At 35.8% G+C, this 144,179-nt stretch overlaps 5 protein-coding genes and 1 pseudogene across 6 annotated transcripts; 4 read left to right on the top strand and 2 right to left on the bottom strand.

Moving 5' to 3' along the window:
* The first annotated feature begins 3,140 nt into the window (after positions 1-3,140).
* LOC132620239 (probable inactive leucine-rich repeat receptor kinase XIAO) lies at positions 3,141-12,230 on the top strand. Its single transcript, XM_060334920.1, has 4 exons — positions 3,141-3,852; positions 3,930-4,027; positions 11,981-12,096; positions 12,179-12,230. Exons 1-4 carry the CDS (start codon positions 3,141-3,143, stop codon positions 12,228-12,230), a joined length of 978 nt encoding a protein of 325 aa, XP_060190903.1.
* LOC132620326 (probable LRR receptor-like serine/threonine-protein kinase At3g47570) lies at positions 8,698-20,234 on the top strand. 2 transcript variants are annotated; one of them, XM_060334991.1, is made up of 3 exons: positions 8,698-8,822; positions 17,150-19,131; positions 19,227-20,234. In XM_060334991.1, exons 2-3 carry the CDS (start codon positions 18,468-18,470, stop codon positions 19,562-19,564), a joined length of 1,002 nt encoding a protein of 333 aa, XP_060190974.1. In that variant the 5' UTR covers positions 8,698-8,822; positions 17,150-18,467; the 3' UTR covers positions 19,565-20,234. Both variants share the same exon structure in this region; 1 of them encodes a protein (XP_060190974.1).
* A 52,579-nt stretch (positions 20,235-72,813) lies between these two features.
* LOC132620238 (receptor-like protein 43) lies at positions 72,814-74,196 on the top strand. Its single transcript, XM_060334919.1, has 2 exons — positions 72,814-73,765; positions 74,156-74,196. The coding sequence occupies exons 1-2, from the start codon at positions 72,814-72,816 to the stop codon at positions 74,194-74,196; spliced, it is 993 nt and encodes a 330-aa protein (XP_060190902.1).
* Positions 74,197-93,132: 18,936 nt separating this feature from the next.
* LOC132618199 (serine/threonine-protein phosphatase 7 long form homolog) lies at positions 93,133-95,061 on the bottom strand. Its single transcript, XM_060333264.1, has 3 exons — positions 94,209-95,061; positions 93,747-93,929; positions 93,133-93,664 (listed from the first exon to the last, which is right to left on the bottom strand). Exons 1-3 carry the CDS (start codon positions 94,479-94,481, stop codon positions 93,143-93,145), a joined length of 978 nt encoding a protein of 325 aa, XP_060189247.1. The 5' UTR covers positions 94,482-95,061; the 3' UTR covers positions 93,133-93,142.
* Positions 95,062-96,325: 1,264 nt separating this feature from the next.
* Positions 96,326-97,712, top strand: LOC132620237 (LRR receptor-like serine/threonine-protein kinase RGI5). The gene has a single exon (XM_060334918.1). The coding sequence runs from the start codon at positions 96,326-96,328 to the stop codon at positions 97,688-97,690; it is 1,365 nt and encodes a 454-aa protein (XP_060190901.1). The 3' UTR covers positions 97,691-97,712.
* A 3,131-nt stretch (positions 97,713-100,843) lies between these two features.
* On the bottom strand, positions 100,844-120,711 carry LOC132618200 (uncharacterized; annotated as a pseudogene).
* Positions 120,712-144,179: the final 23,468 nt, after the last annotated feature.

Here is a 144,179-nt window from a genome sequence, read left to right as displayed (position 1 = left end):
TCTGAGCAAATCTTATTTTGGGTTTCCTGCTAATAATGAGCTTATATAGGCATATATTGGTAATACAAAAGGATATCATAATATCACAACTTAAATAATTTGGGAGTTATAGACATAACTGATAGAGGATTTATAAGCACATAAATAGAATGTTAATGTGGGAGAAAGGGGACTTATAGACAGAGTTAATGGAGTATTTTTAAGCACATAAATAGAATGTTAATGTGGGATAAAGAAGCGGACGAGACGTTTTTTTTTTTCCAAACAAAAATAAATACATGAAGACGTGCCTGTTTGGATTTTTTCTTTTAGCAGAAAAGCACTTTAGTTCGTCCTCTTTTATTTTGATTCGAAAACTTTATTGGTGCAATTAAGAGAATGTAATTAAAAAGGTGGCTTTTAGGATTTTTAAATTTGAAAAAAATATCAAAGTTTAGATGAAAATGAGCAGACTGCAATAATTGCTTTGGCAGATACATGGAACTTACCAGCTAATTTATTTATTCATTATTTAATTGATTCATTTATCATTTATTGGTATGTATGAATTTACTATTTGCTGTAAAAATAGTATAGAAATAGTGTTTAGATAAGGGGTAAAAATGTCGTTTAACTTTTAATGGATATTTTGATAATTCAACCTTTTAGGTCTTCTCACTTTTAGAATAGTATGATGATATGATATCTATATTAATCAATCTCATCTAAATATTTAAATTATAATATAGTACTCCCTCAGATAAAAAAAAAAAGAAGTGTCCACTTAACTTCTTTTTTTTTTATCAAAAAAAGTGTTCACTTATTACATAAAGAAACAATTAACCTTATCTTTTCAGATTTGCTCCTATTATGTGTTATGTGATCAAATCTTAATCCTATTTAATTTGGGGTAGTCTAGTCAATTTACATAATTGTTTTTCTTGGAGTGAGTAGTTTCTTAAGGGGTGTGCAAATGACTAAGTGAACTTTTTTTTTTTTTATCCGGAGAGAGTAATAAAATAAGTAGCTAACTCCTTTAAAATCTCTTAGATGGGGAAAAAATTCGCCCTTCTTGATAATGTAAATGTTTTTACTACATCATCAAGTTACCTGTAAGGTAACCAAAATGTAATAGCTAGTGTATATAATTTTTTAGTAGATATATCACTACTTTCATCACACAATTGTTAAGAAAATGAAAGCAAGACTTGTTGATCACTTGCAGTCTGGCACAAGTCTTAGGATTGGTTAGCGGAATAATTTTGTACTAATTACAGGTTGCAAGTTGGTCAAGTCCTCGGGACCCACATAAGTTAAGAGTCAAATGATAACAACCAAAACAAATAAATGTTTGTTCTTTCTAGGAATAAATACTTAGAAAAACAAGCTGTAAAAGTTAGTGTCAAATATTTTGGTGAGATGAATATGATTCCTCTTTATTTAATTAGAGATTTTGATTATACTCTGGCTATGAAAAAATTCCTCATAGAAAGTGCTTCCCCTTTAAATGGGTCTTACGCGGCACAAAAACTAAATCACTATTCATTATGATATACTCCCTCTGTCTCATGTTGTATGAGGGTGTTTGACCGGGCACAGAGTTTAACAAATAAAAGAAAACTTTTGGAACTTGTGGTCTAAAATAAGACATTGAGAAATGTGTGACTACAAATCATTTCATTGAGGGTAAAATTGAAAATTTATAGTTCAATTGTTACAACTATGTAAAGGTGTCATTCTTCTTTTGACTGACTAAAAAGGAAAGAGTGTGTATAAATTTTTTTGGGAGGGGGGGGGGGGAGCGCGTGCCCCCTCAAACCAAAATAATTACCCGCCCATACCCCCAGAAAAAATTAAAACTATTTATCCGAGATGCCCCAAATTATGATACCAACATGGTATATAAATATACTGAGATTGTATCATCGAAGACTACTTCGGTCCTTCTCTTAGTCCTCTATGATACCATTATAGTATATAAATATATTGAGATGGTATTATGGATGATCAAGTTCATCTATTTAAAAGACACACTTTTCACGAAAAAAATCTCTATGATACCATCATGATATATAAATATACTGCGATGATATCATGGAGGAAGGGGTTTGGGCGAGGGGCACGTTGACTAATTAGTTTGGGTTGGGTTGGGCAGAAGCGAAAATAGTTTGGGAGGGGCATGGGCGGGTAATTAGTTTGAGCTGGGTGGGCAATTAGGGATGTTTTCCCTACAAGGGAGGGAGTAATAGTCAGTGTCTTAACGTTAATTTAAATTATGAATTTCACCTGTGTCCACTGGAGTTTAAAAAAAAAATAAAGAAGATCCTCTCAAATTATGAATTTCATGTGTCCCTTAAATTTGTTTGTTGTGACTTATTTTTTGGAGCGCACAGCTTTATTTTCTGTCACCTGTGAGGAAAATGAAAGTCGTTCTTATAAATTCATTGTGATATTGAAATTATGGGTTCATCTTACAACATAATATATACCTATGACATAATTCAATTCAGTGTTGCTGTGTTATTGAGCATCTTATATTTGGTTGCTAAAGTTAGTGGACGACTCCTTTTCGAGTCAAAAACTAGTTATATTTCTTTCTTGGTCTGCCATTTGAACAAATTAAAGTCACTTTTTGGTTTCTTTGAGCTCCAATTTAGTTGTATTATTAGTCTTGAGATGACATAATCAATTAGGAAATCTTTTACTGTTTTCTTAAAAGATATGTGAATGAAAAAATCAAGAGGATAAAAAGGGAGTTCTCATTGCTATTTAAAGTCTTAAACCCACATCATTACTAACCATATCCATATTCCTACCACTTTATGCAATTATGGAGAATGCATTCACCTCTTTTCTCTCAACACTCTTTTTGGTTCACTATGTTATGGCTAGTTCAGCCATGACTCATACCAACATTACCACTGATCAATTAGTTGTTCTTTCCCTGAAATCCGAAATCAGTTCAGACCCCTTTCACTACTTAGATGAAAGCTGGTCTTCCGCTACTTCTGTTTGCCATTGGGTTGGAGTCACTTGTGGCTCTCGCCACCAGAGAGTGAAGTCCTTGAATCTTTCCAACATGGCTCTTACAGGAACAATTCCCCATAATTTTGGTAACCTCTCATTTCTTGTTTCTCTTGACTTGGGAAGCAACAATTTCTATGGCAATTTGCCTCAAGAAATGGCACGCTTACGTCAGTTTAAGTTTCAACAGCTTCAGCGGGGAGGTTCCTTCCTTGTTTGGGTTTTTACACCAACTTCAAGTTCTAAATCTTGGAAATAATAGTTTCACTGGTACCATCCCTTCTTCATTTTCTAATATTTCCACACTTGAGACTTTAAATCTGAAATTCAATTCCATAGATGGTCAAATCCCAAAAGTGATTGGAAGTCTTATAAACCTTAGAGAATTAAACTTGGGGGGTAACAAGCTCATAGGCTCTATTCCTTTGTCACTCTCGAATGCCTCAAGGTTGGAGACTTTAGAAATATCTTACAATTTACTTCAAGGAAACATTCCAGAAGGAATTGGCAATCTGCACAACTTGAACTTGTTATCCATGCAATGTAATCAACTTACGGGTTCTATACCATTCACAAATTTCAATATTTCTAGAATCGAATCCATTGGATTTACAAACAACAGCTTATCAGGAAATCTTCCCAGTGGTTTATGCAATGGTCTCCCAAAACTCAAAGGGCTTTATGTGTCACTTAACAAGCTTCATGGTCATATGCCTACAAGCTTGTCAAATTGTTCAGAACTTCAAATACTATCTTTATCAGATAATGAGTTTGATGGACCAATACATGGTGAAATTGGAAGATTACCTAATCTACAGCGCTTGGATCTCGGAGATAACCATTTCACTGGTATGTTTTATCTTATAAATTCTAGTAGTATTGCATCTAATTAATTCCACAAAAAATTTATTACACATGAATTGCAGGGATAATTCCACAAGAAATCGGAAATCTTGTTAATTTGGTGAAGTTAGGCATGGAGAGAAACCAAATTACCGGCTCAGTCCCGATCTCCATACACAATGTTGACACCCAATTTTGTCCCTCTTTTATTTAATTTACTCGGGTTTCTAAATTTACTGACGAGCTAAATACTTTATTTTTTTTTTCACAATATTTTATTGCTACTACTATTAATATCACTACTTTTATTTTCAACATTATGAGCATTACTTTATCACAAACTTTAACGGTTCGTCATCGTTTCATTTTTTGGGTTCGGATTCGTTAAATTTAATTACAAAAACAACACTTCGTAAAATCTTAACTTTTCTACATGTTAATTACTATGTGTCTTCACCTAATATATTTTTGTATTAGTTATTAAATTAGAAGCCCAATAATAATTAAATAAAGGAAGAATGGTCAACAATTTTTAGCCAATTAATGGCTTAAAATACAAATATAATATTATTTCCCTACCCGAATAAGCAACCCATATTTTTAATATCCAATCCACATTTATATCAGCCCATATTTAAATTAATAGGCCAGCCCAAAACGGACCAGCCCAATTAACCCCTACCCAACAGACCAACCCATATCCTAAACTACCGGGTCCAGCCCAACTATCAACCCGACCCGACCCACTTCAACTCCTAGACCTAACCCCTCACTTCTTCTTCATTTCCCCCATTCTTTCCCCTTCCTCTTCACCCGCCGCTCACCCATCTCCCTGTCTCCCTCACGTTCTCCCTCTGCACTTCCACTTCCCCTTGTCCCCCCACGCATCACGTTCACCTCCTTCCTGACACTTCCACCACGCCTCTGCCACCTCCACACTCCCCTGCTCCCCACGTTGTCTGCCGCCGCTTCGTCTCTCTCATACGCTCCTATCTTTTCTTCAATACCAATGAAACCCTATAAATATAATCCTAGTTACTCAGTTGAAGGGGCGGGGGGGATTTCTTGAGTATTTTTAGAGGATCTGATTGGAGTGTTTTAAGGGAAGAGGATTCAGTGTTTTGAGGGGATTTTGGGAGCAAAAACCTAACAAAAACAAGCAAGAACAGACCGGATAATCACAAACACAAGTTTCGGTCTTTTCAAATTTCCCATAAATCCTTAGATTTTACTTGATTATCATTCCAACTTTAAGACTATCAAATATTCATTTCTGTCTTGGTGGACTTCGGGCACGACACAAATATTCGAATATATTCGAGTGAGGTTCGGTTCGTTCGTGTTCGAGCGTAGATTCGCGACTTCGACATCCCAGTTCATTGCGCGCAAAACAGGTAAATTTCGATACATTTATCACTCGTAATCTTTAATTTCTGTTTGTTTAAGATTTTAGCTTATTCTGCTATATGCTTAGTGGTTATGAAGTTCTTTGTCGTCGCGTTATTTGTTTGATGTTTGGATGCTGTTAGGATAGAATAACAATCGCTAAAAATGAATTTAAAAGATGTACACTGTGGTTTGGATGCTCAGACCGAATTCACAGGACTTAGAACTTACTTAAAAGTCGAATATATATAGGATATACCGGGGATACCAAAGCAAGCAGAAGGTATACATTCAACATACACCTGATAGACAAACCCTAATGTGTATATTTTGGGTATATTGTGTATACGATTGAAGCAGGTCGGCACTGTCTCCCTTTTACTCTATTTGTTCAAGTAATATACACCGATATGTATGTATCTGCTTGGGTTAGATACGATGAAATGGTCATATGTACTGAATTACTGGTATTCATATTTATGTTAACTCCTCTTCCTATTTCAGTCAGATTATCTGTTTTAGTTGCTAGTTTAGGCGTATTCATGCACGTTTTAATTCCTGTTTTACTATATCGACATGCTGGTTGTTGGTTTAGTTCATGTTTGGTGTAAGTTCAGTATGCCTCTGCCGTTTAGTGGAATATTGGTCCTCATTATGTTTTTTTTGAATAATATCAGTATAAACATGAGTTTCAGGCATAAATTATTGTCCTAGTGTGTACTCCAAGTAGTTGGGATCAAAGGGATCTATTATGAATAATTAGTTAAGTTTCAGCTCTTTTCTTAGCAATTTAGAGGAAACACAATGACACATGATTATTTAAGCTCAATCTAGGTTAATAAGAATGCTACAGACTGAAATTTCCCCTTTAAATGATCCTTAGTTACTGCCTCGACATTTCAGTCAATTACATTTTGATTGCTGGTAGTGTTTGGTGTTTGGCGTTTGTGGTTATTTGCGATGTTCTTAGTTTCATAAGGCTGGTTTTGTTTAACTTCATCACATTGTAGTTGTTTAGCCTTATATGTACTGGAAGATTAGCATTGTAGATTCTAATAGGTCATTTCCATATCTTTGATTAAGTTACGAATTAGCTTAGATAAACAATCCGCTGGTTATGGAATCTGTGTTTCGGGTCCTAATTAACATCTTGAGTCATCTTGTTAAGTTTGTGATCTTCTTTGGTTTGAAATATGATTTATATGATTAACTAATTAACCATGAGTCTGTTCAGTCCAAAGTTTAATCCAATTGTGTCTGTTAAAATTATGTTCAGTCATATGTGATAAAATGCAGGGGCTAAATATATATAGTTGCACTGTATGCCCAGTTCTGGTCGTAACCATATGCGCTTAAATGTTATTGTCTTGTGTTTAGGAATCATCAAATTGTTTGGTGAACCAACATACATCCCTCTCTAAGTTCTGAATGTTGAAATTGTTCAAAAAAAAGGGAAAGTGCATGAATCCTGAATTGGTTTAAACAGTCTATAGCGATTTTAAAGGAGTCTGCTGATCTGGTCTATTTGCTTGCCTAGATGACTTCTGTCGAAATATTGGACAGGACCCTCGCGAGAGGAATTTTGCTTTGTGAACCTTTACTTGCATTCATGCCTCATCTTAGTTTATAATAGTTGAACCATGCCTCCAAACTTTGAGTATTGTGATGAGCAGATCCTCCTCATCTCTATGTTTTTTATTTTAAAGAACTTTTGAGTGCTAACTCTTTCGAGTCCTTCCTGTTTATTCAGTATTTTTTTATTTTCCCATGAATGAGTTTGGTCCTTGTTGCGTGAACTGTCTACTCTTGGTTGGGCGAAGCTCTACGAAGAATCCAGTTTCTTTTATTATGGATGGATTAGTTTTAGTTGTTGGTATTTCTATTCGTCCTGACCTGACAGATCTAATTTGTTCATGACTACTTAAGATGGAGTTGCCTTTGTTCACAGAAAAGTTTATCTGAGATTAAGTGACAAGATATATATATATATATATTTTTCTTTCTTGCTCATGAATCGTAGTGTATGCTCCCTTAATCCTTTTCTGTCGAAAATGCCGATTGAAATAGTTAAGTTTAATCACTAAACTTTGAGACTAATGATTGATATACACTCTTATTTTGGGAATCTGGCTTGGTGAGAAATATATGTTTCAGCTGCTGTTTAACGGCAGCAGCCCTTTTGTTTGGTATGAATCGGCTTTAAGTTGGAGCTTTAGCCTATTTATAAGCTGTTGTTTCATAGTATCGTCAAGATTAATTTCTTTCGTACGCGTTCTAGTCAAATCTGTTGAGTTTATCATATGATAATTTTATGCTAATCTTTATCTTTTCTTTTTACATGTACACCTCGGAGCGCAATGGAGTCTTCATAAAGACTTATTATCCGAACAGTCTCATTTTGAGACTATACGGCATTTGAACTTTGCATGCGTCTTGCTATTCGGCTCTCATTCCCTCGACCTTCATCCGAACAAAACAACAAAGAGAGTGGTTAGCCAAACGGCAAACCATTGAAAACTTTACTCTTCTATGGGAGCCAAATGTGGTTTTAGTCATCTTATTTTCATTCTCTAACGCTTGTTTGTGTTCGGTGTGACTAACATTTTATCTAGCTGTGTGATTGTGATAAATACTTAATTGCTCATTTCTGACCGAGCCTATTTATATTAGGGTGTCTCAATAGCAAATTTAGGTCTTAAATTAAACGAAGTTTAACTGTTCCTCGTAGCCTATTTGGCATTTTTTTAGTTAGAAAGAAAGATATGCTTCCGAAGCATCATATAACTTTACACATTGACGTCAGCTTGTTTTGAGAAATAAGAAAAATGAACTAGTTTTCGTGGATAACCATTTTACTTTAGCTCCTTTCCAATATTTGAAACACGTATTTGTTAAAACAACCTTTGCACAGTTTATATTGAACTAATTGTCTTTCTATAAAACCTTTTAAACGTTTACTAAAATTAATCTTACAAACAATTGTTTTAATTTGTTAGTCAGCGTAATTTGTTTTCTCCAAATATTTATGAAACATTGCACCATCTTGCGTTTTCTTCAGTTTATTTACAACTAAGCTCTTTTATACAAATTATTATTTTGCTACAAGTCTTATTTTAAATAACCTACTTATATGTCTATCTATAACTTTAGCAATACTTATAAAACTATTTTTTTTTTCTATAATATTTACACTTAGCCTAACTATTCGCAAGTCCGGTCGGTTAACCATTGTTAATGGGTCTTAAAGGATGCCTAATACCTTCCCTTTAGACTAATTGAACCCTTACCTAGAATCCTAAGTTTCGCAGACTTTTAAAATAGAATTAACTTTAAAATAACTTTGATAAACTTTAGGTGTCCTAATTCACCATAAATAATTAGGTGGCGACTCCTTAAAATAAACATAAACAGGAATCACCAATATGTTGTACTCTACTTTAATCTTCGGTTAAAATGGGGTATGACACACAATATCTCCTCGCTACAATTTCTTAATCTATGGGGGAACAATCTCAAGGGACCCTTACCACGGGAGATTGGCAACTTAACCAAGATGCAGGAACTCGATCTTGGTGAAAATACGTTTACCGGTACGTATTCAGAGTGATAGCAAATAATACAACTTATACTAAATTGATAAGGTAAGGCCTAGTCCCCCTTGTTTATATTTTACTAGTTTCGACAAACGTGTGTTGCACACTAATACCATATTAAAATATTTGCATTGAAGAATACATTTCAGCAACTTAAAGTGACTATTGACAAATGATTACATTTCAACAACTAAAAGTGACTATTGACAAATGATTTTATCAAGTAGCAATAAATGTTTTCTCTGGAATATTTCACGTCCATACCCAACACACAAGCATCTAAAAGGGAAAAAATTCCTGAGAAGAAACATATGCGGATTTTAATTTTTTCTTACTGCTTTGAGAGTGATAGCTAAGCAAAAGACCAACTTCTATAGTAATTCAAAGTTCCTTTAAGAGTTGGGTCTTCTAGCTAGAGAGACATGAGCGTGCATAGATCAATAGAGGCTACTTATTCTCGTTAATAGTCCTTCCGTTTCCGTTTCATAATAAGTGGTGTTTTTGGCTTATGCACACCCTTAAGAAATTGCTCATTTCTAGAAAAGTAGGAGTGTTTTTACCAACTTATCCCTAATGCAATTTTACCTCTTTCCTAAAAAAGCTACTTAATGATTCTCAATTATGTAAATAAGGATAACAGTTCTTGAATTTACAGTTCATGACTGCTAGTATACTACTTTGCTTGTTCCTTTGTGCGACGATCATATAAATAAAATTCCAACATAGAGTTTGAGCAAGTAAATGCAATGGAAACTGGAAAAATATGTCATTTTGAATATTACTAAGCGTACTTCAGAATAGCTATAGTAGCATGTAAATGCTGCAAAGACGAATTGCAAATGCTATTCCTGTTTTCTTTTCACACTTTCTTTCTAAGCATCAATTCTATTCTCAAGAAACAATGTGAAAGTAAAATGGGAAGGGAGAAAAAGGAGAAGAGGAAAAAGTTTCACCAAAATCTCTGTGACCTGGTAGATTGTTGCTCCGGCTTCGATGAATGACGCTTAAAAATCGGGTAACCAAATATAAGGGCTGCTATGGAAAAAGTGGAACAAAAAGGAATTTAATACCAATACATGAAGTCAAGAATCAACAAAACATGAAAATTTGTACCTTCAATCTTTCTCACACATGATAAAGCACTCTCGCTTGCTGACTTCTGCCCGCCCTTAGATGCAATAGATTTATCTATTTTCTCAAATTTTGGAGTTTCCCTTCTATTTTCTTAAAACAAAAAACCAACACCCCTATAAAAAATGACTTCTTTAATGGCTTTTTGCAGTTGCATATTCTTTCTTATACTTTTCCTTATTGTGGCATTGCTATTGATTTTTTGGATAGTTATGACTCCAAATTGAAGGTTGACACAAAATAACTTCAGTCTTCAATGAATATGTCACTTGTTCACCATTTTTCCATAGAAACAGTATGTCCCTGTTTTGTATGAGTTTCTATGAAATTGAAGAGAAAAAATGGAACAAACAAAATAAGAAATAAAAGCTCTGGATAATGTACAGGCTGAAGGAGATCAAATGTATTTCAAGACTCAAGAGTAATCACTTCGGCACTTCTGATGAACATGTTAAAAACTCCCTTTTTTTTTTTTTTTTTTTTTTTTTTGAGAGAGGATGTTAAAAACTTTTATTGAAGTTACTTATCTAGATAAGAACTATTCTCATACTTAAATGAAAAGGTATTCAATATATAAACTTACAGGAACATTACAGATTTACACTAATCCATGTATCCCAAAGCTATTTCAGTCGTTGTACATCAACATTGTAGTCCAACAGAATTTTAGCCTAAATATTCACATTAGAAAAGTTGTACAAATATGGGAAACTAAGAACTGACAGACTATCTTCCTTCTTGTTGTCGGAATGGCCAAGAGCCTAACAAACCAATAAGAGTAAATGTAGGAAGAATGGAAAAGTCAATCTAAGGGAGGGAGGAAGAATAACAAAGTAAAAAAGAATAGGAGGAAATTTGAAAAAAAAAAAATGAGGAAACATATAAATAAGACTCCTAAACCCCATCTCTCCTCCCTCCCCACTTCATCTCTTTCTTCTTTTTATCTTTCTTCACCAAACTTTTCTACAATTGGTTACTATTTGATTTTTTACCGTGAAAGAGGACAGGGAAAGAGAAAAATAGGTCTTAACTGGCGTTATTTCTTCTTTTCAATGATCGCACAGAGTAAATAAACCAAAGTATACGCGGACAACAATATATCAAAGTTTCATTTTTGCGTTTTGTTTCACAGGTCAGAGGAAATCTAAATAAAAAACAACTGCTTCCAAGAAAATAATAGTGCACTATTTCAGCCAACCATTAAGGCGCAACACCCAAAGAACTAAAACTTTTGAAATTGCTAATGATGGACTCTTGATAAACTATAAAAAAAAAATATAATGACAGAAATCAAGCAACATCAAAATATGTTGAGCACATGAGCAGTTAATTACCATTTTGATCTTTCTGTACTCAAATTACTCTGCCTAAGCCTACTTTCACTCTTAAGGCAAATATTGTGAAAGCCAGATGAAAAGTGTTTTTTTTTTTTAAAAAAAAAAAAAAAGAGAAAGACAGAGGAAAAAGTTTCACCAGAGTTCTCATGATTGGACTCATACTCAATCAAAACCCGATGTGAAAAAAGGGAAAAAGAAAGATTAAATACAAAAATACATGAAATAAAACACCGCGAAAATAAGAAGAATTTGTACCTGCGGATATTTCTCAACCATGATAAATTTCTTCTCTGTTATTGTTGAAGAAGTCAGCTAATAGAAGTTCGAATGTTCAACTTTCCCCTACAGACGCTATTAACGGAACCTGAATAATACTTTGAAGTTACGACGCTAAATTATCGGGCAAACACATACAAAAATGGCAAAACAAAAAAAAAAGTTTGTGTCACTATCTACGCATAAAACATTAGATGAAAAAGTCCTTAAGTGAACACATTCAAGATTAATCAAGGCGCACAAAATTGATGACAACATAACCAAAAGTTCCAAACATTATTCCTACTAACCGACCTAAATCAAGGAAAACCAATAATATAAGATATGGAGATACATTTGCTAAGTTCAAATTGTAGAGACAATCTTTTTTCGTTATTTCTTCTGAATATAAGTCATAAATTCCACTATTAGGAAAAACAATGTGAAAGCCAAGTAGAAAGAAAGAAGAATGAACAGGAGGATAAAGTCACAGTGGAATCCCATGGTCGGAAAAATTGTTTCTTCTCTGCCTTGAATGAACTGGAATTGTAGTTTATGTTTCATACGGGTGTTGTGTTGAATGTGTTTCCTTTGTTGATTGCTGGTTGTTGGTTTATTCTCTGATTTCAGGGATACTGAATCGGTGATAATTTTGATGGAAACGGGTTGTGGGGAATTTTAGAAAACGCTGCGATTCAATATTAAGATGGAGTTGTAACTGAACATTAACTCTCTTTTTTTATTAGATATAATAATTGAGTTTATCGTGTTAAAAATACAGGGTAAAGCCCAAAAAACTGACAAAATTGATAAATAGGTTTACTGATAATTGAGGCATGCTACGTCAGCGGGCCTTTGTCACAAATCACACTAGAGAGATAACCCGCACTAAGCAACCCCCGTGCGACGAGCTCGACCCAGAAAGCAAATCCTCTGCTGTCGTAGGCAGGAGGTTTCCCTCAATTATGAAACCTCCATGCTCAACCAACTGAGCCACCCGCCAGTCATCACAACTTCATTTTCCCAATTCTCTTTCTATATGCATACTAGTGTCATTTGGCCCGGGCTTACTAGCATTAAGATGTTAATTTGTAGATATCTTTTAATTTTTTTCTACTTTTGCTTCTTTATTTTTGTAACATCAATCTGATACTTCGAAAGACTTTTAAAATATTAAAGTACAAAAATATACCTGAAAATAAAATCAAAGTATTTTTCTTAATTTATATATTAGATTTAAAAAAAATCAAACATTTGAAAGTTCTCATCATTTCCATTCTACTTAAATTTCAAAACAAATTAAAAAGCCTAAAACACCATTTATTTTTAAATAGAGGGAGTATCTATTTGGTTTCATTGCCAACTGCGGTATCGGCAATTTTTTGAAGGCAATTAATACTATGAGAACAATAGCAGTTACTAACATTCAAGACTTACCAATTGTCTTTTAGTCTTCAAGATATGATAAGAAGATGGCTGATGAAATTAAAGCTCTACAACTAAATATATAATATAATTAAAATTTTGTGAATATTAGTTAGGAGAAGAGGAAGAGACACTGCAAAAATACTACTAGTCTCTATTAACCCCGACGGTGAAAGAAAAGATAACTAAGTTATTAAATGAGGGATAAATCAAACGTGTTGAATATTAACTTCTAATTCCCATTTTACGTTTTTTCTTATTTGTATCAAACTTTTTCTTTTTGTTATAATTGTAAAATGTGCATTTACATCTTTTTACAAATAATTTTTTGAAATAATGTTGGCTCGAAAGGTAAAAAAGTCGTTCAACATTTGATGGACATTTTGGTAAATTAACTTTAAATTTTTTTGGTTCCCACTTTTAGAATAACTACTATCTGGACAACACTTTATTGTATTTTTATAGTTCTAAATTCATGCATATATTTGATCAGTCGTGAAATTACGCGATATTCGACGCTAATTCCTTAAGCTTTTGTGACTCCTTAAGCACTTTTGTTGTTACTTTTTGTGTTTTTATGTTGTTTTGTAGGAAAAGATGCCCGGAGAGCATAAAAGAGCAAAATGGATCAAAATGGACCAAAATGGAACAAAATAGAGCAAAACAAGCCAAGTAGCTGAAATGAGTGATCGGAAGAAACCAAGTGAAAAGAAAGTCAAAAAGAGGTCAAACTGGACTTTTTTGCAAAACTGTCAAAAGTGGACAGTTTTGCAAAAACGGGACAGATTTGCAAAACTGTCAAAAGTGGACAGTTTTGCAAAAACGGGCAGAATTGCAAAAACAGAAATATGGGGGCAGATTTTGACATTTTTTGAACTTGGAAAAATTGGGGGGAGCTACAAAAGAGAGGCTAGGGCAAAACATTTTCTATCTTTGGTCATTTTGCAAGTTTTGGAGGCTAGGGTTTTCACCTACACCATTGGAGGAGAAGATTGGAGCACTTTAATGAGATAATTCTTAAACCTTTCTTCAATTCCTTGTTTTGTATTGAATATTTTAGTGTGTAGTATTTCATTTCTAGACTTGAATCTTGTTTATGAAAATATTCTTGATTAAAGTTTGGATTGAAACTCTTGTTTTGCTTATGTATTGAATGATTCTTATTGCTATTGAAGTGGGTCTTTGTTGATTTAATTAATCTCGTTCTTGAATGTTTCCAAAGGGATTAGCTAACCCTAGGACTCACCCATTTACTTAGATTGAGCTTGGGAAAGGAAATCTAGGTTGGGAAAGATTAATTAACAAGAATTTGGGTCATTAAACTCATCTAATAACTTGAGCTCGGAAGAGGATAGTTACTTGAGGTTAAATTGATTGTGCCTAATATCACACTCTAAGGCTTGGAAAAGCTTAGAGTGAAATTCATTGATTTGGTTGGAAGACTTTCAATGAGATTTTAGAAATCATTATCTATTGACATAAACCCGTTCTTAGTTGTAAAATCGTGAAATACATTGGATCGTTACTTGAGTGTAATCTCCTATTATCCATGCTTGTGGCCATTGATCATTTTACTCGCTTTCTAGGTAATTTTACATTTCCGCATTAGTCATAATTTTCTCAAAAACCCAAAATATTATCCATCGTTTGGCTTTAGCTTAGTTGGTGAAAGTTCCTTACTTTCTTAATCGCCTAGCATATTGTTCCCTGTGGGATCGACCCCGACTCATAGTTGGGTAAATATATTGCATACGACCGTGTACACTTTCTCTTTGAGGAGTGTATTTGGACGTTATCAAAAATGACGCCGTTGTCGGGGAACAATTTGGCGTATTTAGGTTAGTTTGAGATTTCAGCTTGCTTGCTTTGGTCAAAATTCGTAAATATTAGTGTAGTTGTTTTCTTTGCTTGATTGCAAAACTGTCCAGTTCTGAAAAACTGACCAATTTTGCAGAATTGCAAAACTGTCCAGTTCTGAAAAACTGTCCAGTTTTTTATTTTTGCAGAAACTGTCTAGTTCTAAAAAAAAAAAAAAAAAAAAAATTGTCCAGTTTTTGCTTCTGCAAAACTGTTCAGTTTAAAAAAAAAAAATGGCATCATATAATGATAATTGGTCGGATGGTAGTTATGCATACTTTGATGACCCTTGTCTTTATTGCGGAGGACCACACTCATGGCAAAATTGTTTGAATTCTTCCGGGGGCGGGTTGTGCGCACAATCCCAAACCTATGAGTGGAGTATATGTGATAGATGTGGTGGTCAAAATGGTCATTGGGATAATTGTGATTATTTGTCCTTCCCTTCCCCGAACCCCCACTATGACTATTCTAGTTTTGATTTTGATGATAGTAGGGATATGGAAATGGAAGAAGCTTCAAATGCTCAAAATGAGAGGATAATGCTCATGTTAGAGACCATTCTTGAAAAAGTTGAAAAACAGGACTTAGCGGTTAAAGACTTGAGGCAACCACTTGATGACTTGAGGCAAGCAATTAATTGCAATGACAAAGCTATTCACATCTTGGAGGATCAAATGAAATCATTGGTTCATACTTATAATTCTCAACAACTTGAGGGTGTTGAAAGTAGGCAAGAAAGTGACCAAAACATGAATGTCTCCAAGAGTGAATTTCTACAAGCTTTGAATGACTCTCAACTTGAAGAAAGCCTTGACAAAGTGGAAATAGTGAGCCAAGATTGGCTTATGTCTCAAGCTCAACAACTTAGAGTCTATGGGGATCATCGAGAAGACATTTCGAGGATGGTGGAAGAATTTGTAAAAATCCATGTTGAGCAAAGGCAAGAGTTGAAGGAACTTGAAATTGCTATCCGTGACTTGAAAGCCGAATTGAATGCAAAAGTTGAGGTATGCAATACTCAACATCAAATAGTCATGGATAGTAGTTTTAAGTTAGTTTCCAATGAAAAAGTGGTCAACATTGATTTTCAAGAGCTAATGATGAATTGCCAGCCGACCAATCCAAATATAATGCAAGATGCCGAGATTGAAGAAATGATACTAGAGTTGCATAAAAAAGTTCATGCAATGGTTTTTGAAGACTCTAGTTCATTTTTGGGTGAGGATGTCAAAAATGAAGTGAATTTGAAAATGGAGCGCCTTAGACTACATTCCAACCATTTTTCAACATTGTGCTTGGTTGATGATATGGAAGTTGAACTAACCGAGCGTATGGAGAATTGTGGAAATGAAGAAGAAAGCGTTTTCATTTTGAAGTTTGCTATGCCAAGAAGACAAAATGGCATGCCTCACTTAAGGGCCAAGAAGTGCAAAATGCGACACCCGAGAGTTGGCCTCCTTGTTTTTCTACCACCGCCCCATGAGCGTCATCATGACCTTGATTCAAAGTTGGGGCGCAAATTCATATCTTCCAAATGGAAGGAAAAGTGGTAAAGGTAACCGTCGTGCCGCGACGTTAAATCAAGCGCTTGGTGGGAGGTAACCCATCGTTTTAAAAGTTTTTAATCGTTTTGGAAATTTTATTTTTTAGAATAGTTTTAGTTTATGGTTTTTGACTAATCCGCAAAGTTTCAGAATTTTTGGAGTTGTTTTGAGCATATCGAATTTCCGGACAGCCTCCAAACCAGTAAAAGCTGCTAAATTTTTTTTTCAGCTGTCACAACCTGCTAAAATTTTTTTTCAGCTGTCACAACCAGAACAAATCATATTATATATTTCAATCAAATTATGTGGAATAGTAACTTTTCCTGCCAACAATCTAACCTTAGGTAGAGATGGAAAAATGAAAACGAGATGAACTGAAGTGGGTTTGCCTAATTCTCAAGTTGAGAACAATTTTTTGTCAAATTGAAATTGTAGAGAAGAAATATTGAAATTGTAGAGAAGAAATTGGGGAATTTTGTGGGAAGACAAAAGGACTTTATATTTAATGTGCTGGCAATAAATAGTAGAGTATTTTGGAGAATTAAAAAATGGATACATTGCTAACATACTACATTCATGTAATAGGTTAGCAAGACTCTATGTAGTAGGTTAGCAAAACCTGACATATATATATATATATATATATATATATATATATATATATATATATATATATATAATAAAAGACCGCTAGACACATTGTCTAGTAGTATAAATTTGTCTAAAAAAGAACTAACTAGTATTCATTCATTCATTCATCATGTGTTCCCAGGTGAAATACCCAAAGAGATAAGCAATCTCGTGGAGTTGGACATCCTTGATCTGCGTTGAATAGCTTTAGTGGTTCACTTGCAATGGAGATCTTCAACATGGAGTTAAGGATCCTTGATCTTGGGTTTAATAGCTTTAGTGGTTCACTTGCAATGGAAATCTTCAACATATCAAGGCTGAGAAAAGTTTATCTTGGAGACAACAATCTAGTTGGGTCTATACCTCATTCAATCTCCAATTGTTCAAAACTTACCTCATTAGATCTCTCATACAACAAACTCACTGGTTTAATTCCTAACTCCCTTGGATATCTTACTCATCTACAGTTCTTAAACTTGGGGGAAAATAATTTAACCAGTGACTCATCATTTAGTTTCTTGACCTCCTTAACCAATTGCAGAAAAATAACAACTCTTTCTCTAGAGTTCAACCCTCTAGATGGTGTGCTTCCAGTCTCTATAGGAAAATTCTCCACATCTCTTCTAAAATTTTATGCCGGAAGTTGCAAAATCAATGGCCAAATTCCAAATGAAGTTGGGAACTTAAGTAGCTTATTATCCCTTGATATTTTTGAAAACAACTTGGTTGGATCGATTCCCACATCAATTAGCAACTTGACAAACCTTCAGGTCTTGGACTTGAGTGAAAACGCTCTAACAGGATTTATTGGAGATAGTGTATGTAAATTGCAGAGATTGGGTAACATTTACTTTGGTCAAAATCAACTTTCAGGATCTCTTCCAAATTGTTTAGGGAACGTTACTTCGCTTAGAGAGATACATCTGCGTTCCAATAAATTGAATTCCAATATACCAACAAGCATAGGGAATCTTAAAGATCTTGTGGTTCTTGACTTATCGTCAAACAACATGGGTGGCTCTTTACCTGCAGAAATTGGAAATCTAAAGGTTGCGATACAAATGGATCTGTCAATGAATCAATTCTCAAATGGAATTCCTAGAGAAATTGGAGGATTACAAAATTTGCAGAAACTTTCTTTGAGACACAACAAGTTGCAAGGATCCATACCTGACTCAATGAGCAACATGATAGGTTTGGAATTTTTAGACGTTTCTCATAACAATATAACGGGAATCATTCCCAAATCCCTGGAGAAACTTCAAAATCTCAAGTATTTCAATGTTTCTATCAACAAATTGTATGGTGAAATACCCTCGGGAGGTCCTTTCAAGAACCTTTCAAGTCAGTTTTTCATCTACAATGAAGCATTGTGTGGTTCTTCGAGATTTAATGTCCCACCATGACCCACTTCATCAAAGCATAGATCAAATGGGAAAAAATTGCTAGTTCTATTTCTTATGATGGGAATTGCACTTGTATTTGTTCCTACTTCCCTTGTGCTCGTGTGGATAAGGTATAGAGGAAGTAAAAGAGCACCTCAGCAAGTTGATTCATTGTCTACCGCAACAAGAGGAAGAATTTCATACTATGAATTGCTCGAAGCAACTGATGCGTTTAGCGAGAGTAATCTGATTGGTTTCGGGAGTTTTGGCTCTGTCTACAAAGGAATTCTCAGAAGTGGGACTACTATTGCAGTTAAAGTGTTCAATCTGCAATTGGAAGTGTCATTCAAGCATTTTGATACAGAATGTGAAATTTTGCGTAGCATTCGCCATAGGAATCTAGTAAAAGTCATCACTAGTTGTTCCAACCTTGATTTTAAGGCTTTGGTGCTCGAGCATATGCCTAATGGGAGTCTTGAGACGTGTTTGTATACACACAACTATTTCTTAGACATCTTGCAGAGACTAAGCATAATGATAGATGTGGCATGTGCGTTGGAATATCTCCACCATGGGTGCTCACTGCCCGTGATTCACTGTGATCTGAAGCCTAGTAATGTCTTGCTCGATGAGGATATGGTTGCCCACCTAAGCGACTTTAGTATTTCAAAAGTGCTTGGTGAAGATGTGAGTAATTTATACACTAAAACCTTAGCAACATTTGGTTATATTGCACCGGGTACGTCTCTTAGTTTTTCTTTGAACACCGTTTTTTCAGTTATCTTTTCCTCCAAGAAATTATGTTATATCTTTGAAGTAATTGTTTGGCTATAGAATATGGACTAGATGGATTGGTGTCAGCAAAATGTGATGTCTATAGTTACGGGACCATGTTGATGGAGACGTTTACAAGGAGGAAGCCTAATGATGAAATGTTCGAGGGAGATCTTAGCTTGAAGCAATGGGTGAGTAATTCACTTCCAGAGGCAGTAATGGATGTTGTAGATGCTAACTTGGTAACACCAAATGATAGTTACTTGAAGTTAGATTGTGTGGCATCGATCATGAAAGTGGCATTAGATTGTTGTGTTGAATCTCCGGCAAGAAGGACAAACATGAAAGATGTCATAGGGATGCTACAAAAGACCAGGATTCAACTTCTCGCATGTTGAACATGTTCTTCAAAACTCTTGTTCCCAAGTACTTGTTTTGTTGCAAATGCTTGCTAAAATATTGTATCGATGTGAAGAATGTATTTTTATTTTAGCACTTTTGAAATCCTAATTACAATAAATCTTATTAATTCCTCTTAAAATCAATGTTCTAAATTGGTAGATCACAATCAATAGAGGAAAAATAATTCTTTCTATTTCCTGCTTTTTGGATGTGTTCAGTGTTGTGCAACTTCTTCCATTATGTTTTAGCACCTCTAAACATTTTTGTGAGGATATGAACAGTTAATAAGAGATGGGGCATCTGATATTTATCGATTTCACTGGAAATTTAGTAGGCAATTTGGAGTAACATTTTTGTTTGTTTGTTTTATACTTAGCGAGTTCCATCAGCAAATAAATCTAATACCAAACGTCGAGCGCTTTGTGGGAACTAATTCACAATGAGTTCAAATGGGTTCTAGGCAAATTCATTATCAGTGGCAAAAATTTAACATTAACTAATTGGTTTATCCAATACACTTAAAAAAAAAAAAAAAAAAAAAGAACTTCTCTAGAAAACACAACATTTAGGAGTAGTTCATAATTGAATCGTTGAAAGACATATAGTGTGTATATAATAAGTTGGGCTCTACCCTTCCCGCCCACCTCATTAATATTTGAAAGGAAGAATCCGAGGGTAGCCTGACGATCAACAAATAAATCTCAGATTTGAGTGTTTTTTTTTTAATGTTGTCTCAAAGTAGACTAAGCACCTATTTAATCGAGAAAGGCAAATAACAACCTTTTCTTTATAAACCTCTACATTAACTTAAATCGACTACACATGGTGTCACACTTTTATGCCATTTGAAAACCCGCAGAGAAAAATGTAATTGCGATAGAACAAAAGAACTCTCTATTCTAACCAACAATCAGAATCATGCACACACTTTAGAGTTTAATAGACATTGCACACTTGAGACTTAGTAGAAAACACAAGCAATTTGTAGAAATTCATTGAGGCAAAACGTCGAACACATGGAAATCAAAAACGTTAAATAGATTTCATACTTGAATGAGTGCTTGCAACCGACTAGAAACAACAAGGGAAAATATAAGCATCATTTACAGAATTTAGTATGGGTTAAAGAGTGTAATGAATGGCTAGACAACCAATACAATAGACTCAGCACACACTCCACTCTTCAGCACACATCTATTCTAAAAGTCCTCCATTATTAAACACAATAATTAAAGTACAATTATAATTTTTCATTTTATAACTAGACAAAAGGCTAAAAAAAAAGAGAAAAACAAAAAAGGAATGGAGGCCATAGAGAGGTACCATATCACCTTGTCTATGCCTAGCTTTATATTATACATAGATTTACTTTATATATTTCTAAAAATCAAGTGTGGTGAAAACAATAGGAAACATATGTCACACTTTAGTGCTAGCAATTCAACTATTAGGAACAATCTTTTATGCAAGAAAAACTTTCAGAATAATCTGACGGCTATATTTTTATGGTATTATAGAATAAACAAGATACATTAATAATATCGGTAAGATAATTAATCAAGAAGATTTAGTAGATTTCTATTATAGCCACAAATCTATTCCGTAATTGCCTAGATTAAATAACCGGCCACATTCAATCCTATTGCAACCAAAAATTCTTTTTTCACAAATTCAATTCAAGATCATACTTAATATTTAATTGCTGATCAGGCAGTTTCTACCTAGTAAACAAATCGACTCAAGCTATATACTTTTCCTTACTCGGATTTTTGTCTCCAACATGGCTTTTGCGAAGCGAGGAGTATTTTCCTCACCTAGACCATGCTCGCGATGAAGCACACTACCTTGACTGTTTTTCACTTTGGACGTTTTCCTTTCCAACTGCATCGTTTTGTTCCTAAAGCATCAAATTAATATCCCAACAACAATAACAGCATATCCAATGTAATTCTACAAAGTGAGATTTTGGGAGGGTAGAGTGTACACAGACCTTACCCTATCTTGGGAGGTAAAGAGACTGTTCCCAGAAGACCCCGACTCAAGAGAAAGCATGACGGAAAAAAAATCCCATTAGCAAAAAATTACGTTTTAGCACATTGGACAAATTTAGCTAGTGTATGTACTCTTTTTAGCAGATACTTTCACCGTCTCATTTTAACAGTCATTGTAGTTCTTTTTACACCAATTAAGAAAATAAGAAATACAAGATTTAATTTACTAAATTACGCTTATTTAATAAATGTAGACTAATTTTTTTCTCTTAATATTATGTATACTTCTTTAATGTTAAGGGTGTAGATCAAATAATTATCAACTTTAGCCATCAATTCTTAAAGTGAAAATTATTTTAAACTAAAACGATAATTTCTACTATTAAGAAGAGGGAGTTTAGGGCACTTTCGTCGTCCGTTGTGGACCCTCCTCATAAAAATAAATAAAAATTTGGCCCCAAATTAAACCGGCCCATAAAAAAAAATTGTGGGCCCCATATATATTAAACAACAATTAATATTAAAAAAAATTGTGGGCCCCATATTAAACACCATGCGAATTCGTAGCAAACACTAATATAATAAAATTTTAAATACGGAGCACAAACTACAATGTTATATTAATCGTGTTTTGAACATAGTATCCTATATTGACAAAATCAAGCAATATATATAAAAAAAAAAGTGCAGACTTTGTATTCTTAGGAAACACTAATATAATAAAATTTTAGATACGGAGCACAAATTACAATGTTATATCAATCGTGTTTTGAACATAGTATATATATATATATATATATATATATATATATATATATATATATATATATATATATATATATATAAAAAAAAAAAAATTGGGCCCCATATTAAATAGGCCCATAAAAAAAACAAAATTGTAAAAAAAAATTGTGGGCCCCATATATATTAAACAACAACTGATATTAAAAAAAAATATGGGCCCCATATTAAACATCATCCAGTATTTTAAAAATAAAAGTGTAACCCACCACATCCAAACTCAAGGGAAAAAAAAAGTGAACCCCATATTAACAAAATCAAGTAATATTAAAAAAAAAAAGTGAATCCCATATTAAAAAACAAACAATGTTAAAAAAACAAATTGTGAGCCCCATATATATTAAACAACAACAAATGTAAAAAAAAAAGTATGGGCCCCATATATATTAAACAACAACTAATATTAAAAAATAGTGCAAATTAATAATGTCAAAAAAAAAAGTGCACCCCATATTAAAAAATCAAACAATATTCATGTAACTTTCAAAGTATCTAATTAAGTCAATAATGATGGATTCATTGCCACGTGCGTTTGCTACGTGAATCCCATATTAAAAAAAGTGAATCTCATATTAAAAAAATAAACAATGTCAAAAAAAAAAGTGCAGACTTTATATTCATAACAAACGCTAATATAATAAAGTTATAGATACGGAGCATAAATTACAATGTTATATCAATCGTGTTTTGAACATAGTACACACACACACACACACATATATATATATATATATATATATATGCATAAAAATAGTGCAAACTAATAATGTCCAAAAGGGTGGACTCGATACTAAAAAACACCAAACAATATAAAAAAATAAAAAAAATTAAAAAAGAAACTATATAAAGCATGGGTTTAGACCCATGCTTCGTTGTCTGTTGTCCCTTAAAAAAAAAGAGTAGGCCCCATACTAAATAACACCGAGCAATAGAAAAAAAGGAAGAAAAAAAAGTGGAACTCACCATCTCCGAACTCATGGGAAAAAAAAAGTGCACCCTATATTATCAAAATCAAGCAATATCCAAAAAAAAAAAAAAAAGTGAACCCCATATTAAAAAAAATATAATGTTAAAAAAAAAAAGTGCTGGCTTTGTATTCGTAGGAAATACTAATATAATAAAGTTTTAGATACGGAGCACAAACTACAATGTTATATTAATCATATTTTGAACATAATATATGTACATATATTATATGCATAAAAATAGTACAAACTAATAATCTCCAACAAAAAAAAGGGTGCACCCCATAAAGGGTAGACCACATACTAAACAATATCAAGCAATATAATTAAAAAAAAAAAAACTGGAACCCACTATCTCCAAACTCACTGTAAAAAAAGGTGGATCCCATATTAACAAAATCAAGCAATATAAAAAAAATAGTATTTCTTCGTTTAAATAGAAAATCAATTTCTACTTTGTTTCGTTTTAAATATGTAAAATTAATTTAATAATTTGAATTAGAATTATCCAAATCAAACTTTGGTAAAAAGGAAAATAGTTTCCTTTTAAACAAGTCTTCTCTTTTAAAAAATATTAATAAATTTGCTGATTTTATATTCGTAGCAAACATTAATATAATAAAATTTTAAATACAGAGCACAAACTACAATGTTATATTAATCGTGTTTTGAACATAATATATATATATATATATATATAATCACTATTCAAAGACAACTACATATATATAGATGCACTATAATCCGAAATGTTGAGCCCATGCGCACGGGCATAGACCGTCTAGTTAAAATGAGATAAGGGAGTATATCGTTACTTTCCACCACACACTTACGGAGATAATGAAAGCAACACTTGAATGAGAGTGACTTTGCCATCTTGCAAAAGTCTTTGGAGTTTGGACAGATTAGAAGAATAAATTTGTTACTACAATTACGGCTTGCAAGTTGGATAAGTCTTCGGGGCCCACATAAGTTAGGCTACCAAGTAAGTCATTGAACTATTAGAAATGACTTATTTATGTTGCCCGTCAATAGTTTGACTCATTTATGCCATCATCAGTACTAAAATGGCTCATTCATGCCATTTTTTTATTAATATCGATTTTATAATACCAAATATAACACGTGGCTTCCAATTAGGGATCCACGCTGCTTAATTAAACCAGCCCAATTTTAAATCCTAAATTAATAAAATAATCTGACCCAAATTATTGAAAAATGGCATGAATGAACCAATTTGGTAACAATGATGGTATAAATGAGCAAAACTATTGACGAGTGGCATAAATTAACTATTTCCGATAGTTCGATGTAATATTTGAGCCTTTTCCGTTTATTTAAACATCTGAAAAACAAGTAAAAGTTACAGTTAAGGATTGTGGTGTGAAGGATATTATTCCTTCCCATTAATCAGAGATTTTGGGTTCGCACCGTAAATTTTTAAAAAATAAATCCTGATTAGGAGCGCTTTGACTTTACACGGTACAATTTCAAATTAGTCTAGACTCCAATGTGAATACTCGACACCGAGTGGAATATTTTTTTTAAAGTAAAAAGTTAAAAAAAACATGTGTAAACAATTGTGGAAATCTTAAATAAAACTTTAAATGTTGCGTGAAATCTCATAGTATTGACCACCCTGCCTGTCAATGACTGACCTGCCCTTTCCCGCCTGATACAAAGGGTGGATCTAGAAGAGAACTTACGGGTTCACGGGAACGCAATAGATTTTACTTATGCTCTATATATATATATATATATATATATATATATATATATATATATATATATATATATATATATATATATATATATTTTAAGAAATTCACTAAATATCTATAAATATTTGTTTGTAAAATCAATTTCTTATCGTATATTAACATAGCCATCCGTCTTTGCATATAAAGTCTCATTTAATATTAATATATAATCTAATAAGTGGCTAACTTCTTTAAAATATCTTAGCAAGAATTCACCCGTTTTGATGATGTAAGTATTTTTTTTCCACGACATTATTAGTACTGTAGTAAAGTTACCCATCTATAACAGCTATATTTTTTTGTTTTGGTAATATAATGATTACTCATCTTTATATAAATAGAATCTCTAAAATTACCAATAATAGGTCCAGAGATTCTGACCAAATATTTTGATTTTTTAATACATCATTTATGACAAAGAATATTATATAAATATATATTTTCATCATTAAACGATTTTTCTTCATTATACAAAGTGTGATTAAGCTTAAAATTGACATTAAAAATGAAAAAATAGATTTTTTTTGCATCTCTTTTGCCTATTGTAGCGAAATATTATTTAAATGTCAATGCTGTTATAGGTGTATATATAACAACTTTTCGTTATAGTAGCCAAAAAATTTCGAACTCAGCGATGCTGTTATAGAGAGGGTTGGCTGTACTTCCAGCGTCTCCTCATAGCTGTTGTTTTAGTTCTTTTCACGGCCATTAAAAAAAATACAAAGTGTAGTTTACTAACTTATCCTTATCTAATAAATATAGACTGATTTTTTCTTTTAAATATTGTGCATGCTTTTTTAGTATTAAGGGTGCAGTAGGAAATAATTATCAACTTTAGTTTTGAATTTATAAAGTGATAATTATTTTACGATAAATTTTTTGAATTGAAACTCCAGTTAAAATGAGAGGGGGTGGGTTGGGTTTTTTTTTTTTTTGGGGGGGGGGGGGGCAGGGGGCATATAATTGCTTTTCACCACATTAGGTTGAAGAGAAAATGAAAGCAAGACTTATGAGAATGACTTGCCGTCTGGCAGAAGTCTTTGGAGTTTGGACCGATAAGATGACAAAATGATCAATGAAGAAATAGAAAATATTCTAAAAATCGCGATGGCCAAAAAGGTGATTTCATGGCTATTTAAAGAGCCCGTTTGGATTGGCTTACAGCTTAAAGCTGTTTGCAGCTTATAAGCTGAAAAAAATAAGTTGGGGTAGTCCAACTTATTTTTTTTGGCTTATAAGTTGTTTTCAGCTTATAAGCTGCTTTAGATAAACTAAGTCAAATGGGTCCAATTATTTTTTTGAGCTTATTTTAAGCATAAAATGATTTTAAGCTGGCCAGCCAAACACTCAAAAAAGCTGAAAACAGCTTATAAGCCAACTTATAAGCCAATCCAAACGGGCTCAAAGTCTTAAACCCCCGTTGTTACTAGCCATGTTCTTAATAATTTCTGCACTTTTGAGGAAAACTTTCACCTCATTTCTCTTTGTAATCTTGTTGGTTCAATATGTAATGCCACTTGTAAAACTAAACTAAATTAACTTTTACTATTTTTTCTGTTATTACCTAACTCGGCCCATCCCGTGCCACATAGTTTTGAAAATCTCATAGCTTGTACCGCCCCGCCCGTTAGCCCTAAAGACTAAACTTCACCTCCCGCTTCGCATCCACATCGTCGCATTGCCATCCCTGCATATATAGTTTTGTCCACATATTAAACTACAATAGAATAATTGCTAAGTGCATTATCTTGATCAAGAGTGTAAATATTTTTCACTTTGTTATATATATTACTTAAAAAGTAGCTAGAATCAATTATAAACTATGCTAGCTAGTGTACATACCTTTAGTAAAAGAAAACTTGGAAAGTCTTTGGAATAACAACCTTACAAATTAATGTTGTGTATTCTTTTATATAAAAAATTCATAAAAACATACTCCCTCCGAATAAAAAAAATTCACTTAGCCATTTGCACACCCTTTTTCCTTAAAAGAGATTAGAATGAAAAATCTCCTAAAAAGATATTTTAAAAATCTTGAAGACCAAAAGGGAGATCTCATTTCTATTTATAGTCTCAAAACCACAGGTTACTAGCCATACCATCTTCCTACTAATTTTTGCACTAATGGAGAAAACCTTCACATTTTTTCTCTTAACACTCTTGTTGCTTCACTATGTTATGGCTAGTTCAGCCATGACCCATTACCACTAATAAATTAACTCTTCTTTCCCTAAAATCCCAAATCATTTCGTACCCCTTTCACTTCTTGGATGAAAGCTGGTCTCCAGCTATTTCTTTTGCCATTGGGTGGGAGTCACTTGTGGCTCTCGTCACCAAAGAGTGAAATCCTTGAATCTTTCTAACAAGGCTCTTAAGGGCAGTATTCCCCGTGATTTTGGAAACCTCACATTTATTGCTACTCTTGACTTGAGTGGAAACAACTTGCATGACAACTTGTCTCATGAAATGGCACACTTCCATTGACTAAAGTGGCTTGATTTAAGTTTCAACGACTTCAGCGGGGAAGTTCCTTCCTGATTTGGGTTTTTACACCAACTTCAACTTCTAAATCATAGAAATAATAGTTTCACTGGTTCCATCCATTCTTCATTTTCTAATATTTCCACACTTAAAACTTTGAATCTGAGATTCAATTCCATAGAGGTCAAATCCCAAAAGTGATTGGAAGTCTTATAAACCTTAGAGAATTAAACCTGAGAGGTAAAAGCTCATAGGCTTTATTCCTCCATCGCTGTTGAATGCCTCAAGGTTGGAGACTTTAAAGTTAGATTTAAATTCACTTCAAGGAAACATTCCAAAAGAGATCGGTAATCTTCACAACATGACCAAGTTCTCCATACAATATAATCAACTTACCGGTTCTATACTCTACACAATTTTCCATATCTCTAGAATCGAAGCCATTTCATTTACAAGCAATAGCTTATCAAGAAATCTTCCAAATGGTTTATGCAATGATCTCGCAATACTCAAAGGGCTTTTTCTATCCACAAACAAGCTTCATGGTCATATGCCTGCAAGCTTGTCAAATTGTTCACTTCAACTACTGGATTTATCACAAAATGAGTTTGATGGGCCAATGCATAGTGAAATTGGAAGATTAACTAATCTGCAGGTCATGGTTCTCCGATCTAACCATTTCACTGGTATGTTTTGTTTTATGAATGCTAGTAGTATTGTATCTAATTACTTTGTAATTTTTTTCATTACACATGAATTGCAGGGATAATTCCACAAGAAATTGGAAATCTTGTTAACTTGATGGCGCTAAGCATGAAGAGAAACCAAATTACTGGCTCAGTCCCGATCTCCATCTACAATATCTCCTCGTTGCAACATTTTTCACTATTGGAGAACAATCTTGTAACACCCCGTACCTTTAACGAAATTTTTGACCACGATCCTAGACTTAGAAAATCAGATAAAGAATGTGGGAATTGAAAATTTTCCGTTCAGTTGTGATATGGTGGTTTACGCCCATGAACAGTGGTCGTATTTCAGTTTACGGGCCGTAAACCAAGTCGTGAACTGAAACCAAGAATTTTTGAACATTCTAGAATTTGACATTTTGAGGTCATAGGGTTAAATACGGACCGTATTTCACTTTACGACCCGTATTTCAAACCGTATTTGGCATTTCGGAAAACTTCCTTGATGAAAGTTGTAGAGCATTGAAATACCTTTCCAACGGTATCTTACGGGGGTCAAACGGACATCTGTGCCAAGAGTTATGACCATTTTACTGAAGAGATGCAATGCAGTCCATAGGGCAGAATACGGACCGTAAAGTCAGTTTACGACCCGTAAACTGAAATACGGCCAGTATTTTGCTGGACGTAAAGTGCAATGTTCCAGAACACTATATATCCGTCCATATCAGTTCAACTCATTATTTTTCACTCCCTCAAACCCTAGAACGACTTCCTACTCTCCTCCAACATCAAGAACACCAAGGTAAGTCCATTCTAATTATTCCAACTCAATTCTAACATATATCCTTGTAATCTAAACAAGAAATCATCATTCCTAATCTAGGGTTTTCAAGAAAACCCATCTCAAGATTCAAGAATCAAGATTTAGGAAATCTTCTCCAAAAATCCAAGTCTTTAATTCAAGTTTTGGAGCAATTAAGGTATGTAGAACTTCCATCCACATGAGGGAATCTCTATGTTCTTCCCCATGCTTCGTTTCCTTGATATCCATGAAGTTCAAATCTTAGGGCATTAAACCCAACATATTGGTAGCCCGTATTTAAGTATTTATGTACATGAATTTTGTATCTATATTCGTTGTTGTATTCCTAATCTTCCATTACGGTTATTAGGAACCCTAGCTTAATCCATGAATCATGAATTCTTCCTCATGTGTTCTCATCATGTTCATATGAAACTTTATGATTTTATTTTGCAAGTTACAAGCATGTTTTCAAGTCAATTACAAATATATGATTATGAACTATTGTATTACTCATAAATCAAGAACATGTTTACAAGCTATTTCATGAAACCATGTTTACAAGTTATTTCGTGAAATCATGATTACAAGACAAGTACAAGTTAATTCACGAAAGTCATGGGCTTCTTAGCCAACTATATTATGTTCATGTTTTTGGGAGTTGCACGAATTATCGAGAAGGCTCAGATAGCCTGAAACTATGTAGCCACCATAGGACAAGGATCGCTCCGCCCAGTTAGGACGATACCTTAATTTTTCACTGAATGGATCCATCAGGTACGTTACCACCTTATACCCTGGCAAGGTATAGGGGCCCTGCTGGTCCGGCGAGGTACCAGACTCCACGTATCCACGTGTTGATATTATGTGTCGGTTTATGAAATGCTCTCCCTACTTATCATGTTTTACTCATGTTATATATATATATATATATATATATATATATATATATATGTACTCATGCTCATGCTCATGTTCATGTCCAAGTTTTCAGTTTCAGTTCTTATCATGTTATTCCATGTCCCATGTTGTTTCTTTCGGTTGCTTTACATACCAGTACATTCAATGTGCTGAAGTCCCCTTTTATTGCCCGGGGGCCTGCATTTCACGATGCAGGTACGAATTTACAGGACGACTCTTCTGCTCATTAGGATTTGTACGTACCAGCTTATTGCTGAGCCCCATCTCATTCGGGGTTTATACATTGTATTTATTTATTTAGTTTTGCATCTAAAGGTATGCTGGGGGCCTTGTCCCAGTAAGTATGTTTTCCAGTCAGACTCATGATAGAGGTTTCATAGACTAGACAAGTCAGTTATGTCATGTCAGATATTTGGAGTCGTATAGCCATTTTGGCTTACTCATGTTTAAACAAGTACTTTATTAAGTATTATGACTTACTATGACTTACTACGTTTTATAAAGGCTCATCATGCATTCACGTTATATTCCGCTTATGTTATGTATCATGATGATTTAGCAAGCCATGTGGTTCGCTCGGTCACATGCAGTCAGGCACCGAGTGCTGTGTTACGTCCAGGCCATGGTTCGGAGCGTGACAAAGCTTGGTATCAGAGCCTAGGTTCAAGGATCTTTAGGGAGTCTATGAAACCGTGTCCAGTGGGGTCTCTTTTATATGTGTGAGGGCCCCATACATATAAACAGTTGACTACCAAGACATTCAGGATTGTCTCATTTCTTTCATATTCTAGATCGTGCAGTTAGAGCAGTATTTTTAGGATGACTTCCTAATTAGTGCGTGTACGTGTTTTCAGAAAATGCCTTACAAAAGAACTTACAAGAAGAAAAACACAGCCACCAGCCAAAGGGCTGCCGCTGAAGTAGCTCACAAAGATACTGTCCCGACTCAGGCAACAGCTCCAACCGCCCCTACCGTTACACCTCCTAGTGCTTCAGATAGGGATGTTAGGAGTGCTATCAACATGCTCACCCAGCTGGTAGTAGCTCAGGCCAGACGTCAGGAATCTGGGTCAAGTTCGGGAGGTAATGGAAAGTCTTCTAAGACGAAGGATTTTCTCAGAATGAATCCCCAGTATTCACGGGGACGAAGAAAGATGAAGACCCTCAGGACTACATTGATGCTCTCCAAAAGTTCTTCAGGATTATGATAATTACCGAAACCGAAGCAGCTACTTTTGGAGCTCATCAGCTACAGAGTATTGCTAACACGTGGTATGAATCTTGGGAATTGTCCCGAGGTGAGAATGCGCCTGATGCTACATGGGATGAATTTGCTAGTGCATTCCTAGACCACTTTGTGCCAGTAGAGCTCAGAGAGGCTAAGGCTGAACAATTCCTGAAGCTCAAACAAAATGGCAGACCAGTTCAAGAATACTATTTGGATTTTGTTAGCCTGGCTAAGCATGCCCCACACATGTTACCCGATATGAGGGCAAGAGTGAGAAGATTCGTTGGAGGTCTTGATTCCCATTTGTATGATGGAGCCAATATTGTTGCACAGAATGGGGCAATGACTATTTCCAAGATGGTTGCTTTTGTACAAGGCAATGAGACAAGACTAAAGGAGGAAGAAACCTTACAAAAAGAGAAAGACAAGGAGTTCAACAAGAGGGTCAAGTCTACCGGACAGTTCAGCGGGAACCGAAACAGGAAATTCTTTAAGAACATGTCAGCAGTACCTGTTCCGTCCACAGCAAGTGCCCCACTTCCTAAGTTCCGCAATGACAAGAAGCAGAATTTCAGGCCATCAGGTTCGTACTCTCAGGCTAGTGGGGGTCAGTCGACTTATACTTATCCGATGTACGGCAAGTGTAATAAGAGACACTTAGGTGATTGTCGTGTGGGTACTGATGCCTGTTTTAGATGTGGTCAGAAGGGCCATTTTCAGAAAGACTGTCCATCAGCCAGACAGGGTACTGGAGGTAATGTGACGCAATCCATAAATTCAGCAGTCCCTCGTAATAATCAGGCCCAGCAGGGGAACAATGCATCTAGGTCTGGAAGCACAAGCGAGGGGCGAAACCGTTTGTATGCATTGACAGGCCGTCAGGATACAGAAGCTCGAGCAGATGTTGTTACAGGTACTCTAACAGTTTTCACTTTCGATGTATATGCCCTTATTGACCCAGGATCCACTCTATCTTTTGTAACCCCTTTTGTTGCTAAGAAATTTGGTATTGAACCTGAAAAATTGTATGAACCCTTTGAGGTGTCCACCCCCGTTAGGGAATCACTCACAGTTAGACAGATGTATAGGGGTTGCCCAGTTTTAGTCTATCACCGCAGAACCATAGCTAATTTAGCGGAATTAGATATGGTTGACTTCGATGTGATCATGGGTATGGATTGGTTAGCTTCATGTTATGCCACAGTATGTTGTAGAACTAAGGTGGTAAGATTCGAGTTTCCTAATGAGCCAGTCATAGAATGGAAGGGTAATTCAGTAGTACCCAGGGGTAGATTCATTTCTTACCTAAAAGCCAGAAAAATGATTTCCAAAGGCTATATCTACCACCTAGTTCGAGTCAAGGATTCAGATGCTCAGACTCCAACTCTTCAATCTGTTCCAGTTGTAAATGAATTTCCGGAAGTCTTCCCAGAAGATCTTCCAAGAGTCCCTCCTGACAGGGAGATTGAGTTTGGAATTGATTTACTTCCCGATACTCAGCCGATATCTATTCCGCCATACAGAATGGCTCCAGTAGAGTTAAAAGAGTTAAAAGCCCAGTTGAAAGATCTACTTGATAAGGGGTTTATTAGGCCTAGTGTTTCGCCTTGGGGTGCACCAGTCTTATTTGTCCGAAAGAAGGATGGTTCCTTACGTATGTGTATAGATTATCGTTAGCTGAACAAGGTCACCATTAAGAACATGTACCCTCTTCCTAGAATAAATGACTTATTTGACCAGCTGCAAGACGCCCAATGTTATTCCAAGATTGACCTCAGAACAGGCTATCATCAGTTGAAGGTTAAAGAAGTTGATATTCTGAAGACAGCTTTTAGGACCCGTTATGGCCATTTCAAATTTCTTGTTATGTCATTTGGGTTGACAAATGCACCAGCTGCTTTCATGGATCTTATGAATAGGGTCTTCAAGCCTTATCTCGATTTATTCGTCATTGTTTTCATTGACGATATTTTGGTGTATTCCCGTAATGAGGCTGATCATGCAGAACATCTCAGAATAGTGTTGCAGACTCTTAAAGATCGCGAACTTTTTGCAAAATTCTCAAAGTGTGAGTTTTGGCTTAAATCAGTGGCATTCTTAGGACATGTGATCTTGGGTGAAGGTGTTAAAGTTGATTCTCAAAAGATTGACGCCGTAAAGAGTTGGCCCAGACCCACCTCAGTTTTTGATATAAGAAGTTTCTTGGGACTGGCAGGCTATTATCGACGCTTCGTAGAAGGATTTTCTTCTATCTCTGTTCCGTTGACTAAGTTGACACGGAAGAAAGTTAAGTTCTAATGGTCAGATGCTTGTGAGCGAAGCTTTGAGGAGTTGAAGAAGAGATTGACTTCTGCTCCAGTTTTGACTTTGCCAGAGGGAACTGAAGGGTTCGTGGTTTATTGTGATGCTTCGGGAGTTGGTCTCGGATGTGTCTTAATGCAGCATGGCAAGGTTGTAGCTTATGCATCTCGTCAGCTCAAGGTTCACGAAAAGAATTATCTGACTCATGACTTAGAGTTGGCAGCTGTAGTTTTTGCACTTAAGATATGGCATCATTATTTGTATGGAGTGCACGTTGATATTTTCACAGATCATAAAAGCCTGCATTATATCTTCAAGCAAAGAGAGCTAAATCTTAGACAGAGGAGATGGCTCGAATTGCTTAAGGATTATGATGTGGATATTCTCTATCATCCGGGGAAAGCGAATGTTGTAGCTGATGCTCTTAGTCGGCATTCCATGGGAAGTTTAGCCCACGTGGACGTGGATAAGAGAGTTTTGACAAAGGAAGTTCACCGTTTGGCCAATCTTGGATTTCGACTTTTGGACTCCGAGGATGGTGGTGTGGTTGTTCAGAACAGTGCTCTTTCCTCTTTAGTCGTTGAAGTCAAGGAGAAATAATTTAGTGATCCCTATTTATTGCATCTGAAGGAGGGGATTCACAAGCATAAGACAACGACTTTTGAACAAGGGGGAGATGATGGTACCTTGAGGTACCAAGGCAGATTATGTGTCCCAGATGTAGATGGACTCAGAGAGCGAATCATGTCAGAAGCTCACAATTCCAGGTATTCCATTCACCCAGGTTCCACTAAGATGTATCATGATCTCAAGGAGATTTACTGGTGGAACGATATGAAGAAGAATGTGGCAGATTTTGTAGCTAAGTGCCTGAACTGTCAGCAGGTGAAAGCCGAACACCAGAGGCCTGGTGGCTTGGCTCAGAATATTGATATTCCTGTCTGGAAATGGGAAATGATCAATATGGATTTTGTATCAGGTTTACCTCGTTCAGCTAGGAGACATGACTCTATTTGGGTGATCGTTGACCGACTTACTAAGTCAGCACACTTTTTGCCAGTCAAGACCATATATTCAGCAGAAGATTATGCCAAGCTGTATGTTAATGAGATTGTCAGATTGCATGGGACACCAGTGTCCATTATTTTAGATCGTGGTGCTCAGTTTACAGCGAACTTCTGGAAATCCTTTCAGAAAGGATTGGGTACCAAGGTGAACCTCAACACAACTTTTCATCCACAAACAGATGGCCAGGCAGAGCGTACTATTCAGACTCTGGAGGATATGTTGAGAGCATGTGTCTTAGATTTCAAAGGTAATTGGGATGATCACTTACCACTCATTGAGTTTTCTTATAATAGCAGTTATCATGCTAGTGTTGGGATGGCACCATTTGAAGCTTTGTATGGACGAAGGTGCAGATCACCTATTGGTTGGTTCGAAGTAGGTGAAGCAGAATTGTTAGGACCAGATTTGGTTTATCAGGATATGGAGAAAGTCAAGTTAATACATAAGCGTTTGAAAACAGCTCAGAGTCGCCAGAAGTCTTATACAGATGTGAGACGAAGGGATTTAGAATTTTTAGTTGATGATTGGGTGTTCCTTAAAGTCTCACCCATGAAAGGTGTTATGAGATTTGACAAGAAAGGGAAGCTAAGTCCCAGATATATTGGACCTTACAGAATTCTACGAAAGGTCGGTCTAGTGGCTTATGAACTTGAGTTGCCACAAGACTTAGCTGCTGTACATCCCGTATTTCATGTGTCCATGATGAGGAAGTATGTAGGAGACCCATCGTTAGTTGTTTCTACTGATACTATAACAGTTAAGGATGGGTTAACTTATGAGGAGATCCCCGTAGCCATTCTTGATTGTCAAGTTCGCAAGTTGAGAACTAAGGAAGTAGCCTCAGTAAAAGTCCTGTGGAGGAGTCAGAAAGTTGAGGAAGCTACATGGGAAGCCGAGGAGGATATGAAATCCAAGTACCCGCACTTGTTTCAGCCCGCAGAAGAGATTTATGATGAAGCACCAAGATTTTGAGGTATGTAAGCTTTCTTTTAATGTTTTTGGTCGTGTGTGGCCAATTTATAGTGTTATTGTGATGTAGCCCTGTGAGGCAATGATATTATGGGCTGTTGTGACAGGTTGGTAGTGCCATATTACAGGGGGAACTCTGGCAAAATTTTTGTACAATCCCGAATGTTTAACATTCGAGGACGAATGCTCAAAAAAAATAAAAAAATAAAGGAAGAATGTTACACCGTGGAAATTTCCCCGTTAGCGTACCGCGAATAGACCCACGAAGGGTATGACGTATACGACATGTTGACGAGTAAGAAGTAATGACTCTAAATGAGATTTCAAAGACATTTGAGGTAGGAGACGAAAGTTGTTAAGGAAAGCAAGGTATATGATGTGTGTCGGGCAAGAATTACGAGTATCGAATTAATGATGGCTTAATGACATTTTGGAGAAGAGTTATAATGTCCCTTATGTATTCATGCCTCACGTTTCACGTTCAAGTTCATGTATTCTCTATTCATGTCTCAAGTTTTAGCACTCATGTTTTCATGAAACTATGTCATGTCAGCTTTCCATGTTCCATGTCATGTTTCTTCACGTTCATGTATTCAAGCCATGTCCAGCCATATCCTTAACCATGACCCATCATTCGAGGACGAATGATCCCAAGGGGGAGATATTGTAACACCCCGTACCTTTAACGAAAGTTTTGACCACGATCCTAGACTTAGAAAATCAGATAAAGAATGTGGGAATTGAAAATTTTCCGTTCAGTTGTGATATGGTGGTTTACGCCCATGAACAATGGTCGTATTTCAGTTTACGGGCCGTAAACCAAGTCGTGAACTGAAACCAAGAATTTCTGAACATTCTGGAATTTGACATTTTGAGGTCATAGGGTTAAATACGGACCGTATTTCACTTTACGGCCCGTATTTCAAACCGTATTTGGAATTTGGGAAAACCTCCTTGATGAAAGTTGTAGAGCATTGAAATACCTTTCCAACGGTATCTTACGGGGGTCAAACGGACATCTGTGCAAAGAGTTATGACCATTTTACTGAAGAGATGCAGTGCAGTCCATAGGGCAGAATACGGACCGTAAAGTCAGTTTACGACCCGTAAACTGAAATACGGCCAGTATTTTGCTGGACGTAAAGTGCAATGTTCCAGAACACTATATATCCGTCCATATCAGTTCAACTCATTATTTTTCACTCCCTCAAACCCTAGAATGACTTCCTACTCTCCTCCAACATCAAGAACACCAAGGTAAGTCCATTCTAATTATTCCAACTCAATTCTAACATATATCCTTGTAATCTAAACAAGAAATCATCATTCCTAATCTAGGGTTTTCAAGAAAACCCATCTCAAGATTCAAGAATCAAGATTTAGGAAATCTTCTCCAAAAATCCAAGTCTTTAATTCAAGTTTTAAAGCAATTAAGGTATGTAGAACTTCCATCCACATGAGGGTAAGGCCTTGCCCCCTGCCTGTATTTATCCTTGTTGAGGAATTTCGTTAAAATATATGCATCGGAGAACACATTTCAACAACTTAAAATGACTATTGACAAATGATTTTATCAAGTAGCAGTAAATATTTTCTCGGGAATAATTCACGTCCATACCCAACATACAAGCATCTGAAAGGGAAAAAATTCATGAGAAGAAAGATATGCAGATTTTAATTTTTTTTCTTACTACTTTGGGAGTTATAACAAAGCAACTGACCAACTTCTATAGTAATACAAAAGTTCTTTTAAGACTGTTAGTATGAAAATCGACAATCCTTATATAATGCATCAAAATGCTTCAAATTAAATAAACATCAACGTAATAGAATAAATGAAAAAACACGAAGACTTACAAATTCTCAGCAAACAGAGTTGAGCCTTCTGGCTAGACAGACATGAGCATGCATCGATCAATAGAGGCTGTTTATTCTTGTTAATACTCCCTCCGTTACATAATAAGTGGTGTTTTTCCAACTGCGGCAATTTTTCAAAGGCAATTAATACTATTCAAGAATACCAATTGTGTTTTAGTATTCAAGATCTGTAAACGCAGAAGATAAGAAGATGGCTGATGAAAGTACAACTTTACAACTAAATACAAAATATAATTAAAATTTTATGAATATTAATTAGGAGAGGAAGAGACCGTGCAAATACTACTAGTCTCTATTAATCTCGACGATGAAAGAAACAAACATATCTATGGGTAAGTAAGTTATTAAATGAGGGACAAGTCAAACGTGTTGAATATTAACTTGTAATTCCCATTATATGTTTTTTTTTAATTATTTGTATCAAACTTTTTCTTTTTGTTATATTTGTAAAATGTGTATTTACATCTTTTTACAAATAATTTTTTTCAAATAATGCTGGCTCGAAAGGTAAAAAAGTTATTCAATATTTGATGGACATTTTGGTAATTCAATTTTAAAATTCTTTGGTTCTCACTTTTAGAGTAACTAGTATTTAGACACGTGTGTTGCATGTGTACCCCATATTATATTTTCATACTGTATATTTATAGTTCTAAATTCATGCATATATTCTAAAATCATCTGATTGAGATATAAATTAGAGATTAATTATACAAAAACTTAACATTATTTTTGAGATTTAATGAAGATGAACAATAGTGCAACACCTGATAATGAATATAGATTTATCTTTGCGAACAAGTCACGATTGCTTGGAAATGTGTCTTGATTTCTAGAGATTTATATACATAAAGGATATTTCTTTGTAAACAAATCATATTATATATTTCAATCAAATTCTGTGGAATTGTAACTTTTCCCGCCAACAATCTAACCTCAAGTAGGGATGGAAAACTGAAAACAAGATGAACTGAAGTGGGTTTGCCTAATTCTCAGGCTCAGAATAACTTTTTATCAAATTGAAATTGTACAGAAGAAATTGGAGAATTTTGTGTGAAGACAAATAGGCCCTTATATTTAATGTGCTAGTAATAAATAGTAAGATTGTTTTGGAGAATTAAAAAATGGGTACATTACTAACCTGCTACATTCATGTAGTAGGTTAGCAAGACTGTATGTAGTGTATGTGTATATATATATATATATATATATATATATATATATATATATATATTATTAATAAAGGCCGCTAGACACACTGTCTAGTGGTATAAATTTGTCAAAAAAAGAAATAACTAGTATTCATTCATTTGCCATGTGTTTACAGGTGAAATAACCAAAGAGATAAGCAATCTTGTGGAGTTGGAGTTCCTTGATGTTGAGTCTAATAGCTTTAGTGGTTCACTTGCAATGGAAATCTTCAACATATCAAGGATGATATAGGTTGGTCTTGGAGGCAACAATCTTGTGGGGTCTATACCTCATTCAATCTCCAATTGTTCAAAACATACTCATTTAGATCTTTCAAACAACAAACTCACTGGTTTGATTCCCAACTCCCTTCGATATCTTACTCATCTACAGTTCTTCAACTTGGGGGCAAATAATTTAACCAGTGACTCATCATTTAGTTTCTTGACCTCCTTAACCAATTGCAGAAATATAACAACTCTTTCTCTATATTCGAACCCTCTAGATGGTATGCCTCCAGTCTCTATAGGAAACTTCTCCACATCTCTTCTAAGATTTTATGCCCAAAGTTGCAAAATCAACGGACGAATTCCAAATGAAGTTGGGAACTTAAACAACTTATTGGACTTTTATCTTTATGGAAACAACTTAGTTGGATCGATCCCCACATCAATTGGCAACATGAGAAAACTTCAGCATCTTGACTGGACTAATAACAAACTTACAGGATTCATTGCAGATAACATATATAAATTGCAGCATTTGGGTTCTATTTACTTGGGTCAAAATCAACGTTCAGGGCCCTTCCTAATTGTGTAGGGAACGTTACATCCCTTAGAGAGATACATCTGGGTAGGGGGTTCCAATAAATTGAGTTCCAATATATCAACAAGCTTATCTAATCTTAAAGATCTAGTGGTTCTTGACTTATCGTCAAACAACATGATTGGTTCTTTACCACCCGAAATTGGAAATTTGAAGGCTATGACACAGATGAATCTGTCAATGAATCAATTTTCAAATGGAATTCCCAGAGAAATTGGAGGATTACAAAATTTGGAGAAACTTTCTTTGAGACACAACAAGTTACAAGTATCTATACCTGACTCAATGAGCAACATAATAGGTCTAGAATTCCTAGACCTTTCTCATAATAATATATCGGGAATCATTTCCAAATCTTTGGAGAAACTTAAAACCCTCAAGTATTTCAATGTTTTTGTCAGCAAATTGTATAGTGAATACCCTCGGGGGGTCCTTTCAAGAACCATTCGAGTCAGTTTTTCATCTATAATGAAGCATCATGTGGTCATTCAAGATTTAGTGTCCCGCCATACCCCACTTCATCAAAGCACAAATCAAATAGGAAAAAATTGCTACTTCGATTTCTTTTACTAATAATTGCACTTGTATTTGTTCCTATCACCTTTGTGTCTGTATGGATTGTTGGGATAAAACGGCCCAAAGATACTCTCAACATGATGTGATATTGTCCACTTTGGGCCAAGCCCGCACGGTTTTCTCCAAAAGGTATCACATCATTAAGAGTATCCAACTACTTATAAGTAGCTCCTTTTTCTTTTCAGCTATCAATGTGGTACCTTTTTCGCATACCCAACAATCTCCCCCTCGAACTAAGTTCCACGTGGCTCATTATGGGTTAGAGATTCAACATGTCAATGTGCCACCCACATCGTCAGAGTATTTATGGTCACCGAATCCCAAAGGCTGTGTATGCGTCTTCAAAGCTATGGATAAAGGTTGTAAACCGACCTATAAACAGGCAAAGGCACTAAGTCGGGCCCCACGCCGCACTCCGCCATCTATATACTCGTCCCGCCAAACCATTGGCTCTGATACCAGTTGTTGGGATAAAACGACCCAAAGATACTCTCAACATGATGTGATATTGTCCGCTTTGGGCCAAGCCCGCACAGGTTTCTCCAATAGGCTTCACATCATTAAGAGTACACAACTCCTTATAAGTAGCTCCTTTTTCTTTTCAGCTATCAATGTGGTACTTTGTTCGCACACCCAACATGGATAAGGTATAGAAGAGGTAAAAGAGCTCCTCAAAAAGTTGATTGATTGTCTATCGCAACAAGAGGAAGAATTTTATGAAATGATTTACAGCCACAAAAATATTCAAGACTTATTTTGAACCAAAAGTTTCAAAAGTCTTCACTCTTTCTTAAATATCGTGCCCAGTCAAATGGGTTCACATAAATTGAAACGAAGGGACTACTACTTAGTTTTGTGGTCTAGCAACTTTCAACTTTCCATAATGTATTCAAATACCTTGTAAAATCTTTGGATAAAAATTAGATTTTTTTTTTTGGTTAATTCAAATGTTGAACTGGTAGTGAGATACTTAGTTAATTTAAGTTTATTTGTTTGCTAAAAACCATGTGGGTTTAGTGCGAGAAGGAAATGTGTATATACTTGGGAGTTTGGTGTTGAATGTCGCTCAACCTTGTGGGGTCATTAGGCTCGTTTATAACATTAGGAAACTATGAAGATCTGTTTATCTTAAGTCAAAACATAGACGTGTTTAAAAGATTAACAATGTGTTCATATACGTTCCATAGTTTAAAAAAAAAAAAGTCATGTGAGTCATCCCGCTTCCTGACCCTTTAATAATAATTGTATTGACCATGTAAACAGACTCGTTCCCTGATTAAACGCATATAATTAAAGAAAAGTCACGTGGGTCATCCCGCTCCTTGACCATCTAATAATAATTGTGTTGACCATGTGGACAAATCTGTTCTTTGGTTAAATGCATATAATTAAAGAAAAGTCATCCCATCCTGCTCCTTGACCCTCTAATAATAATTTTGTTGACCATGTGGACAAACTCGTTCCTTAGTTAAATGCATATAATTAAAGAAAAGTCATGTGCGTCATCCCGCTCCCGGACCCTCTAATAATAATTGTGTTGACCATGTGGACAGACTCGTTCCTTGGTTAAACGCATATAATTAAAGAAAAGTCATGTGGGTCATCCCGCTCCTTGAGCCTGTTTGGATGGGCTTAAAAAAAGCAACTTATAAGCTGGAAATAGCTTATAAGCCAAAAAAGATAAGTTAGGGTAGTCAACCTTATTATTTTTGGCTTATAAGCTGTTTTCAGCTTATAAGCTGCTTTAGATAAGCTAAGTCAAATGGGCCAATTATTTTTTTGGACTTATTTTAACTACAAAATGGCTTTAAGCTGGCCAGCCAAACACTCAAAAAAGCTGAAAACAGCTTATAAGCAACTTATAAGCCAATTCGTATAAGCAACTTATAAGCCAATCCAAATGGGCTCCTTGACACTCTAATAATATATAATTAATGAAAGACATTGTGTGTATACACGCTCCTAAGTTTAAATAATTAAAACACTTTTTATCCAAAATTTAATTATAACCAAGTATAAGTCGATAAAAGCGACCGTACTAGAACTACGTGACTCTGGGAATGCCTAATACATTCTCTCTGGTCAACAGCTTACCCGGTCTTTTATTTTCGCAGACCAATAATAAAAGAGTCATTTCCTTTTGAGTAGGGATTCAATAAGGCAATTCCAAGTGACGAATCTGTAAATAAATAATTCTTTTTTAAAATCGTCACTTTAAATAGAAAAACCCTTTAATTAATAAAACCCCGTGTGCGTTCAACTAACTGCACATAAGAATATAATCTTCATAAGTAATACTTTACGGTTATTGCATATCAAGTCAAAAAAAAAAAAAAAAGTAAAAGACTTGTTGAAATAATGTGCCAGCTCAAAACCCCCAAAGTACAATGAATCCATCTGATTTAATTATATCATGAGCAATAAACAAGAAATAAAAATTGAAAATTTATTTTTTAGTCAATTATATATAAACAAACAACAAACGAAATTTTTAAAAATTATATGTAAGATCAAAGAGACATTTTAAAGCAATTTACACGGGATAAAAAATGTTATCTTGGTAGCCATAAGAATTCTGATATTAGAAATCCTAAATATTCGATAATTCTGTGGTCAAAAAATATATATTCGGTGCATTCTTTGATAATAATTGTATAATTGTATCCACTAAGACACACTGCCTAGTGATATAATTAGCTAAAAAGAATCGTAGTAAAAGATATTTTCAACTCCCTTTATTTACAAATGAATAATTAGAATTTATACTATTTACACGACCATTTAACGTAATAGCTTTAGTTTGGTCAAAATAAATCTTTCAAACTTTTGAACATGTTCATTAAAGGGTATGGTTTGATCTTTCTCTATATGTTAATTTATCCATATTTTGGTGTTAATAAAATATGACAAATGGTAAGAAATACGATACAAAGAAGAGAACATTATCTCTTGGTCAACAAATGTCAAATATGTCGGCCCAAACGCTCACCTTTTAAAAAAAAAAAAACAAATTGTTATTCATCCTCTTCCAGTGATTGTACGTGTTCTTTCGTCAAATCCGGTTCCATTCCCATCTCAAAATGCCTGTAATTGTTAAGAAAATTCTACAAAACAATATCTAATTTAAATGTAACATAAGCTTTTATTATTTTATCATAAGTGAGCAATTTGTGTTTACAATAGCTATTAATAAATTGTAAAAGGTGCAGTTAGAAAGTTTAGTCAATTAGAATAAAGTCTGACCAACTACGTAATATAACATGGAGCTGTTAAAATAACCTGTTGCAAATAGAGTAATTCAAAGAAAAATTTAGATACAACTTCTCGCTTTATAATGTGTATGTATATTATCAGCAAACATGAATAAATAGTCAAATAGTTTGCATGCAGACAAAGGAACTTCAACAAATATTGATTACTGTAATTGAACATATATGAATTAATTGAGTTATGTTTAAATAACACGGGTACCAGTACACTATTTCTACATGTTAATGATCTTGCTGTAAAAAAAAAGTATGAAAAAGTTCTAAAAGACAAGAACGAATAGTGACAAAATCAAACCGAAAACAATCCTCAATTTTAAATAAGGGGAAAAATAGAGAACTAATAACTGCTATCAAGAAGTTTATCATTTTTTGTTACCTCCTTTCTGCAGGTGGATCAAAGCTTAAAACTAATACTCCTAAAAATTTTATGATACAAAATACAGAGAGTGACTCTTTTTATAGGAATATTTGGCTCCTTTTTCGGAATGGATTGTTGATTTTTCGTCCAAATAGAAAAAGAAAAGAAAATCAAGTTATCCAAAGAGATAAACAATATGATAAAAGCTTATTTGAGATTAGTTTGGTTATACTTACTCGTTGTTGTCCATTTGAATTATTATATGTGCGCTATGAGTTCCTTGCTTTTCATAGAATTTGCTCTTGATTAGTCTTTGTTATATTTGCTGCTTCCCGTCCAAAAACAATTAGAACAATCCTAGAAGGACAAACAATTAAATATTTATTTTTAATAAATACTATAAAAATAGTAAATAACAGTTTTGTTTATTGTACAGTCTTTTAATAAAGGACAAAAAAATTAATTTACATTTTTAAGGCCCTTCGTGCATATAGGCTACAGCATTAGAGAAGTGCGTCCAAGCTAATGAAAACTTAAAATAGTTATGAGTTATGACTACTAACAAAAAAGTCTACAACTGACAATTTATAATATCGCGGAAGACGAAAGAAACAAATTTGAAATATGAATTACAACTTAAAGTAGATTTTTTCTTCACGAACAAAATAGTTTCTCCCTCCCCCTGCCCATTACTTCATAATATCAGAAGCTTCTACCCCTTTTTAATATTTAATTCAATTCTTCTCCTTCCTCCTCCTTTTTTCTTTTACAAAAATTCCATAAAATGAGGGGAAAAGAAAAAAGAAAAAAAAGAGTATGTAGAGAATAACTATAATTGATACCGGTTATGTAGAGAATAACTATAATTGATACCGGTTTGCTGGCTATTTCAAAATTAGACTTTCTGGTAGATACTCTTTTTGGTGGTGTCAGTGATTTTTTTAATTGTTTTTTATTATATAGAGGAAGGGGAAGGGGAAGGAGAAATAGGGGAGGGGATTACAACATGGGGATTCAAACTTTCACTAATAAGGTGAAAGTTCAGGTAGCTAACCAACTGAGCTATTAGATCGCTACGTGGTGTCAGTGATTGATATGCCTAAATTACACCTTTAATATCAGGAGTAAACAGTCGTTGTCAAATTTAGAACCCAACGAGGCTGGGGTCGAATCCCACAGAGAATACAATGAAGAAATATACTTAATAAGTGTAACATCTGACTATTAGTCTATATTTCAAGGGAAAGGGGAATATAATAGTGGTTTGATTGTTGTTTGTTCATTAAAGACTAAGAATGGTTATAAGATGTAAACTATTGGTGAATGGGACTAAGGTTGTGGTTCCAATGGAAAGTAATGCGATTGGGTATCAATTCAACTTATTTATATGCCTAAGTGCATTAAACCAAGGGTCACGCGAATCTTGCCAAAGGTTTTCCAACCAAATTAGCAAATTTCATCATAGGCTTTTCCAAGCCCTAGAATGTTTTATAAGAGAACACCCATGTAGCCTCAACTAGCTTTCCTATTCCTAGCTCAAGCTATTAGATGGATTTAATGACCCAAATTGTTGCTATTAACTCTTTTCCTAACCTCTACTTTCTTTTCCAAGCAAAGTAATGGTATTAAGGCACAAGTAATGTTGTACACCATCACAAGACATTAATGCTTGAAGAGTTAATAGAAAACACTATTAGCATATAAATGTAGTATGAATATGAAACCCAATCACATAACTAATACATTTGGTCCCACAACCTTAGCTAAAAGATTAGCTACTAATATTCATTAAAGATAAAGCAATAAAGTAAAGTGTATTCATAAAGCTTACAAAAGTATTGGATGGAGAAGATGAAAAGGCCAAAAGGAATCTCTTAAAGGCTTCACCAACCAATAATAAATGAGCTCCACAAAAATCTAGGCTAAAAAACTGTAGAATAATGAGTCCGAAACCCTAGAAAATCTATTTATAGAATGTCCAAAACGGGAACAATTTCCAGACAAAAATGCCCCTGCGCATCTGGTGCAAATCGCACTTGGTGTCGCATGTGCAACCTGCGAGTCGCAGGTCGCACCAAATCATCGCAGGTGTCGCATCTTCAATCATCTGTGGAGCAGCATCTGCGACATAGGATGCGATTCGCATGTACCACCTGCGACTCGCATGTGGTGTCGCATGTGGTGCACCAAAGTCCTGTCTTCTTTTGCCATCTCTGTCAACAGATGCTGCACCACCTGCGACTCGCATGCAGTACCTGCAATTCGCAGGTGATGCCCTGGTTCAGTTCAGCTGGATTTTGCTTCATTTTGCCTCAAGTTGCTTCCGGCACATGTTATTCTATAAATTGACACAAAAACACGAGAAACGACATCAAAAGTACGTGGGGATTTACAAAAGACAAAGTAGTTGGCGTCGAATGTGTCATAATTTCACGACACATCAACACCCCAAACTTATACTTTTGCTTGTCCTCAAGCATTTAAAACAGAACTACAATATATGCCAATTGCTAGGTACTACAATGATGATCGTGATCAGTCAAAACATAATTATTTAAAATATGAGTTCGCCTCCCTCTTGTTGTGAGACATGGTGCCTTTCCTCAAAGGGCGAGCATTAACCAACCGCTGCACTTGTGACACAATGTTACTCTATCTTTTAAGGAAACGACTTCAAATGAAGCGTCAAGAAGTAATTCTTTCGTTGAGCTTAGTAATCCACATGCCCTCATAAAAGACCAAAAAAGTCCCACACACACATATTCACAAATAGCAACTAGGACAAAAGACAAATAAGGAGAGAACAACTCACACTCAGAAAAGATAATGTACAAGTACAAAAATGTGGTGCCATAAGCTTGCCCTTTAAGTATTTCTCCACTAATGTAAACACACTTTGTTCAAAATCAATTAGGACTTGCAGGTCATAGCTAAGGTTCGGGGTTAAGGTGGGATGAAATTTGGGTAAGAGTGACTTGACGTCTCCCTAAGTATTTTCGAACACGCTTCCTTCACCTAATCCGTCCCTTCTTCAGCATTTAAGCATTATCCGCCCATTCGTGCCTCCTTTTGCCAGTATCGTTATTGCTTCTCTAGTTTCCCCATTTATTTCTTACGTCACAACCATTATTCACACTCTTGCGTTCACTGCTAAACATACAATTTATATGTACATATACACACCTTTCTTTACACATATATCTACATATACACACTTTTTTTTTCTTTTTTTTGCCAGCTACCACCCCCAAACTTAAGCGCTTTAGCCTATTGTAGTGTATTCAATTTGCTTAGGGAGATAGTGTGCCAAAAGGTGGGTAAACAAGGGCAAAAGGGACGGGGCCTGTCACAAGGTTGTAATGAAAGAAAAGAAAACAAAGTTACGACTCAAAAATGGGTTAACTAGGATATCAATGCAATAGGTAGGAATTTTTAGGTTTAGTGGCGGTCCAAAGAGAGCCTAATATCATTTTTCAAACAAGTGTAGTTTAGTATTTCGCCTTGAGATACTTTCCGGGCAAGTTCTAGATCATAATTATGCACAAGACTAAAATAATAACCTCTCACACACATGGCACATGGATTACTTTGCTATGTTCTAACTACTTCTCAACCCATCATTCTAGGCTTTGCAAAACATTTGTGTCACTAAATGAGTCATGTTAGTGTTGCTCCTCCCCACTGAATACATATGCAAGAATTTTGGGAGGGGTGTTATCAAAATACGATGGAAAAACGAAACAAGCCAAAACATTTATGCTATAAACCGATCAACCATCACTATTATACTTGGCAATGACAAACTACAAGTGCACAAACTTAAACATGAGCTATCCTAAAACAATAAAAACAAACATATGACCTATCCTACAACAATAAAAATAAACATATGCAGCGTGAACTGTCCCACCCCCAACAAAAGGAATATACAGTGTCCCCAATGTATCAAATGTAGTACAAGGGATGAGTAACTCACGATGGACGCATCAGGCATCCGATGGTGTCTGATCAGCAGGGAGGACCTCCAACGAAGGTATTATCAATGGAGGCGGTGCAGTATCACCCTCCAGCCTGGGTGTCAATATCACAAGCCCCACAGACGGGGGCAATCGTGTGTCAGCTGGAGGGGCGGTAGATGAACTAGCCTCACCCGCCCTCGGGGGTCGGGAGGCCCCCCTGGATTTTCTGCTCGCCTCAAGAGACTGCTGCATGGCCACATATGTGTCAATCGCATCCTCAGTGATACCAGTAGCCGGGCGGAAGTACGTGCCTCCTCAATAGCTGGGTCACCCTCCAGCTCCTCGTCAAACTCTTCCTCACTTTCTTCCTCCTCTTCTTCCTCAGTTTCTTCTTCCTCCCCAACGGACTCTTCAACCCCTTTACCCGAAGGCATGGCAGGTGCTATGGGCCCAATGGAGAATAAGGAGGCACCGGATGGTAGAATGGGTGCACTGAGCTCAATGTCGGGGACTTTTAATACTCGAATGTCCTCCTTGACCTTAGCTAGGTTCGCCCGAATGGCAGGAAGGCCGCCTTCACTGCCCCCCTCAATACGCTCCAACCGACGATCGATTTGGCGAACATGCTCCTTAATTTTGTCCTGATCTTTCCTAATATCTGCGACCTCCTGAGTGTAGGGTGCCATTGCTTCCTCAATAGCCTCTTTCACAAAATTGGGAAGCTTCTCAACCAACTAATTAACTTTAGCATCCGCTGCCCGAAGCACTCGCACACCCTCGGTAGACACTCCACGAGCTGCTGTGGTGGATGGTGGAACGGGGGCAGCTGGAACTGTAGTGGAAGAACTCGGAGGGTCAGCCCCCTGAGCTCGAGGGGCAGTGCTAGGAGCTGTCTCCTCATCATCAGTGGCCAAGTCTTCGGGCTCAAGAATATTAGCATCAAGTGTTGTCCCCGGAGCTCTTGGCTCTGAGCTCACCCGCTTTCGCTTTCTAGTCCCCGGTTCTAACTTGGTGTAATCGTTCGTTTGGTCAGCCTTTAACATCCTGTCCACCCGAGGAATATCACGAACCTTTTTCCGGCGGCATAATTCAGTGATCAAACAAGGAAAAGGGAGGGATGTGCCCTTTTTAATGGACTTATTATTGATCTTGTCTCGGATAATCACCCCCACACGGACGAGGTACCCGGATATGAGTGAAGCAATGAGAATACACTTTGTAATGGGTATATCAGTGTTATTCTTGGAAGGAATCACCGGCGATGATACTAGGGATAGCCAAAACTTGGCTTCGCGATTGAAAGTGTTCTTCTCAATCGAGACAGATGGATCTAGCCATGGCGGAGTCCCTGAGGCAATCACTGAAGCAACCCACTCTCGCTACTCCTCCGGGTTCTCCATCTTTAAATCATATTCAGAACTCACCGGAGGCCAACTTCAACAGGGTCTGTTTCGCTGCGTTGCTCATATAGGATAGATGTTATGGTATAGGCAGCACAATCAATCTCCTTCCCCCGAACCGGAACCCAATAGAAGTGCTTCATGTTTTTCTTTGGTTGGCGGCGCGACCTCTTCGCATTCAATTTGGCCGCATAAGCTGCATAGAATTCTATTACCAGGGTCGGGCAGTATTCAGCGGGCTGCATGAAATAGGTCCATCTCAAGGCCTCAAGCTTGCGAATGATACCCGGACATTGGTCGTGCAGACCATGTAGAGTGACCCTCTTTTCTACAATGAGGCCCCAGACTGGATTCCCATTGGGCTTAATGACATTCCAAGCCTTATATAGTTACCTGGATCCAGGCACGGTGAACCGTTGCTCCATTGCTTCCCTTCGTTCACCTCTAGTGACGGCATCCTCGGGCTCAGGGGAGGAAGCCTCATGTGTTCCCTCTTCAAACTGGGGGACGGGATCAGCAGGTGCCTTTTCTTTTCTTTTAGAGGTGGAGGTTTGTCGTGTTACTCGTTTTCCTCCACCTTGAGCTTGATTTGATCGAACCATCCTGCACAACATACAAAAATATACCCATTATTTATGGTGTTCCTTTAGCAACAATAAAGAGGTATATAAAAAAACAAAGCATTGAAGGGTGGCACCACCTGCGAAACACCACATGCGAGTCGCATGTCTGACCTGCGACTCGCAGGTAGTGTCGCAGGTGATACTTGCTTATGAGTTCCTTACTGTCAACACCTACTGCAGCAGGTGCGATTCGCATGTCAAATATGCGAATTGCAGATGCTGCTCGCAGGTGAGTCACTGAAGGATTTTTTTTTTGTGTACACACAACACTGATGCACACACATAAGAACATGCTTATGTAACTTTTTCCCTTAAGAGGGCTGTCACCCCGTCTATCATTGGGAAAAGCTATTCAATTACTCACGCCTATGTTCGATGGTTGTCCCTCGCAAAAGACAATGACACTTTGCAACTCAGAAGGCATCATGAGTCCTATTTTATAGGTAATGTGCCATGGGTACTCAAGAATTACCCAATTTTGGCGAATGATCATATTTCCACAACATCCAAATACTCACAGGGTCGTTTAGGCATTTCATCAAACAAGTTGTGAGCGCGTGCATCAACTATCAGTTCTTACAACAAATGGGTACTCAAGAATTCCCAGTCGCTATCTAATTCAGCATCAACAACCACTTCTTAGAAGGACTACATAAGCATAGGTACTCAAGAATTCCCCATTGTTCATCAATTTCCAACAACCCACATAACACATAAGATAAATCTACCCAACTAACTAAATACAACAAGTGGTATGGCATGATAATAACATGGAATTGAGCAATTAGTAGATACCACCTAATGTAAAGAAGAGAAAAGTTGACATACCTTGACAGTTGATGAAAGTAGGAAACCTTGAAATCTTTTTTGTTTTTAGGGGAAAAGGAAGTAAACACTAGTTAGGGTTTGGAGATCTGATTAAGGGTGATTGGAGTGAAATGGGATTATGGGATGATATAGGAGGAAAGAAGGAGAAGGGGAAGAGGGAGAGTGAAGATCGTAACTGATGAAAACATCAGTTATGATTCTTTTATTTAAAAAAAAAAACTGATTCGCGTCGGGTCGAGTCGACCCGCGATTCTCACTTACCTGCACAACATGTGACTCGCAGATGCTGTCACATGTGTAACATGTGAGTCGCATATTGTGCCATTCCATCGCAGATGCTGAAAGAGAGTTTGGCTTTCATGGACTGAATTGTGGCATCACCTGCAAGACGCAGGTGCTGCAGCAGGCACGACATGCGAGTGGCATGTAGTGCAACATGTCATGCCAGTTGGCATTTTCCCAACTCGTCTTCTTTGTGCACACACTTTATTCCTACACACTTGGACACACATCAAAAACATCACAAAAGTAAAACCAACAACACATGAAAATAAAACTTGGGTTGCCTCCCAAGAAACACTTGATTTTACGTCGCAGCACGACGTTGGTACCTGTTCAGCCCATTCATGGCTCATTGAGGAGGAAGACCTCGATAATCTTTGCTTCATTCTGATATCCCAAGTAATGTTTCACCCTTTGCCCATTCACTTTGATTTTATTTCCACTTGGGAAAACAAGTTCAATTGCTTCATATGGGAACACTTGTGTGATTTCAAACGGGCCGGACCATTTGGATTTCAACTTTCCAGGAAACAACCGAAGCCTTGAGTTGAACAACAATACACGATCCCCGATGCTGAATTCTCTTTGCAAGATCTTCTTGTCATGGAAGTGTTTCATGCGGGCCTTGTAGAGTGAAGAACTCGTATATGCTCTAAGTTGAAATTCATCGAGCTCGTTAAGCTGCTCCAACCTCAAGTTTGAGGCATCACCCCATTCTAGATTCAACTTTTTCAAGGCCCACAATGCCTTATGTTCGATTTCCACCGGAAGATGAAAAGCTTTTCCAAACACCAATTGATATGGAGACATGCCAACTGGGGTCTTGTAGGCTATTCGGTATGCCCATAGAGCATCATCCAATTTCTTTGACCAATCAGTCCGGTTATTATTCACTGTTTTGGAAAGTATGCTCTTGATCTCTCTATTTGAAACCTCAACTTGGCCACTTGTTTGGGTATGATACGGGGTGGCAACTTTATGCTTGACTCCATACTTCTCAAGAAGAGTCTTGAATAATTGATTGCAGAAATGAGAGCCCCCATCACTAATGATTGCCTTTGGAGTTCCGAACCTTGAGAAAATATACCTTTTCAAAAATGCAGTGACACTTCTTCCTTCATTATTGGGGAGCGCGACGGCTTCCACCCATTTGGACACGTAGTCTACTGCCATAAGAATGTACTTGTTACTATAGGAGCTTACAAATAGACCCATAAAATCAATGCCCCATACATCGAACAATTCAACTTCGAGAATCGGTGTCATTGGTAGCTCATGCCTTCTTGACATGCCCCCATGCCTTTGACATTGATCACAAGCTTTTACAAAGTCATGAGCATCTTGATAGATTGTCGGCCAATAAAAACCACTTTGAAAAACCTTGGCTGCCGTTCTTGAGCTACTATGATGCCCCCTACCCCCCACGGATGATGAATGACAAGCCTCAATAATTGGAATCATCTCCACTTCGGTAATGCACCGCCTTATGATGTTGTCGGCGCAAATCCGAAACAGATATGGCTTATCCCAATAATATTTCCAGACATCACTCAAAAATTTCTTCTTTTGATGGAAGTTCAAATCATTCGGCATAATGTCACTTGCGTGGAAGTTAGCAAAATCGGCATACCAAGGGATCATATCATGCGACCCCGCCATTACTTGCTCATCCAGAAATGACTCATTGATTTCTAGGCCATCCAATGGACGCCCACCCTCTTCAAGATGAGACAAGTGGTCCGCCACTTGATTTTCACACCCCTTTCTATCTTTGACTTCAAAGTCAAACTCTTGCAAGAGAAGGACCCAACGTATCAACCTCGATTTTGCATCTTTCTTTGTCATGAGGTAATGTAGGGCTGTATGATCAGTGTGAACAATCACATGGGTGCCCAACAATTAAGCCCAGAACTTCTCGAAAGCAAACATAATAGCAAGAAACTCTTGTTCTGTGACAGTGTAATTCATTTGGGCACCGTTTAGAGTCTTGCTTGCGTAGTAAATTAGGTGGTAGATCTTATCACGCTTTTGGCCAAGAACATCCCCCATGGAAAATCCACTTGCATCACATATCAACTCAAAGGTTTGATACCAATCCGGGGCAATGATGATAGGAGCCGATGTGAGTCTCTCTTTCAAAATCTCAAATGCCTTCAATCAAGCATCATCAAATACAAACTTCGACTCCTTCTCCAAAAATTTGCATAGAGGGTTGGCTATTTTTAAGAAATCCTTGTCATACCCCTTTTTAACCGGGATTAAAGTAGAAGTATGACGTATTGGAGATTCCTGTTTTTTGTTTATTTGTTTTAAGGAGTCGCCACCTAATTATTTATGGTGAATTAGGACACCTAAAATTTATTAAAGTTAAGTTTAAGGTCTACGAAACTTAAGATTCTAGGTAAGGGTTCAATTAGTCTAAAGGGAAGGTATTAGGCACCCTTTAAGACCCATTAACAATGGTTAACCGACCGGACTTAAAATTAATTAGGCTAAATGTAAATATAGTATTATAGAAAAAAAGAAAATAATTTTTGTAAGTATGGCTAAAGTTATAGATAAATATGTAAGAATATTGTTTAAAATAGAACTTGTAAAAAATAATAATAATTTGTATAAAAGAGTACTTTTAATGCTATTTTTTGAAATACGACTTATAAACGTTGTTAAGATTTTAAACGAGTATAAATGTATTGTTTAAAATAATGCCTGTAGAAAATGTAGTGATTTAATAAGAGTTTAATTGTAAATAAACCAAAAGAAATGGGATGAGTGATGTTTCATATGTATTCCGAATATGAATTACGCTAACTAGTAAATTAAAATGCATTTGTAGAGTTATTGCAAGATTTATATTGATGTTTTAACAAATGTGTATTTCAAGTGTTTGAAATGAACTAAAGTGAAAGAGTTATCCGTTAAATTAGTTTGCCTTTTTATTTAGAATGAGCTAATGTTATGTGAAATTCGTGACGTTTTAAACTTCTAAGATAGTAAGAGTAAATCTTGATCCTCAAAATATGTGGTCATAATATTTTAAAATCAACTATTCTAATAAAAATAAATAGTATAGATACTATAAATAATTTAACATAAAAAAAAAGAGAAATGAAGCCTATGAATTAATTGTTAGCTCTCTTTTAAATTAACTACCCATCGTATCAACCCACTAATTTCACTAAGGTTTATTCTAGCTAAGAAGACAAACCAAGTAAAATACTAGTTGTACAATATGACTTGAATGTACGAAATAAAGAGCAAATAGAATCAAATGGGTTCAGCCCATTTTATAGAGCTGCTGCGACTGTTTGCTGTTGGGTTTTGGCCCAGCGAATTTAGCATATGGCTGCGGATTAGTTTTGAGAAAGCAGGAGGTGTGAATGATGGAATAGATGCGCATTCCCAGCCTTTGCGGGGTGACATCGAGTCTTAAAGTAAGACTCTGTTTTGTGTACAGTGAAATGGGGTCGTCGAGGCCTCGAATCTACTCTCGTATTGACGGATTCGAAACTTGAGTCAAAAAATTAAAGTATCTCTGTCGTAGTTAAAATTCTTGTCGAGCAACGACGAAAGTTAATCGAATCGTCAAGAATTTAACCTTTCGTCACAAATCTCATAATTCAACAAAGTGTTTTTGCTTTTTTTGATTTAAATGTTCAAGACCGGATTTCTAACAAAAGAAAAAAAAACTCAAAACCTTTGTGAGAAAATATTCGTGCATCACCAATCCTTTCGATCAGTGTCGAATCCCCGAATTTTCATGTACCCGTCTTCGAAAAAATAAAAGAACCCCCCTAACTGATTCAACTCAGGACCCATTTATAGAAAATAGAGGAGTGTGGGAGAGAGACGAAGCGGACAGGCGTGAGGAAGTGTCAGGGAAGATGGCAGAGGCGTGGGGAACAGGGATGGAGGATACAGAGACGAGGGGGACAGCGGGGAGTGGGAGAGAACGTGAGGGTGAAGTGGCAGGTGGCGGAGAAGGTGGGGAACAGGGGAGTATGGAGGTGGTGTGAGGGAGAGAGAGAAGAGCCGTTGAAGAGAGAAGGGCATGGGAGAGAAAGAGAAGCGGCTGAAGGGTTTTTAGGTTTAGGAAATTTGGGTCGGGTCAGGTAATTTTGGGCTGGACCGGGTAGGAATAGGTATTGGGCTGGTCTGTTGAGTATTTTAGTTGGGTTGAAGATATGGGTTGGGTATTAAAATGTGGGTTGTTTAATTGGGTAGGGAAATAATATTGCATTGGTATTTTGGGCCATTAATTTGGCTGAAAATTGTTGATCATTCCTCCGCTATTTAATTATTTTCGTGCTTCTAATTTAATGATTGGTACAATATATATTATGTAAAGACAATAAATAATTAGTATGTAGAAAAAATAAATATTTTACAAAGTGTTGTCTTGTAATTAATTTCACGAATCCGAACCCGAAAACGAAACGATGACTAACCGTTTAAAATCTGTGATAAAGTAATACTTATAATGTTGAAAATAAAAGTAATGATACTAATAGTAGTAGCAATAAAATATTGTGAAAAATAAAGTATTTAGCTCGTCAGTAAATTTAGAAACCCGAGTAAATTAAATAAAAGAGGGACAAAATTGGGTGTCAACAGATGCCCCTCTTCGACCGGAGATGATGTAAGAATCTTCGGGCGAAGAAGTTGACGTAGTAGCCAATTTTGTTTGGGCCAACGAATATGAATTTGTAAGAAAGTATGGTTTAGGAAAATTGATGGAAAATATTGTGAGGACCGAAGGAATTATGGAAAATTATGGCCGAATCTCAGTTTTGAGTTGCCTACATATCTCGGGCTGCACGAGAATCAGGCCATGTGTAGTTCGAAAGTTTTTGTGGATTCACAATCTAGCGGGGGGTTGTAGACAGGTGACGAGAACGTTCAAGGATAGAACATATGCTTATAGCCTCCTAATTATAAATGTGGTGCACAACACACCCATAAGTAGGACTCTACTAGACACGATGTAAATTTCTCGAAACATGCCCCAGTGTTGAGTTATGGAGACGCTAGGGATGTAGAAAGGAATATGAGATTGTGAAAAGAGTTGATTGAAATAGAGTTTTAGTGGGAAATATGGAAGAAAATTTGACCTACGTGTCACGTGTTTGTGGACGTAAGCGGAGTCGAGTTCGAGAGTAGATCCGTGACCTTTGCTTGTGAGTTTGGTATTCCTCTTTAGCAAATTTGCCCCAGTTCACTGCGTAAGATAAAGTTCCACGTTGCGTTTCGTCTCTGCAGGTTGTACTTTCTGCCAAAACTGAAATTCATGTCAAAATTAGTAATAAAGTTGAAATTGTAAAATTATAAAGGATAGTAAATATGAGTGCGGGAATGAAGATGAAGCCGTGTGGCCAATGCTGTCTCTGGTTGTCAGCAGGGACTTGAATGAATGTGTGATGTGTATGCCGAGGATGTGATAATATTTCTAGTTGCATTTGCAGATGATAGTGATAAGGTCTCCGGCTGTCTTCCGGGACTCGATGATAAATGATATCTGCGAATTTTAAGGTAAATTCATTAAAGTGGTAAGGTAGATGATGAAATAAAGGAACGAAGTAAGGAGTAAAATAGGTGTATAACCGTTTGGCTTATGCGCGTGAGGCCGTGCAGCCGGGTGATGTCTCCGATGGTTGTCGGGACTCAATGATATGCTGATGAGGCTGTATAGCCAAACGATGTCTCCGGTTGTCTTCGGAGGCTCAATGATAATTCCTGTAAAGTTCAGGGTAAAGTTGTTAAAGTTGGTAAAGTAAATGATAAAGTAGAGAGTAAAGTCAAAGTGTAGCCGTCTGGCTTATGCGTATGAGGCCGTGTGGCCATGCGATGTCTCCGGTTGTCTTCGAAGACTTGATGATATCTCTCCGGTTGTCTTCGGAGATTTGATGCTGATTCCCGTAAAGTCCAGGATAAAGTTGTAACGTGGATGATGTCTCCGGTTGTCTTCGGAGGCTCAATGATAATTCCTGTAAAGTTCAGGGTAAAGTTGTTAAAGTTGGTAAAGTAAATGATAAAGTAGAGAGTAAAGTCAAAATGTAGCCGTATGGCTTATGCATGTGAGGCCGTATAGCCGAATGATGCTCCCGGTTGTCTTCGGGGACTTGATGCTATGTCTCCGGTTGTCTTCGGGGACTTGATGTTGTTCCCTCCGGTTGTCTTCAGAGACTTAATGTTGATTCATGTAAAGTTCAGGCGAAATGGTTAAAACAGATAAAGAAGGTAATAAAGTATGTAGTAAAGCGATAGCACAGCCGTTTGGCTGATGAAGTCGACGCTATCGCAACAGGCTGAATTAATGACGCGTAATCCTGATTTGATTCGTCTTTAACCTATAAAACAGGTATATTCGTTAATGAAGTCATAAAGTTGTTTTGATAAAATAAAATTAAAGATAGAGTTTAGAAATAAAGCCGTTTGGCTTTTGAGGCGAGGCCATATTGAGCCAGATGATGCTTTTCGGTCGTGATAGACTTGACTGTTGATCTCGCGGTCTTTTAATTCCTGCACTCAAAGAAAAATTCTTAGTTTGGGAGGGGGAAGTTGATTCGTGTTGACTCCAAGCTTGGCTTTGTTGGCGCTCCATTCATCCTGTTTGTTTGGATCTTGTGGCCTCTGTTTAAGCCTCGGTAGATGAACAGTAGTGAAATAATTGAAAGAAAGTATTTCATTTGAAAGGTGGGTATGTAAGTATATGTATAAGGAAATGTAATTATACGTATATAAGTTGTGAAATATGTATATGTAAATGTATGTATGTATGGAAAGATATATATGTAAATGTATATATATGTAAGTTGTAAAATATTCTGCCAGCTTCGGATTGTGATACTTCTAAAGTAATTGGTCTATAATACTTCCTGTCTGATAGCCTTAATCTTGTCGATGCACAATTGTTCTTTTGTCTATATCTTTTCAAAACATGCCCCAGTTTTGGGTTCAGAAGGGTATACTAAACCTATGCTATGTCGTGACCGAACCTTGTATAGGTTGCCTACGTATCCGCCAAGGAATCAGGTCAGAACGTAGTTCGTAGAATACATAAAGTGGTCTGAGTTTTCTAATAAAGGGACCGAACCCGATCTGGATTGCCTACGTATCCCACCAAGGGAATCAGGTCAGCGTAGTTCTGTTATATAAATGGTAAAAGATTTGTTGGATTTTATCTAGGTGTGACGGATCTATATGTTAATAGTCTACGAATCCTGCCGAGGGAAATCAAGCTCTGTGTGGTTTTCTTTGTGTAAGGACTTTGGATTTTCTGTTATAGCGCAACCGAACCCTATGTGGGCTGCCTACGTATCCCCCAAGGGAATCAGGTCAGCGTAGTTCGTACGCAAATGGGAAAAATTCTAACCTAGTATGACCGAGTCCCTATGTGGGCTGCCTACGTATCCACCGAGGAATCAGGTTAAGCGTAGTTCGCAACTAAAGGAAAGGTTGCAAACTAGGTTGTCTAACCTAATGTCGTACTTTGATTTCTTCTTGAATTGCTAGCTTTTAGGCTTATGTTATCACCTATCGGCTATTTTAATTTCTCGAGTGGAATCTTGTCTTGTCCCCTAGTTTCTTTGTTACTCTCTCGGAATGTGTGTTGTCTATTCGTACATTTCATGTCACAATCGTAGAGTTGACAGTTTTGATAAATAAAGTAGAAAATAGATGATTAAGAAAAATCAGAAATTCATTCATAGTTTTGCAATTCAAGCTTCCACAAGGTGAAGCAAAACAAACTAAATTTTGAGTACGGTTCAAGCATCAATAAAAGAAAACAAGTTCACTACATGTTCATGCTACCAAGGCTCCCGACGGATCGAGGACGGAGTACAAGTCCAATTCTTCAGAGTCTTTCCTGGTTCGGCGCCCCATATTGTCAGTGCCTTGGTGTTGCGAGTAGTTGTATTGGATTGTTCCCACGAGAGCGACAAAGTTGTTGATCTGACTCTTTCCGCACTAGACTCCTCTAAATCTTGGCATTTCCGTGAGTAGGCAAAGGATTGTTGACCACATTGGGCTTAGCTTCAGCGAGCTGAATTACTCCTTCCTTAATCAGGGCTTCGATTTTGTTTTTAAGCCCATAGCAATCTTCAGTGGCGTGCCCAACAACTCCAGAGTGGTATGCGCAGCTTTTGGAACCATCAAACCATTTTGGGATAGGCTCGGGAATTTTTCCTTCAATCGGTTGTATTATGCCTGCTGCTTTCATTCTTTCGAACAATTGAGCCAAGGGTTCAGCGATCTGAGTGTAATTACGGGTGTTTTTGGTGTCAGGGTTTGGACGGGCTCTAGGTATAGTATGTGGTCGATTTTGGTAAGTTGGAGCTTGGTTGGGTTGATACGGGCGTGGGTTTTGATGCGGAGGCGCTCGGGGTTGGTAGTAGTTTGCTTGGGTGTTTTAAACGGGGTAAGGAGGTAGTGGAGCTTGGTAGGGTTCAGGGTAGTGGTAAGGGTGGAAAGTTTGTTGTGGGTGGTTAAAATATGGAATGGCTTGGCTCGGCTCATGTCCTTGAGCGTTCATGACTGCAGCGACATCTTCCTTCTTCTTTTTAATCCCGTCGATAGAACCAGATTGTATAGCTTTGTTCATTGCTTGTAAAGCAATAAGATCCTGAATTTTCCCCGATTTGATTCCTTCTTCCAGTGCTTCTCCCATTCGAACAACTTCTGTGAATTTTTGTCCCATCATACCTATCATTTTCTCGTAAAATATGCCAGCCTGGCATTCAATGAAGGTAGCAGTCATTTCCCTATCATTCATCGGAGGTTGAACCCTGGCTGCTTCTGACCTCCAACGTAACGCATATTCGCGGAACGTCTCAGTTGACTTCCTGGTTAACTTAGTCATGTAAACTCTATCTGGTGTGATATCGGTGTTAAAACTGAACCTGTCCATAAAGTCTTGCGCCATGTCACTCCAACCACGCCATTTACGGACATCCTGTTGTGTATACCAAGTAAGTGCTTCGCCAGATAAGCTTCTTATGAAGAGCTTCATCCTTATGCTCTGGTCTCTGCCCACTCCAACCAGTTTGTCACAATAAGCCCTTAAGTGTGTATGAGGGTCGCCTGTTCCATTGAATGTATCAAATTTTGGCGGTTTGTAGCCTACGGGTAAATCGACGTCAGGTTGGACACAGAGATCTTCATATTCTACACTCTTAGTTCCTCTAGCAACTTGAAGGTTCCTCATTGCTTCTTTGAGACTGTGGATTTCTTTTAGCAACATGTTATCTGCCCCTGCCTTTGCATCCTTTTCCATTTCTTCGCACTGATCTACTTCGGGTTGGAACCTGACCGTTACTGGGTTGGTAAAGGTTTGTGTTTCTGTGGCATATACCGGAGGAACATATTGTGCATTTGGGGTGACAAAGTGTGCCCCGTGCATATGCTGGGTTGGATAAGTTTGGACGATGGGGGTGTTTTGGACAAGAGGTGGTGTGTTATAATTGGTGTTTATAGGTGGTTGATTTGGTGGGTTTAGAGGAGTGGTCGTGGGTAGTGGATTAGTGTTGGTGGGTAAAGGAACATAGGGAGTATGAACTAGCGATTGACTTGGTGGGTTGACGGGTGGTGGATTATGAGTAGCATAGGTAGTGTAGGTGGGTGGTTGATTTTGTGGGGGAGTATAGCTAGTGTAAGTGGTTGGTTGACTTTGTGGGGGAGTATAGACGGATGTTGGATTTTGTGGATTTGCGGGGGTGATCGGAGGTAAGTTGTTGTTGGTAGGTGCATTGTTTTGGGGAGGAAAATGCTCAGGAACTGGGGATTCGAGTGATGGGAAACGAGGTGGTTCTGGTGCAGTATTGCTAGGTTCAGAAGGTGAATTTTGGAGTGTGATGGATAAATTGGTCAAGTCCCTAACCCGATTTAGTTCTCCACGTAGATTCTCAATTTCTTGAGTCAGGCGGGCGATATGTTCATCCCGTTGAATAGCAGTTCCATGTTCAGAAGTTTCAGGCGGATCGCTAGCGATCACGAGGTTTTCTACACCAGTTGGAACAGGTGCGGCCGGATCAGACATAGTAATTTCATTTCCTTGGACAGCCCAACTACGTTCAGGTAACGATGACGTCTTTGACCTCGTGATGTAAGGATGGTCGGCCATCGAGCGTCAACACGAATCAACTCTCTGTTCGGGAATAAGATAAAATAGACATACAGTATAAACGATGTTAATCTCATGAACATATCTAGGTAAAGTCATTATCACGTAAAGTCAAGTAAGTCATGTAGCAAATAATTCATCAAATAGAGTCAAACAAGTTGTCAAACAAGCATATCAAGCAACAACGTGTCCTAACATGCATGTGACCTCTTTGTGCCAGAGGTAGGCCTAACGTTTGTTTGAAGGGTAAAGTGTGCCATAATACGTCATCCCGTTGCTTTGATTAAACGAATTCTATTTCCCAAAATAAAGTACAAGATAATGTAATATTTATTACATGTCAAATGAATACAACATAAAGTGTTTCCTAATCTAAATAAAGTAAATAAAATTTCTATTTCTAACTTCTAGGTCCATTTGTGATACCCTTGATCTTCGTCATTTGTTATATTCCGATGCATACCTGTCATAGAAATGTTAGTCACCCCCTCCTTTCTAAAGTTTAATTAATTAGAGCAAATAGTCAATATTTAGGCACAGTTATCCTTCAAACATGCATATAAAGTATGATTGGTGTCACTTGGGGTCGTGAACCCGCTTGGACGTTTGGACAAAGTCATCTAATGGGCTTAATACACCAAGGATATTAAACCTCCTAGGATATGAAATGTATGCTCTTAATAAAAGGTGTTGGTTTAGCCCTATCCTAGGTTGACTAGGAGTGGGTTTACTAGACGCAAGGTTCTCGAGTGGACTACTCGAGTGAGAAGGCTACGCGGTCACCGTTATTCGGACACCCCCGCGCACGCGCCAACTCTCCTAAGATTTGGATTCTACGAAGAAATTTGCGGGTGCGCTAAGCACACCTCGCGTGTACGTGTGATAGTGTGAGATTTCCAAAAGTGGAGGAAATATGAACGGAATGACAATTTATCGAAGCAGTAACACATAAACAGTTTATATCAAAACAAACAGTTTATATCAAACAAACAATTAATAGCATGTAAAAATAGTTAACAAATAAATAAAGTGATTCCAAATAAACACACAAAGCCTATTTAAACTAAGTCCGTTATGGTTTGACCCGAATCCCCAGCAGAGTCGCCAAGCTGTCATATCCCTTTTTAACCGGGATTAAAGTAGAAGTATGACGTATTGGAGATTCCTGTTTTTTGTTTATTTGTTTTAAGGAGTCGCCACCTAATTATTTATGGTGAATTAGGACACCTAAAATTTATTAAAGTTAAGTTTAAGGTCTACGAAACTTAAGATTCTAGGTAAGGGTTCAATTAGTCTAAAGGGAAGGTATTAGGCACCCTTTAAGACCCATTAACAATGGTTAACCGACCGGACTTAAAATTAATTAGGCTAAATGTAAATATAGTATTATAGAAAAAAAGAAAATAATTTTTGTAAGTATGGCTAAAGTTATAGATAAATATGTAAGAATATTGTTTAAAATAGAACTTGTAAAAAATAATAATAATTTGTATAAAAGAGTACTTTTAATGCTATTTTTTGAAATACGACTTATAAACGTTGTTAAGATTTTAAACGAGTATAAATGTATTGTTTAAAATAATGCCTGTAGAAAATGTAGTGATTTAATAAGAGTTTAATTGTAAATAAACCAAAAGAAATGGGATGAGTGATGTTTCATATGTATTCCGAATATGAATTACGCTAACTAGCAAATTAAAATGCATTTGTAGAGTTATTGCAAGATTTATATTGATGTTTTAACAAATGTGTATTTCAAGTGTTTGAAATGAACTAAAGTGAAAGAGTTATCCGTTAAATTAGTTTGCCTTTTTATTTAGAATGAGCTAATGTTATGTGAAATTCGTGACGTTTTAAACTTCTAAGATAGTAAGAGTAAATCTTGATCCTCAAAATATGTGGTCATAATATTTTAAAATCAACTATTCTAATAAAAATAAATAGTATAGATACTATAAATAATTTAACATAAAAAAAAAAAGAGAAATGAAGCCTATGAATTAATTGTTAGCTCTCTTTTAAATTAACTACCCATCGTATCAACCCACTAATTTCACTAAGGTTTATTCTAGCTAAGAAGACAAACCAAGTAAAATACTAGTTGTACAATATGACTTGAATGTACGAAATAAAGAGCAAATAGAATCAAATGGGTTCAGCCCATTTTATAGAGATGCTGCGACTGTTTGCTGTTGGGTTTTGGCCCAGCGAATTTAGCATATGGCTGCGGATTAGTTTTGAGAAAGCAGGAGGTGTGAATGATGGAATAGATGCGCATTCCCAGCCTTTGCGGGGTGACATCGAGTCTTAAAGTAAGACTCTGTTTTGTGTACAGTGAAATGGGGTCGTCGAGGCCTCGAATCTACTCTCGTATTGACGGATTCGAAACTTGAGTCAAAAAATTAAAGTATCTCTGTCGTAGTTAAAATTCTTGTCGAGCAACGACGAAAGTTAATCGAATCGTCAAGAATTTAACCTTTCGTCACAAATCTCATAATTCAACAAAGTGTTTTTGCTTTTTTTGATTTAAATGTTCAAGACCGGATTTCTAACAAAAGAAAAAAAAACTCAAAACCTTTGTGAGAAAATATTCGTGCATCACCAATCCTTTCGATCAGTGTCGAATCCCCGAATTTTCATGTACCCGTCTTCGAAAAAATAAAAGAACCCCCCTAACTGATTCAACTCAGGACCCATTTATAGAAAATAGAGGAGTGTGGGAGAGAGACGAAGCGGACAGGCGTGAGGAAGTGTCAGGGAAGATGGCAGAGGCGTGGGGAACAGGGATGGAGGATACAGAGACGAGGGGGACAGCGGGGAGTGGGAGAGAACGTGAGGGTGAAGTGGCAGGTGGCGGAGAAGGTGGGGAACAGGGGAGTATGGAGGTGGTGTGAGGGAGAGAGAGAAGAGCCGTTGAAGAGAGAAGGGCATGGGAGAGAAAGAGAAGCGGCTGAAGGGTTTTTAGGTTTAGCAAATTTGGGCCGGGTCAGGTAATTTTGGGCTGGACCGGGTAGGAATAGGTATTGGGTTGGTCTGTTGAGTATTTTAGTTGGGTTGAAGATATGGGTTGGGTATTAAAATGTGGGTTGTTTAATTGGGTAGGGAAATAATATTGCATTGGTATTTTGGGCCATTAATTTGGCTGAAAATTGTTGATCATTCCTCCGCTATTTAATTATTTTCGTGCTTCTAATTTAATGATTGGTACAATATATATTATGTAAAGACAATAAATAATTAGTATGTAGAAAAAATAAATATTTTACAAAGTGTTGTCTTGTAATTAATTTCACGAATCCGAACCCGAAAACGAAACGATGACTAACCGTTTAAAATCTGTGATAAAGTAATACTTATAATGTTGAAAATAAAAGTAGTGATACTAATAGTAGTAGCAATAAAATATTGTGAAAAATAAAGTATTTAGCTCGTCAGTAAATTTAGAAACCCGAGTAAATTAAATAAAAGAGGGACAAAATTGGGTGTCAACAATCCTTAACGAATCTTTTATAAAACCCGGCATGCCCGAGGAAGCTACGAACACCTTTAACGAAAATTGGAGGGGGAAGCTTAATAATAACCTCAATTTTAGCTTGATCGACCTCAAGACCCTTTTCCGAAATCTTGTGTCCTAAGACAATGCCTTCTCTAACCATGAAGATACACTTCTCCCAGTTTAGAACCAAAGTTATCTCTTCACATCGTTTCAATACTTGGGCAAGATTCTCCAAGCATTCATCAAAGGAATCCCCAAACACGAAAAAGTCATCCATGAAGATTTCAATGGACTCCTCAACCATATTGGAGAAAATAGACATCATGCAACGTTGAAATGTTGCGGGTGCATTACATAACCCAAAAGGCATTCTCTTGAAAGCAAAGGTCTCATAAGGACAAGTGGAGGTGGTTTTCTCTTGATCCTCGGGGGCAATGGTGATTTGGTTGTACCCGGAATACCCATCAAGGAAACAATAATAATCCCTTCCCGCAAGCTTATCAAGCATTTGATCCATAAATGGCATTGGGAAGTGGTCCTTTTTGGTCCACTTATTCAACTTCCGATAATCCATGCAGACTTTCCATCCGGTGACCTTGCGGGTGGGGATCAACTCATTTTTAGCATTTGTGACAACGGTGATTCCTCCCTTTTTTGGCACACATTGAACCGGACTCACCCAAGAGCTATCCGATATCGGGTACACTACACCGGCGTCTAACCACTTGATGATCTCATTCTTCACAACCTCTTGCATAGGAGGATTCAACCTCCTTTGATGTTCAACGCTTGGCTCGCATTCTTCATCAAGTTGGATTTTATGAGTGCAAATACCGAGCGAAATCCCTTGGATATCCGCAATACTCCACCCAATAGCTTTTTTGTATCTTCTCAAGATCACCGTCAACCTCTCTCTTTGCTCATCCGTCAACCGGGCAGATATAATCACGGGAAATGTGTTGTTGGGTCCAAGAAACTCATACCTCAAATGTGAAGGAAGAGGTTTGAGTTCCAAAGTAGGAGGCTTAATAATTGAAGGTTTTGCAGGAGGAGTTGCTCGGTTTTCCAAGTCAAGATCAAGTCTCTTTGGATTGAGGTGGTAAGACCCCATTCCAATCAATGCATTGACCGTCTCCTCAAATTCTTTTTCATTGTCCCCTTCATAGTTCATTATCACCGCAGCCAACATATCACCTATATGCACATGTTCTATGGTTGTCTCCATTGCTTCATCAATTGTGTCAATAACCGACACAACACTCATATCCGCCGGTTGTTTCATTGACTTGCAAATATGGAAAGTGATCTATTCATCATTCATTCTAAATTTTAGATCACCTCTTTCCACATCCACGAGGGCACGCCTCGTAGCTAAGAGTGGTCTTCCCAAGATTATGGGAACTTCAAAGTCAACTTCACAATCCAAGATCACAAAAAGGCCGAAAAAATAAATTGATCCACTCTCACAAGCACATCATAAAGAATACCAATAGGCCTCTTTACAGTTCTATCCGCCATAAGTAATCTCATCGTGGTGGGACGGGGGGTGCCCAATCTCAATTTGTTGAATATAGAAAGCGGCATCAAATTGATGCTTGCTCCAAGATCACATAAAGCTTTTGCAAACTTGTATTTACTGATGGTGCATGAAATTGTGAACGCTCCAGGGTCTTCTTTTTTATGCACCAAAGCTTTGGTGACGATTGCACTACAATGATGAGTGCCCCCCAATGTTTCAATGCCAGGACTCCTTCTTTTGGTCACGAGATCTTTCATGAACTTCGCATAACCGGACATTTTCTCAAGTGCCTCAACCAATGGAATATTTATTGAGAGCTCATTTAATCGTTCGATGAACTTGAGGAATTTTCCATCTTCCGCTTTATTTGCCAATCGTTTGGGGAAAAGGAGGGGGAGGTCTCATAACGAGCGGTGAATCCCTTGGTACCTCCTCCGCCGCTTCCTTGCTTTTTGAAGCATCATTGATTTCCGGAAGGTCCTCGTTAACAATGGGATTTTCAATACTAACCCGCATATTCTTTGGGTTCACTTCTTCTTCAATAACCATGGGTTCTTCAACCATTTTCTCTTCATCACCCAACATATTCTCTTTCACCAACGCCTTTTCCCCAATTATTTTGCCACTCCTAGTAGTAATTGCATTGCATTTATGATCACCATCATTCCTTGGATTTGCAACTGTGTCACTAGGGAGTGAGCCTTTCTGCCTTTGGTTTAGGATTGCCGAGATTTGGCCAAGTTGAGACTCCAATTGTTTAATGGAGGTGGAGTGTGAACTCACAACTTGACCCATGGATTTGACCTCATCTCTAGTCGTCTTGCAAAAGGTTTCGGTGGATTCCACTTTCCTCAACACCCTTGACAACATATCTTCAATTATATGAACTAGCGGGATCGCTACTGGGCGGTTGACTAGAGCTTGGTTGATTTCCCTTTGGAGCGACATACGTATTTGTGCTCCGATGATTGTTGTAATTACTATTGTAACCCCCTTGATTGTTGTCACGATTATCTCTCCAATTAGAGTGACTTTGTTATTTGTTCCAACATTGATTCCCTTGACCTTGCCGCCAAGATCCTTGACTTGGACCTTGGTAGTTCGGACGAGAACCCTCCCTTAGATTGTTGACATAACTCGCCTCCTCATCATACATTTGGAAACATTGATTATCCGGAGGACCCCCTTCACAGGATTCTACCGCGTTCACCTTTTTGCTTCCGCCACCCATGACATGTTTTGTCAGAAGGTCCATTTGGGTGACAAGTTTGGCCATGGACTCATCTCTCTCTTCCTTCTTCTTAATCATCTCACGAGTGAGCACATGTTTGGAGGAACTTCCGAATCCCTAGTGTTCCATGCTTCATTAGTCTCGGTCAATTTATCCAACAATTCACAAATGGTGGCATAAGAATTATCCATAATAGACCCCTCTGCAATGTTGTTCGCCACTGATTTGTTGACTGAATCTAGAGACCTATAAAATGTTTGTAGAAGCACACCATCGGGCAACCCATGCTTGGGACAGCTTTTGACTTTCTTTTTAAAACGAATCCAAGTTTCATGGAGAGCCTCATCAGGAAGTTGACGAAAGTTGTTGATTTCGTCACGGAGTTGTAACATCCGCGATGGAGGGAAAAACTTCTTGAGGAATGCTTCGTTCAATTCCTCCCAAGTAGTGATGGATCCGGATGGAAGATCATCTAACCAAGCCGTGGCTTCCCCCGTTAGGGAGTACGGGAAGAGTCGTAGCTTGACTGCTTCAATTGAGACGCTCAGTTACACATTGGTGGAATAGACCCCAAGAAAGTTCCTAAAGTGCCTATTCGGGTCATCTTTGGGTAGACCATCGAACAGGCCCTTAGTGTTGAGCAGGTGCAGCATTGTGTTGGTTACATGGAAACTCGAGTTTCCAATTAGAGGCGGGGGCTGATATGCGGCTGCATAGCTTGCCCCCGCACCTTCTTCACCAACCGCTACTGGTGGGTTTTGGACAGGGATACCATCCTCATCCATATTGCCTCCACAATACACAACAACAAAAAGGAAATAAGAAAAGAAATAAAGACTAAAAGTAGAGTTTTACACTAGTTAGTAAATTTTAGACCGTATTCCCCGGCAACGGCGCCAAAATTTGATACGCCCAAATTACACCTTTAATATCAGGAGTAAGCGGTCGTTGTCAAATATAGAACCCAACGAGGTTGGGGTCGAATCCCATAGAGAATACAATGAAGAAATATACTTAATAAGTGTAAAACCCGACTATTAGTCTATATTTCAAGGGAAAGGGGAATATAATAGTGGTTTGATTGTTGTTTTTTCATTAAAGACTAGGAATGGTTATAAGATGTAAACTATTGGTGAATGGGACTAAGGTTGTGGTTCCAATGGAAAGTAATGCGATTGGGTATCAATTCAACTTATTTATATGCCTAAGTGCATTAAACCAAGGGTCACGCGAATTTTGCCAAAAGTTTTCCAACCAAATTAGCAAATTTCATCCTAGGCTTTTTCAAGCCTTAGAATGTTTTATAAGAGAACACCCATGTAGCCTCAACTAGCTTTCCTATTCCTAGCTCAAGCTATTAGATGGATTTAATGACCCAAATTGTTGCTATTAACTCTTTTCCTAACCTCTACTTTCTTTTCCAAGCAAAGTAATAGTATTAAGGCACAAGTAATGTTGTACACCATCACAAGACATTAATGCTTGAAGAGTTAATAGAAAACACCATTAGCATGTAAATGTAGTATGAATATGAAACTCAATCACATAACTAACACATTTAGTCCCACAACCTTAGCTAAAAGATTAGCTACTAATATTCATTAAAGGTAAAGCAATAAAGTAAAGTGTATTCATAAAGCTTACAAAAGTATTGGATGGAGAAGATGACAAAAGCCAAAAGGAATCTCTTAAAGGCTTCACCAACCAATAATAAATGAGCTCCACAAAAATCTAGGCTAAAAAACTGTAGAATATTGAGTCCAAAACCCTAGAAAATCTATTTATAGAATGTCCAAAACGGGAACAATTTCCAGACAAAAATGCCCCTGCGCATCTGGTGCGAATCGCACTTGGTGTCGCATGTGCAACCTGCGAGTCGCAGGTAGCACCAAATCATCGCAGGTGTCGCATCTTCAATCATCTGTGGAGTAGCATCTGCGATATAAGATGCGATTCGCATGTACCACTTGCGACTCGCATGTGGTGTCGCATGTGGTGCACCAATGTCCTGTATTTTTTGGCCATCTCTGTCAACAGATGCTGCACCACCTGCGACTCGCATGTAGTACCTACGATTCTCAGGTGATGCCCTGGTTCAGTTCAGCTGGATTTTGCTTCATTTTGCCTCAAGTTGCTTCCGACACATGTTATTCTACAAATTGACACAAAAACACGAGAAACGACATCAAAAGTACGTGGGGATTTACAAAAGACTAAGTAGTTGGCGTCGAATGTGCCGTAATTTCACGACACATCAGTGATCACATTGCTACATACGGTTTATATAAACTGAGAATTTTAAACGTACTAATGCATTAACAAAGATATTCTCTATCGTTTAAATCATCCTTGGCCAAAGCATCAAACCAATAAATTAATTTCCACACTGAAATGCAAACCTGATGTGTAGGCCAATTCTTTTGAGTTTATAAAATCATATTATGAGTGTATGTATGACAGTCGTAGCATGCTATCCTCTAATCTAAAAGATTGTTAATTCTTGACAGACTGTAATTTTCTGAGCAAATCTTATTTTGGGTTTCCTGCAAATAATGAGCTTATATAGGCATATATTGGTAATACAAAAGGGTATCATAATATCACAACTTAAATAATTTGGGAGTTATAGACGTAACTGATGGAGGATTTATAAGCACATAAATAGAATGTTAATGTGGGAGAAAGGGGACTTATAGACATAGTTAATGGAGTATTTTTAAGCACATAAATAGAATGTTAATGTGGGATAAAGAAGTGGAAGAGAAGGTTTTTTTTTTTAAAACAAAAATAAATACATGAAGACGTGCCTGTTTGGACTTTTTCTTTTAGCTGAAAAGCACTTCAGTTCGTCCTCTTTTATTTTGATTTGAAGACTTTATTGGTGTAGTTAAGAGAATGTAATTAAAAAGGTGGCTTTTAGGATTTTTAAATTTGAAAAAAATATCAAAGTTTAGATGAAAATGAGCAGACTACAATAATTGCTTTGACAGATACATGGAACTTACCAGTTAATTTATTTATTCATTATTTAATTGATTCATTTATCATTTATTGGTAGGTATAAATTTACTATTTGCTATAAAAATAGTATAGAAATAGTGTTTAGATAAGGGGTAAAAATGTCGTTTAACTTTCAATGGATATTTTGATAATTCAACTTTTTAGGTCTTCTCACTTTTAGAATAGTATGATGATATGATATCTATATTAATTGATCTCATCTAAATATTTAAATTATAATATAGTACTCCCTCAGGATTAAAAAAAAAGTGTCAATTTAACTTCTTCTTTTTTTTTGTCAAAAAAAGTATTCACTTATTACATAAAGAAACAATTAACCTTGTCTTTTCATATTTGCTCCTATTATGTGTTATGTGATCAAATCTCAATCCTATTTAATTAGGGGTAGTCTAGTCAATTTACATAAAAAAAAATCTTGAAGTGAGTAGTTTCTTAAGGAGCGTACAAATGATTAAGTGGACTTTTTTTTTTTTATTCGGAGAGAGTAATAAAATAAGTAGCTAACTCCTTTAAAATCTCTTAGATGGGGAAAAAATTCGCCCTTCTTGATAATGTAAATGTTTTTACTACATCATCAAGTTACCTGTAAGGTAACCAAAATGTAATAGCTAGTGTATATAATTTTTTAGTAGATATATCACTACTTTCATCACTCAATTGTTGAGAAAATGAAAGCAAGACTTGTTGATCACTTGCAGGCAGAAGTCTTAGGATTTATTAGCCGAATAATTTTGTACTAATTACAGGTTGCAAGTTGGTCAAGTCCTCGGGACCCACATAAGTTAAGAGTCAAATGATAACAACCAAAACAAATAAATGTTGTGTACTTTCTATGAATAAATACTTATAAAAACAAGCAGTCAAAATTACTGTCAAGGGTTGTGGTGAGATGAATATGATTCATCTTTATTTAATTACAGATTTTGATTATATCCTGGCTATGAAAAAATTCCTCATAGAAAGCGCTTCTCCTTTTAATGGGTCTTACGCGGCACAAAAACTAAATCCCTATTCGTTATGATATACTCCCTCTGTCTCATGTTGTATGAGGGCGTTTGACCGGGCATAGAGTTTAACAAGAAAAGAAGACTTTTGGAACTTGTGGTCTAAAATAAGGCATTGAGAAATGTGTGACTACAAATCATTTCATTGAGGGTAAAATTGGAAATTTAAAGTTGAATTGTTACAACTATGTAAAGGTGTCATTCTTCTTTTGACTGACTAAAAAGGAAAGAGTGTGTACAAAAATGTTTTTTGGTGGGGGGGAGGGGGGGGGGGGGGGAATGCGCGTGCCCCCTCAAATCAAAATAATTACCCGACCATACCCCCAGAAAAAATTAAAACTATTTATCCGAGATGCCCCAAATTATGATACCAACATGGTATATAAATATACTGAGATTGTATAATCGAAGACTGCTTCGGTCCTTCTCTTAGTCCTCTATGATACCATCATGGCATATAAATATATTGAGATGGTATTATGGATGATCAAGTTCATTTATTTAAAAGACACACTTTTCATGAAACAAAAATCTCTATGATACCATCGTCTTATATACGTATACTGTGATGGTATCATGGAGGACTGCTTCAGTCCTTCAATGAGACACTCCTTAGAACCATGGTACCATCGGTGAAAATAGGATCTCTTGCCCTCTTATAATTGGAATAAAAGAAAATGGCTTTTTCAAATCTCTTATGTGTAAAAAATGAAGATCACTTGTAAAAAGGTCGTAAAACTAAATAAAGTTTGTAAAGGACCAAAAATCCAATTCTCTCACCATTGTGGTGTTTAAATATACTGAGATGATATCATGGAGGACTTAGTCCTTCTCTTAGTCCTCCATGATACCATCATGATATATAAATATACTGCGATGATATCATGGAGGAAGGGGTTTGGGCGAGGGGCACGTAATTAGTTTGGGCTGGGTTGGGCAGAAGCGAAAATAGTTTGGGGGGGGGGGGGGGGGGGGGGCATGGGTGGATAATTAGTTTGAGTTGGGAGGGAAATTAGGGATGTTTTCCCTACAAGGGAGGGAGTAATAGTCAGTGTCTTAATGTTAATTTAAATTATGAATTTCACCTGTGTCCACTGGAGTTTAAAAAACAAATTAAAGAAGATCCTCTCAAATTATGAATTTCATATCTGTCCCTTAAATTTGTTTGTTGTGACTTATTTTTTGGAGCGCACAGCTTTATTTTCTGTCACCTGTGAGGAAAATGAAAGTCGTTCTTATAAATTCATTGTGATATTGAAATTATGGGTTCATCTTACAACATAATATATACCTATGACATAATTCAATTCAGTGTTGCTATGTTATTGAGCATCTTATATTTGGTTGTTAAAGTTAGTGGACGACTCCTTTTCGAGTCAAAAACTAGTTATATTTCTTTCTTGGTCTGCCATTTGAACAAATTAAAGTCACTTTTTGGTTTCTTTGAGCTCCAATTTAGTTGTATTATTAGTCTTGAGATGACATAATCAATTAGGAAATCTTTTCCTGTTTCCTTAAAAGATATGTGAATGAAAAAATCAAGAGGATAAAAAAGGAGATCTCATTGCTATTTAAAGTCTTAAACCCACATCATTACTAACCATATCCGTATTCCTACCACTTTATGCAATTATGGAGAATGCATTAACCTTTTTTCTCTCAACACTCTTTTTGCTTCACTATGTTATGGCTAGTTCAGCCATGACTCATACCAACATTACCACGGGTCAATTAGCTCTTCTTTCCCTGAAATTCAAAATCAGTTCGGACCCCTTTCACTACTTAGATGAAAGCTGGTCTTCCGCTACTTCTGTTTGTCATTGGGTTGGTGTCACTTGTGGCTCTCGCCACCAGAGAGTGAAGTCCTTGAATCTTTCCAACATGTCTCTTATAAGAACAATTCCCCATAATTTTGGTAACCTCTCATTTCTTGTTTCTCTTGACTTGGGAAGCAACAATTTCTATGGCAATTTGCCTCAAGAAATGGCACGCTTACGTCGGCTTAAGTTTCTTGATTTAAGTTTCAACAGCTTCAGCGGGGAGATTCCTTCCTTGTTTGAGTTTTTACACCAACTTCAAGTTCTAAATCTTGGAAATAATAGTTTTACTGGTACCATTCCTTCTTCATTTTCTAATATTTCCACACTTGAGACTTTATATCTGCAATTCAATTCCATAGATGGTCAAATCCCAAAAGTGATTGGAAGTCTTATAAACCTTAGAGAATTAAACTTGAGGGGTAACAAGCTCATAGGCTCTATTCCTCTGTCACTCTCGAATGCCTCGAGGTTGGAGACTTTAGAAATATCTTACAATTCACTTCAAGGAAACATTCCAGAAGGGATCAGCAATCTTCACAACCTGAACTTGTTGTCCATAGAATATAATCAACTTACGGGTTCTATACCATTCACAATTTTCAATATTTCTAGAATCGAATTCATTGGATTTACAAGTAATAGCTTATCAGGAAATCTTCCCAGTGGTTTATGCAATGGTCTCCCAATACTCAAGGGGCTTTATTTGTCTTTTAACAAACTTCATGGTCATGTGCCTACAAGCTTGCCAAATTGTTCAAAACTTCAAATACTGTCTTTATCATATAATGAGTTTGATGGACCAATACATAGTGAAATTGGTGTCACACCCCATTTTTACCCGGAGGTTAAAATTAGAAGTATGACGTATTGGAGATTCCTGTTTTTTGTTTGTGTTATGTTAAGGAGTTGCCACCTAATTATTTATGGTGAATTAGGACACCTAAAATTTATTAAAGTTATTTTCTAAGTTAACTCTGTTTTAAAAGTCTGCGAAACTTAAGATTCTAGGTAAGAGTTCAACTAATCTAGAGGGAAGGTATTAGGCATCCTCTAAATTCCATTAATAATGGTTAACCGACCGGACTCAAATTTAATTAGGCTAAGAATGTAGATGTAATATTTTATAATATTTTAAGAAAATATTTTTTATAAGTATTGCTAAGGTTATAATAGAAATATAAACGTGCTATTTTAAATAAAACTTGTAGAATTAGTTCAAAAGGCTGAGTATGAGTGTAAAGATGCTTAAAATCAAAGTATCGAGAGAAAATGATTGCCTAAAATAAACAAGAAGAGAAGTGTTAATTTATACTGTTTAAATTAATTAAAGTAACTGATACTAAAAAAAAACTTCTATTGATGGGTTGAAAAGTGGAAAAGTTTCAGATTTGGGTGAATTAAAGAATTCAAATACATTTTCGTATGAAGAAACGGCTAGTGTGTAAAACAAGCTGAGCCACAATTTTTTATTTTTTATTTTAAACAGAAGGACGGATTCGTCAATTATTCTTGTAATCTTTGAAGGAAAATATTAACGATTTTTGGCTGGAAAGTAAGATACTATCTACAGTGGCATGAATTATAAGCATTCTTTATCCTAAAGAAAACTAATAAGAAGTGAGAGATTGCTGAGATAGCTCCTAAAATAGATGTCATAAAACAAAGACTCTACATGGCTAATTACGGATCTTAAATCATTAACTAGAGACGAACACCTATTAAATAACTGGTTTATCTTTACTAAACACCATGTTCGGGAATGCTAACTAAAATATCAAAGAGATAAACCAGGTAAGAGAATAAATTAAGATGCAAAGGATAAAGTGATGCAGCAACTTTTGTTACTCTCTTTTGCGCTACTGCCCGGATGATTTGAAAGAGAGGGCGAGAAAACATAAGAGCATATGATAGTTCGACGTTAATCCTCAAAATAAATTCTTCACAACTCTCGTAAGCGGTGTCGTTGAGTCTCGAAGCGAAACTCTTCGGCTCCGGTGTTCATGCAAAACAAAGAAAAGAAAATGAAGGAATTAGTAAAGGGACCAAGTCATTAGTAGGTATGGAGATAGGACTAAAGGTGAAAGTTGTTACAAATGATTCTGGATAACACATCGACTATAAATTTTAAGGCTAAAATATACTCACTACGAGTTAGAAACTTGGAGACATTGTTTATTAACAAACTAATCCAAATCTTAGCAGAAACATAATGACCACAGGAGAACAAAAGAGAGGGAAAGAAACCAGAGAACTAAATCGTGCTTCTTAATTAGCGTTTCGGGGCAAAAAACCAAAAGTCAGGTACACACGTGCTTTATAATTCCATTGCAACTTAAGCAGAAAATAGACACAAAAAAAAGCCACAAACAACCTAAGTCCTACGTAACTAAAGCAAGATAAGAATCTTCAGCATGAATCCATAAACTATCTAACATATGCAGAGTAAGCTAATTATTTAATTTCAAACAAGATTAAAACTAAACTCTATACTGATGACAGAACTAGAAAAATGGGTAGAATAAATCAAGACATGGATGAACATCATTCCCTGTGGACAATAATTGAAGAAGAATTTCTAATGAAGTAGCAATCATGAAATGTCCACTCTTACTCACAACACCAAAGATCTGGAATAACATATCATGTATCTCTTTTCTTCACACTGCAAAATAAACGACATTCGAAAGAAACTAAGGGCAAGCCACAGAATCATAAATGTATCGGAAACTACAATGGAAGAAGAAGGGACGGTTGACTTACTTAATCAAACACATACTAAATCACAAATAAAAAAAAATGAACAGGTTCAGGATTGTGCAACACCTAATCAAACAAGCTCCGTTACACATAGCATAAACAACCTCAGTTAAAACAAATACAGCAGAATTTATTTTTTTAAGAGAATAACCCCTGTAAACAAAGTTGCAGGCAGGTTTTAGTAGCATACTCATTAATGCAAAACATCATTCTTTGGGCTAGATTTCATCCATTTTTAGACAGCATTCAAGTAGACACCTGTTTAATCTGTCAATTGTTCGAAATAGCAAAGCAACTAAAACAAGACCAAACCTCACGATTAACCAGGCACACTCCTCGGGTTAGGCCATTTAAGCTTATAGCATGTTCAAACATATGTCCGGATAATGGGCAGTAGCACATAAGTGATGACTAAGCTTACAGCGGAGGCATTACACAGCATAAGTTTAACTTTTAAAGGGCAACCCGTGAACTAGCCTTAACCAAATCAACATTGTGGGATTCCAGATTACCATGGGTATGTCTAGCAAACTGCTTCAGGAACAATTGAAGTAAATTCATAGAGACACCCCTCTAACTCAACTGAACCACTGATCGAGTTTAAATCAAAGAGTTCTACAGGTTTTCCAACTTTAAACTAGACAATGTTAACCTGAATAACTTATACGATAATCAAGTTTTAGATTTAAACTAACACTCATGTCCATACTGATTCTGTTTAGCTACATAATTGTACAACATAGAGGTAGATAGCAGTAACATGACACAAGTTATATGGACACCAGCTATGTTAACTAGACAGCATGAACACATGAAAGTATCGACTGAAAATAGACACCATCAACATAGTCATCCAACATAAGCATACAGATACTCCAGGGCTAGCATTACTTTATACTAAGGCATGATCACTAAACTAAACAAAAGCCTAAATACTATGCACGGGACTGAACTAATCTACTAATAAAATGGCCATGATAAAACAAAGTCCAGCAAGCAGAGCCCAAGAGCACATAGAGGAAAGTGAGAAAAAAAAAATACAGAAAACATAAAAGGGAGTAGAGTATTAGACGACACAAAGCATATGAACACTCCCAAACATTTGTCGAACACTCATACTTTAGACGATATACAGCCTGAAAAGATGGCCTTAAATTTAAACAAATAAATATGATTCTACAGCATTCGAGAATACAAATCCCATAAGCAGAATTTCCTCGTAATACTCCGACAACATGGTTCAAACATAATGAGAAACCAGATTCTGAATTAACCAAACTAAAACAAAATAGCAATCATGTTTCAACTATTATTTATTTCATTTTGCCATAACTCAAACGGAAGACAGAATTAATTATCATTTCAAACTAAGGTTAACTAGACTAGACTCATACAAATTGGAATGAAAACTGGGAGAAGAACTTCACATTCAGAAACTCGACAAAACAGAGCTAGACATAATCTGGTTTATTAAAGCCTTCATAAAATATATCTAAATATTAACAAATGGTAAAAACTAAAACGCGAACCTTAATGTCTACTTATCATTCGTCAACTACAGCTACTACGCGAAAAGAAATGCAAACAAATTTCGAATCACAAATGGCAACAGAAAGATATTAAACATGATTTTTTCATACTAACACAATTTTAACAGAACGATGAGTCGAAATGGCATCAAATTTTACCTGTTGGTGGTGCAGTGAAATGGGGCGTCGGGTCTCCGATCTACACTCGATCTTAAAGTAACAAGCCGAAAGAGTAAAACGACTTAATTTTCAAATGGGTGTTCCCAAGTATAGTGATTGAAAAAATGTAAAATAATTAGGAATGGTTAAAGTGGCTGCCAAAGAACTGAAACAGAACAGAATTCGAACAAAGTCCAGATTTAGAGTAGTAAAAAAAAGATATGAACATGTTGAGCCCCCCTTTCAAGATTCAATTCGCCACAGATTTATAGGGCTTCGTTTGGTTTAAGAAAAGAGAGGGAGGAGCGTATGAGAGAGAGGAACGTATGAGGTGAGGAGCGGTGTGGGGAACAAGGAGACAGGTGTGGGGGACAAGAGGAAGTGGAAGGCAGAGAACGTGGGGAGCAGAGGCGAGTGGGAGAGAGCATGAGGAGGCGAATTGGGAGAGAAAGGAAGGGAAAGGGAAGGCGGCGGGTGAAGAGAAAGGGAGAAAAAGAGGGCGAAAGAGATGAAGGGAAAGGGAAAAAAAAATCAGGGCAGGGGCGGCTACTGAATGGTTGTTTAGGTTTAGGAAAAAATTGGACCGGGTCGGGTAAATGGTTGGGCCGGACCGGGTAGTTTAGGATGTGGGCTGGTCTGTTGGATAGGGGATAAATGTGGGCTGATTATTTGTTTTGGGGTAGGGAAATAATGTGGGTTGGTTGAATTAATAGGAGTGTGGGCTGATAATTTGGCTGAAAAATATTGGTCCTTCCTCCGTTATTTTAATTATTTTCGGGCTTCTAATTTAGTAACCAGTACAATATTTATTATGTGAAGATAAATAGTAATTAGTATATAGAAAGTAAGGATTTTACAAAGTGTTGTCTTGTAATTAATTTAACGATTCCAAACCCGAAAATGAAACGATGACTAACCGTTTAAAATCTCTGATAAAGTAATGCTCATAATGTTGAAAAATAAAAGTAGTGATATTAATAGTAGTGGCAATAAAATATTGTGAAAAATGAAGTATTTAGCTCGTCAGTAAATTTAGAAACCCGAGTAAATTAAATAAAAGAGGGACAAAATTGGGTGTCAACAGATGCCCCTCTTCGACCGGAGATGATGTAAGAATCTTCGGGCGAAGAAGTTGACGTAGTAGCCAATTTTGTTTGGACCAACGAATATGAATTTATAAGAAAGTACGATTTAGGAAAATTTGATGGCAAATATTATGAGGGTCGAAGGAATTATGGAAAACCATGGCCGAATCTCAGTTTCGAGTTGCCTACCTATCTCGGGCTGCACGAGAATCAGGCCATATATAATTCGAAAGTTTTTGTGGATTCATAATCTAGCGGGGGGTTGTAGACAGGTGACGAGAACGTTCAAGAATGGAACACGTGCTTATAGCCTCCTAATTATAACTGTGGTGCACAACACACCCATAAGTAGGACTCTACTAGGCACGGTGTAAATTCTTCAAAGATGCCCCAGTGTTGAGTTATGGAAACGCTGGGGATGTAGAAAGGAATATGAGATTGTGAAAAGAGTAGATTCAGTAGAGTTTTAGCGGAAGATGTGAAAGAGAAATTAACCTACGTATCACATGTTTGTGGACGTAGGCGGATTGAGTTCGAGAGTAGATTCGCGACCTTTGCTTGTGAGTTTGGTATTCCTCTTCAGCAAATTTGCCCCAGTTCACTGCGTAAGATAAAGTTCCACGTTGTGTTGCATCTCTGCAGGTTGTACATTCTGCCAAAACTGAGATTCATGTCAAAATTAGTAATAATGTTTAAAGTGTAAAATTATAAAAAGTGTAAAATGATAATAAATATGAGTGTGGGAATGAAGATGAAGCCATGTGGCCAATGTTGTCTCTGGTTGTCTTCAGGGACTTGAATGAATGCGTGATGCGTATGCTGAGGATATGATAAGGTCTCTAGTTGCATTTGAAGATGATAGTGATAAGGTCTCCGGCTGTCTTCCGGGACTCGATGATAAATGATATCTACGAATTTTAAGGTAAATTCATTAAAGTGGTAAGGTAGATGATGAAATAAAGGAATGAAGTAAGGAGTAAAATAAGTGTATAGCCGTTCGGCTTATGCAGGTAAGGCCGTGTAGCCATGCGATGTCTCCGGTTGTCTCCGGGGACTTGATGATATGTCTCCGGTTGTCTTCGGGGACTTGATGCTATGTCTCCGGTTGTCTTCGGGACTTGATGCTATGTCTCCGGTTGTCTTCGGAGACTTGATGCTATGTCTCCGGTTGTCTTCGGGGACTTGATCTTATGTCTCCGGTTGTCTTCGGGGACTTGATGCTATGTCTCCGGTTGTTTTTGGGGACTTGATGCTACGTCTCCGGTTGTCTTCGGGGACTTGATGCCATGTCTCCGGTTGTTTTCGGAGACTTGATGCTGTCTGCGAAATTTAAGGTAAAATTGTGGAAGTAGGAAAAGTAGATGATGAAATAAAGAAATGAAGTAAGGAGTAAAATAAGTGTATAGCCGTTTGGCTTATGCAGGTGAGGCCGTGTAGCCATGCGATGTCTCCGGTTGTCTTCGGTGACTCGATGATATGTCTCCGGTTGTCTTCGGAGGCTTAATGATAATTTCTGTAAGGTTCAATGTAAAATCGTTAGCATTGGTAAAGTGAATGATAAGGTAGAGAGTAGTGTCATAGTGTAGCCGTCTGGCTTATGCATATGAGGCTGTATAGCCGTTCGATGCCCCCGGTTGTCTTCAGAGACTCGACGCCAATCCTGTAAAATTCAAGATAAATATGTGAATTCTTATTTTAGGGTAGAATGACCCAATATGTCCTATTTTAGGGTGGACGAACCCAAGTATCCTATTTTAGGGTGGAAGAACCCGATATCCTATTTTAGGGTGGAAGGACCCAATATGTCCTATTTTAGGGTGGACGAACCCAATGTATCCTATTTTAGGGTGAAAGAACCCGATATCCTATTTTAGGGTGGACAAACCCAAGTATCCTATTTTAGGGTGGACGAACCCAAGTATCCTATTTTAGGGTGGAAGAACCCGATATGTCCTATTTTAGGGTGGACGAACCCAAGCATGTCTCCGGTTGTTTTCGAGGACATGATGCATAAGCCGTGTGAGGCATTTAAAGAAAATGATATCCTATTAAAGGCGGACGAGCCTAAAATGTCCTATTAAAGGCGGACAATCCTAGAGTGTCCTATTAAAGGCGGACGAGCCTAAAGTGTCCTATTAAAGGCGGACGAGCCTAAAGTGTCCTATTAAAGGTGGACGATCCTAAATGCTGTGCGTTTGTGAATAATGATACTGTCCCTTTGTCGGGCATTTGAAATCAGTAGTGCATATGCAATGCGATGCTTTTGAAAAAATGATGTCCTATTAAAGGCGGACGAGCCTAAAATGTATAGTTATCCTCGGGGTGTGATATTGATGCCTCCAGCGGTCTTGGGAGATGCCTTCAGCTGTCTTCGGAAACTTAACAATGATTCCTGCAAAGTTCAGAGTAAAATGGTTAAAGCTGGTAAAGTATATGATAAAATAATTGATAAAGTATGGAGTAAAGCGGTGGAATAGCCGTCTGGCTCATGATGTTGATGGTATCGTGACAGGCCAAATTTAGGACACGTAATCCTGATTTAATTCGCCTTCAATCTCGTCAACCTACAAAAACAGGTGTATAAAGTTATAAAATTATTTTGATAAAAATAAATTAAAAGATAAGGTTGGAAGTAAAGCCGTATGGCTTTTGAGGCGAGGCCACAATGAGCCCAATGATGCTTTTGGCCCCGATTGATAGACTTGACTGTTGATCTCGCGATTTTAGGTTCCTGCGCTCAAAGAAAAATTCTTAGTTTGGGAGGGGGAAGTTGATTCGTGTTGACTCGAAGCTTGACGTTGTTGGCTGCTCCATTCGTCTTATTTGTTTGGATCTTGTGATCTCCATTCAAGCCTCGGTAGATGAACAGTAGTGAAACAATTGAAAGAAAGTGTTTCATTTGAAAGGCATGTATGTAAGTATATGTATAAGGAAAGAAATATACGTAAGCATATGTATATAAGAAAAGATATATGTGTAAATGTATATATATGTAAGTTGTAAAATATTCTGCCAACTTTAGATTGTGACACTTCTAAAGTAATCAGTTCATAATACTTCCTGTCTGGTAGCCTTAATCTTGTCGATGCACAATTGTTGTTTTGTCTATATCTTTTCAAAATATGCCCCAGTTTTGATTCTGAAGGGTGTACTAAATTTATGTTGCGGTGTGACCGAACCTGATATGGGTTGCCTACGTATCCGCCAAGGAATCAGGTCAGAACGTAGTTCGTAAAACATAAAATGGTCTGAAGTTTTCTAATAAAGGGACCGAACCCGATGTGGATTGCCTACGTATCCCACCAAGGGAATCAGGTCAGCGTAGTTCTGTTATATAAATGGTAAAAGGTTTTTTTGGATTTTATCTACGTGTGACAGATCTGTATGTTAATAGTCTACGAATCCCGCCGAGGGAATCAAGCCCTGTGTGGTTTTCTTTGTGTAAGGACTTTGGATTTTCTGTTATAGCGCAACCGAACACTGTGTGGGCTGCCTGCGTATCCCACCTCGGGAATCAGGTCAGAACGTAGTTCGTACGCATGCAAAAATGGGAAAAACTCTAACCTAGTATGACCGAGTCCCTATGTGGGCTGCCTACGTATCCCCCGAGGAATCAGGTCAAGCGTAGTTCGTAGGGTACATAAGAAATTTTTGAATTTTTTGTTGTAAAGCAACCGAACCCTATGTGGGCTGCCTACGTATCCCCCATGGGAATCAGGTCAGCGTAGTTCGCACTGTTGTTAAAGGAAGGGTTGCAAACTAGGCTGTCTAACCTAATATTGTCTTTCAATGTCTTCTTGACTTGCTAGCTTTCAGGCTTATGTCATCACCTATCGGCTATTTCAATTTCTTTCGAATGGAATCTTGTCTTGTCCCCTAGTTTTTTTTTTTTTTTGGCTACTCTCTCAGGATGTATGTTGTCTTCATCTCATGTCATAATCCTAGAGTTGGCAGATTTGATAAATAAAGTACAAATAGCAATAGATGATTAAGGAAAATCAGAAATGCATTTATAGATTTTGCAATTAAGTTTCAAAAGATGAGGCAAAGCAACAAAAGTCTTGAGCATGATTCAAACCTCAATTTTAAAATCGTGTTATTTCAAAAGTTTTCTATATGTTCAAACTACCAAGACTCCTAGAGTAAGAATCCAATTCTTCAAAGTCTCTCCTGGTTTGGCATCCCGGATGGTCAGTGTCTTGGTGTCGACACGAATCAACTCTTTTTGGGGATATAAGAACATAAAAATGCAAAATGATGTCAGTCCCATAACATAGAGTCAAGTAGGTAAAGTCATGATCACATAGAGTCAAGTAAGTCATGTAGCAAATAATTTGTCAAATAAAGTCAAACAAATTGTCAAACAAATGTAAACGATTATATAAAAAAAAAAAATAACGCGTCCTAATATGCATGTGACCTCTTTGTGCCAAAGGTAGGCCTAACGTTTGTTTGAAGGGTAAAGTGTGTCATAATACGTCATCCCATTGCTTTGATTGATTAAACAAATTCTATTTCCCCAAAATAAAGTACAAAAGTAGTGTAATATTTATTACATGTCAAATGAGTACAACATAAAGTGTTTCCTAATCTAAGTAAAGTAAATACAATTTCCTATGTCTAAATTTAAGCTCTGTTTTGTGATGTCATTGATCTTCGTCATTCATTGTACTCCAATGTAAATCCATACCTGTCATAGAAACGTTAGTCATTCCCTCCCTCCTAAAGTTTAATTAATTAGAGCAAATAGTCAATATTTAGGCACAGTTATCCTTCAAACGTGCATATAAAGTATGATTATTGTCACTTGGGGTCGTGAACCCGCTTGGACGTTTGGGTAAAGTCATCTAATGGGCTTAATACACCAAGGGTATTAAACCTCCTAGGTCATGAAAAGTATGCTCCTAATAAAGGTGTTGGTATAGCTCTATCTTAGGCTGACTAAGAGTTGTTTTCCTATGACACAAGGTTCCCCCAAGCGGACAACTTGGGAGTGGAAAGTCTGTGGCCGTCGACTGCACCGCCGATCGACTAAATCCACAAGATCGATCCAACTAAAAGGTAATTTGATAGTGAACGGGCGCGAACCGCGAAACCGTTTTAAGTGTGTGAATATGTGTGAGTTTTCTAGAAGTGGAGGAAATATGAACGGAATGATAGTTTTATCAAAGCAGTAACACATAAACAGTTTATATCAAACAAACAGTTTATATCAAGCAAACAATTAATAGCATGTAAAAACAGTTAACAAATGATAAAGTAATTTCAAATAAGCACGCAAAGCCTATTTAAACTAAGTCCGTTATGGTTAGAACCTAAGTAATCCTCAGCGGAGTCGCCAAGCTGTCACACCCCATTTTTACCCGGAGGTTAAAATTAGAAGTATGACGTATTGGAGATTCCTGTTTTTTGTTTGTGTTATGTTAAGGAGTCGCCACCTAATTATTTATGGTGAATTAGGAAACCTAAAATTTATTAAAGTTATTTTCTAAGTTAACTCTGTTTTAAAAGTCTGCGAAACTTAAGATTCTAGGTAAGAGTTCAACTAATCTAGAGGGAAGGTATTAGGCATCCTCTAAATTCCATTAATAATGGTTAACCGACCGGACTCAAATTTAATTAGGCTAAGAATGTAGATGTAATATGTTATAATATTTTAAGAAAATATTTTTTATAAGTATTGCTAAGGTTATAATAGAAATATAAACGTGCTATTTTAAATAAAACTTGTAGAATTAGTTCAAAAGGCTGAGTATGAGTGTAAAGATGCTTAAAATCAAAGTATCGAGAGAAAATGATTGCCTAAAATAAACTAGAAGAGAAGTGTTAATTTATACTGTTTAAATTAATTAAAGTAACTGATACTAAAAAAAAACTTCTATTGATGGGTTGAAAAGTGGAAAAGTTTCAGATTTGGGTGAATTAAAGAATTCAAATACATTTTCGTATGAAGAAACGGCTAGTGTTTAAAACAAGCTAAGCCACAATTTTTTATTTTTTATTTTAAACAGAAGGACGGATTCGTCAATTATTCTTGTAATCTTTGAAGGAAAATATTAACGATTCTTGGCTGGAAATTAAGACACTATCTACAGTGGCATGAATTATAAGCATTCTTTATCCTAAAGAAAACTAATAAGAAGTGAGAGATTGCTGAGATAGCTCCTAAAATAGATGTCATAAAACAAAGACTCTACATGGCTAATTACGGATCTTAAATCATTAACTAGAGACGAACACCTATTAAATAACTGGTTTATCTTTACTAAACACCATATTCGGGAATGCTAACTAAAATATCAAAGAGATAAACCAGGTAAGAGAATAAATTAAGATGCAAAGGATAAAGTGATGCAGCAACTTTTGCTACTCTCTTTTGCGCTACTGCCCGGATGATTTGAAAGAGAGGGCGAGAAAACATAAGAGCATATGACATTTCGACGTTAATCCTCAAAATAAATTCTTCACAACTCTCGTAAGCGGTATCGTTGAGTCTCGAAGCGAAACTCTTCGGCTCCGGTGTTCATGCAAAACAAAGAAAAGAAAATGAAGGAATTAGTAAAGGGACCAAGTCATTAGTAGGTATGGAGATAGGACTAAAGGTGAAAGTTGTTACAAATGATTCTGGATAACACATCGACTATAAATTTTAAGGCTAAAATATACTCACTACGAGTTAGAAACTTGGAGACATTGTTTATTAACAAACTAATCCAAATCTTAGCAGAAACATAATGACCACAGGAGAACAAAAGAGAGGGAAAGAAACCAGAGAACTAAATCGTGCTTCTTAATTAGCGTTTCGGGGCAGAAAACCAAAAGTCAGGTACACACGTGCTTTATAATTCCATTGCAACTTAAGCAGAAAATAGACACAAAAAAAAGCCACAAACAACCTAAGTCCTACGTAACTAAAGCAAGATAAGAATCTTCAGCATGAATCCATAAACTATCTAACATATGCAGAGTAAGCTAATTATTTAATTTCAAACAAGATTAAAACTAAACTCTATACTGATGACAGAACTAGAAAAATGGGTAGAATAAATCAAGACATGGATGAACATCATTCCCTGTGGACAGTAATTGAAGAAGAATTTCTAATGAAGTAGCAATCATGAAATGTCCACTCTTACTCACAACACCAAAGATCTGGAATAACATATCATGTATCTCTTTTCTTCACAATGCAAAATAAACGACATTCGAAAGAAACTAAGGGCAAGCCACAGAATCATAAATGTATCGGAAACTACAATGGAAGAAGAAGGGACGGTTGACTTACTTAATCAAACACATACTAAATCACAAATAAAAAAAAAATGAACAGGTTCAGGATTGTGCAACACCTAATCAAACAAGCTCCGTTACACATAGCATAAACAACCTCAGTTAAAACAAATACAACAGAATTTATTTTTTTAAGAGAATAACCCCTGTAAACAAAGTTGCAGGCAGGTTTTAGTAGCATACTCATTAATGCAAAACATCATTCTTTGGGCTAGATTTCATCCATTTTTAGACAGCATTCAAGTAGACACCTGTTTAATCTGTCAATTGTTCGAAATAGCAAAGCAACTAAAACAAGACCAAACCTCACGATTAACCAGGCACACTCCTCGGGTTAGGCCATTTAAGCTTATAGCATGTTCAAACATATGTCCGGATAATGGGCAGTAGCACATAAGTGATGACTAAGCTTACAGCGGAGGCATTACACAGCATAAGTTTAACTTTTAAAGGGCAACCCGTGAACTAGCCTTAACCAAATCAACATTGTGGGATTCTAGATTACCATGGGTATGTCTAGCAAACTGCTTCAGGAACAATTGAAGTAAATTCATAGAGACACCCCTCTAACTCAACTGAACCACTGATCGAGTTTAAATCAAAGAGTTCTACAGGTTTTCCAACTTTAAACTAGACAATGTTAACCTGAATAACTTATACGATAATCAAGTTTTAGATTTAAACTAACACTCATGTCCATACTGATTCTGTTTAGCTACATAATTGTACAACATAGAGGTAGACAGCAGTAACATGACACAAGTTATATGGACACCAGCTATGTTAACTAGACAACATGAACACATGAAAGTATCGATTGAAAATAGACACCATCAACATAGTCATCCAACATAAGCATACAGATACTCCAGGGCTAGCATTACTTTATACTAAGGCATGATCACTAAACTAAACAAAAGCCTAAATACTATGCACGGGACTGAACTAATCTACTAATAAAATGGCCATGATAAAACAAAGTCCAGCAAGCAGAGCCCAAGAGCACATAGAGGAAAGTGAGAAAAAAAAATACAGAAAATATAAAAGGGAGTAGAGTATTAGACGACACAAAGCATATGAACACTCCCAAACATTTGTCGAACACTCATACTTTAGACGATATACAGCCTGAAAAGATGGCCTTAAATTTAAACAAATAAATATGATTCTACAGCATTCGAGAATACAAATCCCATAAGCAGAATTTCCTTGTAATACTCCGACAACATGGTTCAAACATAATGAGAAACCAGATTCTGAATTAACCAAACTAAAACAAAATAGCAATCATGTTTCAACTATTATTTATTTCATTTTGCCATAACTCAAACGGAAGACAGAATTAATTATCATTTCAAACTAAGGTTAACTAGACTAGACTCATACAAACTGGAATGAAAACTGGGAGAAGAACTTCACATTCAGAAACTCGACAAAACAGAGCTAGACATAATCTGGTTTATTAAAGCCTTCATAAAATATATCTAAATATTAACAAATGGTAAAAACTAAAACGCGAACCTTAATGTCTACTTATCATTCGTCAACTACAGCTACTACGCGAAAAGAAATGCAAACAAATTTCGAATCACAAATGGCAACAGAAAGATATTAAACATGATTTTTTCATACTAACACAATTTTAACAGAACGATGAGTCGAAATGGCATCAAATTTTACCTGTTGGTGGTGCAGTGAAATGGGGCGTCGGGTCTCCGATCTACACTCGATCTTAAAGTAACAAGCCGAAAGAGTAAAACGACTTAATTTTCAAATGGGTGTTCCCAAGTATAGTGATTGAACAAATGTAAAATAATTAGGAATGGTTAAAGTGGCTGCCAAAGAACTGAAACAGAACAGAATTCGAACAAAGTCCAGATTTAGAGTAGTAAAAAAATGATATGAACATGTTGAGCCCCCCTTTCAAGATTCAATTCGCCACAGATTTATAGGGCTTCGTTTGGTTTAAGAAAAGAGAGGGAGGAGCGTATGAGAGAGAGGAGCGTATGAGGTGAGGAGCGGTGTGGGGAACAAGGAGACAGGTGTGGGGGACAAGAGGAAGTGGAAGGCAGAGAACGTGGGGAGCAGAGGCGAGTGGGAGAGAGCATGAGGAGGCGAATTGGGAGAGAAAGGAAGGGAAAGGGAAGGCGGCGGGTGAAGAGAAAGGGAGAAAAAGAGGGCGAAAGAGATGAAGGGAAAGGGAAAAAAAATCAGGGCAGGGGCGGCTGCTGAAGGGTTGTTTAGGTTTAGGAAAAAATTGGACCGGGTCGGGTAAATGGTTGGGCCGGACCGGGTAGTTTAGGATGTGGGCTGGTCTGTTGGATAGGGGATAAATGTGGGCTGATTATTTGTTTTGGGGTAGGGAAATAATGTGGGTTGGTTGAATTAATAGGAGTATGGGCTGATAATTTGGCTGAAAAATATTGGTCCTTCCTCCGTTATTTTAATTATTTTCGGGCTTCTAATTTAGTAACCAGTACAATATTTATTATGTGAAGATAAATAGTAATTAGTATATAGAAAGTAAGGATTTTACAAAGTGTTGTCTTGTAATTAATTTAACGATTCCAAACCCGAAAACGAAACGATGACTAACCGTTTAAAATCTCTGATAAAGTAATGCTCATAATGTTGAAAAATAAAAGTAGTGATATTAATAGTAGTGGCAATAAAATATTGTGAAAAATGAAGTATTTAGCTCGTCAGTAAATTTAGAAACCCGAGTAAATTAAATAAAAGAGGGACAAAATTGGGTGTCAACAATTGGAAGATTAACTAATCTGCAGGGGTTGGCTCTCGGATCTAACCATTTCACTGGTATGTTTTATCTTATGAATTCTAGTAGCATTGTATCTAATTAATTCCCAAAAAAAAATTTATTACACATGAATTGCAGGGATAATTCCACAAGAAATTGGAAATCTTGTTAATTTGGTGATGTTAAGCATGGAGGGAAACCAAATTACTGGCTCAGTCCTGATCTCCATATACAATATCTCCTCACTGCAATTTCTTTATCTATGGGGGAACAATCTCAAGGGATCCTTACAGCGGGAGATTGGCAACTTAACCAAGATGCAAGACCTCGAACTTAATCAAAATACGTTTACTGGTACGTATTCCGAGTGATAGCAAAAAATACAACTTATACTAATTTGATAAGATAAGGCCTAGTCTCCCTTGTTTATATTTTACTAGTTTCGACAAACGTGTGTTGCACACTAATACCATATTAAAATATTTGCATTGAAGAATACATTTCAGCAACTTAAAGTGACTATTGACAAATGATTACATTTCAACAACTAAAAGTGACTATTGACAAATGATTTTATCAAGTAGCAGTAAATGTTTTCTCTGGAATATTTCACGTCCATACCCCAACACACAAGCATCTAAAAGGGAATAAATTCCTGAGAAGAAACATATGCGGATTTTAATTTTTTCTTAATGCTTTAAGAGTGATAGCTAAGCAACAGACCAACTTCTATAGTAATTCAAAGTTCCTTTAAGAGTTGGGTCTTCTAGCTAGAGAGACATGAGCGTGCATAGATCAATAGAGGCTATTTATTCTTGTTAATACTCCCTCCATTTTATAATAAGTGATGTTTTTAGCTTATGCACAACCTTTAAGAAATTGCTCATTCCTAAAAAAGTGGGAGTGTTTTTGTTAACTTATCCCTAATGCAATTTTACCTCTTTCCTAAAAAAGCTACTTAATGATTATTAATTATGTAAATAAGGGTAATTTTGGAAAAATAAGGTCAATTTCTTCTTAAAATCCTAAAACACCACTTATTTCAAAACAAATTAAAAAGCCTAAAACACCATTTATTTTTTAAACAAAGAGAGTATCTATCTGGGTTCATTGCCAACTGCGGTCTCGACAATTTTTTGAAGGCAGTTAATACCATGAGAACAATAGCAGTTAATAACATTCAAGAATACCAATTGTCTTTTAGTCTTCAAGATATGATAAGAAGATGGCTGATGAAACTAAAGCTTTACAACTAAATATAAAAATAATTAAAATTTTGTGAATATTAATTAGGAGAAGAGGAAGACACAGTGCAAAAATACTACTAGTCTCTATTAACCCCGACGGTGAAAGAAAAGATAATTAAGTTATTAAATGAGGGATAAATCAAATTCCCATTTTACAATTTTTTTTTTTTGTTATTTGTATCAAACTTTTTCTTTTTGTTATAATTGTAAAATGTGCATTTACATCTTTTTACAAATAAGTTTTTGAAATAATGTTGGCTCGAAAGGTAAAAAAAGTCGTTCAATATTTGATGGACATTTTGGTAAATTAACTTTAAAATTTTTTGGTTCCCACTTTTAGAATAACTAGTATCTGGACAACACTTTATTGTATTTTAATAGTTCTAAATTCGTGCATATATTCTAAAATCATCTGATTGAGATATAAATTAGAGATTTAATTATACAAAAATCTTAACATTATTTTTGAGATTTAATGAAGATGAACAATCGTGCAGCTGATAATGAATATAGATTTATCTTTGAGAACAAGTCACTATTGCTTGGAAATGGGTCTTGATTTCTAGAGATTTATCTACATAAAAAATATTTCTTTGCAGAACAAATCATATTAGAAGCTTTGACCAAAATAAGCTATTTTTTAAACCAATTCACCAAAGTAATACGTTTTTAATTTTTTTTACGGAACTAGCATAAACGTATTCCTGAGTAACGTATTAGGCATTATTTTATTCAAAAATTCTAACGGAAAAATAGCTCGGGTTAACGGTGTTAAAAGCTAATCCAAGTTTAAGAATGACAAGTAATGAACTCTATCGTCGTCCCAATCGACCAAGGACAACTAGAATTCCTAATGAGATGGATCGTGGTCCTGTAGTATATGGGCGAGCTTGCGGGTTGTGTAGGCAAACTGGACATGATAGGCGTCAATGTCCAACTCGTAGTCAAACTTAGTGTTAGTCGAGTTTGTCAAGTTATTATATTAGTTCATTAGTAATCAGTTAATTTTTTATTTTTTTTTGCTTCTTTATTTTATATGATCAATATGCTCAATTTCCTAAATTTTATGTAGGAGTGATCAATACGTGTTTCCTAAATTCTCTACTATGTATACTTAAGCATGCACATCCAACAAGTATAATTAACTAAATGCATAACCAGTAGAAATAAACCAGCACCTGTATGAATAAAGTGAAGTTCAGCATCTGTATGAATAAAGTGAAGAAATACATATAAATACCTCATGGAAATCTTTTCATAAAATTTCACTTCTTTACACCATAGCTGAATACAAAAAGCAAAAAAGACTAATACACCATAACTGTTTCTTTTCCAGCTTCAAAACAACACCAGCAGTGAGCCAAAAAAAAATCATTCCTACTAAACTGTTGATGACTTGATAGCAAAAACCATAGCTAATACATGACTTCCAATTAAAACTTCCAGTACTTGCTAGCAAAAACCAAATACAAAAAATACAAAATAATACACCAACTGTGCCTTCATCTTACTTACAGTTAGCAAAAAAAAAAAAAAAAAAGGAGATCATTCCTACTAAACTAGATCAGCGAGATTATGTGCCTTCATCTTACTTACAAGCCAAACTATTAGTGATGCATTCATTTATTTTTGCTTCTACCTTGCTGCTTTTTACCTCTACCGCGCTGCTTTTTAATCCTACCATGCTGATCCATAAAGTGACTCCCGGTCGCACAACGCTTACGAATAATTTTACGCTTCTGCCTCATTGATGGTTCACCATCCACTTCATCATTGGAATCATCCAACTCATTACCTTGTATCTCAATATTGCAGTCCTGCCCATCATCTCTATTAGTGGCCTCAGGGATATCGATGGACATTTGCACAGGCGATGAGTTAAAAACAGGACCATTCTCAACAAATATATTCTCAAAAGACGAAAGACTTGGATCTCTTGAATATTGTGGAGTTTGTGGCGTCATGTATGGCACAATTTGAGTACTTGTTGGTTGATATGTCATAGCTGATGCCTGAGTGAATTCGTGAGTGTCGCCTCTTGAAGTGGAACTAATATTACAATTTGTTGTTGCTGGATCATCTTCCGGGACTGCTTGGGCATCTTCCTGATGCATTTCATCCATTTCGATAGACACTTGACCTCTCTTAATAGCACGTTCCCTCCTACCAGCAACACCACCTTTTCCTCGCCTACGAACAGAGGGACGTATATGGTCAGCATGTACTCCATCTTTTTTATAATCAGCTTGTAAATGAATTCTATCAGCCTCGTGCACATATGTCAAGCACTTTTCACCTTCACTCCGCACCATTGCACGAAACATATAAAATTCCTCAAATAATGGCTGATCACAGAGTGATTTTGCTTTATCAACCACTGAATGAATATAGCGCACCTGTGTGAAACCACATCAAAATCATGCATCTTTAGAATAGTACAGTAATACTCTGTCCCAAAATGCATTTTCATGGAACCAAACAGTACCTTTTTAATTAGATTACTAAAAACCCAACTATATGAATTTAAATTTATACAATAAATGTGGATTGAGAACCTGAAAATTAAATTGATAAATCTTTTACTAGTACACAACTTATTAACTACGTAAACTGCTAAACATAATAGTCTGTAGCTAGGTTGTAAGTGTATAGTATAACTCTTAGATGCCTAACTTTTAACTCCAGAAAAGGTTTGCTATTAGTATGAGCTCATTAGTGATTACACGCATTATGTGTACTTTGTGAAGATAAGTGTACTATTCTATATTAGGATGGGTAATTTAGCATGCATGCAGGGCATTGTAAATGATGAGAAAATAGTAAAAATGTAATGACATGCCCCTGCTGTACAGGTGTACACTTGAACAACTGTAGTACTAAAGCAGGGGGTGGCGGGGTAGAGATACAAACAAACAAAATAAATAGCCAGTGACACTCTCTCCCTCTGCTCTGCCAAAATCTGTCACCATTTGTAACCATTCCTGCTAATTCAGTGTTCTCCTCCCCCTTCCATTTTTTTTTCAGATAAATACTCTCTACTACTCCTATATAACACCACACTTTGTATCATCACCACATATTCACACATTTCTTCTTACCCAAATACTCTGTCCCAAATGCATTTTCATGGAACCAAACAGTATCTTTTTAACACAAATTTGCTTGAGAATTATGGGCAGAGCATGCATCATTGTTTCAAAAAGGAGAAAGCGGTGGTTAGTATATCACAAGTTATAATATACCATCTATCAAATAGTATGCTGCAACTACTAGATTAATTTATACATGATCAGTTATTTGGTAGAATCTTTTAACCGAAACAACAAAGACAAAGGAAGTTATTAATATGCTGCAACTAGTGTAGAACTGATTATCTGATACAGTTTTCACATTGCATATAAAAGAAACATGTAGTACTGTTGAACCAAAATAAATATGCACCACTTACCATTGCTTCATAAGCCGTTGCATTAGGCACATAACCTTGTTGCTGCTGAGGACGCGAAGTAGGATTACCAATAACAAGACGAGTAATGCGTCTGAACCAAACAAGGTAGGGGTCATCGTACCGAAGTGATTCATGATTGACCGGTGCATTAATAACGTATCGAAGTTGTTGGTGCCAAAATGGCAACCATTGTGCATACTCCAATTCCCAATTTGTATTTGGCCTTCCCCGACGATCGTGGTTGAAATGTGTGGGATCAAATGCAAACGGAGTTGGTGGTATCTCCTGTATCGTTCCAAATTGCCTCATAACTCGATCAGGAAAGTGAACCTCGACAACATCCCAACAAAATATTGTGACTCTAGCACGCCATATATTTCGTCCAACACGACAATAATCGGGAAGGCTCTCAATTAATTCATCAGAATATGGTTCCCAAATAAACTAAATGAAACAAATAAAGCAAATGAGACCTTACAATTACAATATACATGAAAATTAAAACAAAACTAATACAACATTGTACCTGATCCTCCGTCATGGAATCAAGTGCATCCCTAAAAACTTTCAACACATATTGGGTAGTGTCGGTCCAACTAAAATGTGCAAACCATCTAGTAGCGCGTGGACCCCTAGGTAAACCAGTATTCGCATCCATTTGTGCTAATATCTGGGGCCTGAGAACAGTAATTCTCTCCCATGCCCAAACCTGAAGAAAAAACACTAATTTCAGCATCATTTAATGCAACTGTTGTAGTAAACTAAAACAATCAACATCATTTTTTTCATTATAGCAAAAAGGAAATAAAAAATCTTATCATTTAGCTAGAAAGAAAATAAAGAGAACTATATGTATACTCTGGGAGGAACATTCCATGTAAGAAAGTTAGAAAAATCTAATTAGAAGAAAGAGAACTATATGTTTAGGAATTGAACAAGTTTTGTTTATAAATACAGTTAATACTTTTATTAATATTTTTAGGTATACCTGTAGTAGTGGTAGGAATCCCGCTATCTCATGTTGCTTAGCATGTGAGGCCTTACAAAGATAGTGATACAAGCATGCTAGAGTCGCAGTACCCCAACTGTAAGATCCTATTGTGTTGACGTCCTCAAGCATAGGTAAGTACATAAGCTTCAAATTACTTCCAGATGTATCCGCCATCATCATACCAGCAATCATCCAAAACATATAACATCTAGCCTTCTGATTGACCATATCTTGTGTTGCCGTGTCAAGTAATTTTGGATGACGTAGCATGTGTTGATTAAGTGCCGATACCTTGAGGCTATTTTTTTTAAAGTCTCCAGGAAGTGGACTAAAACCTAATAATCTTTGACAAATGTCTTTCCAATCCTCTGTGCTCCTCGCCAACTCATTCCCAAGTACTGGATCACCATTCACGGGTAAGCCTTACAACACCTCTACGTCTTGCAAGGTGATTGTCGCTTCTCCCATCCTAAAGTGGAACGTATGAGTTTCAGGATGCCATCTTTCAACTAATGAAGTAATCAAACTACGATCAATAGTAGGTCGATGAGATCTGTAAACACCGTACAATCCCGATAGTCTAATCACTTCCAAGACTCGTGTATCAATTGGATGTTCCTTTACGAAGTCCCAAAAATTTCCATCACATCTCCTTGTATTCAAAATCACATTATCCTTTCCATCCCATATATCCTGTGACCTATGGGTGAGTTGTTCATTCAATACGGACGAGTCGAGTGGACCCGGATCCATCTGATATGTATTATTTTCCCCCATAAAACAAAAATACCTACACAAGTGAATATTTTCTATGAAACTTCTATGCTTGTTTTGCCTAAAAAATGTGAACATCACATCTTCTTAAGAAAGTGAAAAAACAGAGAAACAAACTTTGTATCTTCCAAACGAAAAACCCAGAAACAAGAATACTACCTTTTTTTGAAGATAAAGGGAGAAATTCGTCATACCATTATCTTCTAATCTAGAAATTGAAAGTTTGAAATGTAATCCAGAATTCTTCCACTATACTAGTGTGTGAAAAAACACATACCTTAATCACAGTATCCTGTTCCAAGCTTCTTAATCGATTTTTTGCAAGCAAAATCGCACAAAATACTGAGCTTTGAAAGTTTCACATTTAAAATTTGCAGCAAAAAATCAAATAAACTTCACAATCTATATCATCGGAACAAAATCAATTTGCAGCGATAGATAAAATAATATATGGATCGAGTAAATTTTGTTGTTCTCCTGGTGATAGTGATGTTAGGGTTTTATTTTGAAGAGGGGATTTAGATTGAAAAGGGAAATTTATTGAATGAGGGTTTATTTTGAAGAGGGGATTTAAGTTGAAAAGGAAAATTTGTTCAATGAGGGCTTACAGCTCAGTTGTATATTTATTCACATATATTAGAAAACACTGAACGACGTCGTTATTTTAAATGAAGAGACAACTAATAGTCGTGGTCTTAGGATACATAATAGGACTAAATCGTTACTGTCAGTAACGACTTTTATTTTAACGCCGTCCACTTATTAGCTGTTTTTCCCGTCAGAATTTTTGAATAAAATAATGTCTAATACGTTACTCAGGAATACGTTTATACTAGTTCTGTAAAAAAAATAAAAAACGTATTATTTTTGGTGAATTGGTTTAAATAATAGCTTATTTTGGTCAAAAATTCAATCATATTATATATTTCAATCAAATTCTGTGGTATAGTAACTTTTCCTGCCAACAATCTAACCTTAGGTAGAGATGGAAAAATGAAAACGAGATGAACTGAAGTGGGTTTGCCTAATTCTCAGGTTGAGAACAATTTTTTGTCAAATTGAAATTGGAGAGAAGAAATTGGGGAATTTTGTGGGAAGACAAAAAGGTCTTTATATTTAATGTGCTGGCAATAAATAGTAGAGTGTTTTGGAGAATTAAAAAATGAATACATTGCTAACATACTACATTCATGTAATAGGTTAGCAAGACTCTATGTAGTAGGTTAGCAAAACCTAACATATATATATATATACACATATAAAATAAAAGACCGCTAGACACACTGTCTAGTAGTATAAATTTGTCTAAAATAGAACTAACTAGTATTCAATAATTCATCATGTGTAATACTCATCATGTGTTGCCAGGTGAAATACCCAAAGAGATAAGAAATCTCATGGAGTTAAGGATCCTTGATCTTTATTTTAATAGCTTTAGTGGTTCACTTCCAATGGAAATCTTCAACATGTCAAGGCTGAAAGAAGTTTATCTTGGAGACAACAATCTTGTTGGGTCTATACCTCATTCAATCTCCAATTGTTCAAAACATACCTTATTAGATCTTTCATACAACAAACTCACTAGTTTGATTCCCAACTCCCTTGGATATCTTACTCATCTACAGGTCTTAAACTTGGTGGCAAATAATTTAACCAGTGACTCATCATTTAGTTTCTTGACCTCCTTAACCAATTGCAGAAAAATAACAACTCTTTTTCTAGATTTGAACCCTCTAGATGGTATGCTTCCAGTCTCTATAGGAAACTTCTCCACATCTCTTCTAAAATTTTATGCCCAAAGTTGCAAAATCAATGGACAAATTCCAAATGAAGTTGGGAACTTAAGCAGCTTATTATCCCTTGATATTTCTGAAAACAACTTGGTTGGATCGATTCCCACATCAATTGGCAACTTGACAAACCTTCAGGTCTTGAACTTGAGTGAAAACTCTCTTACAGGAGTTATTGGAGATAATGTATGTAAATTGCAGAGATTGGGTAACATTTACTTTGGTCAAAATCAACTTTCAGGATCTCTTCCAAATTGTTTAGGGAACGTTACTTCGCTTAGAGAGATACATTTGCGTTCCAATAAATTGAATTCCAATATACCAACAAGCATAGGGAATCTTAAAGATCTTGTCGTTCTTGACTTATCGTCAAACAACATGGGTGGCTCTTTGCCTGCAGAAATTGGAAATCTAAAGGTTGCAATACAAATGGATCTGTCAATGAATCAATTCTCAAATGGAATTCCTAGAGAAATTGGAGGATTACAAAATCTGCAGAAACTTTCTTTGAGACACAACAAGTTGCAAGGATCTATACCTGACTCAATGAGCAACATGATAGGTTTGGAATTTTTAGACGTTTCTCATAACAATATAACGGGAATCATTCCGAAATCCCTGGAGAAACTTCAAAATCTCAAGTATTTCAATGTTTCTATCAACAAATTGTATGGTGAAATACCCTCAGGAAGTCCTTTCAAGAACCTTTCGAGTCAGTTTTTCATTTACAATGAAGCATTGTGTGGTTCTTTGAGATTTAATGTCCCACCATGCCCCACTTCATCAAAGCATAGATCAAATGGGAAAAAATTGCTAGTTCTATTTCTTATGATGGGAATTGCACTTGCATTTGTTCCTATTTCCCTTGTGCTCGTATGGATAAAGTATAGAGGAGGTAAAAGAGCACCTCAATAAGCTGATTCATTGTCTACCGCAACAAGAGGAAGAATTTCATACTATGAATTGATCGAAGCAACTGATGCATTTAGCGAGAGTAATCTGATTGGTTTCGGGAGTTTTGGCTCTGTCTACAAAGGAATTCTCAGAAGTGGGACTACTATTGCAGTTAAAGTGTTCAATCTGCAATTGGAAGTGTCATTCAAGCATTTTGATACAGAATGTGAAATTTTGCGTAGCATTCGCCATAGGAATCTAGTAAAAGTCATCACTAGTTGTTCCAACCTTGATTTCAAGGCTTTGGTGCTTGAGTATATGCCTAATGGGAGTCTTGAAAAGTGTTTGTATTCACACAACTATTTCTTAGACATATTGCACAGACTAAGCATAATGATAGATGTGGCATGTGTGTTGGAATATCTCCACCATGGGTGCTCACTGCCCGTGATTCACTGTAATTTGAAGCCTAGTAATGTCTTGCTCGATGAGGATATGGTTGCCCACCTAAGCGACTTTGGTATTTCAAAAGTGCTTGGTGAAGCTGTGAGCAATTTATTCACTAAAACCTTAGCAACATTTGGTTATATTGCACCGGGTACGTCTCTTAGTTTTTCTTTGAACACCATTTTTTCCGTTATCTTTTCCTCTAAGAAATTATGTTATATCTTTGAAGTAATTGTTTGGCTATAGAATATGGACTGGATGGATTGGTGTCAACAAAATGTGATGTCTATAGTTACGGGATCATGTTGATGGAAACGTTTACAAGGAGGAAGCCTAATGATGAAATGTTCGAGGGAGATCTTAGCTTGAAGCAATGGGTGAGTAATTCACTTCCTGAGGCAGTAATGGATGTTGTAGATGCTAACTTGGTAACACCAAATGATAGTAACTTAAAGTTAGATTGTGTGGCATCGATCATGAAAGTGGCATTAGATTTTTGTGTTAAATCTCCGCCAAGAAGGACAAACATGAAAGATGTTGTAGGGATGCTACAAAAGATCAGGATTCAACTTCTCGCATGTTGAACATGTTCTTGGAAACTCTTGTTACCAATTACTTGTTTTGTTGCAAATGCTTGCTAAAATATTGTATCAGTGTGAAGAATGTATTTTTATTTTAGCACTTTTGAAATCTTAATTACAATAAATCTTATTATTTCCTCTTAAAATCAATGTTCTAAATTGGTAGATACAATCAATAGAGGAAAATAATTCTTTTCTTTACAAACAATAAATCTCAGATTTGAGTGTTTTTTTTTTAATGTTGTCTCAAAGTAGACTAAGCACCTGTTTAATCGAGAAAGGCAAATAACAACCTTTTCTTTATAAACCTCTGCATTAACTTAAATCGACTACACATGGTGTCACACTTTTATGCCATTTGAAAACCCGCAGAGAAAAATGTAATTGCGATAGAACAAAAGAACTCTCTATTCTAAACCAACAATCGGAATCATGCACGCACTTTAGAGTTTAATAGACATTGCACACCTGAGACTTAGTAGAAAATACAAGCAATTTGTAGAAATTCATTGAGGCAAAACGTCGAACACATGGAAATAAAAAATGGTAAAGAATAGACTTCATACCTGAATGAGTGCTTGCAACCGACTATAGAAATAACAAGGGAAAATATAAGCATCATTTACAGAATTTAGTATGGGTTAAAGAGTGTAATGAATGGCTAGACAACCAATACAATAGACTCAGCGCACACTCCACTCTTCAGCACACATCTATTCTAATAGTCCTCCATTATTAAACACAATAATTAAAGTACAATTATAATTTTTCATTTTATAACTAGACAAAAGGCTAAAAAAAAGAGAAAAAAAAAAGGAATGGAGGCCACAGAGAGGTACCATATCACCTTGCCTATGTCTAACTTTATATTATATATAGATTTACTTTATATATTTCTAAAAATCAAGTGTGGTGAAAACAATAGGAAACATATGTCACACTGTAGTGCTAGCAATTCAACTATTAGGAACAATCTTTTATGCAAGAAAAACTTTCAGAATAATCTGACGGCTATATTTTTATGGTATTATAGAATAAACAAGATACATTAATAATATCGGTAAGATAATTAATCAAGAAGATTTAGTAGATTTCTATTATAGCCACAAATCTATTCTGTAATTTCCTAGATTAAATAACCGGCCACATTCAATCCTATTGCAACCAAAAATTCTTTTTTCACAAATTCAATTCAAGATCATACTTAATATTTAATTGCTGATCAGGCAGTTTCTACCTAGTAAACAAATCGACTCAAGCTATATACTTTTCATTGCTCGGATTTTTGTCTCCAACATGGCTTTTGCGAAGCGAGGAGTATTTTCCTCACCTAGACCATGCTCGCGATGAAGCACACTACCTTGACTGTTTTTCACTTTGGACGTTTTCCTTTCCAACTGCATCGTTTTGTTCCTAAAGCATCAAATTAATATCCCAACAACAACAATAACAACATATCCAATGTAATTCCACAAGTGAGATTTTGGGAGGGTAGAGTGTACACAGACCTTACCCCTATCTTGGGAGGTAAAGAGACTGTTCCCAGAAGACCCCGGCTCAAGAGAAAGCATGACGAAAAAAAAATCCCATTAGCAAAAAATTACATTTTAGCACATTGGACAAATTTGGCTAGTGTATGTACTCTTTTTAGTATATACTTTCACCGTCTCATTTTAACACACTACAAAAAAAACGGGTTTTAGCGACGGACGAAATCCGTCGGTAAATAGCATATATCTGTTGCTAAACCAATATAGCTACAGAATAACTACAGAATTTAATCCGTCGGTAAAATCCTCGTAGCTAGCAATTTGCCGACAAAAAAAATGAATTCGTCGCTGGCGTAATGACGGATTGGCGACAAAATATATTTGTTGCCAATATGAGCGACGAATGAAATCCGTCACGATGTTAATAATTTCCGTCGCTAATTGTATGAGTTATTTCGTCGTTTCCTCTAATTGGCGACCAATAATTTCTGTCGCTAATTCCGTAGCCAATTCTTTTAATACACATTTCTGCATTCCTTTTGGCGACGAAAAATAATTTGTCGCAACATTTGAAATCCGTCGCAAATCTTTTTTATTTTTTATTTTATATAATATTTTAAATACACCTGTCCAAGCATATATTAGATACTCATGTAATAACTTAATTAATAGAAACTAATATTCTACAAGGTCCAAAATACATAGCAAAATGCAAAATAAGTTTGGAGCATCCACAACGATAATATCCAAACCGAAAAATCCAAAATCATATGCAACATCCATAAAGTTCAAACAACAAAACTAACAACCATAAAGTCCAAACCAAAAAACTAACTAATGAGAGACTGGAGAGCCACGATCATCATCAGAAACCGATGCATGAACTTGATCAATGTTGGCAGTAGCTGGAGCTGAAACTATAGGTGCCATAGATGATGGATGGTCATTAGGAGTGTCCATCTGAGAAGAGACTGAAGGATTCAATCCACGTACCCGCTCAACAATAATAGGAAGCAAGCGATCAGTCAGTGCAAGAATTATGCTATCAGTCAATGCAGGAATTAATCGCGTCACTAACTCATCCAAAGTTCCTGTCGCTGCTGGTTGAGCATTCGGAGGTGGTACTGAGGACGTAGCATCAGATACAGAAGAAGGACGAAGATTCGGCCCATAATATAAATGTGCTTGAGATCCAAGACCATATATTCTTCTTTTCTTTACCCCTCCTACGGCTTCGTAATAGGCTTGACATTGATCAACTTCAGATTGAGTTTGTGACTGATTTTGCAATATTTCTTGATATTTTTCCTGTAAAAGAGTGTGATAATTAGTTAAACTCATTTCACTAACAGTAAGCACATGTAAGAGAACCATTAAATACAGCAAGAATAATGCCCTGAAAGCTTGAATATAATTCAAGATATCTCTGTCTCACTGAAGGAAGAAAACAGAGCTTCTTTTTTATTTTTTATTTTTAAGTTTTGATAAGTTCAGACAACAATTCAAAAGCTGAACATCAACAATATAACCAGATTGGTGCTTTCTAAACTAACCACCCTGAATTAAACAAAACAGTTATTAAACTATTATAGTGAAAATACCTAAATGAAACACCAACAGTATTCACAAAACATACATCAATTAACTTATCTATAAAATAAATAATCTGGTCCTAGAAAAAACAATAAATGATGTTTCATCATAACACACACCCACACAATAAACAGTTATGCTTTCCTCTATTACCTCATAAAAATAACTGGCATGTGCATCTGGCACAAGAAACTGGCTTTCAAAATTTCCATCTGTAGCTGTTGTACTACTAATCACTATGAGGAGACTAGTTACCGTCTGTTTAGTTGTGGTTATATTGCTAATCAAGTTTGGACTTTCTTCTGCAATTCATGTGGAATTAATCTGATCCATGGACAGGTTAAGACAAAAAGCTATGAAGTGGTGGTTGGCAAAGCCTAAAAATGAGGTTCATAAAACCATTTTACAATGCTTACCAACTGTCATATGCTGGCAAATATGGAAAAGCAAGTGCACTGCCAGGTTTGATAACAAAACTGTCTCACTGGTTCATTATCCAGCAAGTGACCAAGATGATCACTATGATCATTCATTTACAAGCACTATGAGTTACCAGAAAGCATCCAAAAACATTATTTGAGAAGGACTCACTAGAAGCATCCAAAAACACAGGCATTACTTAACTCACTAGAAGGACATGGATTTTAAGATAAATATTAAAAGTTTCCCAACCTATATTTGACACACCAGAAAGAACTTTATTTGACACACCAAACCGTTTCAACCGGTCCAACCTGCCAATCTCAAATGGTATTGATCCAACAATTTTGTTGTCATTTAGCAAAAAGGTGTTCAAGAATTTGCAGTTAATAAACTCAGGTGGTACAGAACCAATAAAAGAGTTACCAGAAAGATCAAGATTAACTAAATAAGGTAACCAAGAACAAATTTGAATAGGTAGTGAACCTGAAAGTGACTTCCTAGAAAGATCAAGTGATTGAAGTGAACTACAAAACTGAAGATCAGGTGGTAGTGAACCAGATAAAGACATAAAAGTAAGTTGAAGTGAACTAAGCCTACTTTGAGAAAACAAAAGCAGAATTATTGATTTACTCTGCTAAAGGAATATGAGTGTTCAGAAAACATATTTGTTAACATAAAAAAAAACTGAACTGAAATCAGACAGTACATGACTGTAAATCTGCCACTTTATATAATGGTAGTGCTAATCTTGTATTAGATAGCTTTGCAAATGGTTGTGTAGTTGAGTTGATATTTAACCATTCCCTTTCCATCTAGTATGTTAAAAACGTACTCGTATCCAATGTTTAACAAAGCCCTATCAAGACTTGTTTGGTGTTTAAATTAAACTAGCGAATGAAGACGGGGTTTTTTTTTACACACTTTTGTTGTGATTAAGTATTTTACCCATCTAGTACTGTGTCTTAATTTCTGGTACGCTCATTTGAACATGCACTGAAAGTTCTTGTAACAAAAGTAAATGTCTATGACAATCTCTTCAAGCTTTTCTTCACAACTAATCATGGACCCATATATATTAGCAACAGATCACGCAAACTGCAAATCAGATTAAACTGCTTATAGACTCTCCAAATATAACAGAGCAACCTAACAATAGCTTGTCCAGGTATCAGGGGGCTAATGATTTCTGAAAGATTTTAGCACTTAACTACTGTTTATTGACAACCAGGATTTTGACTGGTATTGACTGGTAAGCAACCTAACCCATCTAGTATGCTCTTTTCTTGAATGTGATGGGACTAAACAAAGAAACTTCCTATAGAAGATTATAGAATGTTGGACTCGCATGCACGATTCGGGCTCGCTCACCTACAAAAGATTTTCCATCATGACCGTTTGTATGGACGTGCAAATGTACCTCATTTGGTGTTGGATCTCGACCCTTTTTAATAGCCTATACAAGAAAAAAATATACATAGTTCAGTAACTTCCAAAACCAACAAAAACAGCAACCAATGACACAGTAGAGAATATATTTTGACATATTCCTTTTATATATGCAGAGTCCATATTAGAATATGTTCATGAAAATTTAAAAACTAATTGAAGGCAGGAAATCAGTAAAAAGTTATGGTGAAAATGAGAGAAAAAATTTAAAAACTAATAATATTAATTAGTCTGTGGCGGTCCATGAACCCATACAGTCAATGGATAACCGATCCTGATCATTATCTTTAGAATTTGTTTGCAAATAGGCTATATCGCAAGTCCGAAATAATGAGTAAATCCTCAAATGTGCAATCAGTCCACAACTACTAAACATAACAAATATAACTGTGCCAAAATCCATTTATTACTGTTATAAGCTGCAAAATCCATAATGCTAGTTTAAAAAACCTATGGACTATTAAAGATAAGAAGCATCGTAAGAACATGATTAAGCACTTTAGTCAACGAATCCTGACAGCATTTCTCACCTCAGATGATAAACTCCCCTGGATGTAATATATACAAAATAGTGGGCAGACAGTAGAAGGGTGGTACTGACCCCATCTTATGAAACAAGCACCTCAACTAAGTATTTTTTTTTTAATAATAATAATGCCCTTTCAGGCCTTTTTATTTAAATCAACGAAGTCCAAACAATAAAACAATGGATAGGTCCAAAAGTGACCCAAGCTCAAATAATAAACATTGTTGGAATGTAAATCTGGCCCATATGGACCCGACCTATCCCTAATCGAAAATTCCAATTAGGAAACTTGACTTTGCTCTGTTAGGGAAAAACTTTCATTTGCTGCTTTTTCGGTCTGTTGTCGTCGTCTGCATCCTCTCCTCTAATAATGAAATCTTGATTGCCTCATCCGTTGTTTCTTTGTACCACTTTGAAAATCTTGAGGTAAAATTTCGCATTTGTATCTATCTTGTGTTTCTTTTCCATCTCCATTTTAAGCTCATAATTTATTTATTTTTGGGAATTCTGCTCTGTATGTTTAGGGAACATTCGATTGTTCATCTCCTCCATATTGCAGCACCAATTGAAGATAAACTCAGGTATCTTGTTCTTACTTCCTCTATTCTTCAACTGCTTCTCTATTCCTTGTAACTCGTGACATGCTCTTGAGTGCATCTTGTTATTTTCTGTTGATCTGCTTGTTTGTATGATATATGTCCAAATTTCTTTATGTGTTGGAAACTTCGAGACTCATCACACATTTGACTGGTCCTTTCCCATCTGGCTTTGTTGTGCTTTGCATGTACCAATTTGAGACCCTCTTTGTGATGAATTCCTTCCTGTACTCCATGTACCTGTATCGAGCTGAGCTTAACAGCAGCTTCGATTTGTGCTTCTTCAGGTATTCTACTCTTTTCCAACATCTTGTTTTATCTTTGCCCGACTGAACCCCTTTCCCATATTCTTGTAGATTTGATTTCTGTCCATTGGGCTGAGCATCCATAGATGCTAATACCACCAATCAAACATCCATCTTGTCTACTTTGAGTTGATGTTTGTGGATGATGCATTGAAGATATGTTCTTGAACTCCCAGATTTTTTCTTGTGTTCCTATAGCTCCTCCTTGCCTTGCTGTTGTGAATTGTTCTTTTCTACTGGTGGTTTGGTTGTATGTATACGTTACCCTCTTTGTTAACTTTAAAAACAAATAAATTTGATCTTGTCTATTTGAATGAGCATCATACGATGCTAATACCACAAATAGACTTTCAACCCTGCCTTATTTGATCAAAGTTAACTTTAAGAAAGTACATATATGGTCTCTGTGATGTTTCCCTTTGTTCTTTGTTGATTGAAAATTCGATTGCTGCCTTTGTTTTTTTTTTTTAACTGTACTTTTGTTGCTTTTACTTATGATTCCTGATACGTAAAATTGTACCTGCAAAAAGAACAAACAGTTAGAATAAACACCTTCATATCCTCTTCCCAGAGTGTTTGGTTGTAGAAAACTCCTCCGATATGCTCCTTCTGTGACCCTCCCATCATTAGCACCTCCTTATTCTCAAGTACGGTATCTGACTTTTGTCGCTATTCAAAATTCTTCTCATGTGTATTTCTAAATCCTGAAAATTTTGACATTGAAAAGACCCATGATCTAAAGCATAATTTGCTAGTGCATCAGCCAATTTGTTTGCTTCCCTCAAAGTGTGAGTAAACAGTACATTCATATCCCTTCTCAGTTCTGTAACCTCTTCCACCCATCCTACAATGTTCCATGGTGGTTTCCAACCATTAGCCAAGATTTTCTGCACCATCTCTGAATCAGTTTGAATGATTATATTCTGAAAATCTTTGCTTTTGGTATATTTCAAGGCTTCTTGAATTGCAACAATCTCAGCTTCTGTATTAGTAGCAAAACCAATGTCCTCAGCTTGTGCATGTATTAGGTTTCCTTCAGAATCCCTTAGACAGAAACCATATGCACTTCTTCCAGGGTTACCCCTAGATGCCCCATCAGTATTACAAACACACCACCCTAGTGGTGGTAGTTGCCAAATCACTTTAGTAACCTTTAGCTTAGCTCTTCCAGATTCCATCATATGAATGAGGTCACTCCATTTGGTAGGTAAATCCCTAAATGAGGGATTTCTGATTTGAACTAACCTTTGAATGGTTGAATACACCTGATATATGACTTTGCATCCAATTCTTCTTTGCCTATGTTTGATTCCATTCCTTCTCTTCCATAATTCCCATAGAATAATTGATGGAACTGCTTGATATATCTGCTTCAGCCTATCAGTTACTGGTGTTTGCCACCACTTCAGTATTAATTGTTGTAGATGTAAACCTTCCATATTAATGCCAGCCCTGAGACAAAAATAGGACCATGTCTCTTTAGCAGTAACAGATGAAAGAAAAAGATGGTGTATTGTTTCTTCTTTAGGGTTTGAACAACACCAGCATCTAGATACCATATTAAAATTCATTTTCTTCAATACATCATCCAAAGGTACTTTGTACTTCCAGCATCTCCACAAAAAGAAAGATATTTTGAAAGGTAGACCTCTCACCCACATGCATTTTATATGTGTTCAATTCTTGTCCCCTTAATCTGATAAACTCCCAGGCTATTTTTACAGAAAAACCTCCATTTGAATCCAACAACCACCATGGTTTATCAGTTCCCCTTGGCTCCCTAGGTGGTCTGATTTTAGTTGTTATATGCTCTACCACCTCCTCAGTCAATACTTCATTCAGCCTTGCAATATTCCAATTACCCTGAGCTGCAAATTCATGAACATTCTGAATTCTATCATCATATCTGTCTTCCGAGATCACATAATAAAGAGCCCCTAAACCAGTCCAATTATCAAACCAAAACTGAGAGTCCCCCATCTGAACCTGCCACCAAATCTGATGCTCTATTAGTTCCCTGGCCTCCAACATCTTTTTCCAAGTTTGGGTTCCATACTTCCATTGCACAATCACAGCATTTTCTTTTCTGCAGTACTTATTTGTTATGAAAGCACTCCAAAGAGATGGTTTAGTTCTTAAATTCCACCATAATTTACATAATAGAGCAAGTGACACATCATGAAGTGATCTAAATCCCAGACCCCCTTCTGAAGTAGGTATACACAATTGGTTCCATGAAACCCAATGTCTGCTTCTACCACCAATAGTATTACTCTAGAAAAATTGTGCAAACATCTTATGCATTTGTTTAATCACCCCAATTGGTGGATTAACTGCAGAAAGAAAATGCACTGGCATACTCTGAAGAACATGTTTTATAAGAATTGCCCTTCCACCAAAGGACAACATTTTACCCTTCCATCCCTGCAGCCTGTTCATAATCTTGATTAGCAAAACATTGAAGAATTCTTTCTTTCTTCGACAATGATAAATAGGACATCCCAGATATACAAAACGAAAATCGTTCCTATTGTTACCAGTTACTATCTCCACAGTAATGCTAATGTCCCTTGGAACATTTTTATGCATATAAACTGAGCTTTTCTCCATATTTATCTTCTGACCAGAAGTTTTTTCATATTTCTTCAAAATCTCCATTATCAGCTGTAGAGAAATGACATCTGCTGATGTAAAAATGATCATATCATCAGCATATGCAAGATGATTCACCTTAGGACTCCACTTGGGCATTCCAAAACCTTTAAACTGAGGTTTCTGATGCAAAACATTTAGGTTCCTAGAGAGAACCTCTGCTGTTAGGATAAAAAGAGTAGGGGATAAAGGATCCCCTTGTTTTACTCCCCTGGATGATTGGAAGAAACCATGTTGTTGACCATTGACCAGAATAGAATACCAGTTATTGCTTATGATCCTATAGACCATATCTACTAATAACTCTGAAAAACCCAACTTTCTGAGGACTTTGGTTAAAAACAACCAAGAAACCCTATCATATGCCTTAGCCATATCCAACTTCATTACCACATTTGCCTCCTTAGATCTCAATCTGATGTCTGAAATAATCTCTTGGGTTAAGAGAACATTTTCTATAATACTCCCGCCCTTGACAAAACCATCCTGATTCAAAGAAATTATATCCTCTAGCTTATCCACCAATCTCTCATGAATCAATCTTGAAAAAATTTTATTCACAAAATTGCTCAAACTAATCGGTCTCATATCAGAGAAGGTATTTATGACATCCTTCTTTGGTAATAAGACCAAATTAGTGTGAGTAACAAATTTAGGCAAATCAGCTCCACAAAAGAAAGATTTTAGCATATTAGTAACATCATCATCAATAATTTCCCAGCATGTTTGATAAAATACTCCAGTAAAACCATCAGGTCCCCCTGCACTCTCTCCATTTAGTTTAAACACCACTTCTTTAACTTTCTCACTAGTTGGCATTTCTTCAATCCACCTGTTATCTTCCTCTGAAATCAGTCTTGGCAGGTGTGTTAGTATATCAAAATCAGTGGGGTCCTCATCTTTATTGAATTGATCCATATAGAATCTAATTGCTTCATTAGCAATTCCATCAGAAGCTTCTATCCAGTTCCCATCAGGCCCCTGAATTTTGTATAGTTTCAACCTCTTTCTTCTCCCTTGTACATAGGCATGAAAAAACCTGGTATTTCTATCCCATCCTTAAACCATTGCATTCCTGCTTTCTGCTTCCAAAATTCCTCTTCCAAATATAGGTACCTGTTCAAATCAGCTTGCACCTTATGTAACCTTTCCCTATTTGAAGGTGAAGGTTGTGTTTCAAACAGTATTTCATGAACCTTAACCACTTCCTCCAAGGCTTCTATTTCTTGAAAAATATTGCCAAAAGTGCTTTTACTCCACTGGACCAAAGCAGCCTTCACCTTTTTCAATTTATGATGAAAAAGTATGAAAGGATTTGCCATGAAGTCAGCTGACCAATGCTCCTTAACTGTCTCAATAAAACTCTCATGCTTAACCCAAAAATTTAGGAATTTAAAAGGCTTCTTGATAGGGATAACTTCACCAGTATATGAAATTAACAATGGAGCATGATCAGAACCATTTCTGATCAGATGAGTAATTTTTATGCCATTGAAATTAGTCTGTAAAACCTGATTACCCAAGCATCTATCCAGCCTTTTGAAAATACAGTCTGCTCCACTTTGACCATTCCACCAAGTGTATTTACTGCCATTAAAGCCCAAATCTGTAACTCCACAATTCTGAATACAACCTCTAAAATCTTGAATTTCATTGATGGTGACAGGTAATCCACCATATTTTTCCTCCTCATCAGTGATAGTATTGAAATCTCCCCCTATCAACCATGGCACAACCATGTTTTCAGATACATTCTCTAAAGAATCCCAAAGTTCCATTCTTTCAGCCTGTGAACATTTTGCATATATTAAAGAAATCACCATCTCTTCCTGATTTCCTCTGAAGGATAATTTAATTGCCAAATGTTGTGAGTGATCCACTAACACTTGACAATAAAACATTTCATCCACAAAGCCCAAATTTTCCCTGAATTGTTTACTACAGCATGCTGCAGTCCAATTCTCCTCATGTATTTCTCTAGTTTGTCAGATGTTTGAAAAGGTTCCATTAGGCCTATGAAACCAAACTGATACTTCTGATGCATTTTGATTACTCTTGTAAACGACTCCATTGTATTAGCTGATCTGATATTCCATATGATTGCGTTCATCATGGATTACTAATCCTGCTAACCTGCCTTCTAGTATGAACACCACTACTAGGTGGTGCACTTGTGTCTCTGACTGTTTTCTTCTTTGCTTTTCCCCCACCTTTTTCAATCATCTTAGGTGAGAGATCACCAGCTCTACTAACTGCTTTTATGTTTTGATCAATTGAATGCACATCCAGGTCTTTAGCTCCACTCTTCGAATTGATGTTGGCTTTGTATTCCCCAGCAAGAGTTACCTGTCCTTTGTTTGTGCTAATAGCCTCAGTCATGTCCTGTTTCTCCTGTTGACTGCTCATTTCTTGAGATTGGTAAACTAATACTTTCTCCCCATTATTTGTTGAGCTTCCTTCATTTGATATGATTTCTTCTTGTTGCCTTACTGCTCCATCAACTTCTTCTAGTTTGTCAGCTTGTTGAAAATTTTCTGCTATAGTCATTTTATCTTCACCTGGTGGATCTGATGATGTGTTCAGAATTACCTGCTTTGCTGTTTTCGCAATATTACTTGAATCACTGCCCTCCACTTGTGTGCTTGGACTATTGCTTTTGCTTGAACTGTTCTCACTTGGCTGTCCCCTACTTGGGTTGTTCTCCCTTTCTTTTATTGGACTGTAAGATGATGCTTCTTGAAACACTGCCAGATTGTTATTTTTAACTTTGATGCTTATGTTTTCATCAGCTGGTTTGCTGCTGCCATTCTCATTGATCATATTTTGGCTCTTTGCTGTATTTGCCTCTGTTTGTTCATCCTTGTTCACATTACTACTTGTTGCCTCCCTTACTTGTGTTATCTGCTTATCATTAATGCTTTGAGCAGCATTAGCATGGCTTTCTTTTTTGTTTGTATCATGTGGTTCATTTACCTCAGCCTGCATTCTAGCATTTTCATCACTCTCCAGTATTGCAAAAGCATTTTGGGTCTTCACTGCATTATCTTTTTGCTGATTATTTTCTCCAAACTCTCCCAGAATAATTCCACTTTTATCTTTTATGTACTTATTTCTTCTTCTTTGCATCCATTCTTGTCTCCCTTGGGTATTTTTTCCACTTCTGCCATTGTTAAACTGATTTCTCTTATTGGCATCTGCTATTTGATTTGCATTCCTTTCTTCTTCATTGATCTTTCTAAGTTCCTCTCTGTATTGCTTCTCCAATTCAGGATGTAAAGCTCAACATTCTACTTCAGCATGGCCTTGCAACTTGCAATGTTTGCAATACTTTGGTAAGTAATCATATTGGATAGTAATCCATTTAGATTGTACTTGCCCAGTGATTTCATCCTCTTCTGATATGTGAATCCTCTTTGGATGTTCAACTATTAAATCTATCTCCACTTTTACTTTTGCGCAGCTAGGCCTAGTTCTGTTAGCAGTTGCCATATCCAGTGTCAAGGGTTTGCCAACTGCTGATGCTAAAGAGAAAACCGCTTCCTTATCAAATAAATTGGGAGGTAATTCTGGGAAACTGATCCAGGCTACGGCAATGGATGTTTCTTCATCAGGCTTGAACCACGGATTCCAAATGAGAGGCCTCATCTGACAGTATCTTGATTGTACTTTGATGTAGTATGCAGGAGTAGATAGTATTTTAACATAGTCCTCAAATAAGGATAGCCTAATCAGTATATGTCTATCCTCAAGTAAGCCAATTGTATTTTTGCCCTTAATTGAACATTGCTCTGGGATAGCAGTTCTCAACTCCTTGATGTCAATAATGTCATAAGAGAACTTACCTATAACTGCATATTGTAACTCTTCTTGAAGTATCAATTGTTTTACCTCTGATGATTTCCATGAAACATGTGGCTCCCCATTGATATATACGACAGGTTTTGGTGGTACTACTTGTTTAACAGTGTGTTCTGGTGGCTTTAATAAAGCATCATAGTTTGTGTTTGTAGGTAAAATAGGCTTTGGCAAAGTCTCAATGGTATTTGTTGTGGTTGTATGCACAATAGGATTGGTACTAGATTTTGTAGAAGATGAGGGTTGATTGGTGTTAAAGTGATTGACAAAAGGGGTTGTTGAAATTTGTGGTGATGATGCGAGTGGAGCAAACCCAGGAGGGGGCTGCCCACCGGCCGGATTTGCCATCTTACCCAATCTTCAGATTCAGATCTGGATCTATACTGGACAGCTCCTTCAGATTCAGATCTGCCAGATTCAACTGATTGATAATGAATTAATGAACTTCTTTATTAGCTGTTGATAATCACTTGTACAAATTTTCTTGGATTTTTTTATCTAATTATTATAATTTTTTTATTTTAAGCAGTTGGGTTGTACTTCAACTAAGTCAGTTCTTGATAGTACAGTAGTTATACACGGAAATTAATTTGCATTCCCTTAATTATCAGAAAAAGTTATGGAGCCACCATCAGTACTGCAAAGAAAGAGAGAACAAAAGCTGGCCTCAACTCAGATGAGTAAACCAATAATGCAGCAGGTGCCGTAAATGCATTTTGGTGCTACATTTAACATGGTTCCCTCATTAGCTTTTTAGGGTAATATACATATCCAACTTTAGTAATTCTGTCAAATGCAGAAATATTAATTTTGTGAGCATAGCAGGGTGGGTAGCGAGAACCAACATGCATGATGTTTCACTATACCCGAAATAATGAGTAAATAACTCAATTAATGAGTGAAAATATGCTATTTTTATTGCTCAGCAAATGTTTTTAGTGAGAAAATTAGAGATAAAGGCCAATTCTTTTATATAATTATATAGATTTTCAGCATTTTCAACCTGCAACTGCTGAAGCAGTCTAAATTTTCGAAAATAACAAATAACATACAAGTCCAAACTTGCCAACATAAACATACTGCAGCAACTGATGAGACATTCACCTTCATGATGGAAATTTAGTTAGGCAAACGCCAAATCCACAGAATTAACTTACAAGTCTCTTGTGATACTCTCCGATGGAAATAGAGCCACCCGTGTGAGTCCCACTAGCAGCTGCATCCTCACCGCCACGACAATTCTTTGAAGCTATTTTTGATTTTTCAATAACCTTAGGATCTGCCCAATATTACTTCCAACTTTCCCATGTTTCTTTCGGAACATAAACTGGCCGAATTCCCTCACCTTTTATTGAGCTAACGAAATCACAGTACCTTCTCGCTGCCTTTCTACGCCATTGCTTCCTCACTTCACTATCAATCGAAGAATCCCAATAGAATGCCTTCTGAAATAATTTTACAGAGTAGATTATAACAATAAACTCATCATCTCAGCAGGAAAAATTATAAGACATGAGTTATAAGAAAAGCACCATCAGTCACCCAATAAACTGGAAAGTAAAAGAACTGCAGCTTTCCCTAAAAGGTGAAAAGAATGAGATTTTGCCCGTGTTGCAAGGAATTGAGACAAAAGGATTATTATACATGTTCTTGGTTACTTACTATGACAACTACGATTAAGAATAAAGCTCTACATCTCATAGTCAAAGTTAAATAAAAAAATCTATTTTTCGTTCTGAACACTAACAGTAATTAGTGACAAACATTTCAGTTATTATACCTCGAATTCTCCGAGATAAAAATATTTTGTCTCTTGTGAGACACTTTTCCAGTTAACTCCATTAGGCTCAATTTCATTCTTGAAAATCTCAGTTATCGTCTCAGAGCATAATCTTGATGGTTCCAACCTGGACAAATTTGAAGACATTATATGAAGTCTATTATAAAGCAATTACAGTATAAAAATAATAATGGTGTAAGCAGAAACTAACCCTGAAGGAGAAAGAAAAATAAGTGTCCGCTGCACGTTACTGTTACTCTCACCTTCACCTACTGCATCACTCTGAGCAGATGAACCTTCAGCTATTGCGTTTCTCTGAGTAGACGCACCCTCGCCTATTACGTTTCTCTCATTAGGTATTATAGGAGATGATTCAGAAATGGATGGGGTGCTGCCATGACCTGATGTTTGAATGGGTGGCGTAGTAGTAGGACATGTTTGAACTTGGTCCTGCCCACCTGAGGAATTGGTGCCACCTTGTTGAGAACTAATTGTGGGAACAGGAACCGAAGGCATATTACCTCGACCAGCGCTACCTCGACCTCTAGTTGAGGTCTTGATTATGCGGCCTATGCTACCTCGACCTCTGCCAGGAGCCATATCTACAAGAAAAAAAAAAGAAAAGGGAATCATCTTTTAGATAATCAGCATGAGAGTAAGCAATTGAAACCACTAATTACACACAAAAAATGGGCAGTAAATTATTGGTTTTGCACAATAATTATGTTTTTTATTATTGAAATTCGACCAACTTCCTGTGACCAAATTCTGCAATTCATGTTATGTTTATGGATCCTCACTTTCCTGATGAAATTTTTATAAGGAAAGTTAAAGGATGAATGTCAAGCTGTATATAAAAGGTGATCAGTTAAAATGAAAGAAGTCAAAACTCCACAAAAGGTCCATTTGCAGTAGTAAACTCAGGTTAATACCTTCAATGTTATGAAATGAAATCACAGTGGACGCAACTAACAGAAATGAAAGAGATCATCACAAGCAAACTATTTTCGTTAAAGATTACACACAAAAAATGGACAGTAAATTAAATTGTGCAAAACCATAGAATTATTGCTAGATTTTCAGCATAGTAAGCAATGGATATATTAATAAAAAGTCTTTGGATTGTGCATGCATTATGAAAATGACTAAGAAGCTTAGACATCCAAGACAACCAACAAATGTAGACATATCACATACTTATAACATCCAAAACATATTACTACAAACAAAAGTTAATAAAGATACAGTAGCACATTTCTATCAACACACTAGTCAGTATCTATTTCTTCTTCGAACTCCTCCTCATCATCCTCCTCAGTTTCAGTTTCATATTCATCTTTTGTAGATTCTTCTTCAGAGTCTTGATGCTCTTCTTAAGATTCATGATGCTCTGGAAACAATCCATCATCAATTGGTTCATCCATTTCAATTGCTTCCCCATTTGGATCATGCAGGAGTATAACTTCATCAACGGTCATATTCATATCTATCTCATGGACTTCAACTTCTTCAACTTGGAATGGAAGATTTAGTTCCACTTCCGGAGTTGTGATCACTTCCTCATCAGGTAATTCAATAACATTTTGAGGTTTGACTTTCAATACAGCTAACCAATCATCCTTGTCCTTTTTTGTGCTAGGATAAGACATATAACACACTTGAGTTGCTTGCATCGCAAGAATAAAAGGTTCATATTTGTTAAACTGACGACGATGGTTAACGTCGACCAATTTGTACTGATTATGCTCCTTAACACCAACATTCATAGTTGGATCAAACCATTCACACTTGAATAATTTAATTGGCTTTAAAGGTGCTTCACGGTATTCAACTTGTATAATCTCTTGTATCCGTCCATAGTAATCGCCAACATTTGGATCCGATATACAAACTCCACTGTTCATTGTTGATCTAGCACTACCGCGACGTAATGTGTGAAATTTGTATCCATTAACAAAACACATTGGATAAGCATATGCTCTTATTAATGGTCCATGAGCAAGACTACGCAAGTATTTGTTCTCAATATGATTGGATCGAACCTATTTTAAGAAAATTATAAGACTTAGTCAAATTTCACAAGCCATTTTAAGCAGTCATAGTTTAAAAGATAATGATTGATGGAGGCTTACATATTCCTTGAACCATATAGAAAAATATCTTTCAAGACTCTCATTTATTTGATCTTGAGATAGATTCGGGAACTCTTCTTGCAAACGTTGCACATACATGCTTCATTGCAACAAAGTAAGTTAAATAAAAACTCATAATATATGGATATATTCTTTATTTTAAATAAGTATAACTTTATAATGTTACCTCACAAATGGCTCAACCACTTTAGTATTTAGTAAAATATAAGTTTGGGCTGCCTTGATTTCTTCAAGGGACAAATCTCTCTTTTTTTTCTGCTCCCGATAGTTTGCATGGATGAGTGAATATTGAAACATTTCCTTCAATATATTCTACAACACCACCATCATTGTTACGGGCCACATTTTGATGACGTGAGATAACATGAGGTTCAAAATAATGAGAAAACAATTGTGTTGACTCCGCCATCAAGTATGCTTCACAAATGGAACCCTCAACACTAGCTTTGTTCCCAATCATGTTTTTAAGAGTTCGAAGGTACCTATAAATGTAAACCAATAAATTATTGGATACTTGTCACCATTAAAGAATATATAATTTATATTTACCTCTCAAAAGGGTACATCCATCTATATTGTACAGGTCCAGCAATCCGTGCTTCATATGGCAAGTGCACGGGTAAATGTTCCATTGAGTTAAAGAAACCCGGGGGGAATATGCGTTCTAACTTACACAAGATCTGTGGGATGTGTACCTCTAATCTCTCCAAGTCCACCACTTGAAGAACAGTTGAAGTAAGATCTTTAAAAAACAAACTCAACTCTGTAAGTGCCTGCCACACATTACTAGGAAGTAGCTCACGAAAGGCAATTGGCAATAGTCGTTGCATGAACACATGACAATCATGAATTTTCATGCCAAATAACTTAAATTTGTCCGTGTCCAAGCATCGACTCATGTTCGAAGCATACCCATCTGGAAACTTCACACCTTCTAACCAATCGAACAAGACAACTTTTTCATTCTTTTCTATTGTATATGCAGTTTTGGGATAGCTTCCATCAGGATTCCTTGCTAACTACGGTCGATCGCAATATTTTACAATATCTAGACGTGCTTTCGGATTGTCTTTGGTTTTGCCAACAACATTAAGAACAGTTTTAAAGACATTATCAAAGACATTCTTCTCAATATGCATGACATCAAGATTATGTCGTATCAAGTTAGAACTCCAATAAGGCAAATCCCAAAAGATGCTTCGTTTTTTTCCATCCGCATGAATTACATATCCTCTTATTAACTTCTTGTGCATCTAACTCAGTTACTTTTCTTATCCCCAACTCACAAATTTGATTCAAAATTTCTTCTCCTGTTCTAACGGTAGGTGGTGGCCTTGTAACAGTATGACCTTTAAGAAAGTTTTTACGATCTCTCCTAAATGGATGATTTTGATCAAGAAACATTCTATGACTGCAAACCAGGTTGTTTTCCCACCATGTTTTAATCTGAATGATTGTGTTTCCTCCATACAATAAGGACATGCTAAGTTGCCACCTGTACTCCATCCTGATAACATAGAATATGCTGGAAAGTCATTGATTGTCCACATCAAAGCTGCCCTTAATTGAAAGTTTTGCTTTTTTGAGATGTCAAATGCTTGTACACCTGTCTCCCACAACAAAGTCAATTCCTTTATTAGAGGTTGCAGATAAACATCAATATTTAGTTTAGGATTGTGTGGCCCCGGTACAATGACAGTTAAGAACATGTATGCCTCCTTCATACATATCCCTGGAGGCAAATTATATGGAGTGACAATTACAGGCCACGAAGAGTATTTTCTCCCCGTCTGAGCAAATGGTTGGAAACCATCCGTACATAACCCCAACCTCACATTCCTTGGTTCAGCAGCAAAAAAGGAATGAGTTTCATTGAAGTGCTTCCAAGCCTCAGAGTCTGATGGATGACGCATTACCCCCTCCTCTTGTATATGCTCGTGATGCCATCTCATGTCGGCAGCTGTAGCATGAGACGCATATAATCTCCACAATCTAGGAATCAAAGGGAAATAATACATTTTCTTGTAAGGGACCAATTTCCTCTTACGAGAACCAACACGACATTTATACCTCTTATAGCCACAAAACTTACAAGAAGTTAGGTCCTCATCATCACCCCAATACATCATACATCCTGGATTACAACAATCAATCTTTTCAACAGGCAAACCCAAGCTACGCACTAGCTTCTTGGTCTGATAATAACTATCAAGCACTATGTTATCTTCAGGTAAAGCCTCTTTCAAAAGTTGCATAATTTGATTATAACCCCTCTGTGACAAAGTATTCTCACTTTTAATATTTAACATCCTAGAAACTACTGCGAGTTGAGAGAGGGAAGAACCAGGATACAATTTTGCATCAGCGGCTTGTAGCAAATCATAAAACCTCTGGGACTCAAGATTAGGCTCCTCCTCCATTGAAGGATTAGATTCCTCCTCCACTAAAGGTTCACAGTGATGAGATGACTCAGGTTCAATATTACTCGAACCCTGGCCAAAGTTCGGTCCAGTTGCATCTAAAACCATTTGGCGATATGGATTATCATATCCCAATTCAGGTTGAGTACCACCATGTAAATGACTATACATCTCACCGGTTACTTCTTTTTCCCCTTGATACTTCCAAACAAAATAGTTCTCAACAAATCCAAACGATTGAAGGTGCAATTTAACGGTTTCAACATCCATGAATTTAATATTGTGACATTTTTTACACGGACATTTGACATCGTCACCACTCATGCGGTTTCTTTGAGAACATGAGAACTCAAGAAACTTATTAACACCAGTTATGAAACTAGAATTAATACCCCCTCGACCATCCAACCTGTCGTACATCCAACCACGCTCTAGATTATCCATAATCCTATTTAATGTTAAAATAAACAAGAAACTTAGAGTTACTTTTTGTAAATAAGTAAGACAATCAGAATGCCATCCAAAGGAAAACAAGTTGAGTTTAAGACCAATTTTTTTTAACTGCAAAAAAAAAAGTGTGTTGGCTATGAAGTTTAAGGAGGTAATAATAAAGTTTCTTAATCAACAAAGGAAAAAAATTAGTAACGACAAGAAAGATTACTAACATTAAAACAAGCAGGTATAGATACTATAATCCTACTCAACCAGACAACTTCACTAAAATGCGCCATCAACCACAAATAATTTTAGCAAGGGTAATCAAACAAATAATGACACAGAGAATAGCCCCAACTTTATGAGCCAAAGTTAAAGGTAATTAAACAACCTACTGTTTTTTCTCTTAGTTTTCTGGTTGTTAAAGAAAGAAGAAACTCAAGAAATCAATTAAGCAAAACAAGGCAAATCTATTCTTTACAGAATTTCTCAAGATCGTAAGGAATACAAAAAATTTCACCAATTCAAACATTAGGTGAGGTAAAAGAAATCACAAGTCACATTAGGACTTCCCAAAGTGGCTATAAACTTAGTTATGTTCATTTTAGAGAGGTTAAACCTGCTAACTTTAGGCAAAAAAGGGCAGAACCGAGAAGTGCTTTGAAATACTTTCCTTAATCAATGAATCTAACATTTACCATTTGGAATTACTAGCCTTGTCACGGGAGGATCATATTTACAAAATTTGAAGACTCAAAGTATCACCACATTATTAAATAATTCATGTATTTAGTAAATGAAGTTTAAACATGCCTCAAACTCAAAGTTCTTCGCTTAATGTTAAGCTCATTTTAGGACTTTAAAACTTCTCCATTTCTGGACAAACAGTGAGAGCAAATAGCAATAATCCTAACAAACCTTTCGAGAGCTTTTTGAAGAATTTGATGAAGTACAACTCTTTCCTAAACCCTGCAACTCTTTCCTAAACCCTGCAAGAATGAATATAAATCAAATCCTTCAGTATTAGTGAAACAGAGATTTAGTCAGGAAACCAAAAATTTACGTTCTTTAACAGCATAAACATCGTTAAATGTCATAAAAGAGGAAAATAACATTGAACAAAATAGCAAAAGAAAAGAAGAAATAGATACCCAAGCCGTCACTTTTTTTATCTATACGTTTCGAGATAGCTATACATATATCTACTAGTTGATTATTAGTTTATTACATTCTAACTTAGATTAATGTGAACATAACAAGTAAATTGAGATAAATGCGGTCAACTGAGAATAGTTCTTGCTTGCAGTTCCAATACTAATAAAAACCCATTATTTTCACACTAACTTCCCAATTAAATTCCAGATAATTTCAAGAATGCATAAGAGCACAACTCTTATAACTTATTTTCATAAAGGAGTTGGTTAAAAAGAGTACACCTTGGGGGTATTCGTATTCCTAACTTGGGTTTTCATATGAAATTTGAAGAGAAAACTGCAGTTGCAGAAGTTGCACCCATATTTTCTTGGAAAACTAATTTTTGATGCTAAACAGAGAAACTAAACTATATTTAAGAAACCCAAAATAAAACAATTGCAAAATTTCTCCTCCTTCCAACACACTGACACATACAAGGTGGCAACACAACCAAAATTTATGTTCTTTAACAGCATAAACATTGTTAAATGTCATATACAAAATTCAAGCTAAGCAATAAGTTCCCCAAATCACAAAGACCGTGATCAACCTTGTTGATTTTCAACAAAAACAGGAAAATAAACAAGACCCACAATTTATTCAACTATAATTCGTACAAGAAAAACAAAGTACACACATAAATTAACTGAATTTCAACTCAAACAGAAAGAAGGATGATTTTCAACAAAAAAAAAAAAAAAATAGACCCACAATTTATTCAGAGAAACAAACAGGTTTTTAGGGTTTTTATGATTATTATTGATAATACCCAGTGCTACTGCTACTGCTATTGCCTCTCTCTCTAGTGCATGTATGTGTCGCCTTTCATAATACCCAAACCCTCAATTTTTTATCTATACGTTTCTAACCTTTAAGGGAAAATGTTTATATCATTTACCCACTAGAAAAGGTGGCCAGCTGAGCTGAGCATGACCAAAAATACAAAGAAAAATGGAAGATTGATGATATTTACTTTTTTAACTGATATAGAAAAGCAAGAAAGAGAGAGAGAAATAAACAAAGTAAATCACCATGGTAAATGAGAAATAAACAGAGTGAGAGTATGAGAATGGCGTCGAATTTTCCGGTGGGTTTGAAAAGCACCTCCGGTGGGTTTCAAGAGAAAGAGAAGATGGTGGGTTTGAACTGAAGAGAAAGAGGTGTTAGTGCGTTTAAGATGGTGGGTTTATTTTATTTCGTTTATAAAAATAAAACTAAATTTTATTTACCGACGGATATATTCTGTCGCTAACAATTAACTTGAAATTTTACCCTTTTAAAAGATAACGACGGAAATAATCCGTCGCTACATACGTCGCTAATCTGTAATAAATTTTGCCGCCTATGGTTTGTCGTAATTTTAGTAGCTAAAATAAAGGCGCGCAATTTTCGAGCCAAAATATAGCGACAGATTTATAAATCCGTCGCTATTTCGTCGTTAATTTAGATATCATTTCTTTTTTCATTTTTTTGGCGACAAAACTCTAATTCTATAGGTAATCCGTCGTTAGCTAGAGACGGAATTAATTGTGTCGCTAAAATCTGTCGCTAAAACCCCTTTTTTTGTAGTGACAGTCATTTTAGTTCTTTTCACACCAATTAAGAAAATAAGAAATACAAGATTTAATTTACTAAATTACGCTTATTTAATAAATGTAGACTAATTTTTTTCTCTTAATATTATGTATACTTCTTTAATGTTAAGGGTGTAGATCAAAATAATTATCAACTTTAGCCATCAATTCTTAAAGTGAAAATTATTTTAAACTAAAACGATAATTAAAATGAAATGAAGGGAGTATATCGTTACTTTTCACCACACACTTACCGAGATAATGAAAGCGACACTTGAATGAGAATGACTTTGCCAACTTGCAAAAGTCTTTAGAGTTTGGACAGATTAGAAGAATAAATTTGTTACTACAATTACGGCCTGCAAGTTGGATAAGTCTTCAGGGCCCACATAAGTTAGGCTACCAAGTAACTGAAGAGTCAAATGATAACGGCCAATACTTTTTTTTTTTTTAAGGTCACTAGGCTTTTTGTCACTTAGTGACTATTTTATTAATAATAAAAAAGAAACTACACAAAAGATAGTGTCTGCCAAAAAGAACGAGAAAAGCAAACTAAGAAAGAGAAAAGCAAAATAAGAAAGCTAGCTATGTGTAGCTTCAAAAATCGCTTCCATCCCTCTGCGATAACAGCCAATACCAATAAACTTTGTGCACTTTTTATGAACAAAGATTTATTTAACGGAAAAGACTCAAATATGTCATTAAATTATTAAAAATGACTTATTTATGTCACCTGTCAATAATTTGCTTAATTTATGCTATCGTCAGTTCTAAAATGGCTCATTCATGCCATTTTTTTTATTAATATTGATTTTATAATACCAAATATAACATGTGGCCTCCAATTGGAGGTCCACGCTGCTTAATTAAACCAGCCTAATTTTAAATCCCAAATTAATAAAACAATCTGACCCAAATTATTGAAAAATGGCATGAATGAACCATTTTGGAAACAATGATGGCATAAATGAGCCAAACTATTGACGAGTGGCATAGATTAACTATTTCCGATAGTTCGATGGCATATTTGAGCCTTTTCCGTTTATTTAAACATCTGAAAAACAAGTAAAAGTTACAGTTAAGGATTGTGGTGTGAAGGATATTATTCCTTCCCATTAATCAGAGATTTTGGGTTCGCACCGTAAATTTTAAAAAATAAATCCTAATTAGGAATGCTTTGACTTTACATGGCACAAATTCAGATTAGTCTAGGCTCCAATGTAAATACTCGACACCGAGTGAATTTTTTTTTTAAAAAAAAGTAAAAAGTTAAAAAAAACATGTGTAAACAATTGTGAAAATCTTAAATAAAACTTTAAATGTTGCGTGAAATCTCATAGTATTGACCACCCTGCCTGTCTTAAAGACTGACCTGCCGTTTCCCGTGTGATACAAAGGGTGGATCTAGAAGAGAACTTACAGGTTCACGGGAACGCAATAGATTTTACTTATGCTCTATATATATATATATATATATATATATATATATATATATTAAGAAATTCACTAAGTGAAATCAATTTCTTATCGTATATTAACATAGCCATCCGTCTTTGCATATAAAGTATCATTTAATATTAATTTATAAAATAATAAGTGGCTAACTTCTTTAAAATATCTTAGCAAGAATTCACCCATTTTGATAATGTAAATATTTTTTTTACTACGACATTATTAGTACTGTAGTAAAGTTACCCATCTATAACAGCTATATATATATATATATATATATATATATATATATATATATATATATATATATATATATATATATATATATATATATATATATATATATATATATATATATTTGGTAATATAATGATTACTCATCTTTATATAAATAGAATCTCTAAAATTACCAATAATAGGTCTAGAGATTCTGACCAAATATTTTGATTTTTAATACATCATTTATGACAAAGACTATTATATAAATATACTAGTTATGTGAGGCCCGTGCTAAGCCCGGGCCCAAACTCAAGATATAAAAGTAGATATTTTAACTAAAAAAATATAATCTGTGTTAGTACAAGTGTACAACAACAACAACAACAACAACCATATACCCATTGTAGTCCCACAAGTGGGTAATTATATAAAAGTAAAATTTTCATTCCACTGCTTTAATATTTTAACTTCCATTTTGATAAAATTATTTACCTCAAATCAAATGCGGAGCCAGAATTTGACATTTATAACTTATGTATCCTAATTTTCTGAAGTTATTTAGTTCTAAATAAATAATCTATACATAGTTAATGAACTTTTAAGACAAATACATAATTTTAACTTGTGCAGCGGATGGAGCTGCTCCTCTCTTAATTAGGGATTAGGGGTTCGAACATGGATATGGAAAAAATCTTTGGAGGAAGCGTTCCCTCCGAATAGGCGCGATACAGTGCTAATTATCTACATTAATTGGGCTTAAATGCGGATATCGAGCACGAACCAGAAAATCAAAGAACATGAAAAATGAGGTAGAAGGTTCGATAGCTTTTGAAAAGTAGACCTTAAAAATAAATAATAAAAAAATTGACTTAAATAAATAAGATTAGGACCTAAAAGTAATTAATTTTTTTTTTTAAAAGAATTAGAAATTATTGTGAGGACTACAAAAGTCCCCAGGTTCGATAGCTTTTGAAAAGTAGACCTTAAAAATAAAAAATCAAAAAATTTACTTAAATAAATAAAATTAGGACATAAAAGTAATTAATTAAAAAAAATTTAAAAATTTGGGAAACTCTTGTGAGGACTACAAAAGTCCTCACATTCCCTCTTATATTATATAGTAATATTTCCATCATTAAACGATTTTTCTTCATTATACAAAGTGTGATTAAGCTTAAAATTGACATTAAAAATGAAAAATTAGATTTTTTTGCATCACTTTTGCCTATTGTAGCGAAATATTATTTAAATGTCAATGTTGTTATAGGTGTATATATAACAACTTTTCGTTATAGCAGCCAAAAAATTTCGAACTCAGCGATGCTGTTATAGAGAGGGTTGACTGTACTTCCAGCGTCTCCTCTTAGCTGTCGTTTTAGTTCTTTTCACGACCATTAAAAAATAATATAAGGTGTAGTTTACTAACTTATCCTTATCTAATAAATATAGACTGATTTTTTCTTTTAAATATTGTGCATACTTTTTTAGTATTAAGAGTACAGTTGGAAATAATTATCAACTTTAGTCTTGAATTTGTAAAGTGACAATTATTTTAGGATAAATTTTTTGAATTGAAACGCCAGTTAAAATGAGAGGGGGTGGGTTGGATTTTGTTTTTTTGCGGGGGGGGGGGGGGGGGGGGGCATGTAATTGCTTTTCACCACATTAGCTTGAAGAGAAAATGAGAGCAAGACTCGAATGAGAATGACTTGCCGTCTGGTAGAAGTCTTTGGAGTTTGGACCGATAAGATGACAAAATGATCAATGAAGAAATAGAAAATATTCTAAAAATCACGATGGCCAAAAAGGTGATTTCATGGCTATTTAAAGTCTTAAACCCCCATTGTTACTAGCCATGTTCGTACTAATTTCTGCACTTTTGAGGAAAACTTTCACCTCATTTCTCTTTGTAATCTTGTTGGTTCAATATGTAATGCCACTTGTAAAACTAAACTAAATTAACTTTTACTATTTTTTCTGTTAATACCTAACTCGGCCCATCCCGTGCCACATAGTCTTGAAAATTTCATAGCTTGTACCGCCCCGCCCGCTAGTCCTAAAAACTAAAATTCACGTCCCGCTTCGCATCCACATTGTCGCATTGCCATCCCTGCATATATAGTTTCGTCCAGATATTAAACTACAATAGAATAATTGCTAAGTGTATTATCTTGATCAAGAGTGTAAATATTTTTCACTTTGTTATATATATTACCTAAAAAGTAGCTAGAATCAATTATAAACTATGCTAGCTAGTGTACATACCTTCAGTAAAAGAAAACTTGGAAAGTCTTTTGAATAACAACCTTACAAATTAATGTTGTGTATTCTTTTATATAAAAAATTCATAAAAACATACTCCCTCCGAATAAAAAAAAATCCACTTAGCCATTTGCACAATCCTTAAGAAAATACTAACTCCTACACAAAAATAGGTAATTTGACTAAACTATCCCTAATTAAATAGGCATTGAAATTTGATCATATAACACCTAATAGGGGCAAATATGGAAAAACAAGATTAATTCTTTCTTGATTTGTTAAGTGGACTCTTTTTTTTATCCAAGAAAAAAGGTTAAGTGGACTCTTTTTATATCCGGAGGGAGTACTTTGAAACAAGTTCAAATTTCAAATAAATTATAAACAATTGTTAAAAGTTTAGATTAATATTTAAAATGTGTTACGCAACATCTTAACAAAGTCACATTAATACTGATATGACCGAATGAATGAAGAAAAGTAGTTTTTCCTTTTACCTTAAAAGAGATTTGAATGGAAAAACTCCTAAAATGATTTTTTTTTTTTTAATCATGAAAACCAAAAAGGAGATCTCATTACTATAAAATAGTCTCAAAACCATATGGTTACAAGCCACGCCATGTTCCTACTAATTTATATCATGTACAAAGTTAATATTTTTACATATTTAATGAACTATAAAGTGCAAATATATTGTTTGAGCAAAAATGATCGGGTTCAGTCGAATCAGTAGCCGAGCTTCTAGCTTCGCCCCTGGGCAAAAAAAGATATCTCATAACTATTTAAAGTCTCAAAACCCCATTTTTTACTAGTCATGACTGGCTTATGGGGAAAGCTTTCACATCTTTTTACTTAGCACTCTTGTAAATTCAATATATAATAGCTAGTTCAGCCATGACTCAAACAAACTCTTTTTATAAATTAACTTTTATAAAAAGTAACTAGAATGTAAAAGTCTCCAGATTCTGTCCTAGAGATAAAAGGGTAATAAGCATGTTATGATTAACTATAAAATATTCAAATCATGTAAAAATATTTCTCGATATATATAGCTAGCATATAATATAAGTTAATAAATGTAGCACTACTTTTCACCACTCAATTCTAGTTCTAGAGAAAACGAAAACAAGACTATTCATGAAGAAGTACACACAAAATAAATCAAGACTTGGTTGACTTACCCAAGTCTTTGGCTGATTAGAGGAATTTTTGCCACCATATTTACAATTCTGAATGAAACGTGCAAGACCTGGTTGATTTGGTGGTATTAGTATTGATATGACAGAATGAATGAAGAAAAGTATTTTTTGTTTCCCCTTTTTCCTTAAAACAGATTAGAATGAAAAATCTCCTAAAAAGATATTTTAAAAATCCTGAAGACCAAAAGGGAGATCTCATTTCTATTTATAGTCTCAAAACCACATTCCTACTAACTTTTGCACTAATGGAGAAAGCCTTCGCATTTTTTCTCTTAACACTCTTGTTGCTTCACTATGTTATGGCTAGTTCAGCCATGACCTATTACCACTGATAAATTAACTCTTCTTTCCCTAAAATCCCAAATCATTTCGGACCCCTTTCACTTCTTGGATGAAAGCTGGTCTCCAGCTATTTCTTTTGCCATTGGGTGGGAGTCACTTGTGACTCTCGTCACCAAAGAGTGAAATCCTTGAATCTTTCTAACAAGGCTCTTAGGGGCAGTATCCCCCGTGATTTTGGAAACCTCACAATTATTGCTACTCTTGACTTGAGTGGAAACAATTTGCATGACAACTTGTCTCATGAAATGGCACACTTCCGTTGACTAAAGTAGCTTGATTTAAGTTTCAACGACTTCAGCGGGGAAGTTCCTTCCTGGTTTGGGTTTTTAAACCAACTTCAACTTCTAAATCTTAGAAATAATAGTTTCACTGGTTCCATCCATTCTTCATTTTCTAATATTTCCACACTTAAAACTTTGAATCTGAGATTCAATTCCATAGACGGTCAAATCCCAAAAGTGATTGGAAGTCTTATAAACCTTAGAGAATTAAACTTGAGAGGTAAAAGCTCATAGGCTTGATTCCTCCATCGCTGTTGAATGCCTCAAGGTTAGAGACTTTAGAGTTAGATTTAAATTCACTTCAAGGAAACATTCCAGAAGAGATCGGTAATCTTCACAACATGAGCAAGTTCTCCATACAATATAATCAACTTACTGGTTCTATACCATTCACAATTTTCAATATTTCTAGAATCGAAGCCATTGCATTTACAAGCAATAGCTTATCTGGAAATCTTCCAAATGGTTTATGCAATGATCTCCCAATACTCAAAGGGCTTTTTCTATCCACAAACAAGCTTCATGGTCATATGCCTACAAACTTGTCAAATTGTTCACTTCAACTACTGGATTTATCACAAAATGAGTTTGATGGGCCAATACATAGTGAAATTGGAAGATTAACTAATCTGCAGGTCATGGTTCTCCTATCTAACCATTTCAATGGTATGTTTTGTTTTATGAATGCTAGTAGTATTGTATCTAATTACTTTGTAATTTTTTTCTCCCAGGAGTATGACGAGCTCCGACCCGTAGGCCGGGAACCACCTGACTTATCCGTTACTTTGAACATTATAAACCATAACTCAAAGAACACCAGCACGCAGAAAAGGCCCAACATAGGAATATCCGATCATTCAGCACATATGTACATATGCGGACCGACAAGTTCGCCACAACACAGCGTATATCATAAAGCTAGCAAGGCTAATAGTAAAGTATCAAGAGCTCATAATAAGGTCGATAAGGCCACCAATATATTATACCATAATATGAACCGGTGGAGATATAAAACATCTAACTGTACACACACGTCTACGAGCCTCTACATAGAATACGATGATCATAAGGACAATACCAAATAGTCTATAGCTCCGAAGTAAGTGGAGTGTTGTGAGAATCTGCTAATAGAACACCTACGGGTCTGATCCATCTCCCTGCCTACCTGCGGGCATGAGCGCAACGTCCACAAGAAGGGACGTCAGTACGAATAATGTACTGAGTATGTAAGGCGTGAATAACAACATAATATAGATATGAAAGATAGCATGGAATAAAAGAGATAACATGTACATCTGGATGCCTCATAAGGCGGATGTTATGCATGCTTAGCCTTTAAAAAACATATTTTTATACATATACCTAGTACCATGCCCGTCCATTAAGTCTCGGTGTCATATATATATATAGTATCATGCCCGGCCATTAAGGCTCGGTGTCATATATAGTATCATGCCCGGCCATTAAGGCTCGGTGTTATCATCATTAGCCAGCGTCCGGGCCTCCCGCGTCCGGGGAAATATCATAACAGTCCCACTGCAGTGGTGTGCACATCTATGTGCCATGCCCGACCGACTATAGCGCGGCGCGGTGTGAGAAAATACATACATATATATAAAGCATGCATAAGATCCCAATCAAAAGCCACAACTATATCGGAGTGACGTAAGGTCGGCAGCCTCCGATTATATTATGGATCAATCATCATCGTTTATCCCACCTTGAAGGAACAAGGGTCATAAGGTGAGATTACCAACAATGAAGGAAATTAATAAATTTCAAAGTAAGCTCAATCACCTCATAATAAAATAAAGCTCATGTACTTGGAAATCTCTATGAAAAAATCATCTCATAATATCATGAAATCTGTAGGCCTTCGAGCTTTGATAAATAAATCCCTCATAATCATCGTCATGGTTATCATAAAAAATTTATTCATCTTTGTCATCATAAAAATTTTAAGAGTCGTGAATCTCTAATATTCTTGGAAATGAGGATTTTCATGAAATTCATGCATGGTTTGGTAGGAAAAGAATCATGCCTTTAGAAGCTCAATAACATCATAAGGATCACTAGATTCGTGAACTTCTAGCATTTGTGAAACCAAGGATATTATGGGTATGACACAAAGGTTTATAACAAAAGGATCATGCCTTTAGAAAGAAAGGGACTAGCCTTAACATACCTGGAAGATAGTTTCTCGACTTCCAACTTACTTCCTGTTTTGCAATTCACTTAAGATCATTCGTAGCCTCATAATCTACATATACGACCATTCATACTATTGTTAGACTCATCATCATACGCTCGTCTTAAACCCTTAATTAAAATCCATTTAGAATCTGCCGAAATTCGGGCAGCATCTCCCCAGTTTATATGCCTAGCCTGAAATCATAATATCAAAAACCAATCAACAATAACAACAATACCAACATCAACAATAATAATATCAACATTAAGATGCTCCATAAACATCCCACACTATGTTTATTCAATTTCTCCATCAACAGCTCATTATATGATCATTTAATAACTCTATCTCCATAAATAAACTGAAATTAATATTAATAAGGAGAGATTCATACCTTATTCTTTCTAGAGCAGCAATATCTTCAATAGTCACTTTGAATCCCAACCAATTCCACCACAAGACAATACTATAATTGCAACTGCACGTTACCCGGACCTCGATTAATACTCCGTCACTTGAAATTACTCAAAATCCTCACTTTTATGATGTATATTTTCTCTTTTATGTTGCTGAATTTTCTGGAATATTTGGGAAATTATTATGGAGAAAAAATGGGGTTTTAACCCTTATATAAGGTGCCAAAGTCGGCATCACTGTAGCAGTACTGTAGCAGCGTTGTTTCTGCTCTGTTAGCTGAATTTTCAACGTCCATAATTCTCTACTCCAACATCGTATCGATGAGAGGTTTGTTGCGTTGGAAATTAGACTCGACGAACTTTATTTTAGACTTTTGAAACACCTTAAAACCCCCCATATACCTGGAGATATACCCCTCCAAAGTTGACCTAAAATTCTGTCCTTAATTCTGCCAGCTTGTTCCAAATTTTCGACAAACTTATTTTTATTGATTTGCTTGGTCCTGGAATCTTCCAAAACTCCCCCTACATGATATTTATAATTTATTATACTTGATAATGGTCATGTTCTTTTGTTTCAAAATTGTCTTTCCCGATTACGACTTACGAAATCGTAATTCATCCTTTACTTCGTTGTTACGTACTTCCCATGGCTTGTACCTTCCAAAACTTCATGGGACGTCTCCGATACTCCATTACTACGATGCAGTATGTGGCATACTCATGCTCTGAAAGTGCGGGGTGTAATAATTAAAGACTAGCACAAAATAGGAGCATAAACGCCAATGACCCCTATGAGACCAGGTTGAGGCCCTGGGTTTAAGTCTAACTACCATCTATTATAAAATTGAATGTGCTTGTCTAGTAAACAAGGAATTAGGCCGGCCCATATACGCGCATCAGGTGACGTGTCAAAGAATAATCAAGTAAATAAAGTGTGATGTGTTTTCTCTAACAGTTTAATCTTTATACTAAAATTGCCATACATCTCCGATAGTATATCTTAAAACTCCCCATCAAAGCTACTTCCTCTAGCCTCGAGACGATAGTGAACGCCGACTTTTGTGTTGTGAATCTAGCATCCGATCTATGGCTCTTATCTTTCTCAAACAAACTAGAGAGATCAAAACCAGGAGAAAGAGAAATGATATCGAAAGCATTCAAACTAGTAGGCTTAATTGTTGATTAGCTTTGTTCTCTGTGTCCTGAATAACACTCTACATCCGAATAATCCACAATATCGAACACGCTACGTGGAGAATTGTCCTGTAATTGATCTAAAATTGGTGTTTTATCAATTCGTTTGAATCCTTTCTTGAACCAATGATTGTCCATTAGCTTAGCTAAAGTGATTCTTGAAATTGGATTTGGATCAAGAATTCTTGAAAGAAGTTTTTTCACATCAGAAGGGAAATAATCAGGGCATTTGAATTCCACTTTACTAATTTTCTTGTACATTTCCATTTAATTTGAATCATAGAATGGAAGATAACCAGCTAACAAGAGAAATAAAATGACCCCACATGACCAATAAATATCCGCCTTTCCGCCATCATATCCCCTCTTATTTATGACCTTGGGGGCGACGTATGCTGGAGTGCCACATGTTGTGTGGAGAAGGACGTCTTGTCTTTTCCTCTAGAAAAGAGCGCTCAAGCCGACATCGGAGGTTTTTAAGTTTCGTCCTGACATGTGGTTAAGTGGCTTGCTTTCTTTTATTTCTCAAAAGTCTTTTCTTACTGATGTTTTATTTCTTACTATTAATTTTTCACTCATATGTTGCATGAAGTTGATAGTTTCTCATTTCTCTCAAATAAAAGTTAAGTAAAAACTAAAAGAGAAGGCAACGGAGAAGGAATAGGGAAAAAGAAGAAATAAATGGAAGAAAAGTACATAAAGAATATAATAAGTATTTCATTTATTATAATTTCAATTAAAATTTTATTTTTAAAGAATATCATTATGTCAGTTCCATTATGTTGCTCCTTTTGTTGCGGAGTGCAGACAACAACATGAAAATAGCATGTTCCAACTTCCATAGAAGCTAAGCCTTTGATAGACTTGATTAATTTGATCCAAATTTGTGTTATCTGATTGCCTAAACTTCCAAGGGAAATATAAGAAAGCAAAATTAGTGTTAGCGCGAGATGTTTCCAAAAGTAACACCAAGACAAAATAATATTTAGATGGTTATTGAGATTGCAAAAGGAAAATAAAATAAAAATTGAGGTGAAATCCTATGACAAATTCTAGTATAATTTTTACAACCAAAGTGGAGCTTTAAATAATTTTATCGCTCGACCTTCCATAGATTCATATATTGCTAGTGAGAAATTTAAATTAAAAAAAAAAAAAGAATAAGGCAGGGCACAAAACTGATTTTATTGGTACTCAATATTGAGAATGAAATCTCCTTACCAGTTGCCACTAAAATATAAAGTATTAAGCAAATTACTATTAAGGCAAGGAAAAACAATGAACATAACTTTAATATAATCAAACACTAAATCAGAACCCAATTAATATTCAGTACAATTCAAGTCATTCCAAATAAGTTTAAACTCAAGAAATAGAAGGAAAAAAAAAGAATAATGTAAAAGGCAAAAAACATATATTGAACTACATAAAGCAAAAACTTTGAGGACTTACAACTTTAGATTTCTTCTTTTTCCAGTCATGGTTGCAAGAACTCAATTATATTTTAGAGTTCCTCTATAAAAAGATTAGCTACTAATTTTGCTATTCACGGGACCATGAAACTTCATTGGTGGCCATAGCTTTGACACTCTATACTTCTTGGAGGAGTATCCTGAAGCTGTATTACAACCCAATAAACACAGCGTAAAGAATTTTAAGGAAAAAGATGAAAATAACCTCCATTTAACCGCCATTTTAGGACATTGTTTTCTAATCATGTTATACCAAACAGTCCTCCAGTAGCAATTAATCAATTACATAAACAAGCAACAACCAGATTAACCCTAAGCTTGTATTGTACATGACAAATATTTAAAGACAACAAAGGGAAGGAAATCAAGGAATTAAAGGATTTGGAGGTTATATTTACAGAGAGTGGTATTGATCCATTTTCTCATTGGAACAGCCACCTCTCCAAGTTCTTTTTACTAAAAAAGACGCAATTGTTACCTTAATAAATCAGCAATAAATTTCCTATATATGCTGCCTATTTTTATTAAGGCATATGAAATGTTGCTTACTCTTTGCAGTTAACATTCTTTTTAAGACGGTTGGGTTTTATGTATTAAGAAGATAAAAGAGAAAAGTAAGTGCAATTGAGTAACGTAAATTGAGAATTAAACTTGAAGTGATTTTTTATTTTCTTTTAATGGCACATAGGTGAAGAAAAGTAGGGAAAATGTCAAAAATTTGCGAAAAAAGAAAAAATATCAATAGTGGTCATAGAGAGATGTCACATCACCTTATCTATGTCTAGCTTTATTATATATAGATATAAATTAAACCTGATAATGCAATGTGAGTATGTGACTAATTGCGTAGGCTAGTATAATCAAATTTTTGTCCCTAGTTGACCCTGATCTCAACTTTCCCATGAAGGGATGTAGTTTACCATTTGTATATCCAAATTTTTTCTTAAGTAAGGCATGATTATCAAAATAGACTAGACTTGCTTGCCGTTAATATAGATTAACTTCCATTGAATGTGATTATTGATCACCTGCTTGATTAATGATTTTGAAATTCATTGGTTGGGTTTCGAAACATTATTGTTGGTTGTTTAAAAGATAGTTTAGCAAAAGGGTTGAAATTATTGATTGAAAATGTCTCTTAACTTTTATTAAGCATAGACAGGCTTTAAATAGCCAACTTAAAACAAAAAATTTGCATAATTTAAAATTGGCAAACTTACTCAAATGACTACCTTATTCTAACTTTATACCATTTGTAGCTACCCTTTTAAATATTACTATTTATAACTACATTTTGGAAAAATAGTGTATATTTTCGTGTGTAGTTGTTGCCAACAAATACATGAGAACAAGGTAAAAAAAAAACATGATCCTTGATTTTAGCCTTTGATGGTGGAGCTATTAAATTAGATATTAATATATATTTTTTTGATGTATTTTTTTTATGTATTTCAGTGATTTTTTTTTTGCCATAATGTATTTCCGTGAATTTTTTTTTTATGTCTTTCAGTGATTTTTTTTTTTTGTATTTCAGTGGCTTTTTTTGATGTATTTCAAATACATTATGTACATTCCAACTACTAGGAAGCTAAATATATTCAAATTTTCGTGTATTTGAATGGATTTCAACGTAACATTTAGATACAAGACCCAAAAATTCAAATACATGACGAATACATTCAAAAAAATAACGTGTTTGGCTATTAACAAAATACATTAAAAATTGCACTAAAAATACAAAGATAAATACATTAAAAAATAGTGTATTTGTGAGATGTAGATTTTTTAATGTATTTGTATTTGACTTTTAACAAATACACATGGCCAAATCTGAGATGCTACCACCACCAAAAAAACCTATTCTCTCCAACACCACCAAAATCCTAATCTGAGACACCACCATCACCAAAAACCCAAATCTGAGACACCACCACAAAAAAAAACCCTAATCTTTCCATCACCAACAAAACCCTAATCTTTCCACCTCTATGTCACGCCATCTCAAAATCAGTCCATCACCGCCGCCACCAAAAATGCACACGGCCAGATTCGCAGAGTGAAAAGAGAGAGTGAGAGGGTGAGCACAGAGGGAGACGGAGAAGAGAGAGGGGCGGCGGAGAGAGAGAAGGGCGGCGGGGAGAGAGAGGGATGAGCACAGAAGGAGAGGGAGAAGAGAGAGGGGGGCGGTGTGGCCATGGTGGTGGTGTTTAAGAGAAGGGGAGAGAAATGTTTTAGGGTTTTAAGAGATGAAAAATTTGAAATGGGTAGTGATTGAGAAAAAAGAAAGATATATGTGTTTGGGTATGTATTTTTTGATATAGCTACCATTTGTAATTTAGAAAAATTAAGTAGCTACTAAATATAATTAAATAAAAGGATAGTTAATATTAATAATTAGGTCTTAAAAGAAGTTACAATGAGTAAAAATTCCTTTAAAATTCAAAAGCCCATAATATCTCGACTATACTAATCTATCCAATAGAAATTTAAAATTCAAAAGTAAATCTATCCTATGCCTACCCAACTTATAATGCTAAAAATAAAATTATTGTTGTAACATAAAGCAATTTTGAACACTCCTCCTTTTCTTCAGTTTAAAAAATTTGCTACTCCTCAATTTTTGCTTCTGTTGTTGTAGACACGTGATTTTTGACCCTCTCGGGACCTTTTCACGATTTTAGTGTCTGATTTTTCTTTTAGACTAATCTTTGCCAATTTAACTTTTATTTTTATTTTAGTAGATTTTGTTTGTGGAAATGAAAAAAAAAAGGACAAAAATATTCGCCATTTTACGATTACAAGTTTTGTTTTTCAAAGAAAGAAAACATACGTTTCTTTAAATCGAGGTCTTCCTTATTTACTTTTGAGTTTTTCCTTAGTATAATTATTTATGGTTTATAATTTGTGGTTTAAAAATAGTTGATTAATATCCTTATCGTAGTATTTTTATTTTATACCTTTAATGAAAAAAGAAAATAAAAAAAGGGAGGAAAGGAGAACCAATACCATATTGCCACATGGCAAGTTTCATTCCTACTCATATCCACGACATATTCCATTTTGAGAGAAAAAATATCCATTCTTGCATGGGGTATTTTGGGAATTTGACCATAAATATATTTGTTATAAATAGAAAGCTAGATCTAAAAAGAGAAGAACCTAGACGCTACACAAATGGAATCAGCCGCATCACATCCACACACAGTATTGCCAAGAGTATTCATCCAAACCCCTTCGTTGAAAAAAAAAACATTATTTTTATAAGGTTAAAATTATTTTTTATGTATATATATAGTAGATGTTGAACTCCCTTAGGCTTCTTCATATATTTACTTTTTTATAATTTGAACCCCTTCGACAGAAATTCTGGCTCAGCTACTATCCACACATATTACAATCATCTTAATAACCTACACCAAAATATATTAGCCACAACTTACCAAAAAGAGAAACCATAAAAAACCTACATTAGACCTAAAGAATAATATCTGAGCAGTGAACAACACAAAACCACAGCTAAGAAAAACCATGGAGAGTTTATTAATTTTTGGAAGAGCCTTAGCAGCTAGCTAGCTTCTTTTGACACCACAGCCATTCCTTTTCTTCTCAAAACTTCATCTTCTTCACTTTAAATAACACACCAAAGGCCACAATGGAAACACCATAGTTGAGGCTGTTGAGCCACCAGTCACCCAATCTCATTTATGGTTTTGTTTTCATTTTTTCGGGTGGAGATTTTAGTCGAGGCACGGGTCCATCGTTCAAGGCTTGTAAAGAATTTTGAAGTTTTTGTTTTCCTCTTCGCCGTACACATAAAAAGTCACTCATTTCCTCGAATCCGCGACTTAAGTAGCACAAAAAATAAAAAGTTGAACCAAACTAGTACAAAAAAAAAAACATAAGTAGTATTCACGCATGAAATTCGTGCGTGAAAGGACCAAACTGCAAAAACGCAGTTTTGGCCTTTCACGCACGAATTTTGTGCGTGAATGGGTCATCCAAAAAAAAAAAAGAAGAGTAGCACTTTCACGCACGAATTTTGTGCGTGAATGGTGCGACCTTTTTTTTTTTTGCGTTACCTTTCCAATCACGTTTTTTTCCATACTTTGGGCAAAGATTAGTCATGTTTTAAAATCCCAAAATATCAATATTTTATATAAAACTTAATATCTTTTTTTGCGTACAATAATGTCGGCTCATTACATCAAGTCCACCTAAACATTTGGATCGTCGTTTTAGGGGTTCTAAAGTGCCCCGAAGTAAGTTTTGAAACTTGTAATATTTATAGGGTTTTGATTTAAGTGTTTTATTATATTTGAATGTACAAATTTAAATATTTGATTTAATAATAATTCATCCAATACGAGAGGTCTATACTAATTAAAAAATAATTCATTCCATTTAATTACAATACTAATTCAAAGCAATACAATAATTCATTCCAGATTTCGTGCGTTCCTAATGAAAGCATATTTTCCCCTTTCACGCACAAATTTTGTGCGTGAAAGTGAAAAAATATATTTTACCCTTTCACGCACAGATTTTGTGCGTGAAAGTGCACCAACTCACATAAACCCTAAAATCTGTGCGAGAAAGTGGAAAATATATTTTTTCACTTTCACGCACAAAATTTGTGCGTGAAAGTGCACCAAGTTGCCACGTAAAACCTAACATTTCAGGAATCTATGCACATAAAGACTTGATTTGACTATACGTTGGTGCAATATTTGACCGTTTTGTATTGCGCACCATTTTAATGCGCACTATAAGTATTGATTTGACAACATTTCAGGAATCTATGACACATAAAGGCTTGATTTGACAATACGTTGCTGCAATATTTGACCGTTTTGTATTGCGCACTATAAGTATTGATTTGACAACACACCACGCTTGACGATTTCAGGAATCTATTTAACTTGAAGGCTTGACGAGTGAAAAAACTCATCAATTGCATAAGTCTAAGTCTTACAAGTCACTAAAAAAAATCAAGCTTCATTGAAAAAATGTCTCAAAATGCTTCACGTGTTAAGGTTTCACTATTTTGGGATGGAGATATCGTCGAGGACAATTACTCCATTCGTTATAGTACCAAACCAAAAGCCCATGTTAAATTTCCAACAAATTTAGATTATGAAACACTAGTCATGTAGATGCACGAAAGAATGAAAACTACACCCACTGAGTTTGGAATCTCAATAACTGGCAGATATCCACAAACAATATCAAACGGTGTAGTGCGTTATGACATGCACAATATCAACGATGATGAATCTTTGAGTGATTATTTGGGATCGCCGGAAGAATATCGTGATTTAGTATTCATTAATGTTCTTGAGATGTATGTTGAAAAGATACCTCGGGAAGAAATCCCTCAAGTCCAGCCTATTCATGGTAACACATATGGGGACTTTAATTCCTATGGAGACATTTTGAGTGGTCAAGTGCCGCTGGAAAATCTAAGCCAGCAATTTAATCAAGCTTACAATGAAAATTGGTGAATATGAGTTTTTTATATTATTATTACGTGTAGTAGCATGTGTTTGTTGTATGAATTGGTAATAACCAGTTTTCAAATCTTTATAGGAACTATTCTCAAAACTCACCAGTGGTACCAAATATGGATGTTGGTCAATCCTCTCAGTTCGGTGGAGTTGATCATTCTCCACACCATGACAGTGCTTATGAACAACAGTAAGTTCATCACCTTGATATTAATTTATCTATATATATGTATGAAGTTGGTATTTAAAATATGTTATTTTTTATGTAGGAGGATGAATGCACTTAATAATGAAGATTTTCCTAATTATTATGAGTCATCATCAAGTGATGATGATGAAATAGCTAATAATGCAGAGGTAACCGATGATGAAGACGATGACGATGTTCAAGTTGGTATGACCAACAGTATTCCTCAAAGCCAAAACCAACAAGAACCAATACACCACCACATACCACCATCGATAGCTGAAAAACCAACTTCTGAAAGCCCAATTCAGTGGCATTCTAACAATATCCCTTATCTTGATAGCCTGCAGGGTCGTGATGATGCATTTGTCTTCACAAGAGAAGATTATGATAGTCGCTTAAAAACCTGGATTGAACCTAAGGATCTCAACAAAGATCGATGCTACCTTGCAAAGGGAATGCTGTTCTCATCCAAAAAAACTTTGCAACGGGCTGTCAAAATTTATTGTTTTAAGGACATGAGGGAGTTTAAGGTTCATCTATCAACCTCAAAGATATGGAGGCTAGTTTGTAAACGACGGTATCAAGGCTGTGAGTGGTTGCTTCGGGGAATTGTTAAGCCTGATGGTATGTGGGCTATCACAAAATTCCGCGAAAGACACACTTGTGATATGGAAGAAAATCGAGCAGATCATTATAATTTAGATACAAACATGATTGCTCAAGTGTTACTTAAAGACATTGCCGAAACGCCAAGGTAACTTATCCTACCTAGTACATTATATGTCTTATATCAATTGAAAGATCATTACTAAATGTTGTTTGTTTAAACTTGTGCAGGTTCCCCATCAAAGATTGTATTCGAAACGTTCAAGCCATATATAGTAAAACTATAAGCAACAGAAAGGGATTTCTCGGGCGTAGACGCGCTTTTGTGATGGTCTTTGGAAATTGGCATACTTCTTTTCGATCGCTGCCAAGGTATATGGCAGCTCTACAACATTTTAATCATGGTACTGTTGTAGAGTGGCGACTTATAGAGGGTAAAATCTTCAACTTCGTATTTTGGACATTCAAACCATGCATTGATGGTTTTGCTCACTGCCGACCAGTGATATCCATAGATGGTACGCATGTATATGGTGCCTACGACATCAAGCTCCTAATTGCAATAGGAATAGATGCCAATTGTTCAATATTTCCTCTTGCTTTCGCAATTGCCGCTAACGAGAGCAACGACACATGGGGGATCTTTTTGACCCATTTGAAAACTCATATTATTAAGGATCGTACCGGCATATGCGTGCTGTCTGATCGTCATAAAGGCATATTGTACAATATGGATAATTTACCGGGGTGGCAGCCTCACTTTGTTTACCATCGCTATTGTTTAAGGAACTTGAAGGCAAATTTGCAATCAACGTTTCACAATGGCACTCTAAACAAATTGATGTGGGGGGCTGCGATGGAGCATCAACAACGAAAATGGGCTGCAAAAATGGATCTGATCAGGTCAGTGAGTGAACCCGCATACGTTTGGTTGATGAAGCTCGATGTTAAAAAATGGACGCTTCATGCTGATGGAGGAAAAAGATGGGGCATGCTCACAACAAACAGCACAGAGTCTTTCAACGGCTTGCTGAAATTTGCTCGAGGACTACCTGTCACCGCAATGGTGAGAATGACTTTCAAGCATGTGGTGGATCGATTTATTGTTAGGACAAGGCAGGCCAGAGCGATATTAGCCGACGGCGGGACATGGATGCCAAAGCCCTTCAAAACTATGGAGCATTGTAGGAAACAATGTGAGCGTCACCAAATGACCGAGTATGACCCAATTCAACATGTGTATGAAGTTAGGACGGGTTATTACAACGGTAAGGGTGGAAACGTGCATACCGTTTATGAGGCAACAAGAACATCCACTTGTGGTAAGTGGCAAACGTACCACATGCCGTGTTCTCATGCTGTCAAGTGCTTCGAGAGAATGAGAAAAATGGTAACAAATTATGTGGCGGGGGAATACAAGGTCCACAGTTACCTTAGAGCATATTTCGGCCAATTCCACCCACTTGGTAATGAAGCTTATTGGCCAAACGAGCCGTTTTCGATGGTTACTAACAAGAATTACATTAGAAAATTGGGCATTAACTCACGGAGTCGTAGACCCAATCAAATGGATGTTCACTACAAGAAAACATGAAATTAGCGACGGACAAAACTTCGTAGCTAAATAGCAAAATCCCATGCTAATATCATTTAGCTACGGATTGACAACGGATTATAAGAAAATCTAATTAGCGAGGAGCTATTTAGCGACGGATTAGTTAGGGATTACCGACAAATACCGTAGCTAATTCCATGTTCTCTTGTAGTGGTTAGTGAAAGAACTTACTCTCGCAAGTGCTCTATATGTAAGTAATATGGCCATGACAAGCGTTCGTGTGGGCAACAAGGTCGTGGTAGTACAAGCACGTCTCGAAGTAATAGATCCTCTAGAACTTGAAGATTGTATTGTTATTGTAATTTATTATTGTATTGCTTTGAATTAGTATTGTAATTAAATGGAATGAATTATTTTTTAATTAGTATAGACCTCTCGTATTGGATGAATTATTATTAAATCAAATATTTAAATTTGTACATTCAAATATAATAAAACACTTAAATCAAACCCCTATAAATATTACAAGTTTCAAAACTTGCTTCGGGGCACTTTAGAACCCCTAAAACGACGATCCAAATGTTTAGGTGGACTTGGTGTAATGAGCCGACATTATTGTACGCAAAAAAAGATATTAAGTTTTATATAAAATATTGATATTTTGGGATTTTAAAACATGACTAATCTTTGCCCAAAGTATGGAAAAAAACGTGATTGGAAAGGTAACGCAAAAAAAAGGTCGTACCATTCACGCACAAAATTCGTGCGTGAAAGTGCTACTCTTCTTTTTTTTTGGATGACCCATTCACACACAAAATTCGTGCGTGAAAGGCCAAAACTGCGTTTTTGCAGTTTGGTCCTTTCACGCACGAATTTCGTGCGTGAATACTACTTATGTTTTTTTTTTTGTACTAGTTTAGTTCAACTCTTTTTTTTTTTGTTCTACTTAAGTCGCGGATTCCTTTTCCTCTTTTACTTTATTGTTTCAGTAATGCTTTATGTCATGCCTGATCCATTTTTCTAGAAAGTTTTTGTTATTATTGGTTTCTGTTACTCTTAGTAAGAAAGTGAAATGGATTTACACATCGAGGTTATGAATATTTCAGTCTACTCTTATTCATTTGATTTTGAATAGAGATTGAAATACTTCACTTTTCACACATAGAGTGATTATATTAGTTAGTAAAAGAAAAGAAAAAAAATCTTTAATTTTGGTTAGTAGAAAACAATGTTATTACAGTTTTGGGTTGCCTTACGTTTAGTTCAAATGTTTCTTGGAAGTTTTTGTTGAAATTGCTGAATAATTAAATAATACTTAGTTTTGTGGTCTAGCAACTTTCAACTTTCCATAATGTATTCAAATTCCTTGTAAAATCTTTGGATAAAAATTAGAAGTTTTTTTTTTTTTTTGGTTAATTCAAATGTTGAACAGGTTTTTAAACAAGCAAAAAGGAAAGAGGTTTGAACTTGTGGTGAGATACTTTAGTGCATGATTATGATAGGTTTTTGTTACTGGTTAATTTAAGTTTATTTGTATGCTAAAAACCATGTTAAGGATTTTGAACTTTGAGGCTACATGGATAAAAAAGAAACAGTTGTGGGTTTAGTGCGAGAAGGAAATGTTTTTATACTTGGGAGTTTGATGTTGAATGTCGCTTTACCTTGTGGGGTCATTAGGCTCGTTTATAACATTTGGAAACTATGAAGATTTGTTTATCGTAAGTCAAAACATAGAACGCGTTTAAAAGATTAACAATGTGTTGATACATGTTCCTTCCTTAAATGCATATAATTAAAAAAAAATCATGTGAGTCATTTCACTCTTTGACCCTTTAAAAATAATTGTGTTGATCATGTGGACAGACTTGTTACCCAGTCAAATGCATATAATTAAAGAAAAGTCATGTGGGTCATCCCGCTCCTTGACCCTCTAATAATAATTGTATTGATCATGTGGACAGATCCCTTCCTTGGTTAAATTCATACAATTAAAGAAAAGTCATCACATCCCGCTCCTTGACCCTCTAATAATAATTGTGTTGGCTGTGTGGACAGACTCATTCCTTAGTTAAATGCATATAATTAAAGAAAAGTCATGTGGGTCATCCCGCTCCCGAACCCTCTAATAATAATTGTGTTGACCATGTGGACAGACTCGTTCCTGAGTTAAATGCATATAGTTAAAGAAAAGTCATGTTGGTCATCCCGCTCCTTGACACTCTAATAATATATAATTAATGAAAGACATTGTGTGCATACACGCCTCTAAGTTTAAACAATTAAAATACTTTTTATCCAAAATTTAATTATAACCAAGTATAAGTCAATAAAAGGGACCGTGCTAGAACCACAGGACTCTAGGAATGGCTAATACCTTCTCTCCGATCAATAGCTTACCCGGTCTTTTATTTTCGCAGACCAATAATAAAAGAGTCATTTCCTTTTGAGTAGAGATTCAATAAGATAATTCCAAGTGGCGACTCTGTAAATAAATAATCTCTTTTCAAAACCGTCACTTTAAATAGAAAAACCCTTTAAATAATAAAAACCCGTGTGTGTTCAACTAACTGCACATATGAATATAATTTTCATAAGTAATACTGTACGTTATTGCATATCAAGTCAAAAAAAAAATGTGCCAGCTCAAACCCCCCAAAGTACAATGAATCCACCTGATTTAATTATATCATGAGCAATAAACAAGAAATAAAAATTGAAAATTAATTTTTTTAGTCAATTATATATAAACAAACAACAAACGAAATTTTTAAAAATTATATGTAAGATCAAAGAGACATTTTAAAGCAATTGACATCCTAAATATTCGATAATTCTGTGGTCAAAAATATATTCGGTGCATTCTTTGATAATAGTATAATTGTAGCCACTAAGGCACACTAGTTAGTGATATAATTAGCTAAAAAGAATCGTAGCAAAAAATATTTTCAACTCCCTTTATGCACAAATGAATAATTAGAATTTATGCTATTTACACGACCATTTAACGTAATAGCTTTAGTTTGGTCAAGATAAATCTTTCAGACTTTTGAACATGTTCATTAAAAGGTATGGTTTGATCAAATTAACCATATTTTGATGTTAATAAAATAGGACAAATAAGTAAGAAATACGATACAAATAAGAGAACATTATCTCTTGGTCAACAAATGTCAAATATATCGGCACAAACGCTCACCTATATTTAAAAAAAAAAAAATTGTTATTCATCCTCTTCCAGTAATTATGTACATGTTCTTTCGTCAAATCTGGTTCCATGCCCATTCTCAAAATGCCTGTAATTGTTAAGAAAAATCTACAAAACAATAGCTGATTTAAATATAACATAAGCTTTTATTCTTTTATCATAAAGTGAGCAATTTGTGTTTACAATAGCTATTAATAAATTGTAAAAGGTGCAGTTAGAAAGTTTAGTCAATTAGAATAAAGAGGTAAAGTCTGACCGACTACGTGATATAACATGGTGCTGTTAAAATAACCTGTTCCAAGTAGAGTAATTCAAAGAAAAATTTAGGTACAACTTCTCGCTTTATAATGTGTATGTATATTATCAGCAAACATGAATAAACAGTCAAATATTTTGCATGCAGACAAAGGAACTTTATTGCGGTATAATATTTTTATATTATTTGATATTATTTGGTAGCATATTTGTAGGGAGATAATTACCATATATTAGTTAGTTTCTTTGTTTTACTAATTACCATATATTAGTTAGTTTCTTTGTTTCACTAGGATCTTAGTTTCCTCGTTTCACTAGGGTTCAAGATTGTATCCTATAAATATTCTCTCTTGGTGAATGGAACAAGTCAAGATTGTATAGTTTCTACATGGTATCAGGCCACACGTTTTTTTTCTTCTCTTCATCGTAAATTTTCATGGCCGGTGACGCCGTACCTCCTCCACCACCACCCAAAATTGAGTCTAATTCTCCCTATTTTCTCGCTCCTCAAGACCGACCCAGGGACTATATCACGCCTACTCGTTTGAAGGGCGCATTAAATAACGCTACCGTCGGTCAGCACTTTACTTTCGATCAATGGAAGGCTATTACGGGATTTTTTGGTAATGCTACAATTCCCGAAAATCGCTTGAATGGTAAGTTTGATATTTTTTCTTGGATTATTGACACTGGTGCT

This window comes from Lycium barbarum, chromosome 11 (genome assembly GCF_019175385.1).
Source record: "Lycium barbarum isolate Lr01 chromosome 11, ASM1917538v2, whole genome shotgun sequence".
Lineage (NCBI taxonomy): Eukaryota > Viridiplantae > Streptophyta > Magnoliopsida > Solanales > Solanaceae > Lycium > Lycium barbarum.
The sequence above is the reverse complement of the archived record's forward strand: the minus strand, read 5'-3'. Positions and strand labels throughout refer to the sequence as shown.

Bases quoted from the DNA above. Each gene is read 5' to 3' on its own strand.
- LOC132620237 (XM_060334918.1), top strand. From the start codon at position 96,326: ATGTGTAATACTCATCATGTGTTGCCAGGTGAAATACCCAAAGAGATA.
- LOC132620239 (XM_060334920.1), top strand. From the start codon at position 3,141: ATGGCAATTTGCCTCAAGAAATGGCACGCTTACGTCAGTTTAAGTTTC. The intron at 3,853-3,929 runs GTATGTTTTATC...CATGAATTGCAG, and splicing joins CGGAGATAACCATTTCACTG to GGATAATTCCACAAGAAATC. The intron at 12,097-12,178 runs GTAGTTTATGTT...CTCTGATTTCAG, and splicing joins GCCTTGAATGAACTGGAATT to GGATACTGAATCGGTGATAA.
- LOC132618199 (XM_060333264.1), bottom strand. From the start codon at position 94,481: ATGCTACGTCATCCAAAATTACTTGACACGGCAACACAAGATATGGTC. The intron at 93,930-94,208 runs GTATACCTAAAA...TTTTTTCTTCAG, and splicing joins GATTCCTACCACTACTACAG to GTTTGGGCATGGGAGAGAAT. The intron at 93,665-93,746 runs GTACAATGTTGT...TGTTTCATTTAG, and splicing joins ATTCCATGACGGAGGATCAG to TTTATTTGGGAACCATATTC.
- LOC132620326 (XM_060334991.1), top strand. From the start codon at position 18,468: ATGATGGGAATTGCACTTGTATTTGTTCCTACTTCCCTTGTGCTCGTG. The intron at 19,132-19,226 runs GTACGTCTCTTA...GTTTGGCTATAG, and splicing joins ATTTGGTTATATTGCACCGG to AATATGGACTAGATGGATTG.
- LOC132620238 (XM_060334919.1), top strand. From the start codon at position 72,814: ATGGCTAGTTCAGCCATGACTCATACCAACATTACCACGGGTCAATTA. The intron at 73,766-74,155 runs GTGTCACACCCC...TAAAACTTGTAG, and splicing joins ACCAATACATAGTGAAATTG to AATTAGTTCAAAAGGCTGAG.